Here is a 144,179-nt window from a genome sequence, read left to right as displayed (position 1 = left end):
CACAAATATACTTTGAAATAGGTGTCCTTAAAATATAAATAACTTTTCATACTATTATTTTTCCTAATGACTAAACTAAATAAAGAAAAATTTAAATGGAGGTTTTCAAATCAGTGATGTGTGCAGCTCATTCTCATGACACAGTCATTTAAGTTTCTCATCTGCAAAACATAATACAATAGATTATCAAAAAGGGGGGGAAAAAAACCACAAAACCCCATCTGGTTTACAAAATGAAAACCATTAAGCATTACAAAACTCATAGTACCAAATATTGAAAATTATACATTAATCTTTTAATGCTTCTTGATCATAAAAAAAACACAGAATCAATGTAGAAAATCTAGAAAATATAAAAAAGGAAGAAAAGAAAACAAAAAACAAACCCCATACCTCTTATAGGCCTACCTTCAAATAGAACAAACAGAACTGTTAACATCTGGGGGATTTTCTTTCATGTTGTTTTGTTTTCTTTTTTTTTATTATTATTATTATATATAAGGAACAGGTTTAAGAAATACACATACCTACATACATTTTGTTAAAAAATGAAATTAGGATATTAATTTGCATTTTTATCTGTTTACTTAACATATAGCATGTTAAGTATCTCTGACTCTTAAAAATCCTTCTAAAACATATTAAATGTATGTTAATTATATATTTAACCATTTTTCTACTTTGGAACATTGACGCTGTTTCCAATTTTTTGACATAATAAACACTGTCATAAGATATTTAAACCTCACAACACTTCTGATTATTTTGTTAAAATGTACTTCTAGAAATAGAAATACTACGTTACTCCTATTCATTGGCTGCATTTCTTGAAAGTACACCACGTGGCAACATTTATTTAGTTTCTTTTAATATGTAGCAGAATGTTCTTTTTTATGCTTTTAGGTTTTGTAGTTACTGTTCTGTTTTTCCTTCTTTTAAACCAAATCTCTAAGACGTAGCTCTCACATTTGCCTAATTCTTAGCCTGTGCATTAGAGCTTCCCGGCTGGTGCCCAGAAATAAACAGCCTTGTTCTACTGGACTTTAACCTATTCAAAATTCACAAAACTTAAAATTACATGGCATATATTTAAAAATAAATTTTTTAAGTAAAAAATTTCAATGTCTAAAAAATTAGAAATAATAGAAAATAGAATCACTAATGTTGTAGCATACACTCATGGAAAAAATATTAATTTAACTTAAACCATACACTACATACTTCAATCTGTTCCAAATGAGTCAGAGAACACAGAATAACAAGTTAGTACAAAGAAAAGATGAAAAATTATCTCTCAACTAGTTATGAAAAAGAAAATATCACAGAGAATAGAAGGGCAAGCCTAACACTTAGGACCAAGACCTTTGCTCCAATAAATTACAAACACTACACATCTCTTTCCCTCGGAAATTCAAAACCAAATTCTTCCCCCAATCCTTCATTTTAGCCCTTGACATCCATCTTTTAAGATTTTATGACACCAACAAGAATTATGTTATAGTAATTCCATAGATAATCATTAGCTCTTGAAATGCAAGAGAAAAACTAATTTCTTAAAAGTCCAATCTTAATGCCTTGAAATAAAATGGTAACGTTTAATATTTTCAAAATAAAGACAATTTTCCTCTTTTTCAATACTTACTCGGCAGGGCAAAGTTTTATTTCTTCCCTTTGTCTTGCAGAGTAATTTAGGTTACCACCTAAAACACAAATAAGCATAGAATTTTTTCAATGTAACTATTATAAGTAAAATTCAAATACGCACCCACGCACAAGCACATATACACACACATGTTTGCATGATACACCTTAAAGGAACATAAAAGGCTATGGAAAAGGTGAGAAAGAAAGAGTTTAATCTCCTGGAAACTTCCCAAGGGAAGAAAAAATAATTTTTTTTTAAGATCTTTATATGATACAAATAGTCACTCCTTAATTTCAGCACTTTTTAAAGTTTAGACGTATGCATTACCTTAGGTTTCTTAATTAGGACATTGTATTAATATTCAGTAATAATGAAAATTTAAAGAAATTAAAGAAAATTACCTAACATTATTTAAACAGCATGTGTATACATTCTTCTAAATATATAACAACCTTTAAGGGTACGCCAGTTGGAAAAACTGGTAAGAATAACATCAAAATCTTATAAAGAATAAAGAAAAAAGCACAAATGCATGTGGTATATGTATATTCACAAAAGAAATAAATGTGTAATTTCTCATTCTATATTAAACACTTTCAACCTTAAAATGGAAATATCAATTATAAATATTCTTACTTATTATTTTAAATATAAGACAATAACACAGGAATGGCTTTAGGTTATTAAAAGTGCTTCTTTATGCTAATATACTTCTTAATGCTAATATAAAAATATAAAATTTTGTATTACAAAATTTATATTGAAGTGGCCAGAAAAAACATGACAACAACCTTAATAAATGTGAAGGTCCAGAACACATAATTGTAAGTTATATAATGAAATATTTCCATCACTATGAAGAGAACATCATTATTACTTGAGCGAAAGCACTAGCCTCTAAAAATGCATGCAGACAACCCAGTGACCCCATATGATTATCCACTTCAATTGAAGGAGAAAATACCTCACTTCTACGTACCTCGGGCACGATTCACCAAATAGAGTAAGACCACAGCCAAAAGTGACACTGGAAGTGAAAAAACACAGGACCCTTAAAAAACATGTATTCACTTCTTCCCAATGATTCCTATGTAACCATAATCACAAAGTAAGAGCCAAATCAAATAAAATCTTTATTAACTGGCATTTAAAAATAAAAACACTGTTCACATTACTTTCCAAAAAGCACTAAAAATAAGTTATACACCCTTTCCTCCAGGGACTACCCGAGCCCAGGGATGGCCAGGCCAGACACGGAGAAGCTGAGACACCCGCAGGAGAGGGCTCATCCCTGCCACTCGCTCACTCTCCCTGTGTAAATGCTGGCCCTTCCGGGCACTTCCAAAACTCCTGCCGGCCCCTAGACTGTTTTCTTTTTTCTTTTACAGAAATAATCCTTGGTGGGGGGTGGGGGATTGGTCTGAAAACACGTTCATTTTACAAATTAACCAAACATTAGAATGTGGTCATTAGACTCCCAAAAGCCCAGAGTCAGTGAAGACCTCAAAAGTCAGGTGCCTAGCTTTGTACCTTAACAAGTAAGACATATTTAATTTACTTAAAATTAATATGGCAACAAAAGCATTTTTAAATGACTTGGTGTTTGACTTGGAAACCCAATACTCATATATGAGACTGGCTTGAAATTAAACCACATGTTACAGCATCGAAAATAGACAAAAACATTTTCATGACCTGGTTTTTAAAATTCTTAAAGAACCCACTTTTTTAAAACAATTTTTTTTTTTAATTTGATGTGCTTATTTCTAAAATTATGAGATAATAAAATGTATTCAGGCTATTCATAAGCAGTTATCTGCAAACACCTCACTTCAAGTATAGATAGTCATTATTGCCTGGTAGTATCATCACTAGAATTTGCCATTTTAAATACATGTTATCAAAGTATAAGAGGCATCTTAATATGTTATGTGAGAATTTTTTTCAGATAAGCACAATTTATGTGTATGGTGAAGACTAACAATGGAAAAATGCTAATTTTTATAATTTCAATCGTTTCCTAACACTTCCTATTTTTAACCAATGAATCATTACATATAAAAATTAAGTAACAGAACTAAGAATAAAAATAATTTAAAACTGCTTTATGTGCATGCCTAAATCATACATATATCCACACATTCATACAAGGGACATACTCAGGGCCCTGCAAATGGCTCCACTTAAAAGGGAAAAATGTTTTTAAAAAAAAACAAAAATATTTAAAATAATATAAAACACATTCCACTGCTGCCTTTAAGAATAAGAAACTCCTGGAAAATGCCTATGACTCTTCAGAGAACTATAAAGTCACCAGCCAGGAAGCTCTGATGCATAGGCCAAGAATGAGACAAACCTGAGAGCTACATCTTAGAGATTTGGTATAAAAGAAGGAAAAACAGAATAACTATAAAACCTAGAAGGATAAATAAGAACATACTGCTACAAATAAAAAGCAAGCAAATAATGTTGCCACATGGTGCACTTACAAGAAACACAGGCAATGAAGAAAAGCTCTAAAAACAAATATCCCCACGTATCCAGTATCATGCCAGCGATGATGGAAACAACCGCCAGCCCAAGATTCTGAATGGCCTGCATGCTGCAATTTAAGAAATATAAAAACATGTTTTTCAATTTCAAAAGTTTTCACAAAGACAAACAATTCACTATAATTATTAGTATCTATAAACCACATACTATGTGTGTTAAGAGACATTTTCAACCAGGGATGACCTGCTTAGATTTGTTTTTTACCCCATAACCATTTCCTCTATCAGATTTCATGCTCTAAGGGAAGGGAGCTTGCCTTATTAAGTACACTACAAACTCAAAACCTTCCTGCTGAATGAAAGAAAGAGCTAAGTGAATACCAACCCCCTTGTGCATTTTGGGCCAGAGACCAGAGCTCAACTTCTCGCTGAGAAGCCCTCAGATAAACAGGCAATGGGGTGATAATGTCAGCGATTACCTCTTATGAGTTAGCTTAACTCCAGCTCTCCTGCTGGAGACTTGGAGCGTTTTCACTGCTACAATAATATCATAAAAAGATTAAATGACTTTTCTATTTTTTTCCAGGTTCAGAGATGTCCCAGAGCCTGAAGACTAGATTCAGGAGACCCAGCGTTTCATATGATAATAAAGCTGATACAGAAGATACACACTTTATGATTCACAGTGCAAGTACTTACAAGCCATACGCAGTTCCCAGCTGATGTTCAGGAACTATGAACGCCACCATCGGCCACAGTGCGCAGGCAAGCAATGAATAGGAGAGTCCCAGGAGACTCTAATAGAAAGCAATACAGAAAAGGGTAGAAGTCTTAAAATAACCAAAAGCTGATTTTCCTTTGATGCAGACTAGCAAGATTGACATAATAGCTAATATATGAATATTCATGCAAGTCTTATTGCAATCAGGTTAAAACTCATATTCAATACAAAAAAAGTCTGGCCCTCTCTAACAGCATCCCTCTAGTGGTGAAATACCCGCACCCTGTCTTAACCACTTTATATTATATGCATATATAACTGCCTGGGCCCAGGGTGCAGTCAAGAACCAAGCAAGGAAACAAAGCTAATTTGCAAAACGTTATTACCAACATTTTAGGCAAACTTATTTTCCAATATTTATTAGGAATTTACATATTAAGCAACCAAAGCAATATCACATCAGTAGTCAATTATCTTCCCTCTGAGTCCTCAATGCCCAACAGGAGAGAAGCACAGAGAAGTAATAACCACTGCTTGTTAAACATCACCTAATACTATCTTTTTCTTCAATTAGTAAAGGAACCTTACAATTTAAGTTAAAGGAAGATTTATACCTATCTTATGGGCAAAGATTAAAATAATGCCAATGTCCAACAATGGCAAGAATACAAAAAAAAAAGACATCTTATATTATTGATAAAGCTATAAATGAGTAGAAAGTTACTGAATATCTAACAAGATGTTAAATGTGCAAAGCCTCCACAATAGCATTTCTACTTCTATGGATCTATCCCACAGAATTCTTACCTAGGGTACAAATTGTGGAGCAAAAGTAGCTTTACAGTTGTGAGTATGCAAAACACAGTTTATTTTTGTATTATTATTAATTATTGTATTATTTTCTATACAAACAGCTGTAAACCTATTTTTGCCCCATCCTGTATGTACATCAAAAATATTCTTTTGTTAACATATAAGAAAGACAGCACTTTAGCCTGTGGTCTTAGAAATGGCATTCAGAAGAACGGTAATAAAAACTGAATGAATTCATGATCACTTTTTGACCTACTGAAAGTCAAAGACAAAAGGATGTGAAATCATGGATGTTGGACCAATAGATTTTTGTCACCTATGATGGAATGACTTCGTTTAATGAAGTATAGAAAAATAAGTAGAACTAATAAGCATTTCACTTTTATAAGACTGTTTTATTTCAAATTTTATTTCAGCACTGAGCTTACTCTATTAAATTAGCCAAATGAAATTAAAAATATCTTATGCCTTAATAATTAATATTTATATACTTGAAAAAATTATTCTGTAGAAATTGAAGTCAAGTTATTGTTTTCCCCACTGTAACAAAGCACTGCTATTGGAGGAGCTGAGTGTGGCTCCTGACATTCACCGCCCCCCTCACAGCGACATTACCATGGCGATCCAAGGGTTCCACAGCGTCAACGCCAGCAGCATGTGGGAAGCAAGAGTGGCCACCACTGCACACAGAACCCAGGTGATGTTCTTCCCTGTCTTATCCACCAGGAGCCCAAATATTGGGGACATAGGAGCTGATATGACATATACAACACTGCTCAGGGAATATAAAAGATGTTTAATGAAATATATCACTGCTCCCCCTCAAAAATAATCCAAAAAGCCCCTAAACCCTTTAGGCAAAGTAAATCCTAGTTCATTTAATTTAACAATCTTCTAAAATGGTCATCAGTAAACAGAAATATAAAGATATAAATAGTAGTCCAAGACTTGTTTGGTTTTCCATTAATGCAAAGATAGCCACTCAGGATCAAGTTCCAATGTAATCTTGGTTTCACACTGTGGATGTTATATCACATATGTCTTACAACATCTGGTTCTAATTAAAGATCCACACTAGGCACACAACAAACATTTAGAGAATTAATGAAATACCTGTTAATAGCACTTGCTGCCTGGGAAGAAAATTCAAATTTCTCTATAAAGAAAACTCTAAAATAAAGAGAGAGAGAAATAAGCACTTTAGAGAGCACTACTCACTCTTTTTCTTTTCTTTTTTTTTTTTAATAAAGGCAAAATAAAACTGAATGTAAATAATTCTAAGTTTAGTCAACTTTTCCTTCTTGATACTGTTTTCCCACCTTATTTAATATTATTCATCTTCAAGTAACTGATTAAAGCTTCAGTGTTTATATAAATATTTCACTAACTAAATAAAATACTGATGCTTGTTTTTTCCCCTTTTTACATATACAGCAAAGAGTACACACAAATTTTCAGAAAACCAAATGTATTAATACAGGGAATTATGATAGCTTCTTTTCCTTAAAAGCAGTCCTGAACAGGTTCTTTGCTATGTAACGCATAAGGTTCTTGTCTCAAGTTATTTACGATAACAGCCTGAATTTAAAGGTTAACATTACAAACACACACCCCGACAAACACACCTGCAATCACAAATTGCTGTTTAAGTAGCTGCCAAAGAAAATCAAGAGCAAGAGAGCTAGAGACAGAGAGAGAAGATAAAGCAAAGAAAACTTTGATTTGAACCCTGAGTGTGAATCTGGAGAAACTACAGTCCTAGGAAATAAAAACATGCCCAATCACTATGAGCCAATATGCTGTCTCCATTCTCAATAAGAGGCTTAATTTTTAAAAAATACAAACCTAAAATCAAGAATTAAAATAAACCAATATTTTGAATCCAAAACTATTATTATGCATATCTTTTAGAAAAATTTAAAAAGGATTAAACCAACACTAAACCTTAAGCTAAGAAAATCAGTTGTATCCCAGGATATCAAACAATTCTTGTGTATATATAAACTATAACCAGAGAAGTAAGGTTTATAGCTAAAAAAATTAATTTATGTAATTGAAATCTCATTATAATTTAGCCAACAAAAGTGGAATGCTAGAGAATACTCACTTCCCAAGTCCGATAAAAGGGAACACGGCAACATAATAGCAGACACAGATGACAAATATGAGCCACAGGGGTAAGGAGAAATCCTTCACATCAGTTATCTTAATAACGTCACCTTAGAGAAGAAAGGGAAGAGGCTATCAGTATAATTTTTCATACCTAAGTCAAGATTACTTTTTATCTATCATGTGATTAAACTTTGCAATTCAGTTAAAAAATACTTTTCTCAGTAAATTACTGAGTTTCTATGATAATTTAAAAAGACATTAGAAAAAGCAAAACCTATGGTTTTTAATCTACCTACCTAATGATGAAATACACAAAGTATAATCAAGAATGTAAATTATGCCAAAAACATAAGGAGGAAAATGTACCCCATATTTAGACAAGTGGAAATAGATTTGGAAATAAAAGATCAAGAACCATGTATTAAGCCTCACTGTGGTTTCCAACAGTGCATTAGGAACTTGCTAATTGTACACTATCTCAAAAGACCATAATTCCCCAAAGTCCCACTACTCTTGCATTTAGACTTACCTGTTTTTCCTTCTTCTTTATGAAGAATTCTTTCTGCTCTCTGATCCAAGTAAGCAAGGACCAAGGCACAAATCAGTGAAATAATACATGTTATACCCCCTACAATTAATAGAAAAGAGATTTTTAAAAGAGAGCCAGACTGAAGGTTCCTTAAAACACAGCATATCACATTAAATGCAAAAAACTTAACAACCAAAGGGGATATTATTTAGGTATATATTTAAAAAGCCCACAATTACTAAGTAAGGACAGAAGTAAAAGAGCATATGATAAATATTCAACAAACAGCAGTCATTTATGACTATATTATTTCCCAGTATAAGGTTGGAGATTAGAAGGAAAAGACTAGAACAAACTAGTCTGGTCTTCTAACGCAGAATACAAACTGAAAAAAGCTGATTACCAGCTAGCAAATTAGTTCTACTTTCTTAATTCAGTCTAAGCACTAATTATTAATGGATGCCAGGGGTGGGGGCGGATTATAAAAGCAAAGTCTGATTCTGTGATCAACTCCTCTTCCTTCTGATTCCTCCCCAAAGTCTGCCACCCTTGCTCCTCCCCAAGGACCCCCTCCACAGCACAGATGGTGTGGGATCTGCTTCCTTTGAATATTCAGCATTACTCATGAATTCTGATCTCATATCATTACTGTAAATCAGCAAAAGAGTGAATAAAGTTTACACTTCAAAAAGAAGCTTAGTAAAATAAATGCATCTTTAATTGGCTGACATAAAACGATCCAGTTGAATAACTGCTGAAATGAGAGGCAGTAGACATTAAGATCTATTTCTGCCACCACCAAGCTGAGTGATCTTACACACAGAATTTAACCTCTCTAGACTTAAATTTCCCCATCTGTAAAACAGGAGACAGATTAATAACGGCACAGGTCTTTTCTGGCTCTAAAATTCTTTAAAACTCAAACTCTCCATCATGGAAGGAACCACAAGGTATGCTGAAGAGCATTTGCATGTAAGAAAGAGGTTCTGAGTAAGGCAAAGGGTTTGAGGGGCAGGCAAGGAGTCTCTCGGCACAAGTCATCTGTTTACAGTCATTGCTCCACTGTCCTCTTTTTCCCAGACTCTATCAAGGAAGCATAAGGGAGAGAAGATGGCACAGAACACTCAGCCCCACCCACAGGTATCTCTAGGGCTCTGCCAGCAGCCCTCTGCACACCAGGGGGCTCAGACAGACAAACTCACTGTTCAGACAGAGGAAAAGCACAGTGGGGAATCCAGAGGGCCTCAACTGCTTCTCAGCGACCCACCCGGAAACCAGCACAGTGGAGCCTTAGCCAAGAGAACTTGGGGCCAGAAGGGACCTGTACAGTTTTGGTCTAACATCCACAATTTTCAGAAAAGAAAACTGAGACACAGAGGTTATCGTCTCGTCCAATATGACAGAACTGTTACAGGCAGGACTAGCCCCCAGGCTCCTGAACCCCCAACCTAGTGGATCTCCCACCATATCACATCATCACTACAAAATCTAAGCTCTAGAGTAATACTAACTGAATCTGATGAAATGAAACAATTCTCCCTTCTGCCAGCGACTAATATCGGGTTGGCCAAAAAGTCCGTTACGTATTTTCTGTATGATGGCTCTAGTAGTGCTTAGTTGTCTTTAACTTCATTCAAAACAATTTTGTTAGACTGTATTGTGATAGTTGTTACTACCAGCATGCATTAAAAACAAAAAACTTATCAAAATTGGTGAATTTTGTGCAGCCATTTTAATATTGAAGATGGAAGAAAATACACATTTTTGGCATATTACGCTTTATTATTTCAAGGAAGGTAAAAACACAACTAAAACACATGCAAAAAAGATATATGCAGTGAATGGAGAAGGTGCTGTGAGTTATTGAACATGTCAAAAGTGGTCTACAAAGTTTCTTGGTACTACTGACATTTTGGCCAAGTAATTCTTCACTGTGGGGCTATCTTATGCTTTGGAATATACTTAGCAGCACCCCTCGCCTCTACCCACTAGAGGCCAATAGTGGGAGTCAAGGAACATACTCAAACTATCCAAATCAATAGTTACTGGTAAAAATGAAAAATGTGTCTTTTATTGTACAGAAAAAAATGTAACGCAGACTTTTTGGCCAACCGATAATCACACTTTACATGTATAAATTCCTGATTGTTTTCAGTTTTCACATACACTCTCTCATTTCATCAAGACAAAGCTGAAGCAGACAAGATATTACCAGGTCCTCCATTTTAAGTGGAAATAAAAACACAAACAGTGTGAATGCTTACTACTTCTAATTAGGTCAAAGAACTCATGAACTGAGCAGGCAAAATTATAACCAACGTGGTCTAACCCTGATTCCAGGGTTCTTTCCTCTCTGCCATGATACTTGCTATGACATGCTTTCAGAAGAAACAAAATGTGGAACATCAGGATTCACTGACCAATCATAAGGGTGACCCCAAGGGTTGTGTGACCAGCAGAACCCAACGAAGCTTTAACCTGAGAATACAGCCATCCCATGAGGTTCATGTTTACTGTGCTGCCCTGGAAAAGAATAGATAGATAGGACTCAGATTCAAGAAGAGAGAAATTTTTTTAAAAACACTACAAAAGAAAAAACTGACAAAGATAAAGCCATAAATTAAGATTATAAAAAAAGCCAATTTATAGAAAATGCTAGTATTCAAAACAGCACATTATGTTTATAACTTCCTAGTAGACAAAACAAAAATGAAATACAAGTTACAAAATTCACAGGGTACCTACAACAAAATAAACCTTAGTTCAGAAAAAGTACAGCTTTTCCTGGTATTGACGTCTAAAAAAAAAATCATCCTCTGTCCGTAAGATGGTAAAGGTTACAGATAATATTCTCATTCATTTATGAAGCAATTATTGAGCCCTGATTACATGCCAGTCACTGTTCTAGGTATTGGAAATACAGAACAAAAAAACTGCAGCTTTCACAGGTCTTATATTTTAGTGGGGTAGAAGAGGTAAAATATGTAGTATATTAAATAGTGCTTTAAAGTGCTTGAAAAAAATTTTTTAAAGCATCAGAAGAGAATATAAAGGGGTGGACACCTCACTGAGAATGTGACCTTAGAGTAAAAAGCTGAAGCAAGTTAGCTGTAAGGACATCTGAGGGAACAGCATTCCAGGCACAAGGAACAGCCAGTGCAGAGGCCCCGAGAGGGAGGCTGCCCAGTGTGCTCAAGGAATGACAAGGAGGCAGCGCTGGAACAGCATAAATAAAAAGGAAAGCAGATGAGGTGAGGTCTACAGAGAGGAAATGGTGGGGGGAGAAGGGAGGAAGCTATAGGTCATAATAAAATTTGGGTTTCTACCCTATGATACACCCTGGCTGGTTTGGCTTAGTGGATTGAGTGTCAGCCTGCGAGCTAAGTGTCGCTGGTTCGATCTTCCAGTCAGGGCACATCAGAGAAGGAAAACTCTGACTCCAAAAAACCTCCGCTGCCTTGCGGCATACCTCTTCAGGGGAAAGGCTAAGGGAGTAAACCCCGACAGAAAATCCGGAGCCGGAGTCCCTAAGGCGGTTTGACGTTGTAGTCAATACCGGCAACTCCTGCGGCGCACCTGAAGCCAAGCTGTATTGACTCCGTCTTTCCCTTGGATCCTTCAGCTGCAAAGAGAGGGGGGGTCTGCTGCATGGGCAACAGCAGACCCTCCATATCACCCTGCCCAGGCTCTGTAGCTTCAGCTTCACTGGAGAGGACACTCCAGCGTCATCGCAAGATGTCGATTCAACACGGGAGGAGACAGATACCGTGTCACTCCCGAGTCGGACTGCACAACCATTCTCGGCAGTGCAGATAGACTCTTAAGAAGCTACACCATCGTCTCTCGAGACGGACGGCTGCCGACGACCCTATGATAGATAAGTGGCACAATCCGTGTATGCTGTAGCAGACCCACTCTGGCTGCAACATCCAAAACAGATATGAGTGGAATGAAGGCAGAAGCAAGGACATCATTAGGGAGCTACTGCAATAATCCAGAACAGAGATGATGGGTCTTGGACTAGAGAGGCAAAATGGGCAAGTGGAAAGTGGTGGAATATGGATATATTTTGATGGTAAAGCTAATATGATTTACTAAAGAAAAATATGTGAGCTCTGGAAGTTGGCTGAAATATTGTCCCAAACACCAAAAGGTCATGAGTTCAATTCCCAGTGGAGGTACATACATAGGTTGCAGGTTCAATCCCCAGTTGAGGCACGTGCAGGAGGCAACCAATTGATGTTCCTCTCACATCTATGTTTCTCTCTCCTCTCTCTCTCTCCCTCTTTCAAAAATCAATAAAATATCCTTGGTGAGGATTTTAAAAAAGAAAAATATGTGGAATGTGGGGAAAAAACAAAGAAGGAGTTACAGATGACACCACAGTTTTTGCCTGATTAAGTGGCAGAAAAGAGCTGTCCATACTGAGGATGAGAAAACTGCAGCATGAGCTGGTTTGGGGGATGGCAAGTAGACGATCAGAGCTGGGTTTTGGCCATATCGGGTTTCATATGCCTACCAGCCATCCAAATAAAAATGTCAAGTAGGAAGTTACATATGCCAGTATGGAAAGGCCTGGACAAGCGATGTAAATTCAGGAGCAAAGACATGCTATCTAAACTTTCAGAACTAGGTAAGATCACCAAGGAAATGAGCATGAAAAGAAGAAAGAAGCTGTTAAATGCCCAAGCTCTGGGGCGCTGCCACATTCACAGATTGAGAAAACAGAGATGGAGAAGCAGCAGACAAAAAGACAAAAAAAAACTATGAGACTATAGAGTCCTGGAACCCAAGAGAAGACATCAAGGAAGGGGAAATGTCAACTGTGTTAAATGCTATTGATGTGTCAAACACCGAAGACTGGGAAATGAGGTGGCTGTCTGAGAGCTGGCTCACTCGACCTTCTCCTCAGGTCTCCCTGCCATTGTGAGAAGTCCCTGAAATTCCTTTCGAGAAAGTTATGGATCCTCAGTACATGGCTGAATTGATTATAACACGTTTGTGAGCACAGGGAAAAGAACCTGAAGATCACTAGTAACTACAAGGGCACCAATGAAAATGAATCTCACTCAACATCCTATTTCATTATTTGAGGAGTTACTAGACAATGAGATCCACAAATTGCCACAGATATATCTTGACTTGCACAAGATACACAATGAAGTACTCCAGATACCTTGCAGATAAAATTAAGAAAATATAGGAAACCATACTAGTTATCAGAGAATTATAAATTAAAGTAATATTAGGTGTTTTCTATCAAAATGATAAAGACTTTTTACAGTAATAGTAGCCTGTACTATCAAAGCTATATTAAAAAGGATCCTCTCATATTCCACAGATGGGGATGTAAATAGCTCAGAGGATAATGTGAAAATACGTCTCAACAGACCCAAGAATCCCTATCAAACCCTCTGACTCAGTAATTCCATTTCTAGCAACCTAGCCTGAGGAAACAAAGGTGCGGACAAGTTCTACAGTGTCACACAACAGCACTGCTTACAACAGTGAAAAATGAGAACCTATATGTATAAAAACATATTATATATTTCATATGATATAATAATGCATTAAAAACTTTTTATACAGAATGTCTTCTTCCCTAAGGTTATGTTACAAGCAACACCATTTATTAGTCTGAAACCTTGATTTTTAATGGCAAATTTTTTTAAAAAGCTCTATATTCATAGGAGTTTATGAGGGAAAAAACTAATGGAGTTTGGGACTGCCCAAACACCTTACTCATTGCATTAATACAAGCATAATGTTGTCCCCCTGGGTACCCTCTACCAGACCAAACCAGAAACATCATGATCATTAGTAGGTTTTAAATGTGAGGAGTACTCACTGGCCACCTACGTAAGTCCAGAAGGGCATGAGCACTATTGTCAGGGAGCTGAAATCCATGTCATGTGGCTTGGCAACCACAGGAAATGAGCTTGTCTGACCAAGAACTTAAGAGCTGTCTTCATGAGCAAAGTGCTGGTGCATAGGAAGCAGATACACATTAACTACAGAGGGTAAAAGGCCATTAGTAAAAGCTACTTGTGCAGTCAGATTTCATCTCTATATGAGGTTTGAAAGTCATCAAGTTAATTGGAGAGGGGCTGCCCCATCACATAGTGAATGTCCGATCCCTGAAAATACGCAAGCAGAGCCTAGGCGGTGACCCTACGTGAAGTCTTTCAAAGCAGAGCTGCCAAAATGGGTAAGAAATTAGATAATGAAACTAAGATCCATTCTAATGCTCAGATTCTTTGAACTAATGAATGCTCACTTAGCCATTTTAGACTGTTTCCTAAGTGAAATAAGGTTAGAAATGCCTTAATTAAAGCTAAGATGAATTCTATACTATGGTCTAGATCAGTGGTTCTCAACTCTCCTAGTGCCACGACCCTTTAATACAGTTCCTCATGTTGTGGTGACCCCTAACCATAACATTATTTTCGTTGCTACTTCATAACTGTAATTTTGCCACTGTTATGAATCGTTTTGTAAATATCTGATATGCAGGATATATTTTCATTGTTACAAATTGAACATAAGTAAAGCATAATGGTTATCACAAAAACAATATGTAATTAGATATGTGTTTTCCGATGGCCTTAGGTGACCCCTACGAAAGGGTCATTCGACAGCCAAAGGTGTCGCAACCCACAGGTTGAGAACCACTGGTCTAGATAAATATATTTAAAAATCAGTACCTAATTTGTCACACACATACGCTTCATTCTGTAATTTTAGGGGATAACTATAAGATTCAATCTTTTGCTTCCTATTTGGCTCCATTGGTTTGTCATACTTACAATTCTAGCCATGCTAAGTTGGAGTCCAAACACCAGGTTTAATTCTTTGCCTTTAAACCAACTCACAGCATATGTATTCTGGGCAACTGCTAAGGACTCCCCACCAATCCTAAAAATGAAGAAAGAAAGAAAAGTGAAGCTTTTTTTAAAAGGCCACAGTCAGCAATGCATCAAGCAGGTTTAAAACTCTGACATCCCTCCTATCAAAAGGTGAAGTCACTGTCTCTTCCCCTGAATCTGGGTGAGCTTGTTACTTCCACCAGAGAATATGGTGCAGTGATGCTGTGTGACATCTGGCTTTTCACTCAAACACTCCCACTTGGAGCCCTGAGCCACCTTGTTGAAGTCCAACTACCCTGAGTTCACCACGCAATCAGAAAGCCAGCCACACGCAGAGGCACTGCAGCCAGCAGTTCAAGTCAAGTCATCCCAGCCCAGGTGCCACACATGTGAATCCACGAGCTTTCAGATGACCCCAGCCCATGCAACTTTCCGGCAGAGGCTCCAGGCAGCAGGTGCACAGGCCAGCCGTCCACGCTGCACCCTTCCAAATTCCTGACACACAGAGTCCACTGAGAAGTTCTGGGGAATGTGATATGGCGCGGTAATAACCATGACAGGCACTAGAAGGACTCTGGGTCACCACATCTATGCTGTATGTGAAGAGTGAGCCATACTTTGAGAAAACATAAAAATTCACTTCTCAGAGCAATACCTTCCATATGCAACATTCTCTACGTCCTGGTTTTAACTTCCTTTCTATAAGTTCTACATATTGACCACCCCACCCCCACCCCGAGGCCTTCAGTTAGGAGCCACTTCTCCATATCCTAACACTGAGTCTTCTCCACCACTCTGTCCTAGTTCAAATATAGTTGCCTCTCTTCTAATCCAAGTCCATGAAGCCACTTCTGACCAGTTTCATCTGAATCCCTATTTTATGTACATTTCATTTCCTTCTCTATATCACCTATGTCTACATGTCTCTGGTACCCCTGAAAAGACTGAGTAAGTTACACTCAAGTTAAAGACTGAAGAAGTTCTATCACTGGCATCCCCTCAAGTCAGGAAGCCCAAGACTGGCCTCAGAACATGCTTACTGAACAACACTGAAATTCACGAAGAGCAATCAGTCTACTGGTATTTTGCTCATTCAAGCCTTTTCAACACGGCGCAAAAGGATCTGCATACTACCCACTAAAAGACAGCAAAATGTCCGTAAATCATGAGCCTGGAAATTGATGATCTATGCTGTAATACACTACACTATAAATGAGGTTTAAATCATAGTGTTCAATACAACAGAAAAGCAAAACACTTGGGAAAAATATCATTTCTGGAGAACTATTTAATATTCAAACCCTACAGAGTAACTATGGCCCCTCAAAATTGTTGCTTCCTTTAAAGGAAAATTAAGACAACTGATAAACAGTCTTATGCATATGTGGCTACATTTCAAGGACTTGAACTAATTCACCATTAAGAGACAATAACATATTTTCTATAAATCCTTAATAAACTGATAGCTGAACACTTAAAATATATCAGATAAATGAAATTATGCATAACTTACCCAAACACAAACCTTCCAAATTCCATTAGCCAAAACGCATTATATATTCCACCAAGAGCAAAAATAACCTGTAACAGAGAATATAATGTAGAATTAATGAAGAGTAAACTCAAGGTATTTAAGAAAAATAAGTAACTTATGATGAATCACAACTTCTACAGTAATTTTAAATTCATTGTTAGTCGTCATTGTTAGTAAATCTGTGAAATTAAAGCATTATCTCAATCCTTAAAATGGGTTATGCCTTATATTACTATATGGGCATTTGTGACCCCAATTAATTAGACATTCATTAAACACACCTTTGCTGGAATTAGACAAGAATTCAAGTTACTATCACTTACTCAACAAATATTTTTGCCTTTCTTACCTGTCCAATGCAAACAAAGCAGCTAAAAATAATGGTGCCCCATCTGTTGAGGGTGGGAGGGAGAAAGAATATAAATTAAAAATGTGTCAGTCAGTCAGTCACCATACCCTCCTATATTCCCTCCAAGTACAAAAAATGAAGCACTGGTCTGCCTCTGAAGTTAGCAGTTTTTCCTAGCCTGAATGCTAATCTGTAGAAGACTTGACTTCTGAGGGAATTCCCATGCCTTTAGTAATGGCATATGTTAGTTTAAACCATTGTCATCTCTGAAACAAAACTTATTAAATAATCTTCAAGAAGTACCCAGGGTTCTTTACAAAATTCCTATTAAGACTTTAAGATTAATTAGAAGGAATGCCAGATTAAGTAATTTTAAGTGGTTATAATTCTTGATAACTAAAAACTATTTTTAAAAGGACAAACATCAACCATGTTAATACAATTATAAATCTGCATACTCCAACATTCTATACTTTGAATATCTGACTATTTCCCCAGAGTAATAAAATGTCGGCATTAAGAGTCCTTAAAGAGTAGAGGAGTAAACCATACTTCTGAAATCCCTCTCATCACATTCAGCACTGGAAAACTCACTATGGTCCCCAGGCAATTCATGACCCATCCTGTCAACTTGAGCGACCAAAGTCTGTAACATACTAAGTGAAATCTGTCCCCCTGGAGTTTCCAGCTAATTCTATCCCTTTATATCAGGCAAAATAAATGTAATTCCTCCTTTATACGCCAACTCTGCAAAATTTAAAAACGTTAGTCCCCAAGTCTAAACACTCAGTTTCTTCAATTCCTTCCCATCAGACATGGGTGGGAGACCCTTCATCATCAGTCTACCCTCTGCTTTCTTAAAATATTCCCAGTCTTCATCCCTTTTGAAGTCTCTACTAACAACACATGCACAATCATAAGGATAAAAAGTGACAAAGTTTATAGGGTTATTCCTTCCTCAGTATTTAACAGAAGTTGTCACCAAAGTTCAAAGCCCACAGAAAAGCAGGAAGAGAAATTCTCACTAGCGGGAGGCAAATACTACATATGTGCTAATTACTGTATATTTATCTCTCAATCCTCATAACCACCTTGCAAGACAGGAGTTATTATCTATCTTCTACCTATGAGGAAGCTGAAGCCCAGGAAGCCAGAAACAGCTCAGAAGAGCTAAGAAGTTGAGCAAGTGGCAGCAATGGGATTCAGACCATGGCCTGTCTGACCCCAAGTGAGGGCATAACTGAGATACATTATGTCATGGATCCCAACCTTAACTCAAATACCAACAAAAAGAAGAAAACTAATGCAGATTATCACAGCCATACAGAATTTTATTCAGTTCTTTCTAGAAATACCTTAATTTAGTTCTATGTTTTACCAATAATCAAATTTTACCTTCAGGTGAGATTTTTTTTCAAGCTTACCGTATTCCAAATACTCGGTCTATCAAAAAGCCGCCAAAGAAACACAAAACTACATTGGGCCAAGAATACCAGGCATACAGCAGCATGAATTTCGTGGTATTCACCTGCATATCCTATATGGAAAGAAAATACAGTCAAACCTCGTTCTTGAATGTCTCCCATCTCAACCAGTTCAGTCCTTGACCAAGTTGTTCACCGAAAAAAAATGTCTTGGTTGTCAAACAAAACTTCCGTTCTCAACCTGACAACCCTTTCACGCTGGTACCTGAATGATCAGTCACTTACGATTTGATTCTCAAACGAAATCACTTCTTGAACAGTCTTCCGTAACTAAGTAAGTTCGAGAACCAAGGTTCCACTGTAAAACTGTATTTTCCAAACAGTTAAGCTTAGTAACTAACAAAGCAAAACATTTTTTCCTGTGTAGGGCTGTAGTTTCTTAATCATTTGTAGTCTCTTAGCTGCGCTGGGATTCCCATGGCAGCTACGGCCCCTGCCTCAGGAAAAGGTCACACCTGGGAACTACTTGAGTCCTCAAGACATTTCAGAGGCTTTGTGGAATCCAGGACCAATCAGATCCCCCACTATGAAGACCACCTCTGTCTGCATCTGCCTATATACTCTACATTCTTATTCCCCCTGCATGGGGGCTCCCCGCCACATGGAAAAAAGTAATCTTAACCTCCCCCCCAACTAACTTGTACCTTCTTTCCCTGTCATTCTAGAATGTGAAGGGTTAATCTATGCATGTCTCCCTGTCCAAAGACAAAGAGACTGTATAAATGCAAGCGACATTGTAACTATCAAAATCATTTTTACAAAACCAGACTCAAAATACTGACATGGAAAATCCTCTGCAATCAATATCCACATTTAAAAAATAAAATAACAGCAAAACATAAGAAGGCAAAAGTTATCCTATCAAATCACTTGTCTTTCAGATGATTACTCAATGGGAGAATGAAAGACAAACAAAAATCTGCTAATACTTTTTTGGCAATACAGTGGAAATAGCACATAATTATTTATCTAAGTTGTGAAACAATATCAAGTTAGAAACAAGTGCTATAAGTGAATTTTGTGGCCACCCCTTGCCACACTAAGATTAGGTGACTACAGATATTAAAATGGATTCACTGGACAATGTTGCAGACGACACAGTCGGAGAGCTGATGAAGCCTCAATGGCTACACCTTCTCTAAAGAGAATAGAGATGAAAAATCAACTTACCTGTTTAACCTGAGTCTGAAGGGCAGCAGGATTATCATAGCAAAAATAACTACCTAGAAAAAGGAAGAACAAATATTTTCTAAGTAATAATACTATCCCCAAGAGTTTCAAGTAGCATTTACTACTCAAACAGTGATTTTAAATGTTTATACTAGGGGTTCAAGGACTGACACTGTGGAAACTTTTTGAACCATTTCCTAGTCCATCGTTATTTTCTAAGTTGTAGTCAAATGACCCAGAGAACACATGCCAATCATTTACAAATTATTAGTGTGCATACAGCAAATACTGGGAACCTGGATCAAGAAGTTAATCAACAACTAATTATTCCTCCATTTGACTTCCACAATGCTTCATATGTCTGTTACTGTCTTAGCATCTTCATGAAGCACTGCATTTGCCTTATTTAAAGTTACCAAAACACACACACACTAAAATTTTCACAAACATCCTCAGCAGTTTCCTAATAATGTTATCTGAGGTCACCACTTATCTTGAGAGCAGAGGAATGGAGTGTAACTACTCTAATATTTGAAACGAGAGTTCTGCCCTGGGCAGTATGACTCAATTGGTTGGGCATCATCTAGCAAACTGAAGGGTCGCAGGTTCGATTCCAAGTAAGGACACATGCATAGGTTGCAGGTTCAGTGCATAGTTGGAGTGCATAAGAGAGGCAACTGATCCATGTTTCTCTCCCCCTTTTCTCCCTCCCTTACCCTCTCTCTAGAGTCAATAAGCATTCCTTGAGTGAGGATTTAAAAAAGAAAAAAACAAAACAGGAGTTCTAATTCTACAAACAGAATGCACCAAATCAAACAGCTTAGTGAACACAATGCCAGAACTGAAGAAAAATAAAACAGAGTTGGAAAGGACCAAGTAAAAACATAAAAACGTCTGTTGGCAGGTAAAAGAAAAGTGGACAGAGGTTTGACATCCATTCAAGATAATACTGCCTCCATTTTTTCACTGACTCTCGGTAAGAGTACATATTAGAAGTTAAAGATTCAACAGGAAAGAACTGTCATTAGAAAGGTGCGCATCTGGCTTCTGAAGCCCAGGCAAGTAATCATAACTTATCAGAAATGATCTCTCTGCTTGAATAGGGACAATTTTAAGTGTTTTGTGTTGTTCTTTTTTGTTCCTAAACCAGCAACGTGTGGTTCCTGCTTTAATCGCAGCTCTAAGGGATGCCACTATCAGGGGTACCACTGTCATGACTTAAAGCTAATGGATGGGCATCACCTTTCCAAAAAGGGACTGGGGATGAGGGGGGACTCAAAAGGACTGGCAAAGAAGCTAAAGCTCAAAGCACCCTTAAGGCTTATTTATGTATTCCAGCAGTAGCATAAAGTTATTCACCATAATGTCCCTAAACTTGATTACACACACTGGTTCCTCTGAGACCTCTGCAAAACACATTATTACTTTCATACCAAACCAATATTGACATTAGAGTATTACCAAACAAATTAGTTGCTGGAACACAGGAAGATGTTTTTAAAATTATCTCAGGAAACCGCCTTCGGAGTCATCAGATTTCGTAAGCGAAATCTACCCAAGTAGATTGGGTAAGCAAGCCTACCCAAGTGCAATACAGGGTGATTCCTTCACATCTACTCACTGAAGCTATCAGCAAGAGACATTCACACAATTTCCAAAAGAGGGTGAGAAACTATAACTACTAGCGAATTTTTTTTTTTTTTTTTTTTTGGTCTTTTTCGTGCGGCCGGCGGAGGGGGGGCGGAAGTAGTACTAACTTTCTGAATTCCTTAACAAGGTGCCAGGATAGGAAACTGGACGACCTACAGATTCCTCCCTGTCTACGGCCCCAGCAAGAGAGTTGCCAGACTCTGAAACTTCTTGGAGCATAGGTGTCAGGAAGGGGGAAACTCGCCCACCTCCGTCCCCTGACCCCCACCTTCGGGATGTCACAGGCTTGAATGGAGCCGCAAAGGGAACTGAACCAGAAGCTGCGCCGAAGCCCAGCTCGGAGGCAGACAGTCGCAGATGCCTTGATTCTCCGCCCCACCCGACCCGGCCAGCCGCTCACCAAAGCCGAGGAAGCACATCAGCAACAGCACCAAAAGCCGGTGCACCAGGCGACTGGGGTCGCAGAGGGCCGCCAGCGCCCCCGGGGCAGCGGGGACGGCGGGGTCATCTCCACCCGCCTCCCCGAGGCCGCCTGTCAGGATCCCCCGCGCTTCCTCATCTTCCTCCTCCATTGGGCCGGCGAGAGACGGAGACGCGAGAGAGGCGGCGACAAACACTATGAGGAAGGGTCCAGGAGGACAGAGCCCAACCAAGGCTGCGGCCCCATGACCACGGTCGCTCACGTGACGACGCCGGGCCTGTCACGCGGGGCCGCGTTCACGTGAGCACGTGGTGGGCGGGGCCAGCGGGGAAGACGGAGAGGCGCTGACTTCCTGTGTTCTCCCCGGGCAGGTTCTGTTCGTGGGTCTGGGGTCCCTTAGGCGTCCGCTCTCGGCCTTCCAGCGCTTACGGCGCGGTCCTTTTGTTTCCTGACATCCTGCGAAGACAGCCGTTACAGACCTGGCCGCCCCATCCCCAGGAGAAGGTGTGGGCCTCCCATCCGCTCCACGCGAGCTCCTGCGTGATCCGACCTACGCTAAGCGGACCGAAACAAGCGCCCCTCTTCTCGCAGCGTTGCTCTCCGCAGCCCCTCTGGCTGCTCTCAATATTCACAGACTCGATTCAGTTACCTTCTGCACAAGTTTCTGATCTGAGTTGACGGTTTAGTTGGAGAGAGCGACAGAAACTGACACTTTAAAAAACAACGTGATGAATGGATGGCCGTGATAAAAATAACGACAGAAATAAGCACTAAGTTCTGTAAAACAGGTGAACAGTTTAACCAACCTTGAAGGAAGGTGGCAGCAAAGAGGGCGGGGAGCGCGGAAGCTCCTGGAAGTGGTTACTGAGCTAGGATTAGTAAGAATGAGCTAGTTAGGGATGGTTCCTGTTTGAGAGGGTGACGGGGGGGGGGGCGGGGGAGACGGGTAGGAGGGATAATAAAGACGCCCCCATGAAACAACGGGATGTGTACGTGTTTGGCTTGATCTGGAGAGGAGCAAAGGAACTCAAAAGTAGAAAACACTAAAACTGATCCATGAGAAGCCATGCAAGGATTTTGAGCAGAGCAGCAAGAATGAAAGGTTTGTGTTTTAAAAAATCCCATCTGCCAACGCAGCCCGACCCCCACTTTCTGGGAGTCCCCAGCCTTTGCCAACAGAATTTTGAGGGTGACAAGGCCAGAGATTGAATAACCATGAGGATTATTTGGAAGCCTGAGGATGGCAAAGGCCTATATATACTAGGGAATTAGGTATGAAACAAAGGAGACAGAATAAGTACGTATTTAGGAGGTGAAGTGGGGGTGACATTGTAAATAATACCCTATGAGGTCTGAAAAGAAAGGAAGAATTAGGAAATGTCTCCCAGATTTCTAGCTTATGCCGCAGAATTTTAGTCATTAGCTTATGTGTGCCATGAGATGAAGAAGGCTGAAAATCGCTGACCTGGTCTGGGAAAATTTTACAATGTTTCCTTTGCCAACTGGCACCATAGTAAGTTTGGTCAGTAGATGGCGCAAGAGAAACACCTCAGGCTCGAAGCGTTTTGCCTCCAGTTCTGTACTCACTCCAGTGCTTTGGCTTCTGTGTGTATGTAGCCTCTCCAGTGACTGGGTCCTGTAGAATAGGCAGCATTTTTTTTTTAAGGAAAATATTAAGAAACATACAGTTTAATAGGAGAAATAAGTCTATAAAATAAGTACCATAACAGAATTATAGTACTTATAATAAAGGTTCCTCTGAAATTTAAGTGAGAAGAAGAAAAAATGAAAAAAATTAAACTACATCAGTTGAAATAGCCAGCCTGTTGGAAGAATGGTAATAGAAAAAGAATTAAGAGCAAATCCCTACAGAAACCACATAGACTTTGCAGTTTGGGAAGTAGTAAGGTCTTCCCTACTCTGAAATTTAAATCAATACATACTCATGTCAAACAGATCGGTATAAAATCTCAGAAAACTTACTCTGGTCCACTTGCTGTCATCTATAGAAGCGAGATTTGTCTGCAAAACAGCAGGGCCAAAGCAATGTGTGGTTCAAATCATACATCTAAACTCAGACACATTTTAGTTATCTGTTTTATTTTATCTCTATCTGTCATCTATCTGATTTGCTCCAAGTAGACTGCATTAGTGAGTAAGTCAGGAGGGCTGGCCAGTGGAAGGCAGAGACAGGTATCATACCTAGCTTGAAATGGTCCCCTCATCCATTCCTGATTCACTACAAATTTCTAGTGCAAATATTTAAATTATCTCCTGAATTAGGTCAAAAACAGCATTGATAAAAGTTGTTAGAAGTTGTTTCTCTCTGCCTAATGATATATCCTGAAAAGCACTTATCAATTGGAATAGACCTTAGTTACTCTTTTTATTATGAGGATACCTGCAAAGTACCATATGCTGTGTGTGTGCACTATAGTTTATTCAACTTCTTTCCTATATTCAACCCCTCGCCTATATTAACTAAATGTTAAGTTTTTCATATTTTTCAATTATCATGTTGCAGTAAATAATCTCGTATATGTATATGTATTTCTATATTTTTATATTGCTGGGTCAAAGGATAAATGCAAATAGGTTTTGTTAGATGATCCCCAATTTTTTTTAGAGTGGTTGCAACATACTGCATCAGGAAAAGAACTGTTTTCCAACAACCTCACCAAGAGAATATATTGTCAAGCTTTTGGATTTTTGCCAGTCAGGGTTGGCATATGTGGCATAGATTTTTTAAAATAACATGAAGAAATGTATCTAATAGTGGGTATAATTTGCTTTTGGGTAAATGTGTTCAGCTATTTAGAGTATCTGTTTCTGAATATTTCCTTTGTCGCTCATCAGAGGTTAGGCTCCCTCTCATAGGCCACTAAGGCTGTTTGGCCAGTGGATGTCACTCTAGCGCTAGTTAAGTTTCTAGTACAACCTTCTCACTTCATATATTTTAGGGCAATAATTTTCTTCTAAAATCCCGTCCATGTGTTCATTACATAAATTAGTCAAGAGTTCTCAAGGGATAAGTCTTTTTTGAAAAGCCCAAGACTAATATGCTTAACAGGAGAGAGCTTTCTCTGTAAAGGGCTAAAGAATATCAATTCATCATTTTCTGATTTAAACAAGGTGCTAATTTTGATCTGATTACTAAAGTTAGCTAAATTAAGAACAAAATTCATGAGCAGTGGGAACTAACCATGATCATGTGACTCCTTGATATATGTAAATATTAACAGAATGGCATTTTTGTCCTTGATGAAGGGGTCTTATCCAGGTTCAGAGAACTAGACTTCAGCAGACCCCTCCCCAGCCAAGGGCAATGGCTTTTACACCTACAACAGCTTCCAAACATGAAATGCAAACATCTTAGCTTAGCTCTTGCAGACCCTCTCTTAACACTACCCTCATAAAACTGTTCTTTAAATAAATTCTCAAAGCCTTTATGCATTAAGAAAAATTGGCAAGGATAATCTTAAGGACCAGAAAATCCTTGCAATAATTACTTTGTGGATTAAAGGGAAAGAGAAATTGTAGCAAATTGAGGGTAATGAACTATATATCTTTAATATTTATTATTGTTTACTTCAGAAAGCAGTTAATACTGAAGTCAAAAAGAAAATAAAAGGTTAAGTTCATAGAACTGTGTTATTTGTAATCAGTGGCTGGAATATTTGTTATAAAAATTAATTAGATGTCATATAGATGATATTTTAACAGATATTTTATCAATCAAGTCCCAACAGAAAGATGACAGCATACTCAAATTAGGATACATCAAAAATGGTTCTAAGAGTCTTAAGACCACAAAAGATCAGTTTTGGTCGAGAATAGCCAAACTCTCCATTTTAGAATAAGCTCAAATTTTAATAAACATAGCCATATTAATAAAACTGACAACAAATAAAACACACTGAGTTCTTGTATCCACAGTTGAATCTCTCCTTATGACAACACTTAGCCAGATGTGTTTTGAATTTCTCTCCCTGCACTGTGGAAGTCCTGCCACATCTTCACCTGCAGGCTCAGTTCTGATTGGGTCGTACAGCCTTTGTTCCAGTGCCAGACAGTCGGGGGATCTTGCTTGTGTTCTCATCCCAAGTGCAGTCTTCACAAAGGAAGTTCAGGAGTGTCCTCTTCCTTCCACTGTGCTTGTTAAATCACACATGCCCACAGGACTGGCTTGTCTCGTTGTATTTGTGAAGCACTGTGGCTTTTGCATGTATGTCTAATTTAAGCACGCTGAATTTTCTGGCCATGACCTCTCTGTTCTATGCACAAGCAGTTACAGAGAGATTTTTAAAGGAAAGGATAAGCTGTATGGATAGTAAAGGACGACTGTGAGCTTAGAATAGTTCCCACTTTGTTACCTTCTATTTCTTGAGCAAGAAGTTCACTAAGTTGAATGGGTAAATCACTTGCAGATGTTTGAGAGAAATAGTATTTTATCTAAAACTTTTGGAACTTTTTCCAAAACTGCAATTGAAAATCAGCTAAGAGTTCCTGAAGAATCTATTGCCAGTCTGGTCTGCTGGTGCCTTACAATGAGCAGGTTGAAGCAATCTAGGCATTCATTTCTTCTAATAAATACACACCTGCCAACTAATTACACACACATAATAATAGTTAACACTACTGAGTGCTTACTGTGTGCCAGGCACTGTGTTAAACACTTTACTGATATTATCTGACATAATTCTCATAGCAACACTATGAGGTAGGTACCCTTAATATCGCTGCATTACAGATGATTAATTTCGAGTCATATAAGTAGGAAAAGGTAGATTAGGAAAGTGTTAGTAAGCCAGAGAGTTCTGGGGAATGTAGGCAGTCTATCAAGAGCAGGAAGGGTGGACCAGCCCCAGTGGATCCACACAATACCCAGATAAAGAGAGTATTCCTGGTATGTAACCTGATGGAGGAGCCATATGTCTTGAGAGGAAAGCCAGAGGCTCAGACTAAGTGCCCTTTCTGTGGGAGAGGAAGCCTCTATTGACCCTACTAATTAGACTGAGCCTGTAAAGAGGAAGCCCATGTCAGGGCTTCCTATAATCAGCACTCCAGGGCAGAGAGCAGGGAAGAAAGACCTCATCTCTATTTGGTATAGGTAAGGCAAACTCTAGCCAGACTGCAGCTTATGATGGACTCTCCCAGGAAGCAAGGGCTCCCTAGTGGGAAGAAGGCACAATTAATTCATCCTCTTTCTGTTCCCAGGGAAGGCAGTGGGCAGCAGGTGAAATGACTGGGCAATAATCCTATGTTCATGATTGATTTCATGCCTTTTAGAGGCTGTGGCAGAAGTGCCTCCACCATATCCTCTGCAAGCATATAACATTCCCATACGCGCAAGCCCAACTTCCAGTTCCAGCTCTTTCCTTCAGGGCTGGCTGTGGCCACCAGAGCCCACCTGCCCTGTGCACAGGGGAGGCTGGGAGTTCCAGACAATTAATACCAACTTGGGAGTTGGTGGATAAATATCACATCCCCTTTGCTGCTTGAGTGGATAACTCAAAAGTGTATTTTCTGGACATGTTCCTAGATCCCCCAGAAGAATGTGGCCCCAATTGCCCACTCAGGTGACTTGTTTGGTAATATATCCTTTTAAGAGCCATCATCTCTTCCCTTCTTAGAGTTTCCTGGAATCACCTCCTATAGAGGGAGGATCTCCAAGACCACCCCTAGGTTCAATAATTCTCTAAAAGACTCATACAACAAGCAAATAGTCATACTCATGGTAATGGTTTCCTACAGCTAAAGAATACAAGGCAAACTCAGCAAAGGGAAAAGGTGCATGGGATAACATCCAGAGGAAGCCAACACAAATTTCCAAGAGTTGTCTCCCAGTAAATCACCCAGGATATGCTTAATTTCCCCATCAACTAATGTGACAGCACATGTGAAATGTTGTCCACCAGGGAAGCTCATTAGGGATACAGCGCTGAAAATCTTTCATGGGAGCTGGTCCCAAACTCTCTCCCTGCCTGGCATGTGCCCAAATCCCAGACTTGCAAAAGGAAGGTAAGTGTTTAGCACAAACCACATAGTTTAGGCAGAGTGAGCCATTCTTACGTGGGTTTTATGTGGGATCCTTCTCCCAACCCATGTTCCAGGATGCTAACTAAGGCCAACCTTGCAAGCAGCCCTAAAGATAGCAGTTTCAGACCAGCTATGTTAACTCCTTTCTCCACATCTCCCAAATAAGCTTCTTGTCCTCAGATTCTTGTCTCAGGATTCACTTAACCCAAACTAATCCTTGGTCATGCCTCTCCTCTGAGGTTACTAGCCAGAAATGATGTAAGCTTAACATACTTGATTCTAAAACTCTTTTAATGTTTCACTCTTTTCCACAATGCTTTAGGTCCATATACAACAATATTATGCAAACCAAAAAGAACAGAGAATATGATATAGTGGTTACATCTCTGTTCTGGGAGTTCAGAGTCTTGACTTTTAGATCCTCAACTGGATTACATCAGTGGATTTCAGTTTGTTATCACCAATAATCCAACCGGGCAGCTATAATCAAATGTCATAGATTGAGTAGCTTATAAGTGACAAAAATTTCTCACAGTTGTGGAGGTTGGGAAGTCCAAGATCAAGGCACTGGCAGATTCAGTGTCTGGTGATGGCTTACTTTCTGGTTCATGAACTGCTGTCTTTTTGCTGTGTTCTCACATGGCAGAAGGGGCAAGGAAATTCCCAGGGTTCTCTTTTATAGGAGTACTAATGCCCTCATGGCTTAAGCGGTATTCCAAGGCCCCATCTCCAAATACCATTATATTAAAGATTAGGTTTCAACATGTGAATTCTGAGGGGAAAACAAATATTTAATCTATGGCAATTCTCTGCCTCCATAAACACCACATTTCTTTTATTTTTTTCTAAAATTTTTAACCACTTTCAGTAAAATTTATCCCTTGTCACTGTACAAATCAATGACAAATTTATACCATTATGTAACCACCACCCCCAATCCAAACATAAAATAGACATTACCCCAAAAATTCCTTCATGGCCTATTGCAGTCAATTGCTTTCCTCCAGCCCTAGATGCCCATTGGTCTGGTTTCCTTATACTTTGCCTTTTCTAGATGTTTATATAAATGGAATCATAGAGTATGTAGTCTTGTCTGTCTTCTTTCACGTGGCATAAGTCACTTGAAATTCATCCATATTGTTGAATGCACCAGTAACTTATTCCCTTTTATTGCCGAGCAGTACTCCATTGCATAAATATAAAACAGTTTATCAACTCATCTGCTGATGAACACTTGAGTCCTTCCAGTTTGGGTTACTGTGAGTAAAGCTACTAAGGACATCCATGTACAGGTCTTTGTGAGGACATTTGTTTTTGTTTTTTCTGGAGTAAATATCTGTGAGTACGATTGCTGTGTTGTGGGATATGTATATACAGGGTGAGGCAAAGTAGGTTTACAGAAGGTTATGGAAAATAATACAATAATTAATAAATTATAATAAAAGAATAAACTGTGTTTTGTGGACTCACAACTGTAAACCTAATCTTGCCCCACCATGTATTTACCTTTTAAGAAACTAATACTCCACCTACATTTTAGAATCAGCTCATTAAATTATACAAAGGAAGTCTATAATATAAGAATACCAATAAATTCAAGCTAAAATTATAAATATGAAGGACATAAAATATTAACCTGAAATCCATCCTTTCCCCTTTGTAAAATGTTCTGTAAAGGGCAATAACATTGAAGAACCATGGAATATTATTGTGCAATGGGGGAAGGAGAGGATCTGAAGCTGTTTGAGGTTCAGTATTGGCACATATCATTCAACACCTCTGAGTCCTGATTCTTTCTGCTATACAAAAGAATTAATAATTTTATCAATTCTTTTCTGGTTATATAAACTATCCCACATTTAGTTGTTTAAGCAATAACCAATTGATACTAAGTAGAGGAAAATACATTATCACAGGGGAAACCTTGTGAAAACATAAGGGATTATTATTACTGACACTCTGGGCTAGTTTAACTTCTATCCAGTTCCAGCCTAGTCAGTTGAAAAAGAATAATAATGCACTAACAGCACAGCTCTGAGCTATTATAGTCCTAGCCAATGTCTAACCGGCACTGTCCCATGTACACTGCAATGTGAAGTCACTCGCCAGAGAAGAAACTGACATAATCTCCCTCCCCTCTCTCCACGGGGGGACAAGCTCTGGCAGCCCAGTACCCTGAGATAGAAGAAATGGAAAAAGATGTCAGGGCAGGATGACACAGGGGAAACATAGACTAGGAGAGACATCGTTTATTCATTCTTTCCCCAAAAATAAATGTGGCTTCCAAGCCACCCAGGCCTTGCCACACTCCTGTCTGGCTCAAGAATGACCTAGGCTCCAGCCTGGCTTTACCACTAACTTCTAATATGTCACCTTGGACAAGTCATCTTTGCCCTCTCCCAAGCTTAATTGGGTATAATTAGCAAATAAAAAACTTTATATATTTAAGGTATACAATGTGATGTTTTACTATATGTATATATTATGAAAAGATAGTGATGAAAGCTAATGAATACATTCATTACCTCATAGTTACCATTTTTATTTGTGTGGTGAGAACACTTGAGGTCTATTCTTTTAGAGAATTTCAAGTAAACAATATATTATTATTAATGATAATCACCATACTGTACATTAGGTCTTCAGAACATATTTAACTTAAAGCTAAAAGTTTGTACCCTTTGGTCAATAGCTCCTATTGTCTCCCATCCCCACTCCAGCCTCTGGTAACCACCTTTGTATTCTTTTTTACTAGGAGTTCCACTTTTTAAAAAATTCCGTATGTAAGAGGGATGGTGTGATATTTGTCTTTCTGTGTCTGACTTATCTCGCTTAGCATAATGTCCTCCAGGCTTATCCATGTTGTTGCAAATGGCAGGATATTTTTTAAAGGCAGAATATATATATCACATTTTCTTATCCATTCATCTGTCAACAGACAGGCTGTTTCCACATCTTGGCTACTGTGAATAATACTGCAGTATAAAATGAGGACATTTAGGGCCATATGATTCCTTCTAGTTTTAAAATTTTATTACCCAAAAGTAGTCGTTAAACCCCTATTACTAAAAGAGTTTAAGTACACAACCCAAATATATGCAAATTTATTTAGTGTCAAAATGTACACATGTACCACAGTACTAGGACCCTATAATAATGAACAAACACACACAAGAAAATTTTAAAGGATGAGATTGTTTTTAATGAAATAAACATTGTTTTAAATGTCTTTATTTTTCCTAATGGGAGGACCACAGACTATAGCAAAGGGAAGCCCTTCTACATGCTGGGGCCGACGTTTACTCAGGGCACAAGACACAAAGCTCTCCTCTGCACCGCTGGAGCCAGCAGTGTGTGGTGCAAGCATCATAGCTGCCAGCACATTGCACCAGATTCCTAGACAACTTGTGCATCTTATAACGCAGGAAACAACCTTCTCTCTGCGCCATCTTCCCTCCTCCAGGCTCCTACATTTTCACATCTCCTCCAGAATATAAAACCTGCTGGGATGGCAGTTGGATTCAGACTGATGTTTGTTAAATGACTGGTTAATTGTAAATATCACAAGTCTATAGAGAGAGACTTTGTCAACAAGGATCATGAGTGTGAATCCATTTTTCAGATAGTATTCTTAACTGTAAAGTTTTGTGTGCTTCTCCTTTGTTGTTGGGTTTGCTGTTATTGTGTGTGTGGTTTTTTCCCCTCATGCTAGGAGAAAAAGGCCTCTCTGCCTAGACACTTCCTGTTCATTTGTACCTGCCATATTATTTAGCTGAGAGTTAACAGCACTCATCGCTTATCCACCTATGTTCTGATGTGGTTTTTTTTTTAAGATTTTATTTATTTATTGAGAGAGGGGAAAGGAGGGAGAAAGAGAGGGAGAGAAACATCAGTGTGTGGTTGCCTCTCATGAGTCCCCACTTGAGGACCTGGCCTGCAACCCAGGCATGTGCACTGACTGGGAAACAAACCAGTGACCCTTTGGTTTGCAGGCTGGCGCTCAGTCCTCTGAGCCACACTAGCTAGGACTCCAGCTATGTTCTAAGACACAAGTAGCAGTCAGAGAGACAGAGATCAAATTGATAGTTAGTACATTAAATGGGCCTACATACAGAAATCAGTTAGCATAGCAGGACTACACTGCTACCTTGAAAACACCAGCTTGCAAGGTTGGTTCTTGGCTGGCATCTGGATACAAGGAGTTCAGGAGGGTTCCTGCCCATTAACCGACAAACGTGGTTCGCTGTGCCAAACTGGACAAACAATGTGGCCTTTCCTGAACGTCTGCTTTCCTTCTGGAGCCTGGAATCTGTGCAAATTTCCAGATACAGAGGCTGTGTGATCAGCACCAAAGGAAAACTGTGGGCACTGATCCTCTCATGGGCTTCCGTGTTTGGCAACATTTCCCGTTCACTATCACAACTCGATTCTGGGGCAATTCGGGGTTCCATGTGACTCTCTTGGGAAAGGATTTTTAGAAGCTTGTACCTGGGTTCCTCCAGATTTCATCCAGTGCACCTTATCCCTTTGCTGAGTCTGTGTTGTATCCTTTCACTTTAATAAATTATAACCATGACTACAATATATGCTGAGTTCTGTGAGTCCTTCTAGAGCAGCAGTTCTCAACCTGTGGGTCGCGACCCCTTTGGGGGTCAAATGACCCTTTCACAAGGGTCGCCTAAGACTATCAGAAAACACATATATAATTACATATTGTTTTGTGATTAATCACTATGCTTTAATTATGTTCAATTTGTAACAATGAAAATACATCCTGCATATCAGATATTTACATTACGATTCATAACAGTAGCAAAATCACAGTTATGAAGTAGCAACAAAAATAATTTTATGGTTAGGGGTCACCACAACATGAGGAACTGTATTAAAGGGTCACAGCATTAGGAAGGTTGAGAACCACTGTTCTAGAACATCACTGAACCTGGCTGGGGTCCTCACAACATGGCCTACTAATACTTCCTGAAATAAACTTACCCCATACTGCAGACTATCCTATGCTGAGGTATTTGAAAAGAAATAGCCTTGGTGAGACTTTTAATTTATTTGTAAAAATAAAAATAAGCCCACAGATAATACCTTAAGAATAATAGCAAGAAGCACATCTACTTGTCAAAGGAAGACAATATAAATCTGTGCCTTTGGCCCATACAAATTTTGTTTTTTCATGACCTTTGGGCTTACAGTGTACACACAGGAGGAACTCAATAAGTGCTTACATATTTAAAAATATACGTTATACAAATAAAAAATGAAAACAAAATATTTTCCTAATCTTTCACAGTTTTTTCCAAATGTTTAACTAAATCATCTCTTAAATTGGCATTAGGGAAATTGGGTATTTTTAAAATTACACTGCCAACTACCTCTTAGAAGAATTAGATTCTTTTTTTTTTTTTTTTTGGTCAAAAATTGCTCTAACCCTCCCTTGAATTAATTGAATTATATCACCCTAGCTGTAACCACACTGGCAAAATAAGCATGAGAATCTACATAAAACTAAACAGACCTCAAGGGAATTATGTTGAATGAAAAAAAAAAAAGCCAATCTCATAAGGTTACAAACTGGGCAATTCCATTTATATCTCATTTTTAAAAAGTTTTCCAGCCTAAATTTATAGTTTATGCTGTTATAATGATTCTTCTGTAAAATGGATAACTTCAAAAGAGTTGGAAAAGATAAGCTGTGGTCCTCAAAGAAAGATGGTTTCCTTCAAAATTGGTCCTATTATACATCATTCTTGAAATAACAAAATTATAGAGATGAAGAGAAGATTAGTAGTTGCTGGAGCTGGGAACTAGGGGAAAGAGGTGAGTATAAAAAATAAAATAAGCAGAATATGATTATTAATCAGGACTGTAGAAAGATGAAATTCTATATATCATTTATTTGAAAAATATTTATCATTACACATTTGATCTTTTTCATTTCCAACCATATACCGTTTTCACCTTGGTGATGACCTTGCTGTGTGGAAAGCATAATATCTTTAATACATGAGTTAAATCTAAGACGATGTTCAAATGGACTGCAGGTAACTGTTTATGTCAATAATAAATACAGTAGATTACTTTTAAACCCCATACTTTGGACTTTTTATTACAGATGCAATTGCTGACTTATCATAAATCAATGTGCTTAAAGTGCCATATGATATCAAATGTTTAGCTTAACAGCATAAAATTGGGCAGAAACTGTAAAACATATTTTATAGGTGCTATAAAACCCTGGGGCTGGAGGTCCCGTTTCTTTTGCATTACTCTGATCCATCAAGTCCACTGAAAATTCCAGAGAGCCAATGCACTGGGGAATTGAAAATTGGCTTTCAGAGTTTTATTCATTTCAGTTATTATAACCTCCAGGAAAGCTCTGTTTCCTACTATGAGGAGAGAAGCACAGGCCCCACAGAAAGTTAAAACAATATATTCTTTACAATGTCCTTCTGTTACTAATCTGTCCTGCTGTATCTGCCCTCCCCCCACTGCAACCCTGGTGGGACCCTTTACCATCTGAAAGGAGGCTAATTAATATGGCAAGAGGGTAGTCATTGTATTTTGTTTTTGTTGTTCTATTTTATTTATTTTACTTCTTGTTTAAATTATATTTTATTGATTATACTATTACAGTTGTTCTGATTTTTCCCCCTTTGCCGCCCCCCCCAGCACCTCCCACTCCTTCAGGCAATCCCCACACCATTGTTCATGTTCATGGGTCATGTGTATGAGTTCTTTGGCTTCTCCATTTTCTACACTGTACTTTACATCCCCATGACTATTGTGTAACTACCTATTTGTACTCCTTAATCCCCTCACCTCTTCACCCATGCTCCTACACCCTCCTCCCACGTGGCAACCATCAAAATGCTCTCTGTATCCATGATTCTGTCTCTGTTCTTCTTGTTGACGTACTTTGTTTTTTAGATTCAATTGTTGATATATATGTATTTATCACCATTTTATTGTTCATAGTCAGAGAAGGAAAACTCTGATTCCAAAAACCTCCGCTGCCTTGCGGCATACCTCTTCAGGGGAAAGGCTAAGGGAGTAAACCCCGACAGAAAATCCGGAGCCGGAGTCCCTAAGGCGGTTTGACGTTGTAGTCAACACCGGCAACTCCTGCGGCGCACCTGAAGCCAAGCTGTATTGACTCCGTCTTTCCCTTGGATCCTTCAGCTGCGAAGAGAGGGGGGGTCTGCTGCATGGGCAACAGCAGACCCTCCATATCACCCTGCCCAGGCTCTGTAGCTTCAGCTTCACTGGAGAGGACACTCCAGCGTCATCACAAGATGTCGATTCAACACGGGAGGAGACAGATACCGTGTCACTCCCGAGTTGGACTGCACAGCCATTCTCGGTGGTGCAGATAGACTCTTAAGAAGCTACACCATCGTCTCTCGAGACGGACGGCTGCCGACGACGATTGTTCATAGTATTGATCTTCTTTTTCTTAAATGGGTCCCTTTAACATTTCATATAATAGTTTGGTGATAATGAACTCCTTTAGTTTTTTATTGTCTTGGAAGCTCTTTATCTACCCTTCTATTCTAAATGATAGCTTTGCTGGCTAGAGCAATCTTGGCTGTAGGTCCCTGCTTTTCATGACTTTGATATTTCTTGCCAATCCTTCCTGGCCTGCAAATTTTCTTTTGAGAAATTGGCTGACAGTCTTATTAGAACTCCACTGTAGGTAACTAACTTCTTTTCTCTTGCTGCTTTTAAGATTCTCTCTTAATCTTTAACCTTTGGCATTTTAATTATGATGGGTCTTGGAGTGGGCCTCTTTGTGTCCATCTTGTTTGAGACTCTGCACTTCCTGGACTTGCTTGTCTATTTCCTTCACCAAATTAGAGAGGTTTTCTTTCATTATTTTCTCAAATAGAGTTCCAATTTCTTTCTCTTTCTCTTCTCCTTCTGGCACCCCTATGAGGCAAATGTTGGACCTCTTGGAGTTGTCCCAGAGACTGCTTATACTATCCTCATTTTTTTGGATTTCTTTTTCCTGTTGTTCTGATTGGTTGGTTTTCGCTTCCTTGAGTTCTAAATCATTGATATGATTCTCAGCTTCATCCACTCTACTGTTGTTTCCCTATAATTTGTTTTTTATTTCAATTAGTGTATCCTTTGTGTCTGACTCAGTCTTTTTTATGCTGTTGAGGTCCTCATTAAGATACTTGACCTGGCTGCTGTGGCTCGGTGGATGAGCGTCGGCCTGTGAGCCAAGTTTCACTGGTTTGATTCCCAGTCAGGGCACATTACTAGGTTGCACATCAGGTCCCCAGTTGGGGGCATGAGTGAGAGGCAACCACACAGTGATGTTTTTCTCCCTCTCTTTCTCCTTTCCCCTCTCTCTAAAAAAATAAAATAAATAAACAAACAAATAAATAAATTATTTTTAAAAGTCATTGAGCATTCTCATAACCAGTGTTTTGAACTCTGCATCTGATAGATTGCTTATCTCCATTTTGTTTAGTTCTTTTTCTGGAGTTTTGTTCTTTCATTTGGGCCATGTTTCGTTGTCTCTTTGTTTTGGCAGTCTCCCTGTGTTTGTTTCTATGCATTAGGCAGAGCTTCTGTGATGTCATGTCTTGGTAGTGTGGCCTAATGTAGTAGGTGTCCTGTGGGGTCCAGTGGCACAGCCTCCCCTATCATTCAAGCTGGGTACTCGAGGTGTGCCCTTAATGCGGGCTGAGTACACCGTCATCTTGTAGTTGAGCCTTGATTGCTGTTGGCAAGTCAATGGGAAGGACTTAGATGGTAGTCATTGTTTATCCTAAAATGTTTGTTTCCCTGAGTAGCAGACACTCATTCATTCAGCAAGTTGAGTTAGTGTTCCATTTTAAGTACTTTTCTGTGGTTCAGCAATGGATAAGACAAGGTAGAGATAGTGAGGACAGAGAGATGTGGACTAATGTGAGAGACCTTTAGGATATAGAGGCAATCAGACTTGGTGATGAAAGAGGGCAAGAAAAGGAAGAAGACAAAGATAACACCCAGGTGCTTAGCTTGGCAACTGGGTGAATGGTATGAGAAGAGACTGTTTTATGATGTGACTGTTGCCATGAGCTAGACCCAGGTCAAAAGGCAATGGTTTCCCACAAGCACCCTTAGAGGCTGTATGGTCATAATTGATACTTTCCTTCTGGACATAAACCAGTATCTCTCCCCTGTGTCTCACAATACGCTAGTTTTGAGAACAGGCTGTTGTCCTGACTTGGTCAAGCATGTAAGAAAGACATTTTTCCATACCTCAGCATGATCATGTACCAGTACCCCTATCCACCCTACCTTGTTCTCTATTTCTTTGGCACCTGTCAAGCTACACAGAGAAAATTCACTTTGTCTTGCAGTCACCCAAGATGCACCTCTTTTGAAAGTTTCTCTTAATAAACTCTGTTAGTTGCCATACTGATTTGGCCTTTCTCTGTCTTTGGTCTTTCCCTGCCCTCTGCTTATGCAGGTATATTTTCAGTCTCAGGGATTTTCCCCAGGGTCCATGTGTACTAACAGATGGTACACATGGATATTGCCTGAGATAGAATACAGAGAGGGAAGCTGGGGTAATGAGGATACATTGAATTTGAGATACTCCTGGGTCATCCTCTGGAAACTTCCAATAGCAGTTGGTTATATGGATCAAGTCCAGAGGGCAAATTAAAAGGAGTTAACTGTGGCAAACACCACTGTTTTCTGTTGTTGAAAATCTAGTATCTTCCATTATAAAACTGTGTACCTCACTGAACACTTCAAAGAAATACCTGATTTGGCTCTCTGTTCTTTTTACCCATTCAGCCATTAGTTCCTAAGCTTAAACCATTGCTCACCTCAGCACTCAGAAAGTCTGCTGTTTCCTCTTCAACATGTGGAACCAGGAACTGAAGATAATGCCTTAGTATGTAACCAGGAATCAGTACAGAAGGCACGAGAACAGTCAGCAAAAAAATCTGTGACAAGTTGATGAACGGGTAAAATGGAAGAATTTTTTAAAATTATTAATCCAAAAACAAAGGAAAGAAAAAATTTTAAATGGAACATAAAACAGGTGGGCTAATTAGAAAACAAAGAGTAAGATGGTTGCTATAAATCCAACTATATTATTAATTAATATAAATTAACTAAATAATCTAAGTAAAAGGCTAAAATTATAATACTGGACCAAAAGAGATACATTTTAAACATAAGGAACACAGAAAGATTAAAAATGAGTCACCATGCAAGCTATTCTTATATCAGACAAAGTAAATTGTGACTCATTGATCAGAGAATCAATTTAACAAAAAAATAGCACAACTTCAAATCCTTACATACCCAATAACTTAGCTTCAGCATACAAAGAGTAAAAAATGAGCAGATATGAAATCCACTGAGAGAAGTCATTGATCAAGTTCGAACCTTATCTGAAGAGTAAGTTACTGCTAATTCTGAACTTATTATCACAAAGCATCTGACTTGCCTGAGCACTGGTTGGACTCTTCAAGGAGAGTCAGAAAGGGGCAGCAACTGAATGGTGAGCTGCATCCATCCCACTAGATCTCTGGATCATTGAGGCCTTTATAAAACATCTCCAGGCACATCAATTAAAGCAATATTGGCCCTGGCTGGTATGGTTCAGTGGATTGAGCACTGGCCTGTGAACCAAAAGGTCATCGGTTCAATTCCCAGCCAGGGTACATGCCTGAGCTGTGGGCCAGGTCCCCAGTTCAGGGCGTGTGAAAGGCAACCATACATTGATGTTTCTCTCCCTCTCTCAAAAATATATAAATAAATAAATAAATAAAAATAAAATAAAACAATATGTGTGGGTCCTCGCGTCTGGCAGCGGGCTGCTCCAGCCGGTATTTTGCCCGGGTACCTCCATGCACTCAGCCGACGGCCTCTGACAGCGCCCACCATAGAGCCCCGGCAGCCGGCGGGCAGTGGCCCTCGCCGGGGACCCTCCAGCGGACCCAGGGGGACAGAAGTGGCTCTAAATCCAGCATGTACACATTGAAGCAAGTTAAAGTATTTACTATGAAGCACAGAAGCAAAAAGTGCCAAATAGCAACTAGTAGTTGGTACACATTTAGTGAGTGGGGCAGCATTTCCTTCTCCCACTGTTGCTGAGATGGCGCAAATTAGTCAAATTCAGTATGAAATGGAATACACTGAAGGTATTAGTCAGTGAATGAGGGTCCTGGAAAAATTAAAGGTAGTGCCACCAAATGCTGACCTGGAACAAGAATTCCAAGGAGTTCCAAATGCTAGTGTGATTATGCAGGTTCCAGAGAGGATTGTAGTAGCAAGTTATACTGAAGACATTCCATTTTCAAGACCAGGGGATCTTGACCTCATTCAGTCAACTTCCTTTAAACCTCTGGCACTAAAAACACCACCTCGTGTACCTACACTAAGTGAAAGACCACTAGGTTTTCTGGATTTAGAAAGACCTCCTCCAGCCTCTCAAAATGAAGAAGTCCATGCAGTTTGCAGGCTAAAAAAAGAGTGCTCTATGAGTGACAATGCTGTTCACCAAAACAGACAGCTGGTCAGAACGGACTCCATACCTGTGTGGTGTGGTGGGTCTGCTGCCACCACTTCTAATCCTCATCGTGACAAAATCAGGTGGGGCCTTTCAGATACACTGTATAGATGCGATAGTCGAAGGAACTGCAGAAGACATGAGTGTTGTCGATGCAATTTCATTAAGAAGACAGGTAATAAAACTAATTGACATCTACAACTTTTAGAAGAGGAAACCAAAGAACGTGCTGAAAGACAAATGGTCATGTGTTCAATTACTGTAGCGTTCTGGCTGCTTAATAGCTGGCTCTGGTTTTGCCACTAGAAGTAACCTCGGCTCTCAAAAACTATTGTCTCCACAGCTGTAAGTATAAAGAATTTGCAAACTCCTTTGTTTCTGTGTTTGCGTTGTATGCTGTTTTATAGTTTATGTTCTGAAGGAGCACTTCTTCGAGGAAAGAAGGAGAAAAGACTCATGTTTGCCAAAGTAGAGGTGTGTCCTGTCACTTAGCTGTACTCACTTCAACCAGTCCTGCAATAGCACCTCCTCAGAATTCTCCCTCTGCATATTTTGTAAATAGACTCTAATTTGATTTTTAAAGGAATTAATTTTTTGCCTCATCAGTCTGAACAAGTAATTCTCTTAATGGAAGAGAGGTAGAGAATGGATTTAGAAAAGTATTTGTAAAATGAAAACTATTTTGTCTGTTTCTCAAACACTATTGAACAGTTTTGTTAACAGACATATCCGCTGGCTGCATATCCCCAAGATATTTGCCAAGCTCCATCCACACTCTCCTAAATGGACCCCCACTTCAGTGTTTCAGAACTCCCTGAACCTCATATGTTAGAAATACTTTCAGTTACAAACCACAAAAATAAGATTAGCCGTGCCTTAAGCAGTAGAGGTTTACTTTTCTCACATAACAAGAATAGAGGTGAGCAGTTGCTTTGTAAAAATGCAGATTCCCCAGGACCCAGTTCCTGAGAATAAGATTCAATGAGTCGTGCAATGAGCTTGGGGTGGGGGGTTGGGGTCTATAATTCTAAAAACCTCCCAGGTGATCCTAATTTGCAACTAGATGTGGGAGCTTCTGTCCTGGAGTTCACTGAACCTGTTGTCCTTTCTTCTGAGTTTCCAGAGTCCTTTAGCTTCCAGAGGAGTCAGCAGCACTACCAGTGAACCACAGATGAATTAACTCATCCAAATGTCCTGCAAACGGTAATTGTGAATCTCTTAGCTGGTAGACACCAGTCCAGTGAGGCTTATGGACTGACTGGGCCTGAAGACTTGAAGATTCAGCAATATTCTCAAGTGGTGTGGGGTGGGGGGGGGGTGGAATCTATTTTAAGTACTTTCTTTTTCAACTGAAAACAGATGTTGTAACCATCCAAGTAAACAGGGTAGACTGAACTCCTTTTCTTCTTTCCATTCCACTCTCAAAACCTTATTCCAACATAAAGATTTTGTTAAAGGCAACAGAATCCTCAAGGGCAAAGATGAAAGAAAATGCAACAAGAACGGAGAGAGACAGACAAGCAAAATGTTGGAAACTGGGAGCTGGTGGTAAGTGATGCAGGATTGAGAGATCGGGCATGCATTGCAGAGAGGAGGCGGGAAGCTAATAGATTGTCCTCATAGAGCCCCGAAAGGCATAGGATTAGACACCCCAGGAACCTCTCGAAGGTAGGGGTGTTAGTTGAAACACTGTACTAAATGCAGGGGGTCCCTAGATTGCTCCTCCACCCCACCAGCCAGACATCCCCATCATTTAACAGAAAACATACTGGAGAAGGGGGTTAAGGGCAAGTCGGTGTGCTGAATGAATCCTGAGGTCCGCAGCAACTTGTCACTGTTGCAGCTGAGAATCCTGGTGGCCCCGCTTAGACACCTGAAACAGCAGGCTGGCAGTCTCCTCTCAAGCTGGCAGTCTCCTCTCTGGGGCAACTGAGATCCTCAAAGGAGAAACTTATAGACAATGCTTGTTGGGAATCCTATTCAAACACAGAAATTCAGAGGAGATGAAGGCAGCACAAACATCAGAATAAACTTTCAGGAAAGCCATACTTAACATCTTCAAACAGGTAATAGAAGATAATGGCACCATTTAAAAAAAAATAAAATAAAAGACTAGTCATAGGACAAAAATGAGTTCTCAGTTTTTAGAAAGTAGGGAAAATTTTCAAGAGAATCCAAGCATGCCTTATTAGGAGGCTACTGGAGGTTGTACTCCACCAAACGGAGGGAGTAAACTGGGAGGCAAAGAATTCGAGAAACAGGCATCACCAGAGCAGGAGGCCCATGGGCTCCAGAGGGGAGTGTGAAAAGTAAAACAATCAGTCCTTGCCTGACATGTTAGAGCTATTAGGAGAGATTAACCATTCTGGCAAAGAGTTGGAGGAGCATTAAGGATAGGTATAAATCAAAACATTAGAAAATTTTGAACTCCAGGGGAGAAAAAGTTGTATAACCAAGGAAGCATTACCCATGTATATGGCATGCTTTGGCTGGGAAAAAATATTTACAATAATCACAACAGTGTTAAATTTTGATTAAACCAAAAATGTGATATGATTACATTGGAAGAATGAGGAAAACAAGAGTGCTAAACTCTCATCTTTCATGGGAGGAAGTTGAGTTTATGTCTAAATCTGAAAAACCAAGGCAGAGGCACGTTATTTAGACACATGGAGAAAATATCCAAAAGAAGCAGCTAAACCAACTGAAAGTGAGACTCCCATTTCTCTGATGAGGAGGACCGCATGGGAAATGCAAATGTCAGACCACATGGAATTTTTCTGGTCAAAACACCCCAGACTTTTGTGATTCCTTCCCACCACTTCGTGGGTTCAGCCAAAGTCCTCCCTTGAGGATTGCCAAGTGTAAGCTCTAAGGAAACAAACAAACACACACAATGAACTGCACTTGAACTTTGTTTTGTTCTTTGTTTCTAAGCCAGAAGTGTCATAACAAATAGGGAAGGAGCCAGAGCCCACACGGATGCGGGGTTCAGCGCAGAGGATCTGTTTCCTGAGCCTCTTGCTTCTGTTTTTACCCACATGAAGAATGGTGAGTGGCTAGAAGAAAAGTCACCCACACATACAGCCACTCAGTCCCTGTTCGAGTGAATGAAAGAATCAGCATATGAACAACAGTGAGCCAGTAATTATCACACATCATGAACGCTTAACAAACATTAGGACCGACATGGTTTGCCTTCAGTGCATCTTTCTGATCCACTTAGATATTTAATGGCCCATTATGCATTTTTTGCTATATATGAAATAGGGATCTCTCATGTGCATGGGGACACCCTTGTCTTCAAAGAACTACAAATGTGTTCGGGAAGGCAAAACATGAGTAAAGGAGAATTTGAACTCATGACCACAGATAGCTGAGGACGGGTGCAAAGGAAAAAGTTACTGTGGACTTGAACCCATAACCTTAATGAGGGGCTGGTGCAGGGAGGTGTGACTTTCCCAATACTGGCTGCAAAGTCCTTGGAGTCTTTTCCAAGTATTTTGTTCGCAAGGAGGATGGGAAGAGAGTATGCCCCAAGTGACTCTCTTGTTGACAAAGGTCAACAAAGAGCAGATCTCTCGGCTTCCTGCAAGCATTCTCGTGTTTACTTTGGTGCTTTTACTCTAAGGCAAAGAAATCAGAGTTCTCTGGTGATGAAATATCACCAGCCTTTCCTTCCTGCCACGAGGGCATATCAGGTTACACGGACATTGCCCCCAATTTTGTAATTAATCCCCAAATGACGTAAGAGTTCTACAGGTCAATAAAGAAGAAAATAGAAATGAATTTCATAAAGTATTAAGATTACTCAAGGTACGGCCCAAAGCCATACCCCCTTGAGCTTTGTGGGATCATGTTCCCGAGCAAAGTGAAGTTCGGGTTGGAGAGAGCCCAAACATAACACCACCCAAAAGCACACGGCAGGTAGCAGGATGTGGCAGCTATGGTTTCAGAGGCCTCACGCCCCTTGAATCATAATAATAACGATACTTAGTGCTTCAAGGGTGCTTTTAAAACCTTGGAAGCCCCTCAAAGCCCTACCATAGGCCCAGGGCACTGAGTTGCTGAGAAAGGTCTTTGCTACAAATACCATGTAACCTGATGTCTTCCATGCTGGTGGGCAGCATGGAGGTCAGAGAAGCCAACACCGAGTGCCACATGTTATGGTAACACCCTCCTCCCTGAGCTCCCAGCATCCACACGCGCCTGTTCCCATATGTTCACAGCAGGGCAGCCAGAGTGTCCCTTTCCAGACACAGTCTGATCATGTCACGCCTCTGCTTAAACATTCAGGCCTCATGTCAACCTTAGAACAACAGCGTCTTCATAATAGGGTCTTCAAGGCTTGGTAGCAAGGCCTGCCCAACTCACCACCATCACCTTCTGCTTCCTGTTCCTGCGTGCTGGACTTCTCTCGGTTCCGCAAGCGTTTCACGAGGGCACTTTCCCACCACGGAGGACCCAGGCCATTGCTCGGGCAGGAGCTCTCTGTGCAGACTGCTCTTTCTGCCAGGAACTCTTTCTCCTCTCCACCCCCTTATATGTCTCACGGTCGTACTTCAGATCTCAGCTTAAAGGCCTGGCCCTCAATCAACTTCCTGCCCCACTCTAGTTTACCCCTCCCAGCCTCAAGTATCTTTCCCTCAAGAATTTATCACAAAATGTAATTATGCAGTTCTATGCACGTGTATTTGATTAACGCCTCCCTCCTCCACTTAAGCTGCTACCTCCCTAAGGCCACGGCCCACATCTGTTTTGCTCAGAGTGTTATTCCCTAATGCCTGGCACAGGTACCTCACAGGCTCTCATTAATGCTTGATACGTGAATAAATGGTATTATGCTGTCCCAGCCTTTATAAATGTGCTATTAGGGTTTCACTCCCACCTCTCCAGCACAGGGTATAATCAGCATGCAAATCTCTATCCCAAATACAGTATAAAGATTTACTCATATCTTATTCTCTAGAATTTAATAGTATTTTGATTACTTGAATTCATTCATCTCAATCCTTTAAAAAGAAAGAAGATCATCACAAAGAACATATGCATCGCCCAGACACAGGCAACAGTGTGGTGATGGCCAGAGGGAAGTGGTGGGCAGGGGCTGGGTGGAGGTGGGTGGGTTGCGAGGGGAATGGGAACATCTGAAATACTGCTGGCAATAAAAATAAAGAAAAGGAAAGAAAGAAAATCAGCCCTGACTGGTGTGGCTCAGTTGGATGGGTGTCATTGTACCGCAAAGGGAAAGGTCACAGGTTTGATTCCAAGTCAGAGTACGTATCTGGACTGCAGGTTTTGCCCCCAATCAGGGGCATGTAAGAGGCAACTAATTGATGTTTCCCTCACTCTCTTTCTCCCCTACTTCCCCTCTCTCTAAAAATAAATTTTAAAAATCATTAAAAAGAAAGAAAGAAAATCATCAAAGACTCATAGTGCTAAATGGGACTCAGTTATTTTGACTGAACAATTTAAACATCAGGTAAATTTTAAGTGGTCTAGTCAAGATAACTGAGCTTCCTAAATTTTTCTACTGTTAGAGAGCTTCTCCCCAACCAAGAAGCCCACTCAAATGCCACTTAAATCTGTATTCACCCTAACAGACAAAGACAATTTCTCCTTGATCTTCACGTACTAACCCTCTGGTTGATTGTCTGGGACCTGAAGATCAACCATGTGTGGCGACTGTACAGAACTACCCTTCCAGAGCTCTCTGCAGAGCTGATGTCCCATTCCATCTGTGACTATCAACCAAAAACCAGAGCTCTTGAAAGGGTCCCTCTCCACTTAGGCTCATTATTGATAGGTTCCTCCTCTGTCCTAGTAGCTTAGGGGTACAACAGCCCCACTATTCGTATTTCTTATGATTTCTCTAAACCCTGCCCACACCTGTATTACATTGGCCTCCAATTGCCCGATGTAAGTTTGCCATCTATCCTCTCCTGGGACACTGACTGGTACACCTGGTACAACTTCTGCTTTTAACATGGTATAACTATTCGACAGGTTACTTAACCTGTCTGACTTCAATTACTTCATCTGTAAGTGGTACTGCCATGAGGACTAATTAAGATGATCTTCATAAGCTCCTCAGCACAGTACCCTGCATGTTGAGCCGTCAGTAAATGGTTGCTGTTGTTATCATGATGGTGCGGGTTATTGTTGTTACCACTAATAGGTCTATATTGCCACCCAGTGATCTGAGTAGCACCTTACGATAGCTGGGCAAAAGCACCACAGCAAAACCTAAGACAGGATAACTAAAACATAATGTGCTATCAGACTTAAGTAACTTCTAGAGTTTTCTTAAAAGATCACCATTGTAATAAGTGCTGAATACCCTCTACCAAGTAAAATTACAATACATAGGGCTGTCTTCTGGGTCAGTCCAGTCTATCTTGTACAACAAGAGAAGCCTTCATTATTTTAAAGTCCAGGCCATACCAATCACTCACGTTCCACAGACACCTGCAGGTATGTCCGCCACAAAAGCCAGTGATAGGTGTGCAAAGGCAGGTCTCCATACACAGCAGCCAACGCAAACCAGCCATGGAGGCCGGCCACCGCCTGCTCCTGTACCTGTGTGCACCTCTGCTGCATGCAACCCTCAAGGGTGAATTCTGCCAGCCAATGACTATGATGTTGGTCCTTGCATACCCAATGACACTCATGTCCAGGCAGACTGTGCCCACTCAAGCTCAAGTTTACATTCATATTTTTTAAAAAGTACAAGTTACAACACAGAATGCTTTTGTTGCTATGACATACTGAAGTATTGAAAGAAAATTAGGCAATGGGAATTGTGGGAAAACACTGTATTAACTGTAAACACTTGGTTACCTGTCCCATTGAGAGAGATGGAAAATGTTAAACTTTTAGCTATTTTCTAACCATGTATATCTGTCTTATTTTATTTTATAAAATACTATTCCACTCCAATTATATTTAAATTATATCTAAGACCTGTCAGAGTGTTAGAGCCTTAGATTGTGTGAAGGGTAAGGTTGGGCATCTTTCTGGGGTGCTGGACATGATCTGCATCTTGATTGGGGTGCTGGTTACATGAATCTATACATTTGTCAAAACTCAGGGAACTATACATTTAAGACCTGGGCATGTCTCTATAGGTGTTAACTCAATTTTGATTGTAGTTATAGGAACATGCAGAGGAATAAAAAAACAGTTAAAAACAACTTCTAAAAGGTTATGCTTGAACGTAACTGTACCAATTTATTTATTTTTTTAATAATTTATTTTTTTGTTTATTTTATTTTTAGAGAGAGGGGAAAGGAGAAAGAGAGGGAGGGAAACATCACTGTGTGATTGCCTCTCACAGAACAAAACCTTGAAATACTAAGCAAATTGATTCAAACACCCCAGGAGTTTGCAACGTAATTATTGGTGAGATGAGCTGACTCACAGACCTGTGACTGGCAAAAGTGAGTCACTTGAAGATTAGACCTTGGCTGGGAGTAAACCACTCACTTAATTACAAGGTCAACTTCAACTCTCTGTGTTCATTCAGAATGGGGTTAACTCTAGACAGCCTAAACTTTCTGGAAAAGGCTCTCCCCTGAGGGATCCAGAGTTTTCATGAGCATGTGCTCAAAGCCTCTGGGGTTGCCATGAGGGCCAAAACACAGTGAGATCTATTGCTAGATGGATGAACCAGAGAACTAAAGATTATTGATTACCAGCTTGATGTTAATCTAAATGGGTATCTCAAGTGGTCTGCCCAGGGCTCTTTCCCAAACCTTGTAATCATACAGTTTGTGTGAAGGTGTAGAAGACCTTTACCAAATGTTCAGAAGCCACACACAGGAGTGAGAACCCCAGGAGGATGGGCCTCGGGCTCACAATTACATCATCTGAACAGGAATAATGACTGGGCCCAAGCCAAAAAGTTAAAATAGAATAAATTAAAAATCAAACTGCCCTTCGGTCAAAAGGCCAATTGCCAAATCCAGGATGGGAGTGCCAAAACCTAACAATAAGAAAAAAAGCCCTGTGGTTCTAGTTGATCACACATGCAATTATGAGCCAATGGTCTATGGTACAGTTGGTCAAAAACTGAATGCATTGACAGGCATGTCTACTAAATTCAACATGGACTATCTCTGATGGTTTTAGGTGCTTCATTGTAAGAGTGACATTGACAGACTGGAGTGTGTGCCAGAGAGGAGGACCAGGAGGGCAGGGTATGTAGACACCTCCCTCTACTACAAACACTTTACGGAACTCATTGTTTAGCCTGAAAAAGAGTAGACAGATAAAGTTTACGTGGCCAACCTTCCTTGCGTGTCCAGGAATGGGCACATTTCCAGACAAAGAGCTTTCAGTTTTAAAACTGGGATAGTTCCAGGCAAACCAGGACAAACTCTCACCTTAGGTTGAGGTGACAGTGGGGTAAGAGGTGCCAGGACACATGACTGCTGATTTCCAAATGTTAGAGGGACTTATTTTCAGTTGCACTAAAGTGGCCCAGGGCAACGATAGAAGTTATCCAAAGCACGTGCTAAACTCAAGGTAAGGAAGGACTGAGGTCCCTGTGGAGCTTTCTCAGAAAAATAAGCAGCACACAGCAGGTCTAAACACACACACACGCCAGAAAATTTATCACAGTCAGAACCTCCAAGTTCAGTAATGCTTTTAAAGGAATCCCTATGATACAGGGTGAGGCAAAAGTAGGTTTACAGTTGTTCATATAGAAAAGAATATAACTAGTAAATAATAGAAAAATAAACTCTGTATTTCATGTACTCACAACAGTAAACTAATTTCTGCCTCACCCTGTATTAATCACAACAGTGTACTGATATACTAAAGAGGGAGACATGTAATTTTGTTTTCTATTGAGAATGCTCAGCTCCCAGTGCTCTTGCAGGTCCTCCAACCCCCTCCCCACCCCCATCTCGCTTCCTGAGTTTGCCATCTTCACGGGAAAGGGTGAGGCTGGATGATGCTCAAAATTCTTTTCAAACATAAGGTTTTATCATTTATAGGTATTGTACATACTTTTCCTTTATAACTTACATGTAACTTGATATTGTTTCCCTCTCACATTTATGTAAGAGTATCTTAGGTGTTCTAGAAACTGACATCAAAGACAATGAGGTGGCTCTGGCCAGTGTGGCTCAGTTGGTTAGAGCACTGTCCTGAACACTGAAAGGTTGTGGGTTTGATTCCTGGTCAGGGCACATAAGAAAGGCAACTGGTTGATGTTTCTGTCTTACACCATTATCATTCTCTCTCTCTCTCTCTCTCTCTCACCCCCCCCCTCTTCCTCCCTCCCTCTGTAAAGCAATGAAAAAAATGTCCTCAGGTGAAGATTTTTAAAAAAAGACAATAAGGAGGATACAGTATAAAGAGCAGATGTGTTTGCACCTCTGAAAAATGAAACTCTAAGAAAAGAAGGTCCTGTGCCTATTCTCATTCTGATGAGGAAAGCGAAGGAAGAGACCATGGAAAAGAGGGCTCCTGAGCCCCATCCTAGGCCAAAGTAAGTGCTGCTCAGCAGGACCCCAGGAAGGAGACTATGGGAGGCAAGAAGGGAGGAGCTCACAGGGTGGGACCACTTCCAGTCTGACCCGGAGAAGTGGCTGCATCTGCCAGAGAAAGTGTGGGGAGATTGGCAGGTCAAACAGCAGCCTCAGGAGGGAGGGTGTCTTAGCTCAAGCTGCTATAGTAAAGTACTGCAGACTGGATGGCTTCAGCCACAGGTGTTTATTTCTCACAGTTCTGGAGGCTTGAAGGTCAAGATCAAGGTGTCAGCAGGGTCTGTTCCTGGTGAGCATTCTCTTCCTGGCTTTCAGTTGACCATTTTCTCACTATGTCCTCACACAGTGAAGAGAGAGTGAATGTGCTCTGTTCTCTTCCTCTTCTTATAAGGACCTTATTCCATAATCGGGGCCCCACCCTCATGACCTGATCTAAACACAATCACCTCCCTGAAGTCCTACTGTACATACCATCATACCTCATATGTCAGAGCTTCACCATATGAATTTCAGAGGGACACAAACATTCAGTTCCTAACAGAAATACAGGCCTTGGGAGCCAGGGCCATGAACTTGGAGACCTAACTCCAGACACCAGTGGCAGAGGTCTTGGGGCCAGAGTTGGAGGGGTCAAGAGTCATGGTGAATAGTGGGGATGTCACAGAGACCCAAGCTACAATGCCAACTCCACCCCTTAGATTCCTCATCCATAAAATGACTGATCCAGGGCTTGGCAGTGTGCTGACCTAGAGCAAATTCTCAGGAAATTTGGGTTAAGGCTTGCTCTTGTCACTATTCTTAGTGGCAGGGAACCGTCTCATGTCCTCCCCCCACCACTTTCCTTCCTCCCCAGACCCCATGCTACCTGGGGCAGAGCTCTCATGAGTAACCTAACACCTGATGGAGTCTGCGTTGAGTAAGCGGTGTGTTTTCTCCCATCAGAGGAAGTCTGGAGTTCAGCAGCTGCTCAAGAAGTCATTAAAGAGGCTGCTGCCTTCTTTCTTCCAGCTTGGGTCTCCTCCCAGCCTAGCTTTTGTTGTAACAAAGTGGCTGCTGCACCTCCAAGCCTAGTGTCTGAATTCCAGGAAGGAGAAAAGTGAAGGGTGAATGGTCATAAGAGCACCCCAGCAGGACCAATCCCCTTTCAAAAGCCACTCCCAGAAGCCCCACACAGAAGCCCCTTGGGTGTCACTGGCCAGAATCAGGCCACACAGCCACACCCAGCTGCCAGGGCAGTGGCGCAGCATTTTGAGGACACATCGTCACCCTGAACAACACTGGGTCTGGTTAGTAAGGAAAGAAAGGAGAACGGATATTGGGCAGGCAGAGAGCAGTGTCTGCGTGAGCAACCTCCTCTAGGCAGACACACTTGTCACCTCCCCAGCTGTCACTGCTCCTGGGGGCACTAAAAAACCACCAGGGCCTGAGTGTGCAGCTCCAAACAGGAGGGTAGGGGCATTGGGGTGTCTTGGCAAGGAGCTCCATGACTCCCAAAGCAGAAGTGGTCACGGTGCATACCGGACCCAGGAAATTTTTATCAAATGGAAATGGGAAAATATTAGGTCTTCTTTCTCAATAATTGACATAATTATTACAACAAATGTTCTACCAGTACTGTCTGTTCTAAAAATAAAAACAAAATGACTGAAGAGTGGACCAAGAGGAGGCCAGTCTTGTTCAGAGGGGTTAAAATTATGTGGTTTGTGTAGCAATTAAGCAAGTCCTGGTAAGAAATTCATCCTTCTGACTCTTGCTTGCTGTCTGCCTCTGTCTCTAAGGTGCGAGGGAGGGAGCCTAAATGAACCCCACACACAGGCACCCAGATGAGGAAGTATATGGAGATGGCTTTCCTTCACCCCTTCTGCAACTTCCTAAACCAACATCACTTGAAGTCTGGTCCAGTAGCACCAGCGTCACCTGGAAACTTGTAAGAAATACAAAACCTCAGGCCCACCCCAGACCTGCTGGGATTCTGATATATGTGCAAGTTGGAGAACTACTAGTCTTAATCAAAGTCTAATACCAGGGCAATAGTCAATAAAAGTAATCAGTCTATGGTTTTCTAATACATAACACAAGAAAATTAATAAAACCAGTAAAAAGTACAGTCAGTCTTCTGGGCTCTGTACTATCTACACTTGATCTTAGCCAAAAGGCTGAGACGCGATGGACTCTGTACTATATAATGAATTCAGAGAGAGTTCAGGGTATGAGATGAATTACAGACCTGCAATTAAATTTAAACTTCTTAAATTTTTTTTATGATTCTAATCACAGCAACTCTTTATATTTGTCTTGAAGGTTATAGCAAGAAATAATTTATTTGCAGAAATTAATCCCCTTAGGGTTCTGGCAGCAAGTATAAGTATGATCTGTATCAAAAAGTCCTGCATATTCCTACCTTTGTTATAGCCCCAATTAGTGAGTTAAGCCCCAATTTTAACATATCTGTTGTGGGCTGAATTGTGTCCCTCAAAGTTCATATGTTAAAATCCTAACCCCCCAGTACTTCTGACTGTATTTGGAGATACGTCTTTAAAGAGGTGATAAGGCAGGGCTCTGGCTGGGTAGCTCAGTTTGTTAAAGCATCATCCCAATATGCCAAGGTTATAGGTTCAATCCCCAATCAGGGCATATGCAAGAATCAACCAATAAATGCATAAATAAGTAGAACAACAAAAAATGCCTATCTGTCTGTCTGTCTCTTTTTCTCTCCAAAATTGATAAATAAAAATAATTTTTTAAAAGAGGGGATGAGCCTTGGCTGGTATGGCTTAGTAGATCGAGCATCGACCTGTGAACTGAAAGGTCACCAGTTCAATTCCCAGTCAGGGTACATGCCTGGGTTGCGGGCAACTGATTGACATATCTTTTGCACACTGATGTTTCTCTTTCTCCCTCCCTTCCTGTCTCTCTAAAAATAAATAAATAAAATTAAATAAGTAAAATATTTATGGGTGGGCTGTAGTCCAATGTGACTGGTACCCTTATAAGAGGAGGAGGTTAGGGCACAGACCAATGCAGAGGGAAGACCATGTGGAGATGTGAAGACACAGAGGGAAGGTGGCCACCTGCAAGCCAAGGATGGCATCTCCAGAAGAAACCACCTACTGATACCTTAACCTCAGATTTCTAGCCCCCACAATTGTGAGAAAATAAATTTCTTCTGTGTAAGCCACCCAGTCTGCAGCATTTTGTTATGGCAGCCCTGGAAGACTAATACAATATACAAAAAACTCATAACAAGGAGTCCCCAGACAACCCATGATGAGTGACAAATATTATTTTAATCCCTGAGATTTAGGCCTTGTTCATTATGGCAGCATTTCCTAGCCTATCCTGACTGATACATCGGTTTACTTTCCATTTAAAATGAGTCATCTGATTTATCAAATTTCAGTCAATTGTTGCATTTAATTTAGATAATAGGCATATCAATGAGACTATTGACCTTTTTATGGTTTGGGTTTTTTAAACCTAAAATACCCAGTAATAAGACCACTTGTGATATGATACCTGCATGCTGGTAATGGGATATAAGGCTTCTTATAGAAGGTGGGAGAATCTGAGATTAGTCCAAAAATAACAAGAAAACATAGCAAGCTGCCCTGCACTTGGCGGGCACAGCTAAAGGAGAAAATACCCACAGTGCCTCCAACTAGCACTTCTCTCTAGTCATCCTTTCATTCATCCCATACCCGGAATTCTACACAGAAGAGACTGAAGCCATTTAGAATGGTTGAACTAGAACAGACCTCATTCCTCCTGATTCTCAGACCATAGCCCTTCACACTATCCTGTACTTATTAATCTTTGAAGAATAAAAAGAGAGAATTTCATTTTGCCAACAAGAGTACCTCCTTGTCCTCAAGCCTGGTCATCACTCTGTTCTGTACCAGTGAAAACCAGCTTTGCACTAGCACGTCTCCAAAAATAATGTTCATACAGCCCAACTCACCTGTGAACTGCCAACTCACCTCAGTGGGCAGGAATGTCTGAGGGCCCACTAAGGACAAATGTCCATTTCTGGGCTTTGGGGTCTTCCAGCTTTTTGCTTCACCTCGAGTAGCCACGGGCACCCTTCCAGCCAGCCTCCCTGTTGTCCCCTGTTTAAGGCTCCCTATAATTTATTCAGGCCACCCCTCTAGCCAGGAACAGTCTGCCCTTGATGTTCTCACAGCTTGCCAACTCTTCTAAACGCATCACAAATTCAGCTTTTCTTGAATAGCACCCCAGTGTGAAGAGCCGCCCACTGCACTGCGACATTCCGAGGGACCCATGCAACCTCAGTGTATATACAGGTTGTCTAGGTGATTGTATTGTCTACTTATTAATCAAGTGATTTACTTTTCAATTCTTTGTTCTCACTGTTAGACATATGCCACATCATGGGCCCTGTGGGAAGAATGGTGAGGTGCGAAAAAAATACAATGTGGGTTTTCTAACACAAGGTCCTATTATCTAGGCTACCATAAATGGGCAGATGCCTTCCTCTGTGGTGTGTGGAATGGGTTTTAGTTTGTGCTGATAACATACTCTGTGCCTTTGATTGAAGAACACTAGTGTCATCAACCCTACTTAATAAATTAATCACTCCAGAAAGTTCATGGTGCACAAATATTAACAACTTTGATGGATTTTTCTTTGAAGAACATAACATTCTAAGTATTATTGCCAGAAGAAAAAAGAACTTTAAAATCCTTTAGCTCACTCTGTAGTGAATATAGCATCTTCTCAAACAGAAAAGAATAAACTGTACAATTTCAAACTAATTATCTTTTGCTTGGAAAATTAACAATGCAATTTGTAATTTATTTTACATCTCTGTTTATAGATCACCAAGCAGAATGTTAATTAATTCTTGGAATAGCAAATACACGGCCTTAAGTGATTGGTGGAGAAACAAAATGCCATGCCAAATTCACCAGGAAATGGATAACTGATCTATAAAGACGGTGTGTTCTGAACCAGTACGGCATGCCAACAATGAGGGCTTACTGTGGGAAACTGCAAAATCCAATACACGTAATACTGACCATGTTCACTTCCTCACATCTTAAAAAAAAATCTGTTGGCAATTATGGGTCAAAATGGGCTTGTTAAATCTCTGCAAGAGAAGACAACGTTCTCAAAGCCACCCAATCTAAATGACCTTTAGTTTCAAATGTGAGCACATGGTGGATTTTATAAGAATGGTTTCATGCTCATAGATAAGTGGAACAGAGGATGGTGTGACAGTTCTAGTCATCTGCTCCAACATAGCAACAGCTCCACATCAAGTAGGCAAGCAGATAGCCTGTTCATAAGTCTCCTTTTGCTAACAACCAGTATTGAGGTCACCAAATAATTCCAATATAGGCTTTTTCTTTAGAAGCCGCCAGTATCTGGTTAGTCCAAATGCTACTGGTACAGGCTCCCAACACCCAGGTGGTTGAGTTCCTTCTGGTCCAGAGTCGGCCTCATGTAGCCTGAGGTTCCAACCAGGCTCATTGGGTTGTGGAGAGAAATATCCTCACCTCAGAACCATGGCTTTATTACGTTCTTCCATGTCCCCCATGCTGACCAAAATAAAATGAAGCTTCAGCTAGTGGTCACAGAGAAAGTCTGCCACTCTTCTCTAAAAAATAATCTTTTAATTTAGTACTCAAGATCGAGTGCCTCCTTCAGTATTCTCTTGAAACAAAATAATCCCAATTCCCCTACCCTCACAGTTGGATTTCCGAGCCCTTACTTAGCTTTGCTGCTGTCATTTAACCCCTCCGGTACATCTGAAGTGTCTGCTTGTAGAACATGAAAGACGATGCTTGGAGCAAGGGTGGCCGGACCTGAGTGTGGCTTCCATCCCTGTCCCTCACTAGTGATGCAACCTTGAGCAAGTCACTCAACCTCTCTCTGGCCCTCAGTTTACTCTCCTAAACTGTGGCAAGTAAACAAGTTAATTCTGTTACAGAAAGCATCTAGCATCCTGTCTGAAACACAGCTCCCAAAACTACTACTTTTTCATCCTTCCCCAAATCTTTGGTGGCATGAAAAGTCAGTTGTCTGGATCATGCTTTCTAATATGGGAATCACTAGCTACGAGTGGTTAGGTATATTTAAATTAAAATTAAATAAAATTTAAAATTCTGTTCTTCAACTGCGCTGACCACATTTCAAGCACTCACTGGGTGGCCACATGTAGCTAGTGGCTACCATATTGCACTGTGCAGACCTAGAACATTTGCATTGGAAAGTTCTATTGGATAGTGCCAGTTGCCTTATTCACTCAGATTTCAAGGCACATCCCTGTCAGCCTCTACCGAAACTATGTCATGTGAAATCTCTCCTTGGTGGCAGGATAAATGCAACCCCTCTCTTTCAGAAAGACCCTTGTCTCCTTTTCTGCATTGCAAAGAAGCCAGGCTAGAAATGCCCTCTCCATATCCTCACAGATTCAGAAAACTGCCCAGCCCTGCATTCTAGGGCCCTGCGAACTTCTTGCAGTTGAGAGAGCCTGGTGGAGTATAGGCATGATACCGAAAGCTCCACGCCCTGGGTCTTATTCCCAAAGCAAAACACCATCTTGGGAGACTTGCTGCAGCCAGTGAAGGCCTTGGGCAGCTCATGGGCCCGGGGTTTAGAATGCTGTGGATTCTTCAAGAGCCCCAAGTACCTAAAGGGAGAGATTGGGAAGCCCGATGATCTAGGAGAGCAGCTCACTCCATCCAGTGGGGCCTCTGTTCTTTCCCTCGGGGGTTTCAGGACAAATGTTCCAGGCCCAGCACACAGTATGGCAAATATGTAGGTTTACAGGGCTTGCTTAACCGAAACAGAAGCAGACCATGTAAGACACAGAGCCAAAGAACCAGGTGAGCTGCATTTTCTCCACCGGTGTTCCTAATTCCAAGGCCCGGAGATAAGGATCGTCTTGGTCACACCCAAGCTTGGTTAGTCAGCTATCAGTAGTCAAGGACTGATTATCCGTATTCTTCTCTCCATCCCACCTACTTTCACCTCTGCCAAGGAGAAGAATAAAAAAGGACTACACTGTAGTGTCACATTTTCTGACTTGCTAATAGCTCCAATACAAGATTAGGTCAAGGAAGCTAAAAGTAATAGCTAAGACTTTATTTAATGGCCCAGCAGTTTTTCGTCCTTACCATCCCTTCTCATCACTTGTGAAAAGAAATCCACAGCTGATTACATTCTTTTCAAGATTACACCTACTTTTTAAAGTTAATAGCAATAATAATAACCACAATCACATACCTAGCCATTACCATGTGCCAGGCACTGTCCCAAGTGCTTTACATATGCAGAGACATTAGCACACCTGAACCTCACCTCACCAACAACTGTATGAGGCAGTACTTCAAAGGTGTGCATGTGGGTATGGTGCGTGTGTGTGTGTGTGTGTGTGTGTGAGAGAGAGAGAGAGAGAGAGAGAGAGAGAGTGTGTCACCCACCTCTGCTCACACTAGTGGAGCTGTACTTCAGACGGGAAGTCTGGCCCCAAGTCCACACTTTGGTCCGCTGTGCTACCTGCAAATGATAATACCAAAGAACCACAAACTTTCAGTTCGACTGAGCCCCTCCCAGCCCCAGTTCCCTCCAGGACTTTCCAAGTCCCCATGGGGGCGAGGTTAGGGGCAGGGGTGGTGGGGGCTGGAGAAAATGTAAAGTTGTCCGTGAAGGGTACTCGGGCCTTTGCAAGATATCCCATCCACTCCAGTGATGTTGTCGTCTCCCCCGGACCTGACTTAGCCATGGCCCAGGTTCCAGTCTCTATCTTAGGGACCCCTGCTCTGCCTGCACGGTTAGTTTTTCCCTCCTGCTCCTCTTGACCCTGCTCTTTTCAGAGAAGAGCCCAAGAGAGCAGAGAAGTCACTTCTCATTGGAGACTCATGGCCAGCTTAGCCTCTGAGGTTTTACAGCCATAGCTGGGAGTTGTTTAGAGAGGGGGCCTTTCACCAGCTGGTTCAGCCCAAAGTTGGTGGAATCTGTCCATATAGTCTTTCAAGGTAGAGGCAGCTGAGGTGTCCCCATTACTGTCACAGGGAGACCCCACGAGGGGCAGCCTTGTATCTCTTTGGGTCCTGCCTGTAGTACCTGCCTCAGCAATCCATTAGGAAGTTTCCCACTGGTGTAACAAAATCACATTTCAGTTGGTTTGAACAATAAACTTGATGCATTGGTCCTCATAACTGAGAAGTCTAGCTAGAGCAGGCTTCAGGTAGGTCGTGAGCCAGCAGGTCAGTATATCCCCACGGCCCTGGTTTCGGTCCGTGCCTCATCTCTGCTTCACCCTGAGGGCTGCGTCTAGCACCAGCAGCTACTGGGACCGAAGGCTTCTGCTCAAAGGCATGGCCATGGGACCTCATCTGAGGTCGGTGTGGTCTCAGGGCACGGCTCAGGCACACGGCTCCTGAAACTGGCTCCTGAGTCCTCATCCGCACTCGGTACGAACCAGGAGAGCTGGAGACAGTCGTGACAGCACTGTCACTGTGCTTTCCTTCTCGGCACATCACAGCCCAGGCCCCTCATGCCCAGTCCCCTTGGGCCTCTGGCAGGGGTGCTTCAGAAAGCCTATATGTTCAGCCATTTCCAGGGAAGACACATCCCAGTCCTCCTTCCCAGAGGAGGGGAATGAATAGTTAATGCCTCTCAAAACCCTCCCACCAGCTCTCTGGCCTCTTATTACTCAGTGGGTAGGAAGGGGCAGGAGTGGATGCTTAAAGCTGCTGAATGTCTCTACTCAGCACCCTGACAAGTTGCCAGTGTCTGCAATCTGTTCAATCAGAACTCAATTCTCTAGGCTCTAAGACTTAATCCCTATTAAAATGATAATACTTCTAAGGAGAGCAATGCAGGGAGTCATGGCAGTCATTGACAACATGGTATGAATTAGAACATCAATACCTTCCCTGGACTTTTAATGTGGGGGGACACGACTGGGCCTGGGGCCAAAGAAGAGTGTGGGAAGGTAAGGCTCAGAAAGAGGAAGACTCGTCTGAACTCTGCACTAAATAAGCCTGAGGGCAGCCTAACCCTCGCCCTGGCCACGCTAAAAGATAAAATGGCCAAGTCCCTTAGAAATGGTGGACCTTCCAGCCAGAAAAAAACTGATATGAAGTGCATTCACACACAGCATTTAATTTATTGAGTTATTTAGAATGGGTAACATTCGTGATGAGGAAAATCACCACCACAAAAGAGTATACGGTGAAACGTAATTGTTAATTTCTTACAAATATTTCCGGAGACATCTTCGCATATTTCCAAAGGTATGTATGTATGCTTATGTGTATGTTATTTGTTTCTTTTCAGATAAACAGTGGCACATGATTTTCCCTGTACTACACTTGCTGACCGTTAACAGCTTACACCTGAGAGATGGCTCAGTGTCCACCAGCTGGATCTCCCCACTTCTTAATGGTTGCATAATATTCCACTAGTTGGAAGTGTGACAGGACAGTAAGAAGCCAGGAGAACTCCTGGGCAAATGGAATGGGGAAACTGAGGCCAGAAACTTAAACAAGGCCAAACAGTTAGAGCACCTTACAGCCAGGTGGTAAATCGCAAGGTCTTATCTCCCCTAACCTAGGACACTTGAGAGCGGATGGTTTATACCTCTCCTCCCTAGCCAGAGAAGACACAGCTTAAGTCGCCCTGGCCAGGGAACTTCCTTGGATACTCCTTGCAGTTGTGAGACACCACAGGTGTCCAGGGATGAGGGAAGGAGGGGCACCTAGAAGCTGGCTACAAGTATCAGACCCCTAAGAAGCACAAGATAAACAACTGTCTTTTATTGAGCTTATCCACAGGGCTTAAAGGAGAAAAACAAGACCAGGGTGCACCTGTGGGTGGGGTGTCAGCACCCTGTAGCCACAGAAACTCACACCAATATGGAAGGGCCTACTCCCACCCCGTGACCCCAATAGAGAGCCTGGGCATTCACAGGCAGGTACGACTCTCTGGCTCTGATTCCCAGAGTTTCTACCCTCTGCAGAGCTGAAATACATCTTCTTTTCATGATTGGTGTCCCTGAACTAAATTCTTTTATGTCAGGAGACGAGAAACCAAATTGCTTCTGGGTTTGGCACAGTAACAGGGTTATCATAATTATTCAACCATGGAACTTAGATTTTTTTCCAGCCTCTTACTCTTCACCCTTTCCCCCAAATTAGGTATTGGTGCCCATGGTGTGCCAGGCTCTGTTGTAGGAATGAAGAACAGAGAATGAGGTGTTGGTATTTGAGAAGTGCGCAAACCACACGCAGAGATGAACGTTCTCGTGCATACTTCTTTGTGTGCATGTGTGAGTTTATTGTTACTATAAACTCCAGAGGTAGCATTGCTGGGTCAGGAGGTATGTACGTTGATAATTTTGATGAGCATTGCAAATAGCCCAACAAAAAGGTTGTGGCCATTTACTCTTTCACCCTCTGTACTGAGTATCTTTTCATATGACTGAAAGTCACTATAGTTTTTTTTATTCCACTAAGTTTCTTAAATGCAAACCAAGTCCTCTGTATAAAAATGTTCATGATAACCTGAGTACTGAGTAAGGAACTAGGAAACATGACACAGGTGACACACTTGGTGGGGATACATCTACTTCTGCACAAAGGCTGGGGACCAGCCCCAGCTCAACAGGACCTCCCTCTCTGCAGCAGGGAGAAGTCTTCAATACCCTGACTCCAAGGAGGAGAGACCAGGGCTGGAGGCCAGGCCTTCAGGACAGAGCTGTGCAGTTAATAACACCCACGCTCATGGCATTGAGCAAGGTGGACCAATCCATGCACACAAACATCATATATGAATTGAGAAGAAAACATTAGTGGTACCCATGCCAGACCAATGCCCTACTTCCCTAGTATTTAAAGAGCTCCTGCAAATCAGTTAGAAGTGCAAACACTCCACAGATAAGTAGAGAAAGGATGTGAACAGACAATTCTCGGCAAAGGAAATACTCTACAGAAAATCTGTTTATAAAATGAATGTTATAATTTAAACATGTTCTTGATCAATGTCAACCTGCCCAATTGTAGTTATTATTGCTATGTAAACAAGGGACCTTGGAAGAGTTCCCTGTGCTCACACAATGGCACGCGTTCCCCTGGTGTGCCTGTCTTCCCTCCTGCTTATGACTTCTGGGATTCTGACCACCACGTCCCAATGCTCCCATCACCATTCCCACCCCTTCCCAGCCTCAATGATGGGAACTGATACCTGTCTGCCACCATCCACTCTCCCTGCAGTGACCTCATGGGGGCTCTGCCTGGATCCCTGGGACCCCTTTCCTGGATTCCGCCCCCACCATCTGGTGTCCTTTTGCTTCTAACATGAGGCACCAGTGACTCCTCAGGAGGGCTGTCCTTGTGCCCTTCTGTCTCTTTGTACCCACATAAAGAGAGCCTGAAGTGCCCGGGCTTTGTCACCCAGGTTGGCCCTTAGCCAATGACTGATGGACAAAGAAGTATGTAAGCCCAGATTCCTTGTCTGAGGTGGGTCGGACAACTCTAAGATGTAATTTATTGCATTACAAAGCTTTCCTGTAGATCAGGTGGAGTTCCCCTTCATATTTGAGATCCCTGCCTGCTACGCTCCTCCTACTGATTTCTTCTGGGGGTGTTTCCTTCTTAAATCACCTGCACACAGTCTTCGTCTCGGGCCTGCTTCTGGGGTGCCAACGTAAGGCACAATCTTCTTTCTTAGTAACAAAATCCTGACGTCTATTCTGGAACATTGCTTCCTTGAATGAAGGCTGCATTTTCAGCCCCCTTTTCAACTAAGAATATAACTTAAATTCTTGCCAATGAGATATAAGCAACAGTGCATTGCGGGACTCCTTGGAAGTCCATTGCTGATAGCTAGAGCCCACCTTGGACTCCTAAGACAGGGGGCACACCCTTGGGGTGTGGGAGCAAAGATCTGGAAAAAGCCTGGGCCCCTGACAACTTTATGGACCTGGGCAGTACCCCCATCCCAACTTCTTTCATGTAACGCATAAGTTTCTCTTTTTAAATCCAATGTCATTTGATTTTTCATTATATGTAGCCAACATTATAGTCCAGACCACTATTACAGAGGCTGAAAAAAAGGTAGATACTTGCTTTCCAGCCTCCTTTGCAGCTAAGTTTTGCCAATGTGACCCAGTTCCAGCCAATGAGATATAAGGGAAGGTCTGTTGAGGAGAAAGGTTGGGGAGAAGAGGTTCTGGAAAAGGTTTTTTTCCCAAATGGAAAAACAAAACAAAACAAAACAAAAACAGGTGCGTGACATAGAGCTCTCCTGCCACCCTGGCTACCTACCAGATGTGATGTCTGGAGCTATGGTAGCCATTCTGTAATCATCTGCAACAAGTCTATGGATAAAAACCCAACAGCTGAAGATAGCTGTGTAAAAGGATAGAGAGAGCCTTAACCCTTCCAAAACCACCATGTCACCAAACCATCACTGTGACCTCCCACCCCACACCACTGAATAGTTCACAGTGCAGCCTAACACTCACAAAGGGCAAAACACTGAAATAAAATAAGGAAAAATTAATCTTTATAAGACCTGAAGGTAATAGATTCTCAAGAAGCCTACTACCAAAATCTCTTGGAGGGGAAGGTGACGGTGTTCTCAGGAGATAATTATCAGTGTTAGGTTATCTCTGAAGGCAAGAAACAGAAATTCTAACTTCAAGGAGCTTAAACAACAAGAAGTAAGCTCCAGGATCAGTTGATTTGGGCACTCAACAATATCGTCAAGAACCCAGGCCTCCTCCCCTCTCTCTGCCCAGTCATTCTTCAAACGGGCTTCATTCTCTGGCTGCTGGCAAGAAAGGAGTGTTCTTCCAGGTGGCACAGCCAGCTACGACAAGGCCTACAGGGTCCTGCATGATCTGCCCCATCCCCCATTATCCCCTGATTTCTCATCCTGATACTCTTTCCCTTGTATCCTCCCTCCAGCTGCACTTGCTTGCTCTTCTTCAAACATGCTCGGTGGACTCCTGTCCCAGGGTGTCTGCACCTGCTGTTCCTTCTGCCTACAGGGCTCTTCCATACATGTCCAGCTGGCTGCCCATCTCCTTCAGCTCCTTACTCAAATAGCACTTCCCCAGTGAGGCCTGCCTTGACCACATTATTTAAAATGGTAACCACCTCCCAACTCCCCGTCCGCCTTTGGGCTTGAATTATCTCCACTGGAGGTAACTGCATCCAAATCCAATACAGGACACATTTCCCTGCCTGTTTTACTGTCGGCCCCATCTGCCTAGAAGGTGTGCTCCAAGATTGTCCCTCTTGTTGTCTCTAGGGCCTAGCAGAGCAGGTGTCCCATAAATATCTGCAGAAGCAAGGAAAGTCAGGCAGGAGATGGGCAACATCCATAGGAAGAAGTGGGGGAGGAAGGATATTTTCAGATGGCACCCCCATCCCCATCCATTCATCATCGCTCAGCCTTCTCCCCAGCATCCCATCCAGAATCACGAACGCCCAGTCTGAAGGAGTCCTTGGCAAAGAGAAGGAACTTCCTTTAGCTCCACAGTGGTTTTTGGAGGAGTCAGCGGGTATTGGAGAGGAGTGGACCCCTGAACAAAATGAAAAGAGATGGAAAAATGGATGCTGGGAACGCCCAGCAGTACCAGCTCTGTCCTCTAACCCCTGGCTCTCCTGGGTTTTCTCTCTTGTCCGTGGGTTAAAAACAATGGCCGTCTCACCCCTTCACTGCCACGTGTCTAAAAAGAGCCGTCAACATTCCCTCGCTGCCTTCAGTGCCCCAAAGTCCCGTCCATGCCTAACGCCTCTGGAATCCGGCTTCCACCGCAGTCTTTGAATCTGCTTCGCACCAGGGTCATCAATGACCTACTTGTTTCCAAGGCCAATGGGTCCTCTTGGTCCTTATCTGACTGCCCCACTGACAACTGCAGCCTCCTCTCCAGCCCCAGCTCTCCAGTGACCCGTCCCACTTCTAAGGTCATTGTGCTTCAGTGACCCCCATCAATGCCCCAGTTTCACCCTTCGGGAAATCTCAGCGCCAAGCCACGGAGAGCTGACGGTGAAACCTTGTTTCGAAATCGCAGCAACCGCAGGGCAGAAAAGCTGGGTCCGCGAGCTGGACTGAGGGCTCAGCGTGGAGTGGCGCCGGGTGGGCTGCGCTCCCTTGGGGGGAGGAGTCTCCACTGCCCCCTGCCTCCGCCTGCGCACGCGGCCGTGCCTCGCACCCCGGACCCGCGCTGCCGAGGCGCCGCCGCGTCCCGGCTCCGAGCCCAGACAGCGGTTGCTTAGGCGGAGTGGGGCGGGGCACAGGGGTCCAAGGTCCCCGGGAATCCCCGAGAGGGCGCGGCCGATCGGGGACCCGGGCTCCTTGCAGCAGGCCGCCCGGGGGCGGAGGGGAGGGGCCCGCTGCGGCCCTATTTCTTCGAGCACCAGCATCGCCGGCTCCGAGCCTGAGCCCGTCAAGCGCCGCACCAGCCCGCCGCGTTCATGCAGCCCCGCCAGCAACCGTTGCCCGCGCCTGGGCCCGGGGGCCCACGCCCTGTCGCCCCGCTGCTCGCGCTGCTGCTGTTGCTCGCCCTCCAGGGGGTGGTGGCAGCGGCGGCGCCCGCGGGGTCTGGAGGGCCGGAGGACTCCGGGTGGCTCCAGGACGCGGAATTCCCGCACGGGCTTCTGCAGCAAGCGGCACGCGCAGCGCTGCACTACTTCAACTTCCGCGTGGGTTCTCCCAGCGCCCTGCGAGTGCTGTCCTCGGTGCAGGAGGGCCGCGCATGGGTGAGTGCCGGAGCGACACCGCGGGCGCAGCGGACACCCGCCCTCGCACCGTGCGGGCAGTGGCGCTTTGGTGCGCGCGCCTGTCCGCCCAGCCGCGGGTCTGCGGCGGAGACTGGGACGGATGGTGCCTCGGTGCACCTGAAGCATCGAGGGCGTGGAAGGTGCGCACCGGTGCTCAGAGTTCACAGAAAACTGGCTGGCTCTTTCAGGCATTTGCGAGGCTATAAATTTTTCAAAGGGTATCTCCGATACCTGGGAAAGAGGTGTTTGGGGATACTGAGGAACAGGCCCAAAAGGCAAGCCTTGATCTTGCCTGGGGGCACCCTGGGCGGGATTTCCAAATTCAAATTCTAAGCCAATTCCCACGCTGGGCCGCAGACAGATTAGACTGGCCTGTCAATTGCGGGCCACCACCGTGCGAGGGCTTCAGGATGTGGTTGGAATTTATACATCTGCCTGTGTAGGAACCTTGGTGATCCTGGTATCTGCTTTAATCTAATGGGAGTGAGTGAATCGGGGCTGTTTTCTAAGTGAACAGATTGAATGAGAACGTTCCAGCTTGCTGGTTACAGATTACAGACACTGGCTGTACATTTCGTGTTGTGTTTGTAGAGCTACTTTGATCTCTTCATCAAACAGAAGATTGCAAAAGTTTCAGAACGACACTAAATCTGCCCCCATAATAACCATTCTCTTTCCACGAATTCCCAGATATCCCACAGAGCCTGCCGACTCAGCCTCAAAATATCTAGAACTGAGTGTAGCGTGTAAATAGGTAGAGTTTTAAAGAGGGCCAGTAGGATTTTAGTAGAGGATTGTTCTCCACCGGGTGTCTGACACAGTCATGGGGTAGATAGGGCCTTTGGAGGCTCTGACTTGGTCCCTCAAAGATTTAAATCTGCAGCTAGGGTGGCTACATTTACTCAAAGATGAAATCAAATTATTCCTAGGAAAAGACAACCTATTTGTGTCACCTGTTTTAACAATCATTGCTGTCTCAGAGAGGAAAAAAGTTCAGAAAAATGAGTAAAGTTTTAGAACTTAATATCAAAGTAGGAGAGAGCAGCCACCTCCCAGAGCCCCACAAGGGCATTCCTGGTTATGGGCAGGGGGTTCCCTACAGAAAAGCACACTCCAATGTCAGCCACTTTTTAAATTCCAGGAATTTTTTCTTCTTCTAAGGCTATAAAAAAATTAATAAAGTACTTGGCATTATCACACACACAAAAAAAAACTAGTTCTCAAAACCTGAGTGAATTTTTAAAAATTCCTTTTCTCTTCCAAAAAGAGCTGTTACTCTTTTTCTTTTTTTAATATAAATTATTGGTCAATTCTTTTTTATTTAATCTCTTTTATTCCCTTTTTAAAGAGAGGGAGAGAAACATCGAAGTGAGAGAGAAATTTCAGTTGGCTGCCTCTCGTACACCCCCAACCAGGGACCTGGCCCACAACCCGGGCATGTGCCCTGAACAGGAATTGAACCTGGGGCCTTTCGGTTCACAGGCCAGCGCTCAATTCAGTGAGTCACACCAGCCAGGGCACTTTTCTAATTTAATCTTTATTGTATTTTTTTCCATTACCATTTAGCCCCTTATACCCCTCGTCCCCGAGCAGTCACCACACTGTTGTCCATGTCTGTGGGTCCTTTTTCCTTTTTGATCCATCCCTCCATCTCCTATCTGCCCCCCACCTCCAATAGCTGTCATCCTGCTCTTCCTCTATGAGTCTGTCCCCATTTTCTTTGTTGGTTCAGTTTGTTCATTAGATTCCACATATGAGTGAAAGCACGCTGTATTTGTCTTTCTCTGACTGGCTTATGTCACATAGCATAATGTTCTCCAGGTCCATCCCCGCTGTTGCAAAGGAGGAAATTTTCTTCATTTTTGTGGCCGAGTAGAATTCCATTATGTGAATGTTTGGTAGTTACTGTTTTTCATCTGTAATAGTAGTTACTCCTGAATCTTAAAGGGATCCTCTTTGTGGGCCAAAGCAAAAGGAAGGGGTGGAGGGTATCTATCAGTCAATAAATTAGAAGTCACGTGGAATTAAATATGTTTGGACTTCTTCTAAAAATATATTAAAAAATGAGTTAGAGGCAGGTATGCATGAGTGGGAGGAGGAGTTAAGTGAAAGAGTCCAGTGCATTGGCCCTAAGAAAGGATAACTTCCATGGTTATCTGGTTTACCTCTACATTTCCTCTAAAAATAGTTCCCTTTTACAATCAAAGAGCCAAGGAAAGAAGCTTAGTGTCTTTCAGGGCCAAGAATCTTGAGACTAAAGCGGTTTCAGTTTCTCCCAGGAATTCAGTGAGGTTATTTTCCTCCATTTTTCTGCCTCCTCCAAATATCGTCACTAAAGAAGGGCCTACCTCCAAGGGTGATCAAGGCAGCCTGGGCCAGGGTGCATCTTAAACTTGTGACAGCAGCATGCCAGGATCCTTGGGGCTGGCAGAAGCAGAGGAGGAGGTGGCGGAGAGGAGAATGAGTGCTGGCTCCTATCGGGAACTGCTGTGAACTCTCCTTCCAGAATACGGGGGCCAGCGAGTGGGGCGTTGTAGGGAGTCCACAGTCCAGCCCCTCTCTTTGCCTCCAGGGAGCCACACAACCTGCAGAAGGTCATATAAGTCTTCCCCGAGTATTTTCTCACTTGGAATGGAAATAATTCATGTTCTGCAAACCACACCAGTTATTTGTAAGAGCCCTATAAGGCAATAAAAGTATCAATTGTAAAGTATAAAATGAGAGTTACCATTATACTGAGGGTCAGTCCATTCATCCGTTAGTTATTTCTTGATCACTTCCTGTGTGCCAAGCACTGGGCTAGATATTATGGCTAATTCAGATTGGGGTGGGATCATCAGGAAGGCGTAGGAGATTAATTCAGTTTAGCAGTCCCTCTGCTGCTTTAATGAGGAGCAGAGACACCACCCACATGAAGATTTCAATGTAGTGACTTAGGAATTTCTGCTTCAATGGCAAGAGCAGCCATAGCACTGATAAGTGAAAAATGGTAGGTCCCCTAAGACTCAGGTTTGCATTCTTTATACAATCAGTTCATTTTCCAAGCGAGTGCTCAGTTGCTGCACAGTGTCTGTCGTGCATCCAGGACTGACCCCAGGGTGAGAAGGTGGCTGGGTGGGTGAAAGAAGTACAGGTGGTAGGGATCCCTCTACGTCCTCAGGGTCAGCACGTCCCTTTGTAAGATGAGAGGCTGGGACCAACTCAGAGTTTTTGAACTAATGGCCCAATAGTGAGTTATGGAATCAATTCAGGAGGTTGCAGTTGTTTTGTGGGTTTTTGTTTGTTTTTATTGTGATAGTTTGGAATACAAACTATTAGGGTGCTTTGCAGAAATAAGGGTAAGTAGTGCCTCAAAATGTTTCAAATTATTTATATATATATATATATATGTCACTATGAATAATGCAGTTCTTGCCAAACAAAATTGAAAGCCAGTGAACCAAATGATTTTTAAGATCTCTCCCAGCTCCGAAATTCCTTGATTCTGAGTTCTTGGTTTTGCAAGAATCCCTCATTATACAATAGAAACACTGGTGCCCTCTAGTGGTGAAATGCAGTAATTAGTGGCTGTGGTGCAATTAAGTACAGTAGTCCGTCCCTCTCTATATCGCGGTTCACTTATCGCAGCCTCACTGTATTGCAGGATTTTAAAAAATATTATATTTAATTATTTCTCACGGATTTTTTGCTATATTGCGGGATTTTGCGGTATTGTATACGTATGTTGTTAAAGTTACGTAGGTTTAAGAGTGTAGAATATGTTTAAGAACATAAGTAGTGTTTATAAAAGTGTGGAAAAGGTTAATAAGGGACTGGGAACGGTTTATAAGTGTGTGGGAAGGATTTATAAAGCCTTAAAATATATATAAATACTAAAATAAATGTAAGGCTCCTACTTCATGGATTTTTACCTATGGCAGAGGTGTCTAGAACGTAATACCCGCGATAAGTGAAGGAATGCTGTATTGAGAAGGAATCAGTGCTAATAGGTGAAAGAGCAAGGGAGCATCCTGTTTTGTTTTGGTTACCAACTGCAGGGAGAAGTCACAGACCTGGACTCTGTTCCTTCACTGCCCCTGCCTGATGCCATCTCCTTCCTGGCCATACCCTGACCGCCCATGCCCAAGGAAGCTACTTTTCTGATATCACATGGCACAGCTTCAGGATCAATGGTGGGCGATTTTGAGTGGTGTTGTGAGTTCTGATACTGCCCAGAGTATTCTGGGTCAGCCCCACTCCCCACCACTCAAGGCTGCCCCTCACACTTAGAGAAGTCTCCTCTGGTCACTCAGCAAGCCCTGGGACCACAGGCCCCTGCCCTGAGCAGCCGGTGAGAGACCAGACCATTCCTGACATGTAGAGAGACTGGCTGAGATCTCCGTGTGCACACAATTCATTGCATTACCCCATTCAGGAATCAGCTAGTATTTGGGGACTGGCCATGGAAGGGAATGAGTGCCTGGCCTGGACTGGACCAGTAGTTAGACACGTAATTGAAATAACTGACGGAAGTGTGGTGGAAAGTTGTGCTCATACCCTAACTGCTTCCATTTAAATTAAAATCAGTTTAAATGTAAATGTATCACCTATTTTCTGTTACAGGGCTAAGGCTATTTAATTAGCATATCTTGCAGTCTCTTTAGCAAGAAGACACACCCATTAGGATATGTGATTTCTGTTTTGGTTTACTTACAGCAGAGGGAGCACTCGCAAAGAATACAGTGCATAATGCTCTACTTTTCATTTTCCATCTTTTTTCTTGCCCAATCTTTTTCTTCTTCTCAAAATGTTTAATTAATTAAGTAATTAATTAATTTATTTATAGAGATCAGTGAAAGAGAGAGAGAGAAACATCAATGTGTGGTTGCCCAACTGGGGACCGGGCCCACAACCCAGGCATGTGCCCCAACCAGGAACCAAACGGGCGGCCTCCTGGTTGACAGGCCAGTGCTCAATCCACTTAGGCACACCAACCAGGGCCCAGTCTTTTTCTTTATTATTGATTTTAGAGTGAGGGAGGGAGAGAGGGATACACACACACACACACAATTTGTTGTTTTACACTTATTTATGCATTCAGTGGTTGCTTCTTGTATGTGCTCTGACTGAGGATCTAACCCACAATCTTGGCATATTGGGACGATGCTCTTAACTGACTGAGCTGCCTGGCCAGGGCCTTCCTGTCCAATCTTGACTCACCCATACCCAATTCAACAGTAAGAGTTTTAGACTTCTTCTACAGCATAATATAACTTGGATTTCATGGACACGACATCTTTTTTGCTGCTCACGCTTCACCAGTTTACATAACATTTAGTTATGCGATGAGGTAATAAGTATACCTGTTTTAAGCAAGTTTGGGAGCAAAACAAATTACTTTTGTCAAAAACCAAGCCTCCCTGGAGTAGGCAGGCTGGGCTCCTGTCTTGACTCCTGTGGGTACCTGTCCTTGTGGCTGATGGCAGACTGGAGCCTGTCCTCTGAGCCACAAGGCAGTTAGGTGACCACCAACCCTACTAAGAAAAGCCTTTCTTTATCACCTTTCAGTCTATAAAGCACTATAATACCACATAATTCATCTAATTGCTGCTCTTCTTGAAGTCTTCTCTCCATTAATGTCGATAATTCAGAGATGATTGTTCATAAGAATAGGAAAGCAATACATTAAGCAAAAACTGGAGAATGGAACAGGTCACAGTGACTATGGAGGGGGGAGGATCAGTAATAAAATACTGAAGTGCAATAATGTTTACTTTCACGCAAGGAAGGCTCCTAAGTGCTTTTACAGACCCGGTGAAAGAACAGCAGTGGGGGTGCGGGTTGAAAGATGAATTCCGGCTCTTCCTTGCCCTCACTGCCCTGGGGCTTGCCCCCCTTCCACCCAGGCCCTGCTCCTCCTGACATGGCAAAGGTGCACCCACGGCCTCCGCCCTGCCTTCCACCACAGCACCCACCTGGGCTGCAGGCTCCAGCTGCAGAGTCTGGGGCTAGCATGCGGTGGGAAAGAGGCCACCTGGCCCTGGGGGTAAACATAGCACGTGGCCTCCCTGGCACTTTGCCCTGGTCACTCAAGCCAACTGCTCCTGGCTGAGCTAGCAAGTAGGAATGCCTTTAACCAGCTTGTAAAAAATTGCGTTTGAATCACATTTTTTACCAGCCTACAACATTTCCCACTTGTCTTGCCACACGTGGTGTCATAGCCAAGGATGGGTGTGAACACAGAGCATTGGTAGTGGCCCCAAATAAAGACCACTGGTAGTAGGTTGTGAATTTCAGGACCAGGAGGCGGGCTTGGCTGCACCCTCTTCCTTGAAGAACCTAGGTGGTTCTGCTGAAGAGCAACTGTAAATACTCAGCCCTAAAACGACTGCTATTAACAAGACATGGAGTGCTAAACACACACACACACACACACTCCCAAATCCAAGCTGACCCTTAAACTCAACATATTGGCAATGATTCACCCTAGAGGTTTATGCAGCCGTGGCATTTATTTGCCTTTGCAAGGGCGCCTGAGTAGAAGAGATTTTTGTGGAGCTGGTCCCACAGTGGTTGGGGAGAGTAGCCATAGTAGATTCCCTCCCTCTCTGGGTTACTTATGGCTGTTCAGGATGTTTCCACTCAGTAGAGTCATGAAAAGGGATTCTGTACCATTGCTGTGTATGAGACACATGCATTCCATGGTGACCCCAGGGGACATGCCCACACAGAACAGGACGTTTAGGATCACAAGTAATTTTGAACCTGTAGTTTCACTGCTGTAACAAATTACCAGAAATTTGGTAGGTGAAAAAAGAAATCCCACATATTTATTCTCTTATAATTCTGGTCAGAATTCCAAAATGGATCTCACTGTGCTGAGATCAAGGTGCTAGAAGGACAGCATTCCTTCTGGAGACTAGTGGAGTCTAGCCTTTTCCAGCTGCTAAAGGCCACCTGCACATCTTGGCTTGTATCTTCATCTCCCATCTTCAAAGCCAGCAAGAAGCATCCCTTGAATGCAATACTACTGTTTCCTTCCTGTAAGGACCCTTGTGAGTATATTGTGGATAATCCAAGACACTCTGCCTATCTCAAGATCCTTAACTCAATCACACTGGCCAAGTCCCCTTCGCCATGTAAAGTAACACTCATATGTTCCAGGGACTAGGACATGGGCACCTTTGGGGGTGATTACTCAGCCCACCACATCCAGCTCCGGGTGGCTGTGAGCTCATGCAAGACCACTGGTGGACAAGCGACTGTATTCAAGGATTGGCAGCTCTTGTCCCTCCTCTTTGTCTGGCTGATCTCTGCAGCCCAGGTGATCTCCTTACCTTGGAAAGTGCCTGCCCTCCACACCCGTCCTGGTACTTGGCTGGGGGCTGCTTTCTGCTTGCTCCTCAACAGTTAATTGATTTCCACTCTGCATGTGTGTGTCTTCTCCAGGGCAGAAGCCAGTACATCTGTTTATCTCCTCCACTGTGCTAGCATAGGGTCCTGCAAGAGACAAACGTTAAATATTTCTAAATGAGAACAAAGGTAGCTGGAAGAGTGTTGGGACACCTGGGCACCTGGAACAGGAAACGGGGCCAGGCCCTGACCACTCCCAGCCCTTCTGAGGAGGGAGGGAGACAACCCCTCACATCCCCCTGACAGCCAGCCTTTTCTAGTTAACCCTACCCTGAGCCTGACCTGGTGAGAACACTGCCTCTGGCCAGCGCCACTCTGGCAGGTGCTCTCAATCAACTGGCTAAACAGACCAACACACTGAGTACCACCTCTCTCTCCTCTACTACTTAACCCCCTAAAGTGAAGTGTCCTTGTGCAAGGATCTCCTTGGGCCCCACAGGACGGGGCCTGATCTGAAGGTCACTGACTTCTGTTGCGTAAACTCTGTCCGCTCCATCTGGCGGGGCCTGAGAGAAGGAAAATGCAATAAAATAATTCTGGCGTATAATGTAATACGCTGATGCTCTCTCTGCCTGGCACGTAAGAGCAGCGCAACCATTTTTATCCACACATGAGTTGTTTACTTGTCTCCAACCAAGCATGACTCATAAAACTAACCTTATCAAATAAAGACATTCGCTTTTACTGGAATGGTGTGACATTTATGCTTTCTTACCAACTGTGAAGGCTGGAGGGGACATTTAGAAGCTGAGCCTGTTAGGCCAGTGAAACCCAGTGCAGGAGGGAGGGGAGATCAAAGTTACCTAGGAGCTCTTGACAGCTACAGGTGTGCCCACTGCCCAGCCCCCAACCTGAGAACTTGGAGTTCAGAGTTGTCACCACTGGTTCTAAGGCAACGTGATGGGACCGTGCCTAGCAACCAAGGGCAGAAGGATAGGGACAGCATTTCCCCAAAGCACAGGGTTTTCTTTCCTGTAGGTTAGTTTCTGGCAGATGTGTCTTTGGAGACTCTCAGAGTAACTGCATTTCTGTGGCTTCTCTCTCAGCTCATAGCAAAGTTTCTGTGGGACACCATCCCAGCTATTCCATTCGTGCCACAGTTCTGAGTGGGTTTAAAAGGGGTGTTATGTTTCTAAAATGTGTTCTTGGTATAAGTAATACCTATTCTCCATCCCTCATCAAGTTCCTCGGGTTTATTCCCAATAGTTCAGTGACTTTACTTAAAGGTAGTCCATACAGGTGCTGGAGGGAAACCTCTGACCCACTGACAGGGCAACAAAGCTTTATGTTGTACAGTAAACAGCTTTGTACTGAAAGTAAGCCATGACTTTGTAGAGCTGCTATTAGAATGGTCAGTTCTAACTTTCTGGTGCATATGGAAATGTCTTTATATGGCAGGGTAGCATCCATGGAACAGGAAGTGAGGAGTGAATTCTCTTCACAAACAATTTTAGCCCAGACTGTCTCCTTCAGATGTTTCTGCTTGAAAAGAGCGCATCCCACGTCATCACGAAGTGTCTCGCCTGCACCCCCAGAAGCAGAGGACAGACCTGCCTCCTAAGTTTCCAAGGCAAGCATGACCTGATTTATCAGACGCCAGGTCACCAAACTTGGATTAATGTTCCTCCACCTAATTTAGTCCTCATGACACCCTCAGGCATTTAGAGAGAACTAATTGTCATGTCCTCGTTCAGCTGCATTCTAGTCCCTGTCACTGGAGCGACTTGTCACTTCCTACCCCACCCTTAGAACTTTTGTGGTTTTCCTCAGCATCCAGAGAGAATTTCTCAAAGTGTGGCCCTTGGACCAGCCGCATCAGCATCCCCTGGACCCCGTTAAAATGCACATTCCCAGGCTCCACCCCAGATTTACTGAATTGAGAGCCAGGGTACAGCCAAGCACCCTGTTCTAGCCTCCAGGAGATTCTGTTGCCATTCAAGTTTGAGACCCACTGCTGTAGAATCAAGTCCCTCTGGGAGACCTCCTCTAACCTGGCCTCCGCCCACCATCCTGACCGCAACTCCACGTCTGCCCCTCCGCTCCCTTGCTCACCTCCCCCACCCGGCTGCTTGCCTCCTGTGCTGAACACCTCCTCCCTTTCTCTCTGCTTGTCTCAGTCCTCGGCTCCCCGGAGGTTTCACCACCGGCACTGGCTCTTGTTCCCACTTCTCCCTCGTTTGAAAGGCTGCACCCTGGGGACCCTTCCAAAGTCGCAGATCACCTTCATTTCCATGCAGTTGTGGGTTGTACCTCCAAAAAGAGGTGTTGACGTCCTGGCCCCTGTACCTGTAAATATGACCTTACTTGGAAATAGTCTTTGCAGATGTGATCAAGGCCAGAGGACTGGCATGGGCTCTATGACTGGTGTCCTTCTAAGGAGGCCTCACAAAGATAGGGAAGAAGGTCACTTAAAGTCAAAGCTGAGATCGGAGTGAGGCCGCTGCAGGCCGAGGGCTGATGGCAGCACCAGGAGCTAGGAAGAGGCAGCGGAGGATTCTACTCAGTCTCAGAGGGCACATGGCACTGACAACACCTTGATTTTGGACTTAAGAGTCTCCCAAAGCTGAGAGAGAATCCACTTCTCTTGTGCTAAAGCTCCCGGTTTATGGTACTTCGTTACAGCTGCCCTAGCAAACTCATACGCAATACACATGCCCTGCCCACTGCCTGCCTCTCAGAGGTATGGCGTGGTCTTGTGTACAGGTACCGTGGTGGGAAGCACAGTGCCCCGCTGCCCCGCACACACACATGCACACACATGCACACCTTCTTAGAGAGAGGCTGCTGCTGTGTAAGGGAAGAGCAGGAGCTCTGGAGCCTGGTTTTCTTACTCACCAGATCTGTGACTCTGGACAATCCTTTCATTTTGGGCTCAGTTTCTTCATCCTTAAAATGGGGATAGCAACAGTCTTTACCTCCAAGGGCCCTTGTGATGTCATGAGTGATACACTGGCCCTGTGTAAGAACCACATGCGGCATGAGAGAGAGCTAGCAGGATGCTTTATACACAAGCAGTGAATACATGCTTGGTATTGATTTGATAAGGATTGGAGGGGCATTTTTTCTGCCAAGAAAGTACACACACACACACTCACACACACAGTGTGATGAGTCCAGTCCATTGAGGGCATTCCTTATACACTTTTCTCAGACAGGACATTAAAAGTGGCCTGTCTATTCCCCAGCTCCCAACTGACTGCAAGCAAAGCCCCATATCCAAGTGCAGACCATTCTCCTAGGGAACACATTATGAGGCATGGTACGCAGAGGGTATGCCTGGGGAGGGCTGGGGAGCCGCTGGATTCTGCCCTTATTCATGGCCAGTGGCAGCAAAAAACAAGACACCTAAAAAATAAATAAAACACACAAAACCAGGTTAGGACCTGAACCATGTCATTCGAGGTCCCTGATCGCCAAGCCTTTACTTCTAGGCAATAGTGCCTAAGTACTCTCTTCTATAGACAGCAGAACCACCTAAGCCAGTGTGGCTCTCCTCGGTTTCAGTTACCTGTGGTTACCTGTGGTCACCTGTGGTCTGGAAATATTAAATGGAAAGTTCCAGAGATAAACAATTTATATGTTTTAAACTGAGTGCTATTCTGAGTCATGTGATAAAGTCTCTGCCCAGGACATGAATTAGCCCTTGGTAGCTGTAGACACCACCCACCATTAGTCACTTAGTAGGCATCGCGGTCATCAGATATTTTAAGAGAGAGAGAGAGAGGGAGGGAGAGGCCACAGTCACATAACTTATTACAGTATATTGTTCTATCTGTTCCATTTTATTATTAGTTTTTATTGCTAATCTCTTACCATGCCTAATTTATAAACTAAACTTTATCATAGGCATGCATGTATAGAAATAACACAGTATATACAGGGTTCCAGGTATCCACTGGGGGTCTTGGAATGTACCCCCCTCAGATAAGGGAGGGGGGGTGACTGTAATTAAAAAGAAATCTGTAGCAAAGAGCTACTAATTCATTCCTTCAGATTATATAGTCACAAGGTCATTTGCTTTGTTTGCTGACTTGTTCTTTATATAAAGAGCCTTATTCTGGAAGATATTAGAACAACGTGCTGTGCCTCTGGCTGTGTTTTAAAAAAGGGATGTGCAACTTCCTAATCTGGTTCGCAGATGGACAGTTTTGGCAGCTGGGGATGGAAGGAACTTGGGCTGTGACCCGTTGGGACAGGAACACCCTTCATCTTGGGGAGGAGAGGGGCTGCCTCGTCCCCAGCACCAGGGTGGCTCTTACAGATATGTCCACGTAGCTTCTTGGTTTTTAATAATAACCCCGCTCCACGCAGCTGCAGCAACCTGTGTACAGGGCAGAGGGAGGACTGCCTGACCATGATCTTCCAGATTCGAAGCCACACAGCGTGAGCAGTTTACCACACTCCTCAAACCTAATCACACTGACCGTGTGAAAAACAAAGACACAGGTTTAGGATATGGGGTGGGGCCATCCATACTGAGTGGCTTGGGATTTAATGTTTTTAAATGACTGTCTCTCTTTTTCAAAACCTGTTGGTCCAGCTGCAAAGCTGAGGGAGCGACCTTTTGGTTCAGGTCCCTGGAGGCTCCTCTCTGCTGTTTATGTATTTATTCTATTTTATCTCTTCTTCTATTCACCCCAACCTCCCAGGGGCGATCACACGAAAAAAGTCTCATGTGTATTATTCTGCCCGTATTTAATTTTGAAAACGTACATGGTATGTATGCCATGAGTATTGTTTCTGTTTTCACGCACAACGTTGAGGGTCTATCTGTGGGCCATGTGCGTGGCTGGTTTGCACAGAGCTCTGTGGCAGCGTACCCCCTCCTCCCCGTTTCCCCGTTTACCTGCTCTCCCGCCCCCAGGAACGTGCCTCAAGGAGCACCCTCCTATGAGTCCCCTGTGAGCGCTTCATCAGTGTTTCTCTGAAGACAGACCGTACGTGAGGTTGCTAGAGCGTGGAGGCCGGTAACTAGATTTGACTGAGGGGGCCAGACTCCCCTGAGCTCAGCAGGACCAGCCTTCCCAACCCAGCTGACAGCTGGCCCTCTCCACTTTCTAATTTATTGCCAGTCTAACTACTGTACAGTGACACCTCGCTGCTCCCTTGATTTGCATTTCTCCAGTCACTCATGCATCTTAGCCGGCCCTCAGAGCTCTGTGAGCACGAAGACATGTGACGTACTTGGAGCAGTCCCAGCACGGGCCCCGCAGGCTGGCTGGCTGTCGTTCTGTGCGTACAAGCATCATTAAATGTGGTTAATTTAATAATATTGTCTTAATATAAAACTTGTATTCTAGTGATCGTTTCTGATCTTGAATTACAAAACTGTTCATGTTCACCTTCTAGGAGGACTCCTACCTGTCCACCCCATACTTCTCTGCATTTCCAACCCTCACCTTGGTTCATCAGCTCCATCAGCTAGCCTCCTGCGGCCTCTGCACTCACTATGGACACCTCCTCACTCCAGCACCAGCTCTCCATGGTCCCACTAGAGGGGCCTTCTCAAAATCCTTCCTTCTTGCCCAGGGCTTCCTGTTTCTCTTCAGATGAAACTCTCACAGTGGCCCACCTCGTCTGCCTCTTCCTGATCCTGGCTCCCCTCTTTCTGGCTCCTCTGGCTGCCCCTCTGGGCTTCAGTTCCCCGTTCCTTCTGAAGCCCCCTTGTTCCTTCCATGTGGAGTGATTTCCCAGCTCTCCTCCCCCAAGCCCCCAAAGTCAATTCTTTTTTAATCTCCAGGGTTCAGCTTAACTTCCCAATCCCCAGGCTGGATCAATTCTCTGGTTATCCTTTTCTAGCTCTTAAGTCATCCGTAACCAAATAATCAATTCTCCAGTGATCTGTTGAAAGTCCTTCTCCCCACCTGACTGCCCAGAGGGCAGGCCCGTTTCTGTTCTGCTCGCTGGACCCCTGCACCTAGCACAGTGTTCCCAATAGGTAGCCGCTCATTATCTTGGAATAATTTCAACCCACAGCAGAGCAAGACACTTTGTTCCAGATGGAGGCCCTGCAGGGCGTGGCTGCTGCTGATCTCAGGAGACCCAGCAAGGCCGCCTCAGTGGAACTTATGACTCAGTGGGAGATAAAAGGGATGCATCTTGATCAGTGATAAAGTACAACTAAAAATATAGAAATCTTATTTTGAACAAAATGTAGGCGCTGTTAAGAGTGCCTACTTAAAACAAAGTAAGGAAATCCAATCAGCAAAGACTGGATTATTATGCTGAATTCAAAAGGCCAGGCTGCATGCTGACCCAGCTCAGAGGCTTAGCTACCAGTTCTTTCCCCACAGAGAACAGGCACCTCACTGGCTTCCGTGTGTTCCAAAAAAACTGTTGAGTCAAATACTATCTCAAGTACTCTATTTAAAATGAGCACAATGATGTCATTAATAAAAAAAGACAATTTTTGTCGTTGACATAAGAAACATCCAGGCCTGTAGAGAATTTCTGTAAGAGCTGGCCTGAGCCAAACTGGTGACAGATGCTGGGAGGAAGATCTCACGTGCCCTGGACAATAGCAGCTCCTTTCATACACTTGGAATTAAGGAGGGGGCATGAGGACGGTGACAGAGAGGGGAGAGAAAGCAAGCCCGGATTGGACTGCATGACAGTTGACAAGGGCACGTGCTCTCTTGTAGGTGGTTATTGGAAAGGTGTGCTAACCTAGATGCCCAGAAACAATGAACTGGACGTGCTTAAGGCAAAGATAAGCCTTTTACTAAAACCTTATATGATCAGATCTTTTCCCATCCACATGTTGAGCCCTCGTGTACAGCAAATAAGCATGCCGCAATTTGATGTTGATGTGACGGTGGGTGTTCCTCAGAGTTCTCGGAGTACACATCTCCCCCAGAGACTGCCTCAAATTCAATGGCTTCAACCACTTCTGAAACTGCAGAAGTCAGTGTTCCTGTTGCCCGTCACTACCAGAACCAATAAGTAGAGACAAGGATTGAACCTTTCTTTATGGGCACTTCATTCAGATCACCGGTGATCTGAGAAAACGGCAGGTTATGTGCCCTCAAAACCATCTTAACATCTCATCTCAAGCCAACCTTTTTATGAGGAAAAGAAAGGGCAGGTAAGGGGTTTGGAGAAAAGGTTAATTGGGTAAGAGTTGCAGCCTGGCAGCAATTTTCCTGGCACTTCTTTACCTGTTATTCGACAATTCTTTACCTGCGTCACAGACGTGCCCTCCCTGGAACACAGTGGCTCAGATGCCTTCTCCATCATCACTCGCAGACCCCTGGGGCACAAAGGCTGAATTGCTTGTCAGCCTCCTGGAGTCACGTCATGCATTCTAGTTCCTGGAATAACATGCACTTAGTCACTTAAGCCGATCAAGTAAGATTAAACTCTAACTTCTGAGTTCCCCTGTCACTCCTACTGAATTTATGTACTTCTATCCATTCAGCTGCCTCCTGGAAGGCTCCAACGTCCCCCAGCACCAAAGCTTGTACCTGCCAACTCTTCTTTCTCCTTCTCTTCTCATGAATGGCCTCACCACTGACCCCTGTCATCCTCCACCTAGCAGACTGAGGGGCGTCCCTGACTCCTACATAAGAGGCCTGCACTCAGGGACCCCAAACAGATGTGAAGGGCAGACTCCTAGGTCCTGCAAGCAGTAGGTGGGAGCTGAACCTCCCACCCCCCAACAGCGGGCTGGTGCAGGCAGCCATGCAGGGCATAGACCCTACTGGCAGGCGGGTGGCTGCCTTCTGTACATAGTAGGTGTTTGTGGGGGCCAGCATGGCTGAAGGTGTCACAGGCAGCAAGCCCACAGTTCTGTGTGTTCCTCTAACTTGGGCGGGGGGAGCGAAGACACTGAACTTCAGGAGAGGAGACTGATGCTCGGGGAGGCCGCACTTTACAGCCTTTCCCTGCTCACTGGGAGCCTCAGGGGCAAACCCAATGAAAGCAGCCTAGACAGGTATCCATGTTTTCATTTTCCCATAGCCCCAAATTGGGGCCCGACTTCGGTTTCTGGCACAGTGCCTTCTCTCCCTGTGTCCATAGACTTTAATGATGATAGAAACAGGGAACAGATACTGAACGTTTACCCTGACCCAGGCACTGTCCTAGCTGTTTTGAAGCGGTGTCTTAACTCTTCATAATGTCAGCGGCAGGAAAGGGAACCGGGTGTTAACCTTGGTTCAGCAACCGCACTCCTTGAGTTCTGGACAGGAGAAGAATTCAGAGCCAAGACCCATAACATAAGAGAAAGTTTACTCAGAAAGTCACAGAGGTAGAAGAAGTGAGCCGTAGAAGAAATGGGCTCAGGAAACAAGTTACAGCAAAAGAAGGGCCCTTGGACCTTAAAAGTTGGGGAGAGAGATAGGGTCTTGAGAGAGGAGGAAGCAAACCAGAGGGAGGAGAGATTCAGGTGTGCTGGGGGTGGGGGAGGGGTGTGGGGGGTGGAGAGTGTGTCTCCTCAGAGTCATGGTCCCCTCTGCTTGGTTTCGCTGCTTTTCTGGGCCTGGAGCTGAAACACAGCTGAGGCCCAGATGTCATCCGCAGGAGCTAATGCTTAAGGGAGTGGTCATGCAAGGGCTTGTAGCTTTGCCCCTTGCTGGGCACCTGGGGCTCCCTGCCCTGGTGACACACTACACTGGTCCCATCGCTCCTGCTCTGCTCGTGCCTAACTGCCTGCTACAATAACACCCTGAGCCCTGTAGTCAGCCCTTTGAGTGCCGTGCGTAATTCAAAATTTGGATCAACATGAGAAAAAAATTATATCAATATATAACCTGAGGTACAAAAAAAGAGAACAAAATATAAAATACGAATTATTCCATTGTCGTTCACATTTATAGCCATTGAAAAAAAGAGTCACTGGGAGCGATGCTGGCACTCAAAGGGTTAGGTTTACATTACTGGGGCTCCCGTAGACTTTGGTATCAAGTTCTAAGTCCTCTTCAAAAAGAAATGAGTCTTTCCTGACCTTGGGCCACATACCCCAGCCATCTCCTAGCTTCACCGACTCCTTGGAGGGCCAGCCCCTATACTCTGTTGACATAAGAAACGTCCAGACCCAGAGAGAATTTTTTTAAGGGTTCATTTGGGCCAAACTGACCACAAATAACAGGAAGCAAGATCTCGGATGCTCTGGAGGGAATGTCAGGAAGATGGCAGGAAGGTGGGAGGAAGCAATGGCATTCTGGGAAAGCAAATGCTTCTGGGATTTCAAAGGTGTGTTAACCTAGATGCACAAGAAAATGACCTAACACCTTTCACTGAAGATGTTATTTATGGCCTGGTACACGACCAGCCACCACAACCTGGTCAGTAGGAATTTACAGTCAGATCACCCAGGAGGTTCCTTTCCTTCTTTTCACCCACACTCCAGTCCCATGCCTTTGCCTGGCCAGCACTTGCTTCTTGGAGAGTGAGTTCAGGCCCGCCTGCTCTAGAAAGCCTCCCTAACCCAGCACCCTGCACAGGCAGCCCTCGGCCACACTGATGAGTGACACGGATGAGCTGTGCTGCGAGCTGGTGACTTGCCTGTGTCCACTCTAAAAGCAGGTTTCTGAAGCAAGACTGGACTGGACTGGATGCTAGGCTTCTTTGTATGTCCTGGGTGCCTGACGCACTAGGGGGCAAACAGTGAATGAGTGAGACGATAGACTTGTGTGTATGAATTTTGTAAATTGAGACCAGTGTTTCAATTTATACCAGAACTTGTTTCAAGATTGAAAATGAGCCCTCAGCAAACTGCTCCTGGGTGCTGGATGCTCCCTTACCCCCAACAGCATCTATACACACACGTGATTAAAAGTTCTTTGCATAAATAACTGCCACAGAATCCTATCCCTTCGTTCTTCAGTTTCCCAGAATTTATTTTAAGAATCTATAACAGTAATGGATGATATCTGGTTTATTTGAGATAAGATAATCCTGTTCAGTGATTGTGTTCCTGAGCAAAGAGACAAAGGAAATTGATGTTTCCAAAGTTTAACTGAATCAGAATGATACGAAATAACTGGCTCCCTGCCACACAAAGTTCTTTCTTCTCTATACAATATTCCTTTTACTGAAGGATCATTGTGCTTTAATATATATATATATATATATATATATATATATATATATATAAAAAATATTATAGCCAATGAGATAAACACCTTCTAAATTTTAATGATTTGGGTATGTATACTCTAAAAATATGCATTGGAATCAACTTACACGTTTAAAAAGGCTGACCATACACTTCCAAAGTTTAGAAGATGGCTGCTTGTGGAAGCTGAAGAAGGGAAGGAGAGACCCTAACAGCTGAGTACCTGCCACAGCCAAGTGTGGGCATGGCTGGCTCCCCGTTGTCCTTCAGGCCTCGGCTGCTGTCTCCTCCTCCCAGGCACCTCCCCTGACCACCTGTTGACACGCACCCACACAGGGAAAAGCCCTGAGCCTGAAAATCTACCTCTGTAAGGGAGGACTGGGGAAGATGGAAGATGCAGGACACTCCAGTCTGGCAACTGACCGAGTTTATTAAGGGAAACTTACATATAAGGCAAGTCTTGAGCAGCGGAAAGACGAGATGGTTATCCTCCATGCCACTTGGCAGGTGCTAATGAATGATAAAGAAAGGGCAGGATGGATTGGGGGGCAGGGCGGTATCAGATAAGGGGAACTGCCTTGTGGGCTTGCCAGGGGCAGGACAGCAGCAGGTTGGGGAACCAGCGCCACTGTGGGGCTCAGGGAGAGGGTGGATCAAACCTGCTCTGAGAGGACGTGGGGAAGCAGTGTCTGTTCTGGCCTCATCCGGCTCTCTGGTCTGGCAACGGCCACCTTACAGAACAGCCGCTCCTCCACACCATCCCAGGGAAGGAAGCTGCTTCTGCCCCACCACTGCCTTTCTTCAGTTATCACCACATGAAAACCCATTGTTTATTACTGGGTTCACCTTTGTTGCCAGACCCCCATTCAGCCATGAGCGGGAGGAGGGAGAACCCGGCCTGAGTCCCACAGGGATGGGCGCAGCCCAGGGCCAGGATGGGGCGGGGACAGGCACTGAACAGCTGGGGTGAGAAGGAACTCACTGCAGAGCCCTGCGGATACCCGTCTATTCTCACGTAGCTGCTCCCACAGTCACTTCCAGCGAGCAGGCAAAATGGCATGACCAGACCAAAATACGGGACCTTTCCTCCTGAAAAAGCACAGATAGTATTCGGGTACAATGGCTGCAGCCACCATTCCCACGCCATGTTCTCCCGAGACGGTGACTCATGGGAATGAAAGTGTTAGCAGAGCTTCCACGAGCTCAGGCTCCATTTCTGTATTTCAGATTAATTCAAAGAAGGAATCTCAAGTTGACCTGGTGTTCACCACTGAGCGCTATAATGCACAGGTAAGCTGCCATAATTCCTGAAGTATCTTGTTAGCAACTTGGATGAATATATTTTTTAAAGAGTAAGAATATAAATATACAGTGAACTGGAGGGTATGTGTTTTTTTCCTGTCTTTGTTTTCTGTTTGTTTTCAGGAACCAAGGAACAGAGCTAGGCAGGAACTCAGGATTCTTCTCCTTCTGCAGGGCTGCATTTAAAACAGCCCACACAGCACTCACTCCTCCTTGCGTGCCCCCTGGAGGCACTTTCACAGCTCCCTCTGGTAGCCCTCTCTAACACCCCAGAGTCCTTAGAATGATTCACTCTCAAATGTCAACCTGTTCCTCTTCCCGTCTGCTGGTGACATTTCTTGTTAGCAGACCAGCATAGCATGAGGCCAATTCCAGAAGCTTCCTTACATAGAAGCATTCTGTAAAATACAGCAGGACCATGCATGCCACAGGCATCATCAGCTTCTCTGCAATTCTTGTTGTTGTTTTTTTTAATCCTCACCTGAATATGTGCTTTATTGATTTTAGAGAGAGAGGGAAAGGGAGGGAGAGAAACAGTGATGTGAACAAGAAACTGGTCAGTTGCCTCATACGTGTCCCAGCTGGGGACCAAACCCGCAACCTAGGCGTGTGCCTTTCAGTTTATGGGATGACGCTCCACCCAAGCAAGACACACCAGCCAGGGCATCTCTACAACCCTGACCCAGCAGGCCATAGTTTGCCAATTTCCTTTTCCCTGTCCTCAAGAAGAGAGTCAAGAGAAAACACAGAAATAGGAGCCAGGTGAACTTCCAGGTGCTGGGCTGAGCTGGGAGACAGCAACAGGGTGGAATGAGACCAGCCCGAATCCTCCCTGCATGCTGCTGTCCAGGTAGCCAGAGGTGAGCTGGCAGAGTCCAGCATTCAAGTAGCTTAGGTGGCAGAGTTTCGGAGGGGAAGCCATGACCCCCAGCCCAGTGCTTCGATGCTCTGGGGAGAGGGCTTGCCTGTATTCAGAAACAAGTCCTAGCAAGACAACATTAGACTCTGACTTTGCTAATTCACCTAAGAATTAAACATTTTCTTAAAGCATTAGGAAGACATCTTTAATTTCTAGTATCACAAATGGAAAACGTTAGCTTACAGCTAACGGAAAACAATTCCTAGATTATTTTGACCAACAATGTTTCTCTGAAAAGCACAGCTAGCTAATTGAAATGTTTCATTTCATGGAGTGAGGCGAGTCCTTTCATCTCCAGACAACTGCTTTGATTCTTTGGAGCTGTTTTGGGGTAAAGAAAGGAAAGAAAAACAAAAAAAGGGGTGATACTTGTTTTTTTCTTCTTCCCTGAAAATGGCTTTGACATCAAAGGATGTGCCAGCCGTCTTCTGCCTTTGATAAGCCTCTTCCTGATGCCCCCTCCTCTTTTTCTACATTGCACTATTTCTTAGAATTTTAATGCACCATGGAAATTGCCTCTCATTCAAAACCAGCACTCGCAGGAGGAATAGCTGTCCACTGGGAAGCCGAGAAGCAGATCCAGTTTTAAAGACACATTGTTTCCTTGGGGGCTTTTCTCCTAAAGGTTTTTTTTTATTGTTGTTTTGTTTTTTTGGTTGTTGTTTTCATTGAGATTCCACCCAGTTTAAACAACTGAAAAAATGAAAAGAACTCAATGCTCAACCAACCACATTATAACAGGAGTTCTTAACTTGGGCCCATGGACCGGTCTGAGTGGGACGATGACTAGCGGCCCATGAACTTCCTCAAATTGTAGGCCCAGTGTTGATGAGATGCACATATGTGCATTTTTTTTCTGGGAATATGTGACCTTTTAAAAAAGGTAGAGAAACACCGTCCTAAAAACGAGTCATACATTTGATGCCCACTGGATGCAGCCCTTCCCAGCACCAGGTGTCTCTGGGTGGGATATACACAATGCTCAGCACACGCACATTTAGAGTGAATGCAAACACACATACCGTGGTCACGCAGGTAGTTGAGTTAGTCCCCTCTGGGTGACCTCTGCCTCCACTGTGTCCGGATTAGATCTCTGAGTCAAGACGTGGAGTTCGTACAGAACCAGAGCCTTGGTGTCAGACAGACATGAGCTCAAGTCCTGGCTTCCTACTTCCTAGGGGGAGACATGGAGTGGCTTCCTCTGTAAACTTCAGTATCTTAATCTGTAAAATTGGAACAAGAAGACCAAGTTCATAAGGCAGCATGAAGAAGTTGCCATTTTGTTAATAGAAACCAGCTTCACCTTCTGGTTCAAGTTAGCAAGCCTGAGGTCCAACGGAGCATTATGTTGGTCCACAGAAGAGAGGAAAGTACTCGCTAGCCTAGACATCTGACCCAAGCAGTCCTCACGAGACATCAGTGGTGCTTCTTTGGAACAGGCCCAATATTATTTTATAAGGGCTCCGTCAGCAAGTGGTTTACATGACAACAAAGAGTGAAGGACTGTTGTGTTCAGCTCTGAGCATAAAAATCACTTTTTAAAAAGCAAAGCCCCCTTGGTCTGATACCACTGACAACCTGCTGTGTACAGGAACTTTTCAGTCATGTGCGTTTGTGTACTGGGGTGGGTGGGGAGTGAGAAGGAACCAATCTACTTAATCCCCAAATCTTTATTTCAGGAAGATGAGGAACCTTTGGGTAAATGTTCTGCTCGAGTGATTTTCAAGAATGAGAAACCCAGACCAGCCGTTAATGTCACCTGTACACGGTTCATGGAGAAGAGCAAAAGACAACAAGAGGATTACCTGCTTTACAAACAAATGAAGCAACTTAAAACCCCCTTGGAGATAGTCAGCATACCTGGTATGAACCAGTGTCTGGAATTTCTATATTCAGGAATGTATGTGATTACAAAATCTTAAAAGAATGATCATTTAAATTGTTATCCCCCCAATGGCACTTTAATCCAACTCTCAATGCGGTATACCTCGTTACTGAAACAAAACTCAGAAATATCTATCATTTTCCAGTTCTTCACCTCCAGTACAATATAGGATCTGTGCCCTTTCCAGCTCCCCAGATGAGGGAAGGGCAAGAGGTGAATCTCCAAGGAATTGGTAGAAGTCTTTGCAGCAGGACACGCGTGTAGGGGTACACTTTTCCAGGTAGAGTCCAGAACCTGAGATGAAATTTCTAGAGGTTTCTGGTGGTGGCTTTGGAAACTTGAGGTGACAAGACACCAGCCAGGGCCTCTACTGTGCCCATCATGGCATTCCGCGCCAGGGCTAAGTGAGCCGACCTACTGTCTCAGAGCCTCGCTGGGAGTCTGCAATGGAGTCAAGTTTATCTTATTTTAGGACAAGAGCTAATGGGCAGTGGTGCCACCTCTAATCAGAAAGGAGCCCTGTCCTCAGCTGAAGCGAAGCAGAGCTCATTTGTCCTGGCACTCAGCAGTGTGCGGGCAGCAGCCGAGGCTCAGCACTTACCGGCAAATTCAATTTTCAAAACCACAAAAGTCATCTCTGGACTTGCACTTGGGTATTAAGCTTGACATCTGACCACTACAGTTCACTTATTTGGCCAGAGACTATGACAGGCCCATGTCAATGTGGAAGGTCTGTGGTCTCCATTCCTGATGCTTCTGAGCCCCATCAACTTGCTGAGGCTAAGTGTTCTCAGAACCTGCAGGTGGATCAATGATTCTTGCATTTCTAAAGTTCGGAAGCTTAGATAACTCTTATTATAGTTCTCTGGCAACTCAGATTAAATCCTCTTCCAAATAATTGTGAGGAACAACTCAAATGTTCTATGTTACAGAATTTGTTTATATTTAGCACTGCCTGAAATAAATGGGCTAATGGCAAATGCTTAAACTATATAGTTATTCGGGGATTTTTTTTCTCCCTCTATATATCCTTTTTAAAATACAAATTTTAGAAATTGTACAGGACCTTTTTATTGAAGACTTGCCACAATATCCCTAGATTTTAGACCCTTCTTAAAAGTGCAGGTTAACTGGTTCATGTTCAGTTAATAAATCCTATATGCCCACAAGGATCATTCTACTACAATCTAACTTATTGTGGCTACAACAAAGCTTTAAAATTTTTTTAAATAGAGGGTAACTTTTCATCAACAAACTTCACAAGTTCTCTGGTCACTTTAAATTTGGCAGACATTTAATGGTGCTGTTTATAGCCTATCTATATATATAAAATTCTCTATTTAAAACTGAAATCACTTGGCTTTAGATAAAGTGAATAAAAACCATGGAGCTGGTGAGTTCAGGTCTCAGCAGATTCTAGTCAGTATCTAGTCAGTCTGAGGTGCTGGCCTGTGGTCGTGTGGTTTCTCTGCCGTTGATAAGTGAGATGAGCTAACCCTTTTCAGGATATCCTTGCTCCATAGTTTTTCCCCTAAAAAAGCAGTTGTCTGGGTTTTCTTATGAGTCAAAATTTCAGTTTTCCTCATGAATTCATAAACTTCCTATAGAGGAGCCCAAGTATATACTACACACGGAGGAAAGGATGGGAGCATGGCCAGCGGAAGCCCTTTGTCTGATTCTAGAGCAGCACGAGTATTTGAACTTTCAAATGTCCTCATTATTCACCGTATTTAGTGCAGCTAATTTATCTTCTCTGCTAATGGGTTTTCATCTCACAAGTCCACGAACAATTATCTCATAAATTACTTGCTAAAATCTGAATTCCTAAAAGTAGTAAGAGGTCATTTACTAATCACTGTATCCCTACCTATAGCAGTATCTGATATTAAGTAGGGTTTTTTGTTTTGTTTTGTTTTTTGGTCAATGTTTGATGAATTGAAAAGATTTGAGGTCCAAAAACAATGCCATAGGACGAACCCACTTGACTTTTTCATGTGTTCAAAAAGTCATAGATGTTGTCAATACGTTTATCAGAGAAAGACAGAGAGCTGACAGGTGGGCAAAGATCATCACCTTCACTGTAGACCCAACTGGAAGGTATTATGGGGATGAGAACTGACTTTTTGATCTAATTATAAAATGGTTCTCCACTAACAAGATTTTAGATTAATGTGGAGTATAATTTATCATTACTTTTCATTTATATAGTACTGCAAAATAGCCTTGAAATTGTTTTATAGTAGCTTTACTGGAAGCATGTGAATCTTAGTATAATGGAGAAGCAGATACAAATATTGCTAAAGGTGTTGCTGTGAGAGAGAAGACTGATGTGACCAAGTCTTTATTTAATTACTGAAATTTTGTCCCAAAAATGCTTGCTACAAATGGTTTTGTTTTTGTGCTCTCAGATAGTCACGGATATATTGATCCCTCTCTGAGACCCATCTGGGATTTAGCTTTCCTTGGCAGCTCTTACGTGATGTGGGAAAAGACAACGCGGTTTTTACACTACTACATGGTGCAGCTGAATGGTGTGAAGCAGTGGGTAAGAAAAACTGAACATTCACTTTGCCACAAGAGAGACAACCAATGCCGTGTGCTTCAACTAAATCATGTGAACGTCTAACTTCACTTCACGGCAAGAGTTTTAAGTGCATTTCATTCATTCAGTAAATATTTGCAATGGGGCAGGTACTGTATTAGGGAAAAATATAGCAGTGAACAAAAAACACAGTGTAGTTGCTGTGAAGATTAATTCTAGTGAGGGATGAAAAGGGAGACAGTGAACTAGTGAACAAGAGCGAGAGTTTGCCCCGCATCACGTCCTCGGTAGTAATGCCCTTAATACTTTGGTGTGCCTTCCAAAGGCCACTTGTAAATGGTGGTAAGTGCTATGAAGAAAAATTAAGTGGGGAAAGGGGAAGGCAGGGTGTTGACAGAATTACTACTAAGATAGTCTGAAGTAAGCCCCCTCAAATTTGAGCAGAAGTGACATTGGAGCAGAGGTCTAGGGGAAGTGAGAGACAGAAGAGAGCTCCAGGCAGAGGGAATTGAAGCAGCAATGTGGCTGACGGGCTGGAGAAATATCAGTGAAGCTAGTGTGGCTGAAACAGTGACAGGGGAGTGTGCCGGGGGCAGAGGGGGGCAGTTCATGTAATGCGTGGAGGCCACCAGAAGAACCTCTCTTTCTCATGATGGGGTTTCAGCAGAGGAGGGGCATGATCTGACTTACAGTGGGACCATTCTGGCTGCTTTCTTGAGAACAGACTGTAAAGGCACACAGGAAGACCAGTCAAGTAGTGTAGTAATGCAGACGAGGCCTGGTGGTAGGTGGAGGTGGTGAGAAATATTTGGATTCAGGATATATTTTGAAGACAGACTGCTAGTATTTGATGAGGGTTGGATATGGATAGTAGAGGTTGAGAAAATTCAAGGATGATTTATAGAATTTTGGCCTAGAGTAACTGGAAAGGGAGCGTGCATTCACTGGTTGGAGAAGACTTCAGGAAAAACAAATTTGGGGAGAAATCCGCTTGATTTGGGGCATACCAAATTCTACATCCAAGTAAGAATTTAACATATAGTCATCTGTACATATGCATCTCGAGTACAGGGGAGAGGTCTGGGCTCAAATCATTACCTTGTAGATGGTTTTTAAAGCCACAAGACCAGAGGAGATCACAGCGAATGAGTGCTGTGTAGAAAAGATGGGTAAGGATTGAGTTCTAGGACACTGACTTCTAACTTTAGATTGAGAAAAGAAAGCGTTTCAAGGATGAGGATCGACTGACTCTATCAAAGGGTGATGGCAGGTCAAGTGCGATGAAGACTGAGAATCACCCATTTGATTTAGGCAGTTGGAAGTCAGTGGGGAGCTTATCAAGAGCCATCTCCCCAGCACAATGTGGACAAAAGCCTGAATGGGAGTAGGTTCAGGACAGAGTAGGAGCAGAGGAAGTGGACCCGCCATCTCTTTCCAAAAATTTGGCTATCCAGGGGAGTAAAAGAAAAGGAGGGGCTGTAGCTGGAGGCTGGGGAAGCATAGGGTTGAAAGAGGGTTTGTTTTTGGTTGTATGTTTAGGTCGGGAGATTTAACAGCATATTTATACGTTGATGAGAAAAACCTAGTAGAGGGGGCAAAGTCAGAGAAGGAAGAACTGCTGGAGTTGCTATCTTTGAGGAGGCAAGAGAGGATAAGATGAGTCCAGGAGATGACCTCAGACGGAACAAGGCACGCTCACCTGCAGGGAAGGCAGAGAACAGCAGCTGCGATGTCGGTAGGAGGCTGGACACCATGATGGTGGCCTGTGGAAGCTCCATTCTAATGGCTTCTGCCTTCTCATTGAAAAACGAGGCAAAGCCATCAGCTGAGAGCAAGGAGGTTGGGGGTGCGAGGCCTTGAACCCTGTGCAGCAGTGAGGCCCCTTGGACGTCCCTGGTCATGAATTTAGCCGGGCAACAGGCACTCTCAGCTGCATGGTGGATTTAGTCAGGGAAGTGTGATGTCGAGAGAGATGAGCATTTCCAGAGTAAACGAAATCAGCTACTCTGAGAGAGCCAAGCTGAGCCAACCGTAAGTACAGATTTCTACGACTCATTTTCTTCATGGATGGGTGAGGTAGTGCACTCACCCACGGATGGATCAGCGGCGAACACCTGTAAGTGCGAGGGTTTGCCCAGCATCATGTCAGTGGTGGTAATGCCCTTAATACTCGAGTGTGCCTTCCCAAGGCCACTTGTAAGTCAGACAACTACAAATGTAGTTCTTCTCTTCACTCGCCAAAATGAACACATTTCTTTCCCTTTAAAGAGTGCTTTTTAATAGAAATTACCGTTTAATTGATTGTTGCTACATAACGAGATAAAACTTGCTCCCTCTTTCTGTCTCTCATCTACGAACATGATCAACCCCTCAACAAGAGGCTTTTACCTTAACTGAGAAATTAGGGAAAATGGCTTGCTTACAGAGTAGAAGATGATGTTAAGATAATGAATGTGAGAGGAAAACTCAACAGGAGCAGGTCTACACAGAGATAACGGAGAAGAAATGAGGATCTTTTAACATCCATGTTTTCCTTTCCCTTACAGTTTTACATGACATGTTGCCAAACTAACCACCAGGACACACCGCAGTTCAGAAATACCAGCCCCGTTTCTCTCCCGTTCTAGCCAGTGCACCACCTGTCCATTAATACCCCTCAACCAACCTGCAAGAGGGAGAGTAGAAACAATGTAGGTGTGGAAAACAAGAACGTTGATTTTTTTTACACTGCGGGATTTGGGTTTTAGATCAATAATTCATGAATATGCAACTGACGTGCTGGGTCACCCAAGGCAAAAATCACTTCATCTCTTAGAGCCTATTAAATGAGGATTCATAAATTTACTGAAGTCCTTGAAACGAACATAAATCTAAATCACTGATGTAATTGGGAAATTTGGTTTCAAGGTTGCTATGCATTTCAGCTTAGAATTGTCTTAAAAAAAAAAAACTATGCACATATTCCCAGATTTTCAAATTCTGCTATTCGGTGGCTACTCAAGATTCTCGTGATCTTTCAGCCACAAGTGAAACAAGCAACAATTTTTAGACCGTCACTTAGATCAGGAAATCCTGGTACTGTCCTGGGAGACTAGAAGCAGGACAGTAGGGCTGACAAAGTCACAACTGCCCAGCACATGAAGAGGAGGTCAGGGAGGTGCTCGGTGGCCTTAGGTAGCCCAGGAAAGTACAAGGATTACACTTTTTTCAAATGCATCCCAGGTTAGAATTACTAACTTTACACTCAGGGTTAAACTCACCTTTTAAGGCAAGTGTGGAAGGAAGTGTAGGATTATAAACCCACAGCTTCAAATGAACTCAGCTTGAGGGAAGTGTGAGCTACGAAAGAAAGGACCAAATGCAAACATTACATAAGACACATCTTACTGGCACAGCTATTGGCATTAGAACCGAACAACAGATGTCATTCCCAATACCATAAGGACTATGACAAGGGCAGGGAGACATTTGCTGGCTAGCGGGAGAGAAATGGATAAAGACTTCCCTTACACTCTTAGCCTTTCATATGAATTGAGGAAAGTAAAACTGAGTGTTGTTCCAACTCTTATCATTACCAGATATTGTCAGCACCCCAAATTATCTAACCTGAGGCACATCACTATCAATCAGTGCAAGTCCTGCCGTAACTAGAGGCCCCCACTGGCCCAGGGTACGTTATAGAAACCATCTTATTTATTCAGCTAAGAAATCTACTTTGGGGATCATATATTAATAGCCTAAGCTTACTTACTCTCTACAAAAACCACCCTGGTTCTGCTGGGGATCATTCTCTGTCTCTTTGGGGTGAGGGTGGAGGGTGGGGTGGGTAATGAGTAAGGAAAAGGGAACAAACAAAATATTTCCAGTCTGTCTCTAGGAAGATTAAAGTGCTGAGTTTCCAGAATATGTCACAGTAAATCATCATCAATTTGGGCTAGAATGACTTGGCATTTGTGACGATTTGAACAGAAGCCAAGGAGATTATTTCTGAATAATATTAAAAATAATGACTTCTTGGCAGAGCCGGTTTGGTGAGGACAGTCCAACCCTGCAATACCTTGCCAGACTGGGGTGTACAATGCCCGCTCTGTAGTCTTGAATAAGCCCTGTTTTTTTTTTGGTTTGGTTGAAGGGTGCTTCCTCCTGCAGGCAAAAGAACCCATAAAAACAGAAATGCAAGGGTTTCAATAACTTGACTAAGGAAGGTCTTCATTAAGTGGTACAGCGTTTCCAAGCATTACAATGACCCAGGTTTTTGTATTCAAAACGCATAACACTGTGTAATTAGCAGAAGAGTTTGTCAAATGGAGTTGGAATTCCATCCTTTGTTTCCAGCCTTGCCTGTTATTTTTGCCAAAATCGGGAGACTACCGTGATTTCTTTCAGAAATGGTTTTTCCAGAAACAGAATAAGAAGGCATTGACCTGAAAAACCCTTTAAGTTTATAAGTAAAACCAATTTTTTAATTACAGAAAAATACATGGCCACATAGTGCAGGCCGCACAAAAGTCTGAGGCAGAAATCACATGCCACAGTAGCCTGCTGGCGTGGGCATCTTAGGTAACTATCTTCTTCCAAGTGAGGATGGTTATTACCAGGGGAGGGTCAAGCAAGGCTCAGGGAACCCTTGAACCCAGCAATGCCTGATCGGTGTCTGGGGCCTCCAGAAACGGTTTCTTTATAAAAGAAACACCGAATGTTCTCTTATGAGTTCTCTGACTTTGCAGCTTGTGTCTCAGATACTTGCTTTGAACATTCACATGTACCCTGCCAGGCAGGTGGGAAGGACACCTACCTAAGGGTGCAAAGACATAGAAAAGCCATCAATTTCTGCTCAGTCTGGGCCCCCTCTTGGATCTTCTCCCTCCAGCATCCTCCCCTCATTCTGGAAATGTCATGGCTTGTAAAAATCTCCATCATTTTAAGCAAAACCTGATATCAAGTCTTTTTGTTTGCCTTTGAATTTTTATAGTCTTTAATAGTCTCAATAAAAACCTATAGATTAAAATTATAACCCAAGTTAAATTTATTTTTTATGTCTTCCATCTTCACTAGAAGAGAGCTAAGCACCTAAGATCTCCACCCTCACCCCCCAAAAACACAACCCAGGAAGTGTCAAAAACCAAATAGGAAACGCTAGTAAAACAGACAGGTACCAGTGAATGGGAGGTGAGGAGGGCTGCCTGCACCCTGGGTTTCGAGGCAATGTGGTGAAGCATGTAGCATGTGGGTGGAGAGGTGAGTAGGTCTTGGTTTGAATCCCCATTTGTCACTTTCTAGCTGTCACCTCAAGGGACCTGCCCTGTAAAACCAGGCTCATAATACACACTCTTGTAAGGCAGTCAGAATTACACAAAAACATGAATCAAGTGCCTAGCACAGGACGCGGCCCATGTGGCATCCTGGAAGGACTGGTTGCCCTGCTCCTTGTCTTACTGCCTGGCACATCAAGGCTAACACATCAGCTTAAAGTACATCTACAGTATCAGGATTCCTAAGGCTGTCTAAAGACTCTCCCTATCCCTACTGACCTTGGCCTCCATCAAAAAACATTAAGTATTAGAGAAAAAGTGATAGAAAGACATTCAATTCACTTTTCATATAACTCAGCGACCTAACAGTAAGAATCTGTCTATGACTTAATGTATCTTGATGTAGGATCCTACCAAAAGGAAAGGAGGCTAAAACTTCAAGAGGCAGGAGATTCAAGGCATCTGTGCAGTTTGTAAGATAAGCCTTCCAAATTCTGAGCTAATGTAAACCTGCCGATTTATTTCACTCTTTTTTCCTTCCTCTAGAAAACAGATGATGATGCAATTGACTTTGAGTATACTGTTCTGCTCCATGAATTCTCTACACAGGTAAAATACAAAATTATATATAGAATTGTTTTCACCAGAAGTTTTGCAGATCGTAACATTTTAGAACTCTTCTTTCCTAGGAAATCATCCCCTGTCATGTTCACTTGGTCTGGTACCCTACCAAACCACTCAAAGTGACGTACCGCTGTCAGGGGCTGCAGACACCTGAAGAAGCCTCTGGAATCGAGGAAGGATCTGCTGTGGCACCAACAAAACTTAGTAATTTCTGAAAAGAAAAAAAAAAAGCCTGCTTATTGCAAATGCTAAACAAAATGACTGTGCTAAATAGCCTACATCATTATCCTAGTAAAACAGCTAAGGTATAAGGCATTACAATAATTCAGGAAAGCCCATGATGCTCAAAAATGAAAAATATTGAGGTTCTTAGAAGATAATATATTTCAATGAAAGCAAATAATAGGAAAAATGTTATCTGTTTAAAAGGAATTTTACAATTTTTTATGATTTCAAAGAAAGTATTCTTTTATAACTCAATAGCTACTTTTAAATAAGTGTTTACATTTTTAAATAAACTGTTAAATGTGTTTGTAGAGATTTGCTATGTAGGTAGATTTTGTGCTAAGATGGCATTAAATTAACTTATTATTAAAGTCAAGAGTCTGCAAACAAGTATTAAATGGAACAGTAATGTAACTGAGAATATTGGGTTGCCAAAAAGTTCGTTTGGTTTTTTCTGTAAGATGGCTCTAGTAGCACCTAGCTGTCATTAACTTCATTCGAAATAATTGTTAGACTATCTAACAATACAGTCTTATCAGTGTGCATTTAAAAAAAGTTATCAAAGTTGGTAAATCTTTTGTGTAGCCTTTTTAATACTGAAGATGAAAGAAAATAGGCAACATTTCAGCATAGTATGCTTAGTATTTCAAGAAAGGTAAAAACGCAACTGAAATGCAAAAAATGATTTGTGCAAAGAAGGTGCTGTGACTGACTGAATGTGTCAAAAGTAGTTTGTGAAGTTTCTTGCTGGAAATTTTTCACTGGACAATACTCCATGGTTGGGTAGACCCAGTGAAGTGAATAGCAATCAAATTGAGACATTAATTGAGAACAGTCAACGTTATACTACATGGGAGATAGGTGACATCCTCAAAATATCCTAATCAATAAAGTTATCAGTGAAAATGAAAAATGTGTCTTTTATTTTACAGAAGAAACTGAACAGACCTTTTGGCCAACCTATATATCAAGTATTTATGATTTTCATTTTTAAGGACAATTTGGACCCAGTGTTGGCCTAAGTAATTTACAAAGCAGACACAATATGTACCATAATCCAATTCGGTGGCGTACATCCTCAAGGAAGGCAGAACTGATCCAGGAAACGTGGCCATTGTTTGCCTCTCAAATGAGTATCATTTAATGAAACGCTCACACCTGTGTGTAAAAACCTTTAGCCAAATTCCTTGGCTAGTAACTGGTCAGAAAGGATCAGTCTTAAAATATACCACAATATTACTTTTAAGTCTGTACTATAAGAAAACTGGGAAAGTTTACACAGAAGAGAAAAAATTTAAACACGTAGATTCTTACAAAATAAAACATGGATGACACTGTTGCTTTTTAGATCTAGTTTATATATTTTTCTATTTAAAATGTCAACACAAAGCACTGGAAGCAGTCATGTGAAGAAAACATCAGATCTCCCACCTGTATCATAATGCAGAGAAAACACTTTTGCTAAAATATCAATCTGTAATGACTAAGTCATGCAAAACAAAAGGATGAACTCCTCTAACTGAAGTTCCCTAAAAAAATCTTCAGAAAAGGTGCCAAGAACATTGCAATGGCATATTCAATGTCTTTTGGCCTTTAATCACTCTTGTAGTGTCCCATGAAGGGCTATAAGGGGTTTCAGTTTTTCAAAATCTCAGCTCATCCTCAAAAAAGCTCTTTTAATTAGTGAGATTAGACTCGCCTATTATCATAATTCAACCGGCTAAGGACTCTTAAGTTGATCCTGTAACCGATTTATTTCAGTTTAATAGACAATGAAGGGAAATTCTACACATACAGATGACATACATACACAATTACAAAATTTATAAATTTACAAAACCCACAAAAGTTAAACCTACCAAAAATTTCTCAACATCACTGTTAGAACATCTTTTTGTACACCAATTCTAAAATTGCTGGTTTTACTAATACTTTCGCTAGCTTACAGCAGAGAAAAATCACTTGCATCTACCTTAATATAACATGAAAAACTCTAAACTCTCTAAGCCCTCTTTTTATTAAGTCTAAATTCTTCTAAATCACAGAGGCAATGGCAGCTATATACAGCATCACAATCATTTTCCTAGCCTCTCTCAGAATTTTAAGACATGCCCAGCAGTACCAGGATTTTGTTTACATACCATTTGATTCTACTCAGTTTCATTGTTTTCCCACCTGAATTATTGTTAGAAGTTCTTTTCAAAGTCAGTTGGAAGTTTCCATATTTGCCCCTGAATGACAGTCCTGCATGACATGAGTCTATTACACCCATTTTTCTCAGCTTTGAACCTGTTCTATGACCTCTCCTGGCTTTTCAAGTGCTAAGCACGTAACATGCTGCCTGGCACTTATTTGAATGAATGCTCACAATAAATTGTCTTGAATACAATTCACTATTTCAATGATGCATTCCAGTATTATTTATTTGAAGACACCTTAACCAGCAATTAAAGGTCTAATTCAATGATTTATAGTTTTAGCAATGCAAATAGCTGCCTTCTACAAAGAGATGTATTCCTTCATGTCACAATTTACTACTATCTGGTGGCCATCTAATTTTATTGGCATCAATTTTAAGACTCATCCATATTTCAAAACTATTAAAATAAGACTTCAGAATTGATTACATTTCAGTGATTTTACAACTAAACAATCTGTGAGTGAGCAAGGAGGAAAGCAATAGCAGAAAATTGACTATTTCTTTAAAGGTAAAGTTATTAAACAAAGAACCACTAATCCAAATACTAACACCACACAAAAGAATATTTGTAATAGGACACATCTGAATTGGTCTTCCATTTCAGGTGTTTGAAGGTGCAGGAACTACAGTATTGCAGTGGTCGTTAACCTTACCTGTGTATTAAAATCACTTGGAAAACTTTTGATCTTGATCCAGAGAAGCAGACGATCTAGGGGTTGGCCTCGGTGTTTCTTTGAAAGGTCCCAGGTAGTTTTCAAAGTGTGGCCAGGAGTGGGAATCAGGGCAATACTGCTTGTGCTGCTACCATTCTCCAACACAAGCAACTGTTTTTCTTAAATTAGTCAACAACTATCCTTCACAACAGTAGTATTTTTTTAAATCCTCATTTATATATTCTTATTAATTTCTTTCTTGCTACAGACCTTGGCTGGTATGTGGTCTTTGCTAACTATAAGCAAACCAATGAGTTAGCAAGAAGTGTGGGTTCTGGTCCTGGATCTGCTCTAGGTGATCCTATTCTAGTCACTGCCGTCATCAATGAAATGTTGGTGTTGGATTAGGCAACTATGCTCTTTTCTGACACTATGTCTTTATAACCAGAATGTTTAACACATTAACTGCCATGTGAGTTATATTTACAGGTAACTCACCCTGGTTTAAGCCCAGGGCCTTGTGAAGAGTACACAACTCACACGTCACTTTGCCTTGGGTGCCTCGTGGTGTAGAGGGAACTCACGCTGCCATGCTATAACATATATACCACATGAAGAGTGGCCTCATGGATAAAACCCTGCAGATGGTTTGTGAAAATCTTACTTACTGATGGTGTTATTGTTAAATTAATACTGGCAATTTAAAAATGTGGATCAAATGAATAGAAGTTAACTTATTTTCTATTTATTTTAACCTTTAAATTTCACTAAATCTGACATGTAAACAAAAACACTTCCTTTATGAACAGTTTCTAATTTTTCCCATTACTTTTTCATCAAATCATAAAGAAATATTTTGGTTTCAATGTCTTTATTCTATTTTTGTAAAAAAACATCATGGCTCTAGGGAAAAATTTTTTTTTTCTAGTGTGGCAGTCAATGTGTTAACAAGCTAAAAACATTAACATTCATCCTTCTTAGTTCTAATTTTTCTGACTGCTGGCAACAGCCAGAGGAACTGTGCTAGATTCTATGAAAGAAGTCCCTCATCAGGAACAATATTCTAAGTGACTTTGGAGAGCATGAGATGCCGATGAAATGCCAACGCCGCAACATTTTTCAGGCTTGATGGTATTGCAGCCACAGACATATTCATGTGGAAAATGCACCTGAGATGATGAATAAACAATTTAATTATCAACCCCAAACAAAACGAGCTGCATGGTCTCGGACGAGTGATTCACGTTCTCAGCGCTTTCCTCTCCTCCGTTACAAAATGGACACAATAGCACCTACTTTCATAGGGGAGTGAAAACTGAATCAGATAATGCATTTAAAGCATTTAGCAAATGCCTTGAAAACATGTGCACAATACTTTAAAAAAACCTTTTTTCTAGAAACCTTGTTATAAAGCCAAATCTATAAATCAAGAAGAAACAAAGGAATTTAAAGGTTATTTTATTTCTATTATTCACTAAGGGAAAGAATTTGGATATGTCTGTCACTTCACATAATTTATGGATGAAGCAATTCTGAACAATATGGTAGAACTGCCAGGGAAGACCAACTTATTCCAAAAACAAAAGCTTAACATTTGTTCTTTCACAATCTCAGTGAATACAACATGATAAATCCCAACAGATTCAGATTCAACTAGTGTTTAGTAGGTGAATGAAACTGACTAGGCAGGAACTCTGAAAATTGTATTTTGTTATTTAGAGCAGCGTGAAACCTTAAGATAAACATGACAACAACTGCATATGCAAGGGTCTGTTTTTTACCTCACAGGTCCACGAGAAGGTAACATTTATACTCCTAAAAGAAGGCAGCTACAAATTTGCAGAAACCACAAATTGAAGCAATCAGCTCTATATAAAACAGCTAGAAATTTAGCTGGCACTTTAATACCCCAATGAAGAATCTGAAAAATGTTTTCTATTAAGATCATATGGAATCTACTCTTAAACAAAAAAGCCTGCCTATTAAAAGGTGACACTTCAAGAACTGTCATGATGTGTACAATTCATTTTCATATGTTTAGCAAAACAATAATTTTTAAAAAATTAAAAATATAAAAGTATGAGACATATAGATAGCAGGTGAAACAAATATTACAAAACAAATTATCTGATTAACAAATTGTTAACAAAATTGTTCACTGTTGACACTAGATGGAAGGTATATGGCTGTTCTTTGTACTGCTCTTTCAGCTTTACTACATTAAAAATTCTTATGATAAAAATTTGGAAAGGAAGGTTATATACATTCTAAGCTTAGAAGTAGAACTAATATGTCTCTTCCCCCCTAAAATAAATATTAAATAATTTCAGTAATGATATTTTATTTGAGGCTTTTCAGTGAATTATAAAACTAGTCAACAGAGTTGAGATATATACAGAATTAACTTTGATATGATAGGAACTCCCGAATAAAATAGGAAGGGCTTCTAAAATTTCTTGTTTCCGCCTGAATTCATTTCACTGAAAGCCATTAAAATATCTAAACCCTGCAGATTCATTTCAAGTTAGTCCATGTGAGGAAAGTTAGTTCTTGGCTTTTCCTTTTTTTACAGGAAGTTGACCTGTAGCTTCCAAATACTTATTAATGAGGTCCTCTTGTGTGGCTGGTGAACACGGCTGATATCTGCAGTATTCCATTGTGTATTCTCCCTTCCCCTGGGAATTAAAAAAAAAAAAGGGCAGAGATTAAAAAATATTTTTTCTAACTATCAAGTAAAGTCATAAGCAACCAAGATTTCACAAATTTGATCATTTTGTAGTATAGCCTCTTAGAGGAAACAAAAATAAAACTTAAAACACTTGCTTACCTCTGTGCATGACCGAAGTTCAGTGGAATAACCAAACATATCATTTAGAGGGACCTGGAAACAAACAGCAGATATTTTAGCATCACTTATTGGAAAATATTTGAGAAAAACAGAGAAGCCTTAGCCACTTAATTCCCTCAGAGTTAGGTTTCTACTAATAAATCTTGGTCTAAAAGAACTAAAAGCCAAAAAGAAACACATTTTTGTTTTACTGCAAGTAGAATCCTATTTGAAAATAACTTCATGTGACAGTCACAACCAGAAACCGAGTGGTTCCATTTCACGGAGCAGACAGCACTGACAGCCAGCCCTCCTCATCCCATGCCGCTCTCAGGCCGAGCTATGGAAATGTTAACACAACCTTCCTTTGGACACCTTAATGATAAGCTGATAGCAGTGTCTTCTAGGAAGCCTTACAGAATGTGATAAAACAGGAAATGAAATATTATCCCAATAAATTAGAGATAACATAACAAAGCAGCTATGCAAAATAAAGCTATGAGAAAGATGACTAAATATCTAAAAACAATGACATTCACAAAACACTGACCTAAAATGAATCTTATTTTTAGATTTTGCACTTAAGAGTTCCTCTAACAGTAAATTATAGAAATTGCCACATATCTATAAGCCACAAATTCAACACTCAAATAGCCAGGAAAATGTGTCCATTTGTTTTACAAGCTCCCCAAACAAAAGCCAACTCTAACTTCCTGCTGTAGTTAGTGAAAGCAAGACTGGCAGTGACCAACAGTACTTACTTCTGCATACAGTGTAAAATAGTCCTCAACTCCATCCTGTCCTGTGATTACTCCGTGGCGTCGGTTAATTCCTGCCATCACTGCTCCCTGAAATTCATTTGGGGCCATAATTTCCACAGACATAATGGGTTCGAGAATACATAATGTTGCATTTGCCAAGGCTGTATTTAAAAAATAAATAAATTAGTTTATTAATCTTTAAACCAACTGGAACACTTTTCTATCCAAATATACAAAAGGGAGATAGAAGGTATTTTCCCAAAGGCACACACACAAAGGATGAGGTTAAAATATTTAATCTGGACTAATTTTTCCATAGCAATAACAGTCACTTGTCTAAATGGAAATTTCAAAAAGACAAAACTTAGCTTTAGTATCAGTATTTCCATTACTATAATTTTATCCTTAAAAATCATTAAGCTGCAGAGGATAATATAAAAGCGGTCTTAAAATTTCATTCAGTCAAGTCCTTTACTATGTAAATTACATGGTCGAGAGATACTTATTCTTTCTATCTGTATACAGATATACACACTTTTCTCATGGGTGCATATGTGTATAATATAAGCATATACATCTATATTTACATTTCATATAGGAACAATGAAAAAAGATGAAGTTCTTGGTTAATTGATAACCATACCAATTCTCTTGCTTTATGTAATCTCTAACCTCTATCTCCAGGAAAGCTACCAATTTTCACGTAAGAACCAGCATTGAACTATCGGTGATTTCGAATTTGTTTTAATTGTACTTTTAAAAAGTATTGCTATTATACATTTATGTTAAGTATCTTACAATTTTGTCAATAACACTCCAATAAAGCTGAGAAGAAAAGAATATAAAGTGACTATAACTAATCTGTCAGTTTAAGATTAAAGTGGTACACACTTAAGAGGAAAAAAGGCAAGTGTTTTATTCTTAATTGTACCTAAAAAAGTCTTATTTTCTTTGTTACTTTATTTCCCCCTTTTCCTACTAACATAATCCTCAGATTGTGACAGGATTTCTAGATCACAGATTTCAACTGCATTTGTTAAATATGTTTATTGATTTTAGAGAGAGAAGAAGGGAGACAGAGAAACATCAACTGGCTGCCTTCTGTATGTGCCCCAACTGGGTATCAAACCTGCAACCTTCTGGTGTGTGGGACAGGCTCCAACCAACTAAGCAATCCAGCCAGGGCTCAACTGCGTTTTTAGTAGACAGCTGGCATAAAGAAAATAGAGGATTCTCTCCCCTTTCACAGCGGAGAAACAAAAACAGAAATTACTAATGTCCCCCATTAATTTCAATAAAATAAGGAATTAGCAAACTGGTTAAGTTATGAACAACCTTTTCCAACCAAGGCCCCAACCTAATCACAGATGCAAACAGACCAAAAACAACATAAAGTCTAAAATTCATTCAGAATTAATAAAATCCTGATTTATAGAAGGCTTAGAAAATGTGTTGATTAATCTAATTTTCTACTGTTCATTTTGAAATGAAATGTTGAAAACATTTCTGAAATGTTTTGTGACTCATGATACAATTTTCCTGAAGACACTTACAGACATCACTAAAGATACTTACAAACTACCATATAACATACAGAAAAGATGACAAAGAGAATGAACTTTCTGGCTTCAGGACACAGCTCTGAAGTTCCTTTGTTAGATAACCCCAATGTCAGACTGCTGCTTGTCTTTTGCTTCCTCTCTTAAAAGCAATGAATCAGATATATTTGCAGTTGCTTAGGGCTCTGTTTCACAAGGGTTTTTAATATATATATATATATTATTCTGTGAGAGGCTGACAATTTTATCAGTTTAGCAAGAAGTCTGCACTGTGAATATGGTTTACTAATTCTTTCATAATACATTGCCATTCTCAAAATGCCTAAAATCCTTCAATGTCCTACATGAAAAAAATTAATTATAAATTTATGGATTTCCTGACATCGGAATAGTCACAGAAAACAATGACTGTAGTTAATATTTCTTAGAATTCTGAGCATTTCTCTCTTTTCTGTTAAAAAACAACTTACAGGTTATAAATGATTTTAAATATACAAAAATTAACAAATAATTTAGGAGAACAGGGTAGGCTTTTAATTTTGTAAGAAAGAGAATAGACTAATCTATTGTCACTTCTATGAACATCTGCCCAGGAATAGTCATGTCCCCTGGTGTGCTGCCCAGTGCTCTGGGAAGGGAAGACATTATGGGGAAAATAGTCACAGTGATGTGGCAGGTGCTGGGACATAGCATACCTTGTTTAACAGCACCTTCTCCTGCACGGATGAAAGAGATTTCATTGGAATCGACCATGTGATGCGCTCCATCTTGCAGAACAAACCGGAAGCCAGAGAGTTTGTGACCAGACAGAGGGCCCTTTTCGCAGGCATCCAGAAACCCCTGTTGATGAATGAACACCACTTCTGGCGTGAGTGGATTTGACTTGCAGATGCATAACCAAGAACTCCCAAACATTTTAGTATTCAGAAGTTTAATACGTTTATGTTTGCTATATTTCACTCCTCAAAAAAAGTTTTCAAAGTTGTATAGCCTTACTACTGAATTACTGTATTGTGGCATCTAGATGAATAAACCCTTAGAAAAGCATGTTAGTTAAAGGTGTGAGCTGGTTTAAAAATGATGCTGAGAGTGATAGTCACTTTCTCAAAACCCCATCTTAGGGGATTACACAACACTCATAACCCATGACAGAGACAGCATGATCTTAATTTTATAGGGGGAAGGCAAATCTAAGGAACTTCCTATGAGAAAACCCCCACCCAAACTGGCATTTATTCAACAGCTGTGTCTTGAGCTCCTACTGTATGCCTGGTACTGCTCTCCCTCACCAGCAGATCACTACATCATCGCTTCAGTGCTACACAGTGTCAGAAAACTAAAATGAAGAGGTAATTCTTCCAAATGCAATTCTTCTTTTTAAAAAACAGCTTCAGTGAGGTATAAATGATATATAATAACTATACATATTTAAAGAGTACAATTTGATAAGTTCATAGTTCTTTTTCATTCAGTCACCTAACTTGTATTTGTAGAGCTCCTACAATTCCGGTTCATTTTTCTTGGCAAAACAATCACATGACTGCACATACCCCATAATATTTTTCTGATATTTCAAAACAATAAACATTTTATGCTAATAAAATATCTAAGCTCTCAGTTACCTTAATCTTGGAAAATAGAAGATATTGACAAAAATACTGTCTTGAAATAAAGTATAATGAATAAAATACAACAATCACAGAAAAGGCTATCACCACTGAAACCGAAGTTATATTTTGTTAATAAAGATTTGTAAAAGGTTTAAAAAAACAACTAAATAGGCTTCTCAACCTATAAAAACAGTTGCTAAAAGTTTACCACAGTTTTAAAGCCAGTGACCTAGAAAGCAAACAAAACACTAACCATTTATATGTGCAAAGCACTTCCCAATTCCCAAAGAAAAGTCAGTCTTCTCTGATCCTCTGCTTTGTGAGGGGTTCCAGTTTAAGTATTTTACTCTCATTTTATAGATAAAGAAGCTGGCTCTGAACACTGTGAGCTACCATACAGCACACAAACCAGTAGCAGAGTTGACAGCAGCACCCAGGTGTTGGGATTCTTAATGATCATTCTATGACAATAGTCCCCTAAAATCTTCATAAATCCTAAATGACTACTATAAATTTCAACTGCTGATCACAATCAATGGAGTAGTTTCAATTTATCAGGAGAAATATATAACTTTAGTAACTCACCAAGAGAAATAACCATGGTTAAGAAACTGGCTTCCCTTCATTGTCATGCCATATATGTATAGGTCTTCAACTTACTGAATTGAAGATTCTTAATCGGATGGAAAGCTTAACAATTACATAAAGAAGCTGTACTGTAACTAAAATGAATCATGAAAGACAGTGTGATAGAAATGTGATTTGATACCACCTAATAAACTGTTTTTGATTTTGAAAAACGCATTTTTTTTTTTTTTTTACCTTTTCTACTGCAGGCACAAATTGCTTTGGAACATTTGACCCGAATGTTTCATCTGAAAACTCCAACTTAGTGTAGTTCTCTGGGTCCAGGGGCTCCAGGACACCTATCACTTTTCCAAACTGGCCAGCACCACCCGATTGTTTTTTATGTGTAAAGTCAAACCTGAAAGTAATTTAGGAGGGAAAAAAAAAATCAATATAGCATTATGTAATTACCAAAATGAAAGCATTCCTACTAACTTAAATGAAAAGCCACATTTCATCATTTTTACTTTTTCTTTGAATATGATGGCCATGCTATAAAGTTTTATTGTAGAATTTATTTAAAAAGGAACTCTCTCCTTTCTGTCCGTACTAACAGGTGAGGGTAGAGTACACCACCAAAATAATCCAAGGCCTCAATTATGCCAATTCTGAATTTATTTCCCAAGTAGGAAAGTAGAAGTCAAGTAATTATTAATAAAATAATAAGTCAGTCTAAGATTCTTGTTCCAGTAACCTACATTCCAAAGAGCTTACCCATTTCTTTTGGAATGCCTCCCTTTCCCGGGACAGTGCTCGCTCCTTAAACCTCTACAGCTGAGGACAGTTATTTGAAAATGGGAGCTCTGCAGTTTATTTATTCAGACAGTCACTCTGTGATTTTACTACTTGGACATTATGGACTGATGCAATACAAGAGAAGGGAGTTTCAAGTGGAATCATTAACACCCCAAAATGATAACGACTACATGGCTCAGTGGATTGAGCGTCGGCCTGCGAGCTAAGTGTCGCTGGTTCGATCTTCCAGTCAGGGCACATCAGAGAAGGAAAACTCTGACTCCAAAAAACCTCCGCTGCCTTGCGGCATACCTCTTCAGGGGAAAGGCTAAGGGAGTAAACCCCGACAGAAAATCCGGAGCCGGAGTCCCTAAGGCGGTTTGACATTGTAGTCAACACCGGCAACTCCTGCGGTGCACCTGAAGCCAAGCTGTATTGACTCCGTCTTTCCCTTGGACCCTTCAGCTGCGAAGAGAGGGGGGTCTGCTGCATGGGCAACAGCAGACCCTCCATATCACCCTGCCCAGGCTCTGTAGCTTCAGCTTCACTGGAGAGGACACTCCAGCGTCATCGCAAGATGTCGATTCAACACGGGAGGAGACAGATACCGTGTCACTCCCGAGTCGGACTGCACAGCCATTCTCGGCGGTGCAGATAGACTCTTAAGAAGCTACACCATCGTCTCTCAAGACGGACGGCTGCCGACGACGACGACGACATATGTCATTCAAATATATATACAGACACAGTTCAGTGTTGACTTTAAATCACTAATGGCAACATAAATAGAACAGATCAAGCATTTTACATACATAGTAAGCATATATAAACATAGGGTACTATCTCACTAAAAAACATTTCATGAGTATCTACTGTTTGCAAGGCATTTCTTCCTTTAAAATGAAACTTCCTCAAGACCATATGCTGGTCCTTTCAAAATTGTCTGCAGATAACTGCAGATAAATGGCATTAATGAGCGTGTGTTGCTGCACCCTTATCCGTGAGTGGTTTAGAAGAAGTATGTATCTATTTTGGTAGGAGATGCTACTTAGGCTCTTTATTTAAGAGCCTGGTGAAATCCCTTTAAGTAGTCTTCCAGTAGTTAAGAGCTTCAGGATGGACTGGGAAAAACAAAACACTGAAAGGATAATTTCCCTGGGAGGGATGAAGTAGTCATCAGAATGAGGAGAAGGAAAGCAGAAGAGAAACAACTGCCAAGTCCCCAGAGATTACTAAAGGGATTGCAAAACTGGTTCGCTGATATATTGTCAGGTATGCATGAGTCCTTGAGACATTTTAAATTGCTTTTAATTTGACAGTAATATAGCATCTATACAACATACTCTAGATCCGTGCTGTTATATGGTGATCAGTAACCACTAATATATACATTTAAATTAAGTGAAATGAAATAAAATTTAAGATTCAGTTCCTCAGATGCACTAGTCACATATCAAGTGGTTATCAGGACAGCACAGAGAGAACATTTCCATCACTGCTCTAGGTTCCACGGGACAGAACTGCTCGGAGTGCCAACGCACAGACAAGGAAGTGATCCGTGCAGGTTCAGGGACCAGATACAAATTTATAATCAAGTGGATGTCAAATAACAAAACGCCTATGTGCCAGGTCTGTACTAAGTGCTTTTTATGGCTTGCCTTACTTGTTCTATACCACATACTGATGAAGTAGGTATTATTTTATCACCATTTTACAGATGAGAAACCTGAGGGTCAGAGAAGGTAACTTGCCCAATACGATACTGCTGTTATGTGGCAGAGCCAGGATCTGCGCCAAAACCCATGCTCATCATCACACATTTTTCTTAGAAAGCTAATAAAAATATATAAACTGATTTAATCTGCAAATGATGCCTTCACTTCAAACGCTGTTAGAGGGCGCTGCACAAATAGATTTTACAATAGTTTAAATAGAGAAGAGGTGGGAGAGTGTAGGCACGCTGAAGGTAAAAGAACCCATGCCCCTGTGGTCAGATCAGTGAAATGCCGTGAAAGGTAATTTACTTTTGGCAAAACATCACTTCTCACATTAAAATTAATGTTAATTAAATTATGTTGGTTTTATTGTTTACTTTATGTCATAGATTCATTTTGACTTTACAGTCATACCAAAGTAGCAGGCCGTAGACGTTTTTTCTTAGTTTTATGTTTATACAGTTACATAAAATTATAATTTAATTTACCTGATCTCAGAGGCCAATAATAATTTTGTTACTTTCAAGATAACCCATGTATTACTTTAGGATAATCTCTCTTCACTAACCATTCATGAAACTTTAGTAAGATTTCAAGGACTCAAATATAGGAATGAGATCCTTTTAATACACTTTAATGCTTAAATAGGCAGTTAAATTCTTTAATGTGTTTATATTAAGAAAAACAAAACCTAAATTGGCACGTGTACTTTTAATAAATTTGTTACTTCCTAACCTATACTATTAGCCTTGATCTACAGAGATAGCAATTGTATTCATAAAGCTTCCAAATGGTGACCTTATCTAGGAATCACACATACTGTATTTCTAACAACTCTGGTAATGACAGAGATGTTAACTAGTTATTCGTGAAACTTTAAAATTCATTATCCCCCAAAAGCTCTTTCACCATCAGAATGTGACAGCCACTCTTTCCTGGACACCTTCAAAGTAGCACATAATCCAAACAATTCACACACACACCCCCCAAGAGCATGGCTGAATGACTCATACCCCTCTTCCTCAAAGGAAAAACGACAGTCAATAGTTTAGAAAAAACCTTGAGAAACGAACCCCTTCATCCTCCAGGTACGTCACAGTTGTTGGCTAATGTAACTAGAAAGCACGGAAAATGCCTTACTTCTTACTATTAAAAAACATTCTTATTCCAAAGAAAAACTACTTATAACTAAATTGAAAAGGGTATTTGAGGAAGGCACCGCATGACAAATACATTTTAAACTTTTTTAAAGTACCATCACAACATGTTTAGAAAAAAAAAAGAAAAACCTTCAAAAACCCATTTTGAGAAAAAGGACAAAGAATCTTTATTCCCAAGCCAAAGGGAAGGTCTGACAATACATCTGATGAAAAGAAACCTTAGCTTCCTGACCTAGAGAAAATCCAAAGAGCCTAAATTACTGCTCCTTGAAAGGTGGCCCAAAAAGGTAGTTAAGAAATCTAGTGAAAATGCACTGCTTACTAGAAGTTTGGGCTTGCTTAAATAAATTAAGCAGCCTAAAAAATCCCTGCTTTTCCACAATGTAGAGGCTCGTATAAGCTCAGTCTTTAAGTGTGTTTAATCCTTACAGTTAAATTTTCAAAGTGACTGAGCAAGTTGGAAGCATTGTATCAAAATCTCATCTTTCGAAGTGAAGGGAGATGGGTGCAAATGCATTTTTTTTTTTTTTTTTATTTCTTCGGATTCAAATCACATAATCCTCCAAACTGATGCTATAGTTTGCAGTATTTCATTCCCTGACTTGGGCAGAACTGGTCCAACCCCACAAAGAGGGGGCAGAGCAAGCCTGTTCCTGGGCTCTCAATGGGAGGGGCGGAGAGGAATAGGAACCCAGTCACTGCTGGGAGCCGCTTTGCACTCTGTACTGTGTGTCATCCTGTGCGCGGCGTACAAGGAAGTGCTGCTCCAGTCCGCAAGGGAAAACCAGCCTGTCTTCCAGGAGAGGAAACCGGAGGCTCCGGAGGAGCCGCTCCATGAAGGCGAAGGCCGAAAAGCCCCTCCCGCACTTCTGTAAGGGCCAATGAAAGGAAGAAGGGCTTGAAGGGCTTGCCAAGCCAGCCCACACCTCGACCCCTTCCGGCCCGGCCCAGCCCAGGGGCTCTCCTGCCCCGCGGGAACCCGAGAGTAAAAGTGTGCCGCGCGGGGCGGGGCCCCAGCCGCAGCCAGTCCCGCAGCCAGCGCCCAAGGCCCGGGGGCAGCTTCCCGATAAAGGAGGGAGGGAAGGAGGAAAGGAAGGAGGGAGAGGGGGAGGGAAGGCGCTGGCGACCCCGCCCACGCCCTACCCAGCAGAGCAACCCGGAGCTGGCAGCCAGCTGCGCACTCGGGGCCTTTGGTTAAGCGGGAGTCGACTCTTGCTCTCCCAGCCGCCGCGCACCAAGAATGGAAATCCCACCGACCCACTACCCAGCCTCCCGGGCGGCCTCGGTGGTGGAGAACTGCATCAACTACCAGCAGGGGACCCCCCACAAGGTGTTTCTGGTGCAGACCGTCCAACAAGCCAGCAGGGAGGTGAGTCCAGCGGCGGGGCACCGGCTCTCCACTCCCGAGGGTCCCCAACAACCGCCCCGCCCCCCTTCGTTTCGGGATTGACTGCTGTTGTCAGGTCCAGGGAGGTTGGCACTTCCTGGAAAGAGGGGGCCATCCAGTCTCCAGGGATAGCCCGGGTCTGTTTGTGTTCAGGGGAAGGCAGAGGCATGATAGTTTTTTACAGGCACCATTACAAGGAAATGAGAAAGGTTCCCAGAGAGAGGCAGCATTTTCCCCTTTCTCCGAGTGAAACCTGTAAGAACCATTCAAAAGAAGCTTAAAACTGCTATGACATTTCTCATCGACTACTCCACAGTCTGGATCAACAAAAGCTCCTGTCTTGCAAATGATTCATTTTAAGACCATTCTTATCAGGCCCTTTGACCAACATGAAGGGGGCAACAAAGAGCAAGAGAAACTGACTACCAGCATCAGTGTGGCCTGGAGCTTCTCTTGAACCACCCCAAACACTATGGCAACTGACTGCTTATAAATTATGTCATTTAAGGCTTAAATTAAATGCTTAAAACCTCAGCAGTCACTAAGCGTCTTTCCATTTTACTAAAATCTAATGGATTTGAGCTTGTTCATTATTTATCTGACATTGGTTTAACTGCTAACAGTCTCTAAGAGCTGACAGGGAGTAGAGCAGATGTTAACTGAACCAGATCACGTAATTAGGTATAAATGCTCAACTGTATCTTGATTGACAGAGAAGGAAAACTCTGACTCCAAAAAACCTCCGCTGCCTTGCGGCATACCTCTTCAGGGGAAAGGCTAAGGGAGTAAACCCCGACAGAAAATCCGGAGCCGGAGTCCCTAAGGCGGTTTGACGTTGTAGTCAACACCGGCAACTCCTGCGGCGCACCTGAAGCCAAGCTGTATTGACTCCGTCTTTCCCTTGGACCCTTCAGCTGCGAAGAGAGGGGGGGTCTGCTGCATGGGCAACAGCAGACCCTCCATATCACCCTGCCCAGGCTCTGTAGCTTCAGTAGAAGCTACACCATCGTCTCTCGAGACGGACGGATGCCGACGACGACGACGATCTTGATTGAAAAGTGAAATACTGTACATAAATGTCTTGCTGTTATAAAATTGGTTAAAGTATCAATTTTCAGGTCTACTAATATACAAGTAAAAACAGTACTTACTATGTCTAATCACTTTGCAGTCATCTGCCTCAGAATGGAATTTACCTTCATTGAACACTATTTGGAGGCTACACAGGGCTTTATGAAAAATTTTTTCAATGACATATCCCATTTGTCAACTTCAGAATTAAAAGCTGTTTCAAAATTTCTTATATAGAGAATGTAGGATCACAGACCCAGAAGTTGAAGTCCTTTGACTGAAAGTGAATTGGAATCCGTTTTATTTATACACACTTCGATCCCGCCCTGTGTTCTCATCCAAAATAAACCTGATAGAGGTCCTGCTAAGTTAGGAGTTACATCCATGGTGATATGCTTTTAAGGTCTAAGGCTTTAACCCCACCAGCCAGCCACCCCCTTCCCCAATGAAATGAGAATGGATTCTTCTAACAACGCAGATAATTGAGTTATTATACTATCTCATCGCATTTTCTTAATTTTAGGATATTCCAGGACGAGGACATAAGTATTGCCTTAAGTTTTCTGTGGAAGAAATTATCCAAAAAGTAAGTGAAATGTCCTTTATTATTAAATAAAATTTGATTCTAAGTATTCCAGATCACCTTTGCTGATCAAATCATAGCATTAATTTGTAATTTTTTAAGTTGTTGTGAAACACTGCCTTGAAAAAAAATAATGACCATACAGGGGTCAGTTTTTACTCCTTTTGGGTATTCTGAGATACATGAAATATTTCTATTGAGCTAGTTAAAAGATAGATTCTATATACTGAAGATCAAATAAATTTCCTTTTTAAATGTTATAGTCATAGGGCAGTCTGAACTCCATTAATATTAACAAGTGAAATAAATTACTCTCCAATCATCATCACTTTGTCTGCCTTTTTCTCTTTCTGCTTTTGATTTCTTTTATTTAAAGAAAGCAAGTGTTTTTTAAAAAATTTATGAGCAACAGAATGACGAACTGTTACCATATGATATATCAGATAAGAATCATTCAGTAATGAGGAAGGACAATTTCTATACACTTGTCAAATTATTAATGAGACAAACTCAAAAGGAAGGAACTGCAATTTATATTGTAACCATCTTGAAAATTTAAAAAAGCTTGCACTTTTGTTGAGCATAATTCAGAAGAGATACAGGCTAACATGAGGAGATGCATTAAAAGGCAACTAAGCTGCTAGACAATCATCTTCATGAAGCAGAACCAATGTAAAATCTTTTCATTTTTACATCTAGAAACAGACAGCTGTATCTGAGTTTGAGAAAATTATTCTGGAGCATAGAGTAAGAGTAATGGAAAGAATTAAAAAGTAACCAGAGTCTGGAGTTGGTATATAAAGTGAGACTAAAATCTGGCCTTGAAAATGGACACCATTAATACTGAAATATATTCCAAGTTTTAAGATGAATTTAAAAGATTCTGAGACCACACAAGTTATAAAATGTCTATTTTAGATGCATCTAAGAAAATTACTAGGTCATTCCTAATTAGATAACACTGGAATAGGCACTCTGAAGTCAAGTCTGAAACAACACCATTAGGGGCCAATGCTTTAAATATTATATCTCAAAGAGCATTATAGTTAGTAATGGATGGCTGTCTACATGTAAATATATTTTGCAAAAAAATGTCTCAAACAGCAAGTGACAGTGAACTGCACAGCTGAAGTACTTTATCCGCCAGTGGGACAAGATACTGCACCAGAAGTCAACTTCACGTTTGAAGGAGAAATTGGAAAGAACCCAGATGAAGAAGATAACACATTTTATCAAAAACTCAAATCCATGAAGGAACCACTAGAAGCACAAAATATTCCAGGTATTTAAATATGGCATGGGAAAATATATGATTTCATTTTTTAAAAGGTTAGTACTGTATATATAATATAAAGTAATTCCATTTATCATGTTTCCCTCACCAGACAGTTTTGGAAATGTATCTCCAGAAATGAAGCCAGTTCGACATTTAGCTTGGGTTGCCTGTGGTTATATAATATGGCAGAATTCTAATGAAAACACCTGGTATAAAATGGTAAAAATTCAAACTGTCAAGCAAGTGGTAAGTGATGTCTATAAAATACACTATTAATAGGGTTAATGTTTACTGGAAGTATATCATTCATTTTTAGATAAGTAGTGCCCCATTAGTAATTTTGTATTTAAAATAGTATACCCATTATTTTGAAGTTAGTTATGACCAAGGCCAGAGTAAGTGAAGCTGCAGTTTTAAGAGGCAACGTCTTTAGTTATACATAATCTGGCAGTCAGTTTTTGTGCTCAGCTTAATACAGAGTGTTTCCTTTGACATCCTAAATTTTGTGTTCAAATTACTTTAGTCATGCAACATTCAAACTACCTCTGCTTTTTTCCTCTACTGAAATGGGAGTGCCAGAACTACTCGGAAACATGGCTGCCACTTCCCCTCCAGAAGTCACCCAGAGCAAAAATATTAACATCTCAGGCTTTATGAAGCTTTCTGTATATAATTTTCTTTCATAACCCACTGAGTCATAATTTACAACCTCATGTCTAACTTCTTGCTAACTGTGTGTTTTCTTAAGTCTGATATGACTATTCTGAACTGCTTCCTTTTAGATCTTAAAAGAGATAAAAATAAATTATTTGATTTTAGCTTTCTTAAGGGATTAAGAAGAAAAAGACTATGTCAATTAGTAGTAGCTAAAGAAAAAGAAAGAAGAGAATGTTTAAAGAAACCACCACAGTTTTAGTCAGCTCCACAGAAGACAAAGACTTTCCAGCTGACTCATTACAGCTTGTGGATAACTGCAAGGCAGCACCCGGAGCACCTTTACTCCAAAGGCTTTTGCAACTAATTATTAGATACCTATAGGCATTGGAAGGCAGGATACCCAATTATACTACCTAACATAAACATTACAACATTTTAAGAAATAGTGTCTTTTTCTAATGCATTTCTGTAGACATCAGTCCTGATCACAACATGCCTATAGGGGTACTGCGGCCTCAAATAATTGAGTAACTAATTGGTCCAGGTTGCATAGGCTATATAATCATAATCATGATTTTTTCAAGCCATGTTTTTATAACAAGATATGCACGAGACAGGGCTAGTAGATTTATGAAAGAAAACTTCTCTGACCCTTCAATAAATTGTGGTCTTAAAGCACTAACAAAAATCTCAACAGAAGGGTTTAACCACTGCTTCAGGCTATATATATTACAAATCTTTACCTATTAAGATCCAACATTTAAGAAGGCTTACTACTGATTTTTACCTTCTCTTTTAAAGAATATTCTTCATTGATATAGTCAAAGAAAGGGTTACTTCAACATACCATAAGGAGAGAACAGTATATTTTTATTTAACCCTGGGGTCACATTTATAATTGCTATTGACCAAAGGAGCCACAGGAGCATGTGCTATCCCTTCAAGTCGAGGGCTTATTGCAGTACATCCATTAAAAGCCTTAAAGAGCCTCGTGTCTGGTGATTGTGGTTTTAAACCATGCAGATGCAATATCTCTGTGTAGCTGATGGTATAAATACTTAATATGTGCAAAGCAATAAGGAGCAAAGCTTTGTTGAAGCTGTAATTACAAAATCAGATAACTACATTCACTAAATTTTACTGTTCTCAGTTTTTTAAAGAGAATTTCTATTATAAAACTGGTTTCCTTTAAACACTCATTTCAGTAATTTATCCCTTAAATTATACTCTTCTGAACAATGTAAACATTAAGGAATTTTAAATGGCAAACTGTAGACTGTAATGCTCTTAAGTAGCTACCATGATGCAAAAACTAAAAACAGAAAGGGAAATGATTTTTAGAGTAATAAATGAAAAATCATAATTTTAAGTTGTAGTTCGAAAAAAATACATATTTATAAGAGTTTTTCTGTCAAGCTAAATATATTATGACATTCAATTTTTACTTTTACTTAAGTAGAAGTATTATAATCACCTACTAATGAAAGCTAATTTTTTTAATTAAAATATCATTTTGCCAATGATACTGTTTTACACATCAGATTTTTATTTATTACAGCAAAGAAATGATGACTTCATTGAGTTAGACTACACCATTCTACTTCATGACATTGTATCTCAGGTAAAGTATCACCTAACCTTTATTGATGCCACTTTGAAAATTGGAACTTGTTTTATAGTTACTATGCCTTATTACTTCTGACTCTAAATCAGAATTCATGTAAATTCAAACAGGCACCAGGTTGAAGTATACTATACTTGTAGCAATTTAACTTATTTTGTGCTATTCTTTAGGAGGACTATTTTGTTTCTAGCAAAATATAAATCCAACTCTGTTTTCTTAAATGTTCTTAAATGTTTTCCGATTAATATCCTTTACTTGCAGGAGATTATTCCTTGGCAAATGCAAGTTCTCTGGCATCCACAATATGGTACTAAAGTAAAGCATAACAGTCGTCTGCCAAAGGAAGCACAACTGGAGTAAACGAAGACCCTATGCGTACTAATGATGTGTATGTCACTCTTCATTGACATCTAGCTTAAGGGGCTAAACAAACCCCAAAGTATCAGTTTGTGATTACAGCACAGAACTGTAGAGCTTCCATAATAAAAAGTTTCATGATGTAAAAATGTCTTAACAGTAACAGTGCTGCGTATATCCCATAATAAAAAGCTTCAATTACAACCTCATAGTGTGTTCAATTGTGTTGCATACTTACGGGACAGGGGCAGTAATGGTCTCCTTGAAAGCAACTTTCGGCTTTCCTGTGATACAAGGACAGCCATATTCTCTTTCCAGTCTCTAAAAAAGACCAGGGGAAATAATTTTTCAGTATATTTTAATTTAAAAAAGAAAAACCCTAAGAATCTTAATTACTGGAAGCAGTTATTTAAATACAATAGATAAGCAAATGCTCAATCTTAAATCATTTAAGTATCTTACAAGGATTAGATACATGATATTAAACAATGAAAATTGCTTTTATACATATGTCCACTAAAATTTCATCTTTGTTCCACTTTATTACATGTTCACTGGAATAGTATAAATCTGTTGTCACAATTTTGTACTGTCTCAACTTCAAAGATATGATCACAACCAGAATTTTAAATCTTATGTGCCTTGTTTTCATTCAGATATACACAGGATGTTTCCTAGAAAAGTATATGTCCTATCTACCCATTTTAAAGTGTATTTTATTGATTATGTTGTTACAGTTGTCCCAATTTTTCTCCCCTTTGCTCCCCTCCACCCAGTACCCCCCCTTCCCTCCAGCAATCCCACCCACCTTAGTTCATGTCCATGGGTCATTCATATAAGTTCTTTGGCTTCACACTTTCCTCTATTATTGTTATCTTCCCCCTCTCTATTTTGTACCAACCGATTATGCTCCTTAATCCCGGCACCATTTCCCCATTTCTTCCCCTTCCCCCTCCCAGCTGATAACCCTCCAGATGATCCCCATACCTGATTCTGTTCCTATTCTGGTTTGCTTAGTTGGATTTTGTTTTTATTTTTTAGATTCAGTTGTTGATAGTTGTGAGTTTGTTGTCATTTTAATGTTAATAGTGTTGGTCTTTTTCTTAAATAAGTCCCTTTAATATTTCTTATAATAATGGCTTTGTGATGATGAACTCCTCTAGCTTACCTTGTCTGGGAAGCACTTTATCTGCCCCACCATTCTAAATGATAGCTTTGCTGGATGGAATAATCTTAGTTGTAGGTCCTTGCTTTTCATTACACTGAATACCTCTTGCCAGTTCCTTCTTGCCTACAAAGTTTCTTTTGAGAAATCAGCTAATAGTCTTATAATCACCCCTTTGTAGGTAACTCTCTTCTTTTCTCTTGCTGCTTTTAAGATTTTATCTTGAAACTTTGGCATTTTAATTATGATGTGTCTTGGTACGGTCCTCTTTGGGTCTAGCTTCTTTGGGACTCTGTTCTTCCTGGACTTGCGTGTCTATTTCCTTCACCAAATTTGGGAAGTTTTCCTTCATTATTTTTTCACATAAGCTTTCGATTTCTTGCTCTTCCTCTTCTCCTTCTGGCACTCCTATGATCTGGATGTTGGCACGTTTGAAGTTGTCCCAGAGGTTCCTAAGCTTCTCATTTTTTTCAATTCTTGTTTCCTCATTCTGTACTAGTTGACTTTTTTTCTTCCTTGTGTTCCAATTCATTGAATTGAACCCTGGTTTCCTTCCCTTCTCTATTGGTTTTGTGTGGATTTTCCTTTGTTTCATTTAGCATAGTTTTCACTTCTTCCCTTATGCGTTTGCCGTACTTAAGCATATCTGTCAAGCCTGTGAGCATCTTTATCACCAGTGTTTTGAATTCTGCATCTGTTAGGTTGGCTATCTCCTTGTCACTTAATTCTCTCACTGGAACCTTGATCTGTTCCTTCTTTTGGGCCATACTTCTCTGTCTCATCTTGACAGGCTCCTGTGTCTGTTTGCCGGTGTCTTAGGTAGAGCTGTCGCACCTGTTACGTTGTAAGGGGCAGAGCCTTAGGTATTCGTCAGTACGGGCAACCCATTTCACCATGTTGTGGTGCTGTATGTGGGGGAGGGGTCTGAGAGGGAACAATACCACCTGCTCAGCACTCACCCCTTTTCCAGGCACGTCTGCTGCTTCTGTATGGGACTGGCGCCTCTCTAGCTGTTGCCCTGGCTGTCATTCCCAGAGTGGGTGGGTCCATGGACGTTCAAGGACCATGGCGGCCCTTTAAACAAGTGGACTCTACTGAGGGACTGGCAGTTTCTTCCTCTGCCCCAACCCCTACTGGTTTTCACAGTCAGAAGCAATGAGGCTTTATTTTTCCCTGACGCCGGAACCGTAGCTGTGCAGTCTGGTCTGTTGCTGGGAGTGTCCCCCAGATGTCCCTCCCTACTATTTAAAACATGTGACTGCATTTTCGGCTGGCCTGCTGCTGCTGTTGATGTTGCAGCCAACATACAGCTTCCTTTCCACCCCTCCTACCTGTCTGGATGAGTATTTCTCCTTTATATCTTTGTTTGTTGAACTTTGATGCAGCTCAATTTTCTGGAACTTCTGGTTGTCTCTAGTTCTGAGGTAGTTGTATTCCTTTTTAGTTGTGGAGGGAGACACAGTGTGTCTATCTAGGCCTCTATCTTGGCTAGAAGTCACCCCCATTTTTTAAAACTATATTATATTAATCTCCAAGTACTGACTTGAGAATAAGACAAACAAGAAATGACCTGAAGAGTGGGTACTGGTGGGCTGACTTTCTCAGTAGATTTCTCCCTGCAGATTGTCTCCTTAGGTCTGGGACCAAGATATACTGAACCCAACTAACCATGACCTGGGAATGGATGTATGGTCTTATTATAGATCCCCTGTACCTTGATTCTAGAAGTTGGCAATGCTTTACAAATAAAAAGATTTACAGAGCAAAAGTAATTAATTTGTAATGCATAGTAGAGGAAGCAGTATCTATACCACATCTGGATAAAATCAGAGTGTTTAGTATAAGTTTATGGACATTATACTGAAAATTACTGACTTTTGCTCTTAAGGAAACACAGAAATAAAGTGAGTTTAATTTAACTTCCTTGTTATTCATTACCTGAGCATAGATTTCCAGGTGCAATTCTCCCATTCCAGATACAATTGTCTCTTTGTTCTCAGTGTCAAAGTGGACTTTAAATGTGGGATCTTCTCTTGTAAACCTGCCAATACCTTTTGAAAATTTTTCCAGATCATTCTTTAAAAAAAGAAAATCATTACACATTTTACTAATTGCAATAAGCAATGAAACTGTTGAAAGAACTTTACCCAATAAATTAAATGCATATGCAGTTAAGATATAAAAATGATCTAGCATCTAGTTCCTAGTCCACACCCTTTAAATATGTGAGCCTGGATACCACACAGTCAATAGAGCAGGAAATAGCCAGCTGATGGAATTTTCTTTCCATACCAAGATATAAGAGCCCAAGACGGCTCTATGCCCTCTCCTATTATATGGACAAAAAAATGTCCATTTGTGGAAAACCGCCCATTAAGGAGAAAGTGTTACTCTGTTATAGTTCAGAAATCCTATACATAATCAAAAGAATAAGCATGTTTACCAAGACTCTACTGTAGATTTCAAGAGGGCAGTTAAGACCAACATGAAGGCAAATACCACACTGAGACCTTCAAAACAATCTGTTTGGATATGTCTTCATGCATCTTTATTCTCCTTAGATGTAATTTCTTTATGTGGTAAGCAGAATAATGGCCCTCTAAGGATATGTCCTCATCAACCCCCAAATCTGTGGATGTTGCTTTATATGGTAACAGGACTTTGCAGATGTGATTAAGGTTATAGACATAAATAATTTGGGTGGGCCCAATGTAATCACATAGGCTTTTAAAAAATGGAAGAGGAATGCAGAGATGTGAAGAGGGAAGAGGCAGGAAATATTTAAAGCATGAGAGAGACTCATTTCACTGTTGCTGGCATTGAAAACAGAAGGGGGAGTCTCTAGAGGCCAGGTACAGCCCTCGGTGACAGCAAGGAGTGGGGACCCCAGTACTGCAACCACAAAGAACTGAATTCTTCCAACAATCTGAGTAAGCAAGGAAATAAACTGATCCCTAGAGCCTCCAGAAAGAAACACAGTCCTGCCAAAATCCTGATTTTAGCCCATTAAGAACCACGTCAGATTTCTCACCTACCAAACTATAAAATAACACATCTGTGATGTCTTAAGCCACTACGTTTGTGGTAATTTCTTATGGCAGCAATGGAAAACTAACACACCCTGAACGACCAGTATTAACAGTTATCACATGTACCTGGAGCTGTGTGCTATATATTCTGTATATGTTATTTCAAATTTTAACTGCAATGCTGCAAGACAGAATTATCCACATTTTACAGGTGAGGAAACGGGACACACAGAAGTTAAGTGACTTGCTCAAGGCCACACAGATAGTGTATGGCAAAGCTGAGAATGAACCTGGGGTTACTCTATCTCCGAAGTCTTTTTCCCTTTTCCCTGTACTTGCCAGGTACTTTCAGCCTACTAGGAGATCACCTCTGCCTCCACTCCTGAATGCACAGCCTTATGCAGTAATTTCATTATTTAATTTAATTCACTCCAGCAAGCAAATAACCCTGAGACACCAAGAAAAACCCCTCTGGATATTGATGCATTTGATTTCTCTCCACTATTACAAACTATCAAGACCAAAGTCTTACATAAACTCTGAATTTAGGAATGAAGAACATTGTATCTTTAATTTCTAGCCCTGCAAATTCTGAGGGGAAAAGCAAACAATTTAGCAAAATACTTGGAATAAACTGTGACATCTTACTATAATATGATGTAAGATTTGCCTTTCCTCAAATATCTGAGATGGAGTAATGTAATGTTTCTTGCCACCTCAACATTCTCTTTTCTATGAGATGGGCCTGTAAAATCTCAAGTTCCTCAAAACAGATGAAGTAGTAGCTGTTAATACATTCAGAAGACAAACCAGAATATGTTCTGTAAATGATAGTTCCCAAACGACAAGAAGTGATAACTGTTCACTCAATGCATGAAGAGTTATTTTCAATACCATATTAACATGATTGTTATGAACGTCAAAGCAACTTAAGCACTAAACAATTAAGATTCAAGATCAGGACTAATTCCAATGGCAAGCTAATGTGAGTGCAGAACTTACTCAAGTAAGTTCTTTGCCTTTGTAAAAAGCTAAATGACATATTCAATCATAAACCTGTCATATCTGAAAGTGAGAAAAGCAGTCTGGTTTCCAAGCATCCTTCTTATGATCGTACATTTACTTTGTACCCACCACAGATCTAGAGATGTATTATAATCCATGAGGCCATTACTCTATGCAATATTCTAATGTACTTGACAGTGAGGTTTTCCTACAACTTGGGACAAATGCCCGTTTCTCCTTTTCCATCCTCTTATGATCTGAACCTAGGAAGTTACACTTACCAGTCTGGAGCAAATGTTATTTCTTTACTTAGTAAAGCGTTATGAAGCACTGTCTCGTGAATACCATCACTTTCTTTAAATATACCGAGGAGTAATTACTATTAACTGACTGGTAAATTTTAAAAGGTGATCTCAACACCAAAAGAGGAAATAGAGACAATACATTAGCTGGTTATCACAAGATACCATGTGCATTGTGGAGACAGATAGAAAGAGCTCAAGTCTTTATTGTGAGATACTGCGCATTAAAGCAAATGCCTACCTTGTTAGAAGGCTTCATTGCTATTGAAATGACAGGATCAGGAACATGAATCGACTCCTAAAAATTTATTTTTTTAAAACAGAGAAGAATTCAAATATAGTATTATATGGGTCAGAGTCAGGGATGGATTAATTTTAATGTTCTACTTTACAACAGAATAAAGCATTAAACATCTTTAGGCTAGACAATATATATCTTGGAATTAAAAGCATGTACTATATGCATTAAATCAATGAAAATATTAATATATTAATAAAAAAGGCATTACTCATATGATCTCCTCCCTCCCAAAACAACAAAGTATCTATTTATTTACTAAACTGTTTATGACCCTTAAGTTTATCAACATTTTCAGTTTAACTCAATCATTATAATGAATCCAAATGCTGAGATGTAGAAGTCTTATTGACTGGTGGCTAAACTTACTGTTGCTTTCTTCTGATCAAAACTTAAACAAAATTATGATCACTGATAAGAGAAAAAATTCTGAAAGGGCACTAGATTCTTTATACATGATACTTTATTTAATCAATCACAATTCTGAGAGGCAGATATTATTAACTCCATTTTACACATAAAATCTTAAAGGAATGGAAAGAAGAGAAAATGTGGCCAAAGGCCAGTGGGTATTACAGGGCAGAGCTGAGACTCTAACCAAGGTCTGCTTGCTTCAAAGCCTGAGCACTTCCCACACCCCCAGTCCCTTCCTATTGCTAATGACAAGCAGGTAGAGAAAGCCTTATTCATCATACTCATAAAGCAGTCCTCCTATCCAGAGCCCCCTAAAGCCTGTAAACATTTACTTTTGTACTGTCTTACATCAACATTAAAACCAGATACTAGAGAATACTTTATACAAAACACCGTATTATAAAATTACAGATTCGTCAAATGATCTGGGAACTATTATAGGGCTCCTTTGTCAGGGTTGGACCAGTTCTTACATAAATGACCCACTGTATATCTGTTCACTACCCATATTCTTTCTTTACTGAATCAGTAGAGAGTCTTATTGTATGTGGAACAGTCTATTCTCTTAAATGAGCAAAAATAGGAAGTGAGTGAAGGGAACTCAAAGGCATGAACTAACTGGCCAAGCATGTTGTGCAGGAGAGACTATTCCATGCTGTGACCATGGTCTGGACCACGAGCTGAACCTGGGTCAGAAAAGAGATGGCTTACTGCAAAACCCCCTTAGAAACTATCTGATAGTAACTGATGTTCACTCTCACATAAATAAAGCACCCCTCTCTTGCCATCTGCTGTGAGCTGGTCCCTGGAACAGGCTGATGTCCTGACTTGGTCAAGCATGTTAAGTAATTTCCACATCATGTAGCTTTCATGTACTAGTACCTGTGACTATTCCCCCCTTTTTACCCCATATAATAATTCTTCAGCACCTGAGGGCAAAGGCTAGTCACTTCATCTTGCAGCTGACCAAGAAGTGCCTCCTATGTAAATATCCCTTAAAAAGTCCTGCTGGTTGCCAGGCTGGCGTGGCCTGCCTCTTTCTTCAGTCTTTCCCTGCCCTCCATTTACAGAGGTCGGTTTACAGTCTCAGGGCTTCTCCCAGGGTCTATGCGTACTGACAGCATGCTCATCCCTTGAGGATCCTTCAGTGATTGAAAAAGGACCCATGAGTGCCACAGAGCAGGCTGTCAGACTGTCTAGTTGCATCTTGGTTCCGTTCTGTTATGTTACAGCCGGGTCTAGTCTAAATGTTACTGTCTGGTCTTACAATTCTTTAAAGAAGAATCTACCTGGTTGTTGAGTTACTAAGGTAGCCGCACTCCGTTGGGACCAGCGTGAGGATGGTGATAGCAATTAGAGACGTACCCACAACGGGGAGACAGAGCTCAGGGTAGAGGAGTCAGAACTCCACAGTCCCAGTGTATCTAATGGAGATTTTCCCTCTACATTAAACCCTGGAGGACACTGAAAAGACTTTACTAAGAGAAACACTTGTCTAACTGACATAGAAAGAGCCACAACCAATCTATACTTGATGTCTGCAGCACTACTCAATGAAAACATTTGTGGTTGTTTTCTTTAGTACTAAATATACTACATAAAAACATAAGACTTCTGAAACTCATGATAAATAGCTTTGAAATTAAATGACTCACCATAGAAAGTCCACTATTATCTTTGTTTGTGAATGTGTCTCCACTAGCGCAGTCAATGCCAAACAATGCACAGATGTCTCCAGCGAATGCTTCTTCAACATCCTAAATAAAAAAACAACAATACAAATCAGAATAGGGTGGCTAAAGAGTACTTGCACAATAAACACATTATACATAAATAAACATGGCAGAATCTCACCATAAATTTTATAAAGAATGAATTAGCTAGAACCAATGCAACACCAACAATCAACCATGGCAAAACATAAACTGGGCCCTGATTTAAACCACACTTAAATGGAAACTCAGAGCTATGGCATCATTACTTAGAGGATCTGCAGTACTGACAGAACACAGAGCCTCACATTTCTGAAGTTCTTTCTATGTAATTAAAGGCATGTACTATATGTGTTGCACAGTCCAACAATGAGATGTGTACAACAAAGGTGTACAAGAAAAACATACAAAAGAAGTTCTGAAAACAAAGGCAGGAGAATGGAATCCATTTTACTTAAAATAATGTTAATTTCTCACAGATGCATGCAGTTAAGAAAACAGGAAATGTAAGAACAAAGCATTGGTGCCTCTAAACTTCCTTGTTGTTGTCCTTTTATATTGACAGTTCATTCACAACAGCTGTGGCTATGAATGAGCAAGTGTGTGTGTCTTACTTTAATAGTTCCACAGCTGTACACCTTTTCCTAGTTTCTGGCCCACGAAACAACTTTGACAATCATTAATCCCTCTAGCCTGCCCCCTGCTGCCTATATCTCAAAATGGCAATTCTGTCCAATTTTGAAAGATTGCCTATTCATCTTCCAGGAGAAACAAAAGTTATGGTCACCAAAAATTACTGCCATTTGTGACAACATGGATGGAAATAGAGAGAATTATGCTTAGTGAAATAAGCCAGGCAAAGAAAGTAAAATACCATATGATATCACCTAATACAGGAAACTAGAGAACAACACAAACAAACGAAGTAAATAGGACAAAGAGAGAAGGGGGATAAGTAAGGGAAGGGTCTAGTCAAGGAACGTGTATAAATGACTCATGGACATGGACAACGGGGAGGGATATGATTGCGGGAGAAGGGGTGGGCTGGGTGGGAGGGAGCAATGAAGGAAAAATGGGACAACTGTAATTGAAAAACAAAAAAATAAAAGGAAAAAAAAAATTACTGAGCATCCTAAGATTTTGCTCAGATTAATAAATTTCTCCAGGAATACAGAACTGAATTGGGAAAGGTGAGAGAAGGGACAACCTGATACACTCAGTATTCCTACCAAGGCCTAACCCTATGGATCACAGAAGGTGAGGACAGATTCAGAACCAACTCAAGAATTCAAGCCAAAATTTACCTACCAGAACAGATGTTGAGTAGTTTTAAATTTTCAGATGGATTCTAACACCATTATGGCCCCTCTTGGGGTTTGTTCTATGAAAGAAAGCTCTAGCGTTAAACAGAGCTTTCAGATGTGCCATACTTCAGGAAGTATTTTCACTGAACAATACGGGAAAATGTGTGGGTTTACTACTCTCACCTTTGAGAACCACAGGTTCACTGTCCTACAAACCTTTTACACTCTTTGTAATGACAGCTCTTGAGGAAAGTGCTGAATCTGTGTTCTGAGTTGTGGGAAACTAATTGTCCCTTCTTCTTAACTTTGGTCTCTGAGGAAATACAGCTAAGTCACGAACAGTGGTATAAACTGCGCGTTCTTCAAATCGGCTAATGTAGCCTATACTAAAGTGCTACATCAGAATTGTAGCACACCTAATGAAAAAGGAAGAAGTTAGAAAACCACATTCAAGAACAAGTGATTTTCTTGTGGGGCTCAGGATACCCAGAAGGCGGGCCTATTTCACGTGCAGTAGAGATATTTCTGGCTTATGCTGGCCAGGCACTTACCTCCATCATGTCCGCGTGCATGCGGACCAGCCGCTGCACCCGCACCTTCTTTCTCGTTCTCGCGTTGTAGATGGTGTCACCCTTCTTCAACTGTCCTTGGTAATTGCGAACATAAGTTAACTGCCCAAATCGACCGGCCTAGAAGATTGGGTAAGGGCAGGGGAAAAAAAAAAAAAAAGACCCACATAAGAATCAAAATCAGGAGGAAAACTTCACAACTATCTCCAAATATTCCCTTACCAACTTTAGTAGTTTAGAGTATAGGTAATTATAAAAGGTCATTATTCTTTTGGCTATCACAATCCAAGATAATACTTCTGCTTCCTCTAAAAGTTATTAGAAAATTTTTTTTAATTATTTACATAAGGAATTATCCTTGTCTTCTATATGATTTTGTAAGTTCAGTTTAATACAATAAAACATAAAAATAAGGTATAATTATTGCAAAGACAACAAAAATACCATTAGAAATAGTAAGACATCTTAAAAAACACTTTGATAATCACCTACCAATCTTACAAGTAAGTTTTGTAAAGTGACTAAACATAAAATGAATAATTGAGGATCAATTTCTCCTGAATAGTAATAACAATAAGATTATGTATTTAAAACTCACCAATTCTTCCCATGTTAATTTACAGTTTTAACACAACAGCAATCAAAATCCCCCCCAATTTTTTTAAACATTTAATTAGTGATCTTAAAAGTCATGTCGTCAGCAGCCGTCCGTCTCGAGAGACGATGGTGTAGCTTCTTAAGAGTCTATCTGCACCGCTGAGAATGGCTGTGCAGTCCGACCCGGGAGTGACACGGTAACTGTCTCCTCCCGTATTGAATCGACATCTTGCGATGACGCTGGAGTGTCCTCTCCAGTGAAGCTGAAGCTACAGAGCCTGGGCAGGGTGATATGGAGGGTCTGCTGTTGCCCATGCAGCAGACCCCCCCTCTCTTCGCAGCTGAAGGGCCCAAGGGAAAGACGGAGTCAATACAGCTTGGCTTCAGGTGCGCCGCAGGCGTTGCCGGTGTTGACTACAACGTCAAACCGCCTTAGGGACTCCGGCTCCGGATTTTCTGTCGGGGTTTACTCCCTTAGCCTTTCCCCTGAAGAGGTATGCCGCAAGGCAGCGGAGGTTTTTTGGAGTCAGAGTTTTCCTTCTCTGATGTGCCCTGACTGGAAGATCGAACCAGCGACACTTAGCTCGCAGGCCGACGCTCAATCCACTGAGCCAAACCAGCCAGGGGAAAAAGTCATGTAGAGCAATGGATAAAAATAAAAACTTTTGAAAACATATGTTAATGAGAAGAAACTAAGACTAAAATAAAAACATTTTAAATCCTCCAAAACGTAAAAAGTATAGAACCAGCACAAATTAGACTGAACGTCCCACATACTATACATATCTAAAAAGTTTAATTGATTTACCAATTGATGATAAAGGAGACATGACAATCAATGGAAAAGTATAACTTTGTTCAAAACTGGTAACTAGAGAATTGCTCTTGGAGGAAGCGGAGATACATTGGGATCCTACCTCACAGCACATAGCAAAACAAATTCCAGTTGGATTAACAATAAAAAATATTTTAAAAACCCACCATAAAAAAGTAGAAAATAAAAAGAGTAAATATTTATTAAATATGTTCAAAGAAGAGGGTTTCTAAAGTTAAAAACAAAAGAATGACTAAAGACAAAGACTGACAGAACTGACTATATAAATTTTAAAGTACTGATTGTTTTTTAAAAATCTATTTTATTAGAGAAAGCTCATATAAATTAAGTAAAAATTTTGACCCTAAGTTTTAGAAAAGAGAGGCAATTACAAAAGAGAAAATACAACTGCATAATATAGTGTATGAAAAAATTTCTCTATCATTAGTAATATTCTGCTGATTAAAGACTCGTTGAAATAATCCAATACATTAATTCTGAGTATGAAGATAACGTGGCAACACAAACAATTAAATATTAACATATTCTATATCTTTAATTCTATAATCATTATTCTAGGAATCCTAAGAAAATATTCCTAAAAATGTATTTTTAAAAATTGCTATTGCAATGTTATTTCTACTTTTTAATTAAAATTTTTTTCTCATTTTAGAGATAATAAAAAGTACATTATAAAAATTTTAAAGTAAAATCTAGGTAAAAGCCCCCCAAATATAATTCTGTCCATATCACTTCCAACTTATCCACCTCTTTCCCCACGTAAAAAAGCATACCCAGTGACCAAATCTTGGTTTCTATTACCATTCTCTTTATTAAAACGAACCAGGATTCCTAAAGAAATGGCCGATTCTAGAGCTGGGGCAGGGAATATACAAGATAAGCCTGGAATATCCTGTAGTGCCAAAAAGGGAAGGAAGCCAGCAGTGAGGAAAGCAAACATTGGGGCATGTCAAAGGGATACAGGAGCCAACTAAAAGAGCTCCAATGGCCAAACCTGGTCAATCTAGGCAACAAAATAAGTAACATACTACTGGATTTTAATTCAAAGTACAAAGTAAATATCCATAAGCCCATCCTGAAATAAACAAATGATTGAACACATAAATAAATGGGGGAAAAAAGATAACTCTTTCATACAGAAGAATCCTAAGTAACTTAAGTAAATAATGCTCTCTCAAGAAGGCGGAGCATAATTCCCCCCCTTAAGTGTGGGCTGCGCATAGTGACTTCCTTCTAAAGAGTCAGTATGGGAAAGGAGAGAAAAGGGTAACGGCGGAAAAAAACAATAACCAAATCTGTTGTAAGAATCATTTTATAATAGAAATAAAAGCCTAAAAGAAAATTTCTACATATAGAAGTTAAATACATTAGAGAGCAACTCACCTCCAGTTTAAACGCCAGGCCTACAAATGGGTGGGAATCGTCTCTTTTGGAGTTCATTAAGATTTTGGTTTTCTCTTTTGAGTCACTTAAAGTAAAACAAATGTAACTCTGTGAGGTGCAGTATTTGATATTTCTTTTATACCAATTTGTTTCATCAGAGTACTATCTGAGAAAAAGCATATATACTAAACATTCTGACTTCACACGTCAGTGAAGTTTCACTGAAAGACCTACAAGAATAACTTCTATGGGCTTAGTTACTAAATTGTGACAGGACCAGAGGAAAACTTTAAAAACCTACAGAAATGGTCTGGTAGAGAAAGAAAGAAAAATACAAGGTCTGTCCAGAAAGTATCCAGCCATGTGCTATGAAAAAATAAGAGGCATTTATTGAAGAAGATACAAGATACAAGAAACATTGTACACAGGACAATGAAGTCTCAGTCTTCTTCAAAGTAGGCACTTTGGGGCCCACACAACTCTTCCATTCGGCATCAGCTGCTGGGTCATATTTTCCTGAATCTCATGAATGGTCTGAAATCTCTTCCCCTTTTCAAAGGTGATTTTAGTTTTGGGAAAAGCCAAACGTTGCAGGGTGCCAAATCTGGGCTGTAGCGCAGCTAAGTCACCTGGGTGATTTGACGTTTCACAAAAAACTCTGCATGAGATGCCATGCATGAGCAGGTACACTGCTGTGATGAAGCTGCCTATCACCAGCTGCCTACTTATGTGGCCTTCTGAATCATCCAAATAGTTTCCATGGAGGAATATTCAAGCTCAATGCAAAATCTGATGCAGACTCATTGTTCTACTTGCTCAGTCATTTTGAATGCTATGGCTACACATACACGTGCTCACTCAATGGAGTCTACCGCCCCCACTGACTGGTACAGTGAAGTCATCACTGTTCGTATGTGCATTCTGGTCCACTCTCCTTGGTTGCCAGTTTACATCGATGTTGCACAAACTGTTCTTGTTTTACTAACAATGACTGGACTTGTTCTGGAAAGACCTTGTAATCAGTAAGGTTTTTTTTTTAAGTTTGCTTCTTGAAGCCTTTTCTTTTTTAACATGACTGAGAACAACTGGTCCCAAATGAATTTTCTGATGATGTAAACCTGGTTGGATAATAAAACAAATAATACTTCTAACTCACAAATCGAATATAATATGGGAACTGGAATATTAAATACTTTTGTACGTGCCAAAACTGTTTCCCAAATAGAAATGGTGATTATTTTTGTAGATTATGAAAATAACAAAAACACAACATAACTACAAGAACTATTCTCACATTCTTTCATAGTGCATACATGTTAAAGTATTTCTGCATAAACTAAGAATCAATTTCCAAGACTTACTCCTCCTTATTGAGAATAGCATAATTCTGAACTTCAGATGGATCTGGGAGATATTCTAAAACAGCATCTAAAAGAGGTTGAACTCCTTTGTTCTTCAAGGCACTTCCCAAAAAGACAGGAGTAAATGACCTACTTAAAGTAGCTCTTCGGATTGCAAGCTACAAAAGAAAAGAAAAGTAATGATTAGTCAATCCTAAACATTATACTTTTTGTTTCAGATAAATTACAAACTAAAAAATGAAAGAAATGATTAATACTCCTTGGAGCACTGGCTCTAGTGGAGACTGGAACCAGTTCCTCTATAACTTAAGGTCAAAATACAAAACAAAGGAAACAAAAGTTTCTTTTTCAGGGCTAAGAAGCTGCTTTCAACACTTTTGGAATGTCACTAATTTTTAATTTGATAAGACAAATATATACACATAGAAGATACACACATAGAACAGTGTAAGCAGTATGCTTTATAAAACAGTATGCTAATTGTGTAAAATAAAGTGAAAAGTTTTATATATATATACATCTTGAAAGATACACCAGCAACTTATTAACTGGTTACCTATTTTAGGAGGAGTCAGAAAACTAAGCGGTTGTGTACCTTTACATACTTTTAAAATGTTTAAACCATATGAAGGTATCATCTAATAAAAAATATTTAATTAACAGATTTATTTTCTTTTTTAAAGTACATACTCATTACTGTAACATTTCTGTATTTATCCTCTTTCTTCTTAATAAAAATATGCTCAAAAGATTGGCTGTTTAAGTATCTTTTTCCTAGAACTATGACTCCCTTTCCAATTTAATATTATATAACTAGGTTATATAACATAATATATACTATATAAAACTCAGTTATATAGAACCTGTAATATAACAGTAATATGCATGTCAAGTATATTTTGAAGAAACCAATTATGTTAAATAAATTTACTCCAATTTCATTAATAGAACCCATGTATAAAACCATCATGCCCAGGTCCATCCACACTATCACAAAAGGTAAGATTTCCTTTTTTTGAAAATATTTTGTTATGGTTGAGTAGTATTCCATTGTGTAAATGTACTAAAAAATAAATAATTAAAAAAAAAAAAAATAGGCATCATGTTCACTCCCTGAGAAACAAAACAAAATAAAACTCTCTCTCTTTCTCTCTCTATTTCTGGTTACTATGAGACTTATTTTGAGAGCACCTGCCTTTAAATCAGAAATTGAGGGGATTTTTTCTTCCAGGAACATCTCACCAAGCTGCTCATCTGAATTAGCAACGCATTCAATCAGCTCCTGCCGGTGGTCAGCTGCTGCTGCTCTGAATTCTGCTGGAATTTCCTCATATCGAATAGTCTCACTAAGAAAAGAAATGGTTTATTTTGGTACTTCAATTATATGCAATTAAACATATAAAGCACCAGTGAAAAAGTTAAATAGCTAAAAATATTTTTAGATGAGAACAAGCTCTGATATATTTGTATTAATATGGCAAATAATACTAATGAGTATTTTTAAAATTCAGACAGTGGGCAAAAACAGGCAAAGCAAATTGCTCCAGATTGTACTACTAGTAAATGGAAGAGCCAAGATTCAAAGCCAACCTGACTCCAAAGGCATGGGAAAACCTGAAAATTCCATTAACCAAATTAATGAAAACATCAGTCTCTTATAAGCAGGATTAGAGACGTGACTATTCCTTCCCATTCACACAACTTTTAACACAGAACACCCCACTTCACAATAAAAAGGGTCACTATATACAACAGACTCTTCGACCTCGGCACCGGTTCTCCATTCTTCTAGGGGCCGAAGAGGTAAGAGTCACAAATAAAATACATGCAAAGAATAAGCAAATATACCTGATATTTAGAAATATTAGTATGAAAGTTTTTAAGTATTTTAAAAATGAAACTAATATCAAAAGAATAATGAACTTTTCAGAAAAAAACATAACTAAATTAAAAAAACAGCCAATTGCAAATAGTTCTAAAAATGCTCTTCATAGTCTTTAGAGCTTAATTTCTTCCTTTCTGGCAAGCTCTCTGGTCCTTTGACTTTTACGTCAGAAAAGGCAAAATATACAAACCCAGTGGTCTAGGGCTGGGAAAGGGGGCAGGTTTATTAAGAAGTTCCACCTGAGGTTCTGAGGGACAACAAAGTTTAAAACCTCTACTTTAGAAGACAGAAACTTGTACCCTGGTAATTCTGAGGAAGTGGATTTATTATTCATTTATTTACAAATATTTGTTGAATCCCTACTAAGTACCAGACAGCTCTAGGGCTGGCAAAATAGCAGTGAATAAACCTGATAAAAATCCCTGCCTCTTGGGCTTTACACTCGAAGGAATAATAGACCAACTGTGGCTATTATGATACTTAGTAGTCTTTTCTTTGCCTACAAGATGGCTGGTAAAGATAAATTCTACATTTAACTTATCATGACACCCTTTTACCCACCTGCCAGACCAGCAATCCCAGTTCATAGCAAAGGAAGAAAACTGGCAGGATGCTGGGGTGACTCCTCAGAGCAAAGGGTCATTTATGACTCCCCACACCATCTAGATTAGAGCCACTCAAAGTATGGTCTGCAGACCTGGAACATTAGCATCATTTGGGAACTTTCCAGAATGCAAATTCCAGGCCCCACCCTACGATCTACTGAATCAGTCTCTGGAGGTGGACACAAGAATATGTGTTTTAAAAGCCCTCCAGATGATTTTCCTGAATGCTGCAGTTTGATAACCACTGAGCAATTACAGTCCTTTGTATGCCAAAGTCACCCAAAAGTTGACTGACAAACCAAATATCATGTCAAACAGTTACTGATTTGCTTCTTGCGTTGCCTAAATCACATCTGTACAAATTTTAACTTTTTACATTTTAAGCTTTTTGTCTGTGTAATGCCATGAAACAAGTAGAAGAAATATTTATGATTCCTATTTTCTTATCAGTTTTATCCCAATACTCAGGACGTAGCTGCTCCCTAGAAGTCTGTAGAATGAATGAATGGATGAATGAATGACTGTGCATGACATTATTAACCCAAGTTGAAGGCCTTCTACCACACCATACATGTCATAACATGACATAAGTATGTTACCCAACAAGTAACATACTCTCTCCTTGAATGAATACTAAGCAAAACGAGAAGCAACTAGGTTTAAAGGCATTAAAACAAAGTCATCTTGCAGGATATTCTTCTAGCAACATTTCAAAAAGGTGTTTATGGTTAAAGAATTCATATCCTTTCCTTCTCTTTAATACTTCTTAAAATGTAAGAGTTTAATGGTATATCCTTAATACTTACCCAAAGTCCCCATCAAAATACATGGCTCGTTCTTCAATAAGATCTATAATACCTTTAAAATCACCCTCCAAACCAATGGGTATCTGCATAAATGCTGCATTATGACTTAGTTTAGACCTAAAAAAATAGAAATACATATATTTACCTCTTTTTTTCTCCCCAAATCCCTCTGGAATGACAAAATACAGTATTCCCTCACTTATCGCAGGTATTACGTTCTAGACTTCCCCATGATAAGTGAAAATTCGCAAAGTAGGAACCTTACATTTATTTTAGTATTTATATATATTTTTAAGGCTTTATAAACCTTTCCCACATACTTATAAACCATTTCCCGTCCCTTAACCTGTTCCACACTTTTATAAACACTACTTATGTTCTTAAACATATTCTACACTCTTAAACCTACATAACATTAACAACATATGTATACAGTACCGCAAAATCCCACAACACAGCGAAAAACACGTGATAATTAAGTATAATATTTTTAAAAATCCCGCAACACAGCGAGTCTGCAATAAGTGAACCACGATATAGAGAGGGACTACTGTAAATGTAAAAATAAATCAATGGCAGGTGCTGTAGACCTGAGAGGGGTGTCATCAGCAGGTCAGAACAGAAGATAGAAAGCAGCTGGGAACAGACTGACAGAGAAACTCATCATGCTCAGGAAGCCACATCCGATTTAGGCAACAGAAAGAACTCTACAAGGATGGTGGGAGAACTAGGCCCACGTCTGGTTCCCGCATCAGCTGACTAGCAAAGCAGACCTTGCTAGCTGAAGAGAAGTCCCAAGGGGAACAGTCTCAGAGCAGGTGTTGAAGTCCGACACTTATCACCAGCCTGTCACCACCCCCAGGCACAACCACGGAGTGGAAATGACATTCACAGGCAGGAGTTCTCACTTGAGAGGAAACAGGCTATAGCCCCCACAGTTCAGTATGGACTCCAGGTGCCCATCTATAATTACGGACAGATAACAAGAAGTCACCAAATATTTGAAGGAAACCAATAGCTTGAAAGAGAAGAGTCAGCTCAAGAAATAGTACTAACCGCCAAGGAGCGGGTAACTAGAAGAAATAAAATGTAAACATCTGAGAAGTAATTTCCCCTATTAATAAAGATATTGCTATAAAAGAGAAAGTTTATGTAAATTAACTATATAAATTGCTGAGATTAAAAAGAAAGAAACAGGCTAAATCACTGAAGGGCTGCAGATGAACAGCAGATAAGTGAACTGGAAACTGACCTCAAGAATTCACTCACTGCCCAGTGCAAAGTAGAGACAGAAAGCAGGAGGAAGTATGGTAGGAAAGTAAAAACACAGAGGCCAGATCCAAAAGTTCCAAAATCTGTTTAATGGGAGTTACAAAAATGAGATAACAGGTAAAGGGAAGGAAGCAAAGCAAAGTGGTCAAATAGATGCTAAAAGAGAATATTCCTAAAATTCAGAAGAAGACTTGGTAGAAAGAGTCCCTGTATTGCCAACAACTAAACTATAAGCAATAAAGAGAAAAAGTGAAAATGTTTCATTTCACCCAGAAAACATTACAAGTATCCAATAAAGAAAAATTCACTCTCATATTCTCGAATAATTCACTTTCATCAAAGTGCAGACAGCAGAAGATGGAGGCTTAGACGGACACGCTAGGTCTCCCTCTACAACTATAGTGGAATACAACTACTTCAAAACAAAGGATAACTAGAAATTCCAGAAAATAAAGCTACACGGAAGCCCAACATATGAAGTTATAAACCAGCGGTGCCATTTGGGCAGGTAAGAGTTAAAGAAGGCAAAGCTGTTTGCGGAGCGGCGGGGCGGGGCGGCGAATCAAGCCCCTGGCGTGCGCGACTCCAATCAAGCCCCTGGCGTGCCCGACTCCGGCGCTGGGGAGCAGCCGCAGCATCGCCTTGAACAGTGAGGCCCAGGGGGGCGGGAGGACGGATCCCGGTCTCCTAGCTGAATAACTGTGTGAATCCATCTTGGACCCCCGCCCCCACAGAAAGCACCACAGGGCTGCGAAATAGGTCGCGCGCCTGCCGGTCGCTGATTTGTGACGCGTACGCAGGCACTGCCCCCTACCCCCGACAGCCAGCCCAGGAAAACAAAACGCATCTGTCAAAATGTGGCAGACAAATATAGAGATCCCGGTGGCACAACTCACCAGACAGCAGATAGAGAACCTGACAGATGAACAGATAAGAAACCTGTCAGAGGCTCAGTTCTGGGCCATTGTTATCAGGTGGCTTACAGAATTCACAAAAGAGCAGGAAAAAGATATGAAAGAAGTGAAAAACTTTCATAACGAAAGGAACAAAACCACATATGAGACAGATGGTGAGGAATCCAGAGTCCATTTCAACAAACTGGAATATGGAGAAGGAACAAGCAGTCAACCAATGCAGCGAGAGGAAATGGCAAGCAACAATGAGAGGATCAGAAACCTCTGGGACAGCTATAAAAGGCCCAACATAAGAATCATTGGTTTGCCAGAGAATGAGGAAGATGAACTAGAACTTGAAAAATTGAGTGAAAATATAATAAAGGAGAACTTCCCAGACTTGGGGAAGGGAATAGACTTGCAGGTCCAAGAAGCAAGGAGAGTTCCCAAGAGACTGGACCCAGGGAGAACCACTCCAAGACACATTATAATCAAAATGTCAAAAATTAAAGATAAAGAGAGAATCTTAAAAGCAGCAAGAGAGAAGAAAAGAATTATGTACAAAGGGGTCCCAATTAGACTATCAGCTGACTTCTCAAGGGAAACCCTACAGACAAGAAGGAACTGGCAAGAAATATTCAAAGTAATGAAAATCCAAAACCTACAACCACGAATACTCTATCCAGCGAAATTGTCATTCAGAATAGAAGGACAGAGAAAGTGTTTCCAGGACAAAATAAAACTGAAAGAGTTCATTAGATCCAAACCACTGTTATATGAGAAGTTAAAGGGACTGGTTTAAAAAACAGAAGCTAGGGAGATGAAACAAAGGCAAACGAAACAGGCAACGAGAGTGGAAAAGGAACTGTGGGTAAGGGAAATATAGTGGGGGGAGGTCAACAGGGAGGGGGAGTGGGGAGAGGGAGGGAGATGATATAGGAATTGGGGATCATGGTAGGAGGGAATGGAATAGACGGAGAGAGGTTGGGAGGAACTGTAAGCACAACTAATGGACATAATCTAAAAGGGGGGGACAACTGGAGGGAGGGGGCCACCGGGTGGAGGGGAGCAGAGGGAAGGGAAAGTGGCACAAATGTAATATTTTAATCAATAAAACACATTAAATCTTAAAAAAAAAAAAAAAAAAAAAGTGCAGACAGCAAACGGTCACTTCAAGTTGCTCGACCCCGTCTCGTGTCACCGGACACCCCTCATAGTCTCCCCCCATCACACACTTTGCTGCCTATGTCCATGAGCTCGTCTGTGTAACCCGAGCAGAAACTCTACAGCTCCACTTACACATCTACAAGAGGTAAAAAGTGAAACTGACTCTTTTCAAAGGCTCTCTGAAATACACAGAATTGTGCAAAATGTAATGTGCTATAAATACCACTGGGTTCTACCTGGTCCAGAAGAAAGTGCTCCTGTTGTCCTGGCAGGTATTTCTCCACAGGAGAGCAAGGGACACAGCATATACGTACTACCTCAGGGCATCAATTACATTCCTCAAGTAAAGATTAAACTGGAGATGATCCTCTAGATTTGTCTAATTAAATGCAAAGTGCTTTTAGAATCTAATCGAGATTATAACTTCTCTAATTATGACAAAACATAAATTGCCAGATTGTTTTCTGAATTCACCGGCAGCATCCCTACAATTTAGGTCCTGTTTTCCCCATTTTACAGAGAAGGCAGTTGATGAGATCACACCACCAACCAAACACTGACCTCAGTGTTCCAATGACTAAAGTAAGTCACTCACATAAACACATTTTAAAAAGGGGGGGAAGGAGGAGGATATAAGAATAAAGCTTAATGATACTGAACTAATTGTCCTGAATACAAAGTCTGTTACCAGATCACTAGGCCCCCTCTGTGCTTTCCAAGGTTTGGTACCTCATTTGCTGCAGTGCCCTGGCCGGGTTGGAGCCCAGTCGGTCCAGCTTGTTAATGAAGGTGAGGAATGGAACGCTGTAGCGCCTCATTTGCCGGTTCACTGTCATGGTCTGGCACTGCACCCCTCCAACCGCACAGAGAACCAGGATTGCGCCGTCCAGCACTCTCAGTGCCCTTTCAACTTCTATTGTGAAGTCCACGTGCCCTAAATGAGCAAAGAAGTGTGGGGTGGTCTTAAACAACAGTCTGAATTTTTATAGCATGCACAATTAAAAGTTTTCGTATCTCTGCTCATTTACACAAGTCTTCTCATTAAAATGAGAATTTTTAAAACCACCAATACCATTCATTCACTGTAAGGTCCAGAAGTCCAACAAGATCACTTAAAAAAGGTACAAGGACATGGGAACCTTTGCAATCAGCTACAGCACATAAAAGGTAAAAACCTTCTTTCTCATGATTTACTAGCTCTATTTTTCAGGGAAACCACAAAAGGATGAGATGCTCTAGGTCTCAAGTCAAATTCCTCAAACAGGGACTCAGTCACACTTTTGAGTATTATTTGATACTCAAAAATGAGCTGCATCATAGTAGCTAAATGTGCTTTTGCCCAAACCAGCGGCAATAAAACCAAGAACGCAACTCACCAGGGGTATCTATAATGTTGATATTGACATCCTTCCACATGGTATAGGTGGCCGCTGACTGAATAGTGATTCCTCTTTGTCTCTCTAGTTCCATGGAATCCATGACAGCACCAACTCCATCTTTACCCTTCACCTAAACACAAGCACAGTGATTCAATTTCCCTGCCCCTGCATTCCAAGGAACAAGGAAAGCTTTACTGAGATGCGGCCGGAACACAGGTAGTTAACTGACGTAATTCGCAGAGAAGCCTAATTTGTCAAACCACATCTCATGAAACAGAAAACATTACGGGGTTTGTCCTCCAGGACTCACCTAACCCTTGTTCATTGCCGTTCTCAGCAACTACTGCCACAGAGCAACCACCCCGTCTCAGAGCCACCCTTGCTACCCTGCTCTGGTCCCATGCACCAGCCTTGTGTTATTGTGTTCGTCTGTGAGTAGATGTTCAGAGAACAGAATTTCCCCTGCTCTGCTACATATGGGTTTTGAGGGCCAGGTGGGAAGGATTCAGCTTTTAAAGTATGTGATTTTAAAAAATGATCTTCATCTGAAGAAATATTTTTAAATGGAGCGTTAAGCGACTCAATGATACAGAATTTCTTCAGGAAAGTTTCAAGATTTTCTTAAATATTTTCTTTTCTGACATATGCATTTAAAAATTTTATTTCTTTTACTGATTCTGGAGAGCAAGGAAGGGGAGAAAGAAAGAGGGAAAGAGTGATGTGAAAGAGAAACATCGGTCTGTTGCCTCTTGCACGCACCCCAACTGGGGACCAAACCCATAACAGAGGAATGTGTCCTGACCAGGAATCAAACCTACAACCTTTGGGTTTGCAAAACGACACCCAACCAACTGAGCCACACCCTCTAGAGATAATTATGTATTTTTTAACTATTAAGCTCATACTATATACCATTTTAAACACTTTCTTTCCACTTAACATTATAAACATCTCTCCATAACATTAAAAATTATGTAAATACACCGTGGCTGGGTGGCTCTGTTGGTTGGAGCATTGTCCTGTATACCAAAAGACTGCAGGTTTGATTCATGGTCAGGGCACATGCCTGGGCTGCAGTTTCGATCCCCAGTCCAGGCACATAGGGGAATGGGGGGAAGGGGGCAACAGATTGATGTTTCTCTCTCACATTGAAGTTTCTCTCTCTCTCTCGCTCTCAAATCAAGAAACATATCCTCAGGTGAGGATTAAAAATATAATAATAATTTTAAATTATGTAAATACTAACTTAATGTCTGTTTAAGGGTACATCATATTGACTTATTCTCAAAAGACAATCTACTCAGTATACCTACAATGGTGGTCTCTCTCTAGATAGATTCCTCAGAGCAATATTTCAAGCCTCCTGAGCTATCCTCTTTGTGATATAAATTTGATTAAAGATCCACTGTTACCATTCTTCGCACCTTTCAGGATTTGTGAAGTTTATGAAATCCTAACCACAAAACAATTAAAACCAAGCTCTAACTCATCTGGAACCAATACCCACCACATACCTCATGCATCTTTGCAATTCTGCCAGTGTAGTAAAGCACTCGTTCTGTTAATGTAGTTTTCCCAGAATCAATGTGAGCTGAGATTCCAATGTTTCTTATCCTTTCATTAGGAATGACCTCTGAAGAACACCATCGGCAGACCTTCCAATTAACCTGAAAAAAGAAAGAAAGCAAGCTCAAGTCCTTGCACAACGGGCAATTAGAATGGGTTTGGCAGACATCTTTCCTCCAAGGACTCTCAATGCACACAAATCACCACCCGAGATAGCCTGGAAAGGCCAGAGAGTAAATTCTCAACCTGCGCCTCTTAGAATCAAAGGAGAGACTTCAAGCAAGGGCAGAAAAAATATACAGTCTTAAAAATAAATAAATCAAAAACTATATTCAAATAGGTAAATTACATAAAAGGAGCAGCTACTTTTACTGAAGGTTACAGGTTTGAAAATATACAATAGGGCTGATAAAATCAGAAAGCCCCCAACAACTACTGTAATAGGAAATAGTGTTTAGTTTAAATTTTACTTTGATTTTCACTCCTTTCCCTTTTACTGTAGTTCTCAGCAAGCAAGGATGTTTGAGGGCTTACATGCTCTGTGCGGTGGTGCAACAGCTCCAAGGCAGCCTACAAGAGCCTTCCAGTTCCTTCTACACAAAAACAATTGACACTTTTTAAAAATTTTATTTTAATCGGTGTGGGGGAGGGAAATCTTGCATTTTATGGAAGCAAGACACAATATATCTTTGCAGCCACTTCTGGGAAAAAGAAAGCAAAAGACCTTGGAAAAAGTGGGTGAAATATAAGTGACATCTGGGTGATAGGCACTTAGTTGAGTCAATGCCAGGGACACCGGCAAGCAAAGCACATGAAGTTTGCATGATAGGAAAGGCTCAGCTCCGACCTAATCCTGCTTCATTCCGTGTCCCCCGCCCAAGGCAGAAACAAGACCGCAGAAAAGTACCGGAAGGTTCGAGCGACAAATCAAATAACCCAGGGTCGGCTGAAAGAGAGGGCAGTCAGACCAACGACGCTCTGTAATGAAAGAGCACTTGATAGTAAGCCAGAAGCTCTGGGTTCGAGCCTTGGACACACTAAGCGTTCAGCTGTCTTGACCTTCACTCCGGTCCCTTCTCTTTTTAAGGTATACCCAGAAGAAGAGGCTTAACCATGAATCGGAGGCACGTCCAACCTCCCAAAGCACCGAGACGCTGCTCATGAATAACAAGCAACTGTGAAGAAGGTACGACGGGCTTTTCAGCGCAGAGGCAAGGCGCCTGAACTCAGAGCTGTCGGTAAGGAGGTGTCAGGGAGGAAAGGGGTGCTACTTCCCCCCTGGCCCCGAAGGGCCGCAAGGTCCCGGGGACAGTCTCAGGTTCGGTCTCGCCTCGCCGGGCACTAGTAAATACCTGCTTCCCCTGCCCGCCCAGAGCGGCCGGGATTCGCGGGAGCGGCCCGCGTCCCAGAGCCGTGACAGCGGCTGCGCCTAGTAGCCGCATGGCAAACGCAGAACAGGTGCGAGGGTTCAGCGGCTCCGGGTCTGCTCAGCAACCCGCACCACAACCAGTGTTCAAAGTCACGCTGGCAATCAGTGCCGGGCGAGCACTTCCGGGTTGAAGGACGCGAAAGAAGAAAGGAAGGAAAAGGGGGAGGAGCTTCCGGACCTCACAGCAGAGCAGTCCACTCTGCTGCCTAGGCGCCCTCTGCCGGCTTGGAAGAGAAAGTGCAGTTGCTTCGAGACACTAATGGGTTTTTGAATACTCCCAGAAAGATGCCAGCCTTTAAACGTGAATGTTTTGCGGATATAGCAATGTAGAGAAATATTTGTAATAGAATTTAAGTAAAAAACATGCAACAATTGTTATCTATGCTATTATAAGTATAAAAAATAATTATCTGTAGGAAATGACCCGAAGAGAACGTGGGAAAATAATCAACTATCAACTATTTGTGTATTTTCTCATTACAATATGTTCCTGTCATTGTTTGATGTTAAACGTTATATGCCCAGGCCAAGCAAGGAAGACAGTATTCTTAATGATTCCACTTGAGTCTTTTAGCGGCATCTCAAACTTAATGTGTACAAAACGGAGTTTCTGATCTTTCTCCCAAACCTTTCTGCGGTCTTCATTGCACAAATGGGAACAACGTTGATTGCCTGTACCAAAAATGGTGTCTGCTATAGGCACTACCTTCAAAAATAGATCCAGAACCTGCCCTGCCCCTTCTCTTCACCTTTCAAGCACTGCCCTGGTTACAGAATTACTGCAATAGTCCCTGCTGCTGTTTTACTGTCAACGCCGTAACTAATGGATCCCTTTAAGCCAGACCATGTCATTTCCCTCCTGCAAACACTCCATCCAGTGAAGTCATTGTTGCGGTTATCTCTACTTCTGTGTAGGTTTGAAATTTTTCATAACCGATTAAAAACAAAAAATTTGTAACGGCTTCCCATCCCTGTCAGAGTAAGCACCTAGCTACAGGGCCCTGCTAGAGCGCTAAGCCGATGTACCTCCACTTCCCCTGCCATTTTGCTCCAGCCACACTGGCCTCTTGGCTCATCCTCACATGACTCGAGTCTTTGCCCTTCCCCAGACACCAGCGGGCCTCTTCGTTACTTTCTTCTCTCTGTTCAAATAGCCTCTAGAGTGAGATGTTCCCAAACCAACTCTTCTGAAACGGTCAGTCCCTCTCTGTCTTCTCATGCTACTTCATTTTCCTACAGAGCATTTTTTAGATAGATCCAAATATTTAGATATCTGTTTATTGTCTACCAATGAGAATGTCAGTTCCATAAGGTCCGTGATCTGGTTTTGTTCATTGCTGTATCCCCTTGCACGTGCTAGGTGTTTAATATTTGTTAAATGAATGACTGAATGAGACCAAATGAATAGAAATCAAAGCAAATTTCAAGGGACAAGAAGAAAATCAGTCTCAATGATGAATTTTGAATTTACTTTTTGCATATCATCCGTGTATTAATTTGCAATAGAAGATTTGTAAGCTGCTTTGATAAATTCATTAATGTTAACTGAACCTTTAAATAAACTTTTTCATTTATAAACTTAAAATTAGTCTTTATAAGCTTTTACATGTATGTCTAAAATATATAAATTAAATAAATAATTATGTAAGTGGTAATAAAATTAAAGTTTTTACTTTCATTTTAAGATAAATAAGTGTATCGATTACACTGAAATTACCACTTTAACAAAATTTCCTTCAATAAAAATTCATACTCATTATCTTATGTATTTATATTCATGTTTTCTGTAATTATTATATGAAGTATATTCTGACTTATTTTTATTAATACTACTTTTAACCAAAGTAATTAATTTTTGTCTTCTCTACATAGAAAACTGAAAAACAGAAAACAAAGCCCTGTTTATCTCAATTATTAGAAGTACACATGATATATTACTTTTTTAAATTTATAAAGGGGTAGAATATAAATATATGATGTCACCCAGCCTATTTGCACATTGTGTTAATTCATAATTATTTTATAATGTATGAAAATAAAGATAGCCCTGGCTAGTGTGGCTCAGTGGATTGGGTGCCAGCTTGCAAACCAGGGGGTTGCTGGTTTGAGTCCCATTCAGGGTGCAGGCCTGGGTTGCAGGCCAGGTTCCTGGATGGGGGCGCATGAAGGGCAGCCAAACATTGATATTTCTCTCTCCTTCTCTTTCTCCCTCCCTTCCACTCTCTCTGAAAATAAATAAATAAAATCTTTAAAAATATATGCATAAATAAATAAAGATATATTGAAACTCGTTTGTAACCAAAGCTTTGTATTATTTTTACTTACAAATTGTCCAAGTATCTAAGGATTAACTTAACATTTCTAAGGTTCTAATAAGTTAACTAAGGATCTGAAAAATTAAATTCAGCTAAAATTTAACTAGAGCTAGCTTTATACTGCTAAAAGATAAACTGAAGCATATCAAAATTTTTGTCTGAGCACAATCAATTCCAATGGGCAGCATCAATCTGGAAGTGATTAGCAGCTCTCCACCACTGGCAGCTGGGGAAAGACTTCATGAGAAGGCAGAAGCAAAGCAAGGAAATTCTACAGCTTAAGCTGTTGCCTTACTTGGGAAAGTCTAATTGGCTGTTTGTGATTGGATGTCATTAGGTTTCAATTTCTTAACCTTGAGGCATTACAGGCTTAGGTTTTGCTTTGCTCATAGGGGCTACTAAGGCATTAAAGCCACCTAAATCTAATGGCCTTCTCGTTTAATTAATTTATAATACAAGTATGGAAGTATCCACTTAAAAGTCTAATTACCTTCCCTCTTCAAGAAGAGAGTTTAAATATAAGCTGTATAGTTAAAAAGCCCTGAAGTATGAAAATAAAAGATAGGAGGTTTCTACATAAAAAAGGGTTCTCTTTAGAGCAATGACACAAACACTCTCATCTTGAGGTTTTGCTTGTGTTTTTTGGTGTTGTCTTCCAAGGTGCCGCTCAAGTGAAAGTCTTCAACAAAGTGATCACTACAATTCCCCGCTAAAGTTATGCCAGAGGTAGCACAAATCTATTAGCTGACAAACCCATGACAAATTGCCAGATGTTCTATCAAATGTAGAACACTGCTATGTTTGTCTCAGGCTGACTACTGACCTGAGAAACACGTGGTTAGAAGGCAACATGGGTGGATAAAAGGATTCTCCCAAAGCAAACTCGTCATACAAAGGCAAGACTGAGGTACGTTTTCATGGACCAATAATATAAGATGGTGGGAAAGCAGACAGAAGATAGGAGGAGTTGTTTAAAGCAAAATTCACCAGAGGACACCAAATCTGAGCAGAACCCCCAAACCCCAGCATGACATTGAGGCCAGAGATAATTAGAATGCAGATTACTGCAAACTCACGTAATCAGGGACAAAGGGGCCTTAAGAGGTATCAGATATGTACATTATTACCAAATTGAAGGTCCTATTCATTACAGTCTAGGTTGAGACTCAGCAGAATTTCCAAACAGTCTGAGCCTGATCAGCCTGGACCACTCTTGTAGTTCATTCGGCTGCTGTCACAAAAATATCATAGACTGGGGCGCTTTCTATAAACAGCAGAAATCTCACATAGTTTTGGGGGATGGGAAGTTCAAGAGCAAGGCTGGGAGATTTGATGTTTGGTGAGAAAACAATTTCTGGTTCAAAGGCAGTCAACTTTACTCTGTGTTCACGTGGGAGAAAGGGCAAGGGAGCTCTCTGGGTCTATTTTATAAAGTCACTAATTCCATTCACAAGGGCTCCACCCTCATGACCTAATCGCCTCCCAATAGCCCCTTTCTAAATACCATCACACTGCCACATGCATGGCACTGTCTGATTCCAATGTGCTCCTGGCACTGCCCTGTGACAGTAAAGGACAATGGAGTTGTGTAGGTAACGAAAACTTATCACTGAGACTGCCAGCACTAGGAAAATCTTTCAAGTGGCAAGGAGCCTAAGAAAGCAACATTCACCAAATTTTAATAACCTTGCATTCCCAAAAGATCAATGTTGTACATTAAGGAAAACTAATATAATATGTGAACTGCAAGCTACAGAGAAACTTCTTTTTTTAATGCTGATTTGACATAGCACTATGGTAAGAATAAATTCTGAAAAAAGACAATGTCAGGATAATGTGAACATAAAGATTTGACATATAATCTCTATGTCTAGTGGCCCCTTAGGAAGCACTGTGGGATACTATATATATGTATATTTAATTCAATTTTTATTTAATTTTAATAGTGAACAAATTGGGAGAAAAAAAAGTATCCATGAATTCTCAAACTGCTATATGATGCACAGAAATTATACTGTTTTAATTATAACTATTTATTAAAGTGTTTTCATATTTGAATATAATGATTCCAGTTATCATGAGTGTAATGATTTAGGCAAAAGAAGACTAATTACAGTATCCGCTCTTTAGATTTTGCTCTATCAAGTGAATTTATGCAAAAGTGTTCTTTAAAATTTATGCCTTATGACAATTACCCAATATATTATAGTATGCCATTAACACTGAAGTGTGTAGAAAGAAAAATTTTAACATCTTTAATTCTTGTGCACTTTT

The 144,179-nt window shown here is 41.1% G+C and overlaps 4 protein-coding genes, 1 long non-coding RNA gene and 2 pseudogenes across 8 annotated transcripts in view; 3 read left to right on the top strand and 4 right to left on the bottom strand.

The window, feature by feature from the left end:
* MFSD1 (major facilitator superfamily domain containing 1) overlaps nt 1-22,071 on the bottom strand; it is a 22,595-nt gene extending 524 nt beyond the window's left edge. The window contains exons 1-16 of one of the 2 annotated variants that reach the window (XM_090273260.1): nt 21,766-22,071; nt 19,716-19,768; nt 18,486-18,598; nt 17,062-17,104; nt 16,692-16,759; nt 15,119-15,227; nt 10,733-10,835; nt 8,313-8,411; nt 7,779-7,890; nt 6,785-6,841; nt 6,287-6,443; nt 4,837-4,934; nt 4,135-4,247; nt 2,625-2,672; nt 1,643-1,700; nt 1-161 (exon numbers count right to left, since the gene is read on the bottom strand). The exon at nt 1-161 is cut by the window's left edge and continues 524 nt beyond it. In XM_090273260.1, coding sequence (XP_090129386.1) covers nt 158-161; nt 1,643-1,700; nt 2,625-2,672; nt 4,135-4,247; nt 4,837-4,934; nt 6,287-6,443; nt 6,785-6,841; nt 7,779-7,890; nt 8,313-8,411; nt 10,733-10,835; nt 15,119-15,227; nt 16,692-16,759; nt 17,062-17,104; nt 18,486-18,598; nt 19,716-19,768; nt 21,766-21,937 — 1,407 coding nt within the window. In that variant the 5' untranslated portion in view covers nt 21,938-22,071 and the 3' untranslated portion in view covers nt 1-157. Of the gene's footprint in view, nt 162-1,638; nt 1,701-2,624; nt 2,673-4,134; nt 4,248-4,836; nt 4,935-6,286; nt 6,444-6,784; nt 6,842-7,778; nt 7,891-8,312; nt 8,412-10,732; nt 10,836-15,118; nt 15,228-16,691; nt 16,760-17,061; nt 17,105-18,485; nt 18,599-19,715; nt 19,769-21,765 lie in introns of those variants that run through there. The other variant, XM_090273270.1, reaches the window with a different exon arrangement.
* Nucleotides 22,072-31,019: 8,948 nt separating this feature from the next.
* Nucleotides 31,020-43,878, bottom strand: LOC150020786 (uncharacterized). 3 transcript variants are annotated; one of them, XR_016510407.1, is made up of 4 exons: nt 43,733-43,878; nt 41,128-41,334; nt 37,665-37,784; nt 31,020-31,325 (listed from the first exon to the last, which is right to left on the bottom strand). It is a non-coding gene; the product is annotated as an uncharacterized LOC150020786 (long non-coding RNA). The 3 variants fall into 3 exon arrangements; XR_016510408.1 differs by lacking the exon at nt 41,128-41,334 and having other exon boundaries at nt 31,020-31,328; XR_016510401.1 differs by lacking the exon at nt 41,128-41,334.
* LOC150020787 (mitochondrial fission factor-like) lies at nt 38,930-39,664 on the top strand (annotated as a pseudogene).
* Nucleotides 43,879-50,844: 6,966 nt separating the features above from the next.
* LOC150020785 (U2 spliceosomal RNA) lies at nt 50,845-51,023 on the bottom strand (annotated as a pseudogene).
* A 12,224-nt stretch (nt 51,024-63,247) lies between these two features.
* RARRES1 (retinoic acid receptor responder 1) lies at nt 63,248-96,214 on the top strand. Its single transcript, XM_090273226.1, has 6 exons — nt 63,248-63,593; nt 82,291-82,353; nt 84,964-85,147; nt 87,578-87,714; nt 93,510-93,572; nt 93,653-96,214. Exons 1-6 carry the CDS (start codon nt 63,309-63,311, stop codon nt 93,800-93,802), a joined length of 882 nt encoding a protein of 293 aa, XP_090129352.1. The 5' UTR covers nt 63,248-63,308; the 3' UTR covers nt 93,803-96,214.
* A 1,893-nt stretch (nt 96,215-98,107) lies between these two features.
* Nucleotides 98,108-139,710, bottom strand: GFM1 (G elongation factor mitochondrial 1). Its single transcript, XM_090273251.1, has 18 exons — nt 139,514-139,710; nt 138,110-138,262; nt 136,593-136,725; nt 135,946-136,150; nt 131,885-132,001; nt 129,784-129,934; nt 128,589-128,746; nt 127,228-127,312; nt 124,395-124,532; nt 122,483-122,584; nt 120,357-120,413; nt 117,718-117,855; nt 114,853-114,935; nt 104,245-104,407; nt 102,508-102,652; nt 100,254-100,414; nt 99,493-99,546; nt 98,108-99,340 (listed from the first exon to the last, which is right to left on the bottom strand). The coding sequence occupies exons 1-18, from the start codon at nt 139,601-139,603 to the stop codon at nt 99,209-99,211; spliced, it is 2,265 nt and encodes a 754-aa protein (XP_090129377.1). The 5' UTR covers nt 139,604-139,710; the 3' UTR covers nt 98,108-99,208.
* Nucleotides 108,394-114,823, top strand: LXN (latexin). The gene is made up of 7 exons (XM_090273239.1): nt 108,394-108,530; nt 108,884-109,028; nt 110,641-110,703; nt 111,805-111,982; nt 112,086-112,222; nt 114,192-114,254; nt 114,519-114,823. The coding sequence occupies exons 2-7, from the start codon at nt 108,900-108,902 to the stop codon at nt 114,615-114,617; spliced, it is 669 nt and encodes a 222-aa protein (XP_090129365.1). The 5' UTR covers nt 108,394-108,530; nt 108,884-108,899; the 3' UTR covers nt 114,618-114,823.
* Nucleotides 139,711-144,179: the final 4,469 nt, after the last annotated feature.

Source organism: Furipterus horrens, unplaced genomic scaffold (genome assembly GCF_987537825.1).
Source record: "Furipterus horrens unplaced genomic scaffold, mFurHor1.1.pri manual_scaffold_1, whole genome shotgun sequence".
Classification (NCBI taxonomy): Eukaryota; Metazoa; Chordata; class Mammalia; order Chiroptera; family Furipteridae; genus Furipterus; species Furipterus horrens.
This window is presented reverse-complemented; position numbering and strand designations above follow the sequence as displayed.

Excerpts from the sequence above, each read along its gene's own strand:
- RARRES1 (XM_090273226.1), top strand. The coding sequence starts at position 63,309 with ATGCAGCCCCGCCAGCAACCGTTGCCCGCGCCTGGGCCCGGGGGCCCA. Across the intron at positions 82,354-84,963 it reads CTGAGCGCTATAATGCACAG|GAAGATGAGGAACCTTTGGG; the intron begins GTAAGCTGCCAT and ends TCTTTATTTCAG. Across the intron at positions 87,715-93,509 it reads TGAATGGTGTGAAGCAGTGG|AAAACAGATGATGATGCAAT; the intron begins GTAAGAAAAACT and ends TCCTTCCTCTAG.
- LXN (XM_090273239.1), top strand. The coding sequence starts at position 108,900 with ATGGAAATCCCACCGACCCACTACCCAGCCTCCCGGGCGGCCTCGGTG. Across the intron at positions 110,704-111,804 it reads TGGAAGAAATTATCCAAAAA|CAAGTGACAGTGAACTGCAC; the intron begins GTAAGTGAAATG and ends TGTCTCAAACAG. Across the intron at positions 112,223-114,191 it reads TTCAAACTGTCAAGCAAGTG|CAAAGAAATGATGACTTCAT; the intron begins GTAAGTGATGTC and ends TATTTATTACAG.
- GFM1 (XM_090273251.1), bottom strand. The coding sequence starts at position 139,603 with ATGCGGCTACTAGGCGCAGCCGCTGTCACGGCTCTGGGACGCGGGCCG. Across the intron at positions 117,856-120,356 it reads CAATGAAGCCTTCTAACAAG|AATGATCTGGAAAAATTTTC; the intron begins GTAGGCATTTGC and ends CTTTTTTTAAAG. Across the intron at positions 99,547-100,253 it reads ATTTTACACTGTATGCAGAA|GTCCCTCTAAATGATATGTT; the intron begins GTAAGTACTGTT and ends GTTTGTTTCCAG.